General features: G+C 38.2%; 18 protein-coding genes, 2 long non-coding RNA genes and 1 pseudogene across 27 annotated transcripts in view; 10 read left to right on the top strand and 11 right to left on the bottom strand.

The window, feature by feature from the left end:
• Positions 1 to 8273, bottom strand: part of LOC135643066 (probable E3 ubiquitin-protein ligase HIP1) — a 12306-nt gene extending 4033 nt beyond the window's left edge. The window contains exons 1-3 of the mRNA XM_065159618.1: positions 7783 to 8273; positions 4621 to 5445; positions 3630 to 4531 (exon numbers count right to left, since the gene is read on the bottom strand). Coding sequence (XP_065015690.1) covers positions 3630 to 4531; positions 4621 to 5359 — 1641 coding nt within the window. The 5' untranslated portion in view covers positions 5360 to 5445; positions 7783 to 8273. The remainder of the gene's footprint in view (positions 1 to 3629; positions 4532 to 4620; positions 5446 to 7782) is intronic.
• A 5778-nt stretch (positions 8274 to 14051) lies between these two features.
• Positions 14052 to 15940, bottom strand: LOC103980735 (probable arabinosyltransferase ARAD1). Its single transcript, XM_009397218.3, has 3 exons — positions 15213 to 15940; positions 14775 to 15031; positions 14052 to 14707 (listed from the first exon to the last, which is right to left on the bottom strand). Exons 1-3 carry the CDS (start codon positions 15919 to 15921, stop codon positions 14123 to 14125), a joined length of 1551 nt encoding a protein of 516 aa, XP_009395493.3. The 5' UTR covers positions 15922 to 15940; the 3' UTR covers positions 14052 to 14122.
• A 2151-nt stretch (positions 15941 to 18091) lies between these two features.
• On the bottom strand, positions 18092 to 20744 carry LOC135672337 (uncharacterized). Its single transcript, XM_065180795.1, has 5 exons — positions 20432 to 20744; positions 19966 to 20122; positions 18760 to 18977; positions 18397 to 18570; positions 18092 to 18316 (listed from the first exon to the last, which is right to left on the bottom strand). Exons 1-5 carry the CDS (start codon positions 20687 to 20689, stop codon positions 18230 to 18232), a joined length of 894 nt encoding a protein of 297 aa, XP_065036867.1. The 5' UTR covers positions 20690 to 20744; the 3' UTR covers positions 18092 to 18229.
• Positions 20745 to 21788: 1044 nt separating this feature from the next.
• Positions 21789 to 30529, bottom strand: LOC103980733 (probable sucrose-phosphate synthase 1). The gene is made up of 13 exons (XM_009397215.3): positions 30254 to 30529; positions 30049 to 30138; positions 28349 to 28590; positions 27557 to 27620; positions 26487 to 27185; positions 26187 to 26303; positions 25888 to 26019; positions 25592 to 25768; positions 25305 to 25358; positions 25162 to 25224; positions 24071 to 25024; positions 23329 to 23456; positions 21789 to 22349 (listed from the first exon to the last, which is right to left on the bottom strand). Exons 1-13 carry the CDS (start codon positions 30434 to 30436, stop codon positions 22073 to 22075), a joined length of 3180 nt encoding a protein of 1059 aa, XP_009395490.2. The 5' UTR covers positions 30437 to 30529; the 3' UTR covers positions 21789 to 22072.
• A 2149-nt stretch (positions 30530 to 32678) lies between these two features.
• On the top strand, positions 32679 to 35524 carry LOC135643057 (uncharacterized). The gene is made up of 4 exons (XM_065159605.1): positions 32679 to 33033; positions 33122 to 33171; positions 33312 to 33364; positions 35003 to 35524. The coding sequence occupies exons 1-4, from the start codon at positions 32774 to 32776 to the stop codon at positions 35303 to 35305; spliced, it is 666 nt and encodes a 221-aa protein (XP_065015677.1). The 5' UTR covers positions 32679 to 32773; the 3' UTR covers positions 35306 to 35524.
• Positions 35525 to 36273: 749 nt separating this feature from the next.
• LOC103980731 (large ribosomal subunit protein uL14) lies at positions 36274 to 38297 on the bottom strand. The gene is made up of 4 exons (XM_009397212.3): positions 38169 to 38297; positions 37787 to 38071; positions 36876 to 36917; positions 36274 to 36628 (listed from the first exon to the last, which is right to left on the bottom strand). The coding sequence occupies exons 1-4, from the start codon at positions 38179 to 38181 to the stop codon at positions 36546 to 36548; spliced, it is 423 nt and encodes a 140-aa protein (XP_009395487.1). The 5' UTR covers positions 38182 to 38297; the 3' UTR covers positions 36274 to 36545.
• Positions 38298 to 38544: 247 nt separating this feature from the next.
• On the top strand, positions 38545 to 43658 carry LOC135643047 (eukaryotic translation initiation factor-like; annotated as a pseudogene).
• A 322-nt stretch (positions 43659 to 43980) lies between these two features.
• Positions 43981 to 47426, bottom strand: LOC135672336 (putative leucine-rich repeat receptor-like serine/threonine-protein kinase At2g24130). Its single transcript, XM_065180794.1, has 2 exons — positions 44851 to 47426; positions 43981 to 44551 (listed from the first exon to the last, which is right to left on the bottom strand). The coding sequence occupies exons 1-2, from the start codon at positions 47369 to 47371 to the stop codon at positions 44130 to 44132; spliced, it is 2943 nt and encodes a 980-aa protein (XP_065036866.1). The 5' UTR covers positions 47372 to 47426; the 3' UTR covers positions 43981 to 44129.
• A 4063-nt stretch (positions 47427 to 51489) lies between these two features.
• Positions 51490 to 55474, top strand: LOC103980728 (enhancer of rudimentary homolog). Its single transcript, XM_009397208.2, has 4 exons — positions 51490 to 51641; positions 53609 to 53702; positions 54957 to 55077; positions 55161 to 55474. The coding sequence occupies exons 1-4, from the start codon at positions 51639 to 51641 to the stop codon at positions 55252 to 55254; spliced, it is 312 nt and encodes a 103-aa protein (XP_009395483.2). The 5' UTR covers positions 51490 to 51638; the 3' UTR covers positions 55255 to 55474.
• Positions 55475 to 56341: 867 nt separating this feature from the next.
• Positions 56342 to 61943, bottom strand: LOC135643044 (uncharacterized). The gene is made up of 6 exons (XM_065159576.1): positions 61569 to 61943; positions 60614 to 60901; positions 59765 to 59938; positions 59578 to 59684; positions 58240 to 58574; positions 56342 to 57177 (listed from the first exon to the last, which is right to left on the bottom strand). The coding sequence occupies exons 1-6, from the start codon at positions 61731 to 61733 to the stop codon at positions 56615 to 56617; spliced, it is 1632 nt and encodes a 543-aa protein (XP_065015648.1). The 5' UTR covers positions 61734 to 61943; the 3' UTR covers positions 56342 to 56614.
• Positions 61944 to 63923: 1980 nt separating this feature from the next.
• Positions 63924 to 77714, bottom strand: LOC135582119 (putative clathrin assembly protein At5g35200). Of its 6 annotated transcripts, XM_065159558.1 has the most exons (18): positions 77570 to 77706; positions 77081 to 77155; positions 74548 to 74658; positions 74375 to 74444; positions 74093 to 74190; positions 68645 to 68786; positions 68278 to 68378; positions 67888 to 67971; positions 67729 to 67779; positions 67584 to 67649; positions 67449 to 67514; positions 67261 to 67341; positions 67099 to 67173; positions 64985 to 65143; positions 64820 to 64895; positions 64623 to 64732; positions 64376 to 64472; positions 63924 to 64294 (listed from the first exon to the last, which is right to left on the bottom strand). In XM_065159558.1, the coding sequence occupies exons 3-18, from the start codon at positions 74647 to 74649 to the stop codon at positions 64131 to 64133; spliced, it is 1542 nt and encodes a 513-aa protein (XP_065015630.1). In that variant the 5' UTR covers positions 74650 to 74658; positions 77081 to 77155; positions 77570 to 77706; the 3' UTR covers positions 63924 to 64130. The 6 variants fall into 6 exon arrangements, with proteins under 6 accessions (XP_065015630.1, XP_065015605.1, XP_065015611.1 ...); XM_065159533.1 differs by having other exon boundaries at positions 63924 to 64472; positions 77570 to 77714; XM_065159539.1 differs by lacking the exon at positions 77081 to 77155 and having other exon boundaries at positions 63924 to 64472; positions 77570 to 77708.
• An 880-nt stretch (positions 77715 to 78594) lies between these two features.
• LOC135672335 (uncharacterized) lies at positions 78595 to 81031 on the bottom strand. The gene is made up of 3 exons (XR_010512948.1): positions 80890 to 81031; positions 79049 to 79193; positions 78595 to 78967 (listed from the first exon to the last, which is right to left on the bottom strand). It is a non-coding gene; the product is annotated as an uncharacterized LOC135672335 (long non-coding RNA).
• A 409-nt stretch (positions 81032 to 81440) lies between these two features.
• On the top strand, positions 81441 to 85933 carry LOC135643017 (trihelix transcription factor ENAP1-like). The gene is made up of 3 exons (XM_065159522.1): positions 81441 to 81765; positions 81828 to 82749; positions 85548 to 85933. The coding sequence occupies exons 2-3, from the start codon at positions 81838 to 81840 to the stop codon at positions 85554 to 85556; spliced, it is 921 nt and encodes a 306-aa protein (XP_065015594.1). The 5' UTR covers positions 81441 to 81765; positions 81828 to 81837; the 3' UTR covers positions 85557 to 85933.
• Positions 85934 to 88036: 2103 nt separating this feature from the next.
• LOC135643014 (probable xyloglucan glycosyltransferase 5) lies at positions 88037 to 91181 on the bottom strand. Its single transcript, XM_065159512.1, has 5 exons — positions 90154 to 91181; positions 89579 to 89887; positions 89197 to 89487; positions 89001 to 89114; positions 88037 to 88924 (listed from the first exon to the last, which is right to left on the bottom strand). The coding sequence occupies exons 1-5, from the start codon at positions 90892 to 90894 to the stop codon at positions 88295 to 88297; spliced, it is 2085 nt and encodes a 694-aa protein (XP_065015584.1). The 5' UTR covers positions 90895 to 91181; the 3' UTR covers positions 88037 to 88294.
• Positions 91182 to 97278: 6097 nt separating this feature from the next.
• LOC135643009 (mitogen-activated protein kinase kinase 5-like) lies at positions 97279 to 98678 on the top strand. Its single transcript, XM_065159506.1, has one exon. The coding sequence runs from the start codon at positions 97424 to 97426 to the stop codon at positions 98420 to 98422; it is 999 nt and encodes a 332-aa protein (XP_065015578.1). The 5' UTR covers positions 97279 to 97423; the 3' UTR covers positions 98423 to 98678.
• A 2452-nt stretch (positions 98679 to 101130) lies between these two features.
• On the top strand, positions 101131 to 106676 carry LOC135582111 (26S proteasome regulatory subunit 4 homolog). Of its 2 annotated transcripts, XM_065159495.1 has the most exons (7): positions 101131 to 101677; positions 102653 to 102898; positions 103291 to 103460; positions 103550 to 103766; positions 103883 to 104023; positions 105114 to 105193; positions 106462 to 106676. In XM_065159495.1, the coding sequence occupies exons 1-7, from the start codon at positions 101198 to 101200 to the stop codon at positions 106463 to 106465; spliced, it is 1338 nt and encodes a 445-aa protein (XP_065015567.1). In that variant the 5' UTR covers positions 101131 to 101197; the 3' UTR covers positions 106466 to 106676. The 2 variants fall into 2 exon arrangements, with proteins under 2 accessions (XP_065015567.1, XP_065015574.1); XM_065159502.1 differs by lacking the exon at positions 106462 to 106676 and having other exon boundaries at positions 105114 to 105197.
• Positions 106677 to 108218: 1542 nt separating this feature from the next.
• Positions 108219 to 113698, top strand: LOC103980721 (26S proteasome regulatory subunit 4 homolog). 2 transcript variants are annotated; one of them, XM_009397195.3, is made up of 7 exons: positions 108219 to 108773; positions 109763 to 110008; positions 110400 to 110569; positions 110663 to 110879; positions 110996 to 111136; positions 112201 to 112280; positions 113559 to 113698. In XM_009397195.3, the coding sequence occupies exons 1-7, from the start codon at positions 108294 to 108296 to the stop codon at positions 113560 to 113562; spliced, it is 1338 nt and encodes a 445-aa protein (XP_009395470.1). In that variant the 5' UTR covers positions 108219 to 108293; the 3' UTR covers positions 113563 to 113698. The 2 variants fall into 2 exon arrangements, with proteins under 2 accessions (XP_009395470.1, XP_009395472.1); XM_009397197.2 differs by lacking the exon at positions 113559 to 113698 and having other exon boundaries at positions 112201 to 112284.
• A 623-nt stretch (positions 113699 to 114321) lies between these two features.
• Positions 114322 to 117538, bottom strand: LOC135642975 (4-coumarate--CoA ligase CCL1-like). Its single transcript, XM_065159459.1, has 5 exons — positions 116458 to 117538; positions 116164 to 116362; positions 114873 to 115086; positions 114694 to 114796; positions 114322 to 114612 (listed from the first exon to the last, which is right to left on the bottom strand). The coding sequence occupies exons 1-5, from the start codon at positions 117448 to 117450 to the stop codon at positions 114490 to 114492; spliced, it is 1632 nt and encodes a 543-aa protein (XP_065015531.1). The 5' UTR covers positions 117451 to 117538; the 3' UTR covers positions 114322 to 114489.
• Positions 117539 to 121065: 3527 nt separating this feature from the next.
• On the top strand, positions 121066 to 121638 carry LOC135672024 (uncharacterized). Its single transcript, XM_065180477.1, has one exon. The coding sequence runs from the start codon at positions 121066 to 121068 to the stop codon at positions 121636 to 121638; it is 573 nt and encodes a 190-aa protein (XP_065036549.1).
• A 2012-nt stretch (positions 121639 to 123650) lies between these two features.
• On the top strand, positions 123651 to 128516 carry LOC135642981 (ACT domain-containing protein DS12, chloroplastic-like). Its single transcript, XM_065159466.1, has 10 exons — positions 123651 to 124069; positions 124531 to 124588; positions 124662 to 124787; positions 124892 to 124986; positions 125214 to 125298; positions 125400 to 125459; positions 126400 to 126455; positions 127985 to 128090; positions 128160 to 128228; positions 128323 to 128516. Exons 1-10 carry the CDS (start codon positions 123936 to 123938, stop codon positions 128383 to 128385), a joined length of 852 nt encoding a protein of 283 aa, XP_065015538.1. The 5' UTR covers positions 123651 to 123935; the 3' UTR covers positions 128386 to 128516.
• Positions 128517 to 129957: 1441 nt separating this feature from the next.
• LOC135642989 (uncharacterized) lies at positions 129958 to 133144 on the top strand. The gene is made up of 4 exons (XR_010498112.1): positions 129958 to 130303; positions 131027 to 131219; positions 131400 to 131586; positions 132365 to 133144. It is a non-coding gene; the product is annotated as an uncharacterized LOC135642989 (long non-coding RNA).
• The last annotated feature ends 6281 nt before the right edge of the window (positions 133145 to 139425 follow it).

Below are 139425 nucleotides of genomic sequence, written 5' to 3'. Positions count from 1 at the left end.
AGGATAGCCATCTGGAATTTCTTAAAGATGACCACCTATCACTTCATGAGGTGTGGCAAGCACATGGAGTAGAGGGTATTTATGGCAGATTATGGTCTATGAGCACCACAAACAGTGTTTACCTAGGCACACTCATATCCATACAAGTAGCAATGGGTACCATACCACCAAATCTCACTGTATGCAGGCCTAAACTCGACTGTCAAAACACCAAACTCAATTTTGATATCTAATTTTCCACTCGAACCATCCCAAACCCGATTAAAGTGTACCCATATACAGTTTAAGCAGGTGAGGTAAAACCTGGTACCCGAAAAAATCCGACTTGATGCCAACCTTGAAATTCTAAAGCCCCCTTTCTGTCTAGATTGATTATGTACAGCAGAACCTAAAGTCCCTGATCTTTCAGCAATGAATCCTCCATTTGGAAAATATGTAAGCAAATGTAAACTAGAACACGTGACTTTGTTCAATCCTACACTAAAGATGGCAAAGCCGGTCTCGTGGAGGGAAGATGCTGGGCTTCAGCCACAGTGGTAGCATTGGATATGAGACCTTTTATTTGGCATTGGACTGAAACCCTGCCTAAAGTTGTTGGGGGTTTGGACCACCAGTTATGAGGGCCTCTGAGAGAGAGAGCGAGTGACTGAGTGTGTGTGTGTGTGTGAGAGAGAGAGAGAGAGTCTCTGTGCCACACTACCGACTGTGGCCACCCAAACTCCCGCCAGACACTGCATCTTGTCCATCAGTGCTGCATCCAGCTGCCACCAACCCTGATTTAGTGCTCCCATCATGACGAAGAGGGAAAGAGGGGGGCATTGGGTAGCTGCTCCTTCTCTGCCCAAAATTTGGTGAGGATTTGAGGAACTGGGGCATTGGGGTTAAGCTGTCCACTTTGTGATTAATGGATCAGGGTTGGGGTTTCAGATCCAAAACTGATCATTTTTTTTACAAATGAACCAAAGTTATGTGAAGCCAGATTGCAACATTGTTCTCGTCTCTTCCATTTAGTTGCACTGACATTGACCAAATTTAAAACGCATAATCTCTATTATATTATTATACTAAAACAAAAAAGCTCCAAACTATATTAAGTCATATACAGATTCACATAGCAGGTACCAAGTGTTAAAAACCCACATGCATCCCAAATCCGACTCAAATAATCACTTTCCTACCTGAATCTGTCTCAAAACTGAAAGTTTAAATCCAAAAAAAATTAAGAGGATCTGGTAGGGATGGGTACCCTAAAAATCAAACACACTATCATGCCTACATATATGTGACAAACTCAAAACCAAAAAGAAAATGATACCTAAAAAATATATAGAAAATAAATATATAATAAATATATAAAACTTACTCTATGAACCAAAATAACAATAAACTTGTTTGATATTATTTCTGAAGCTTAAACCATGAGAAGTAAATAGTTTTACACTATTAACAGTTTAACACTAATATTTTGTGTCCCATAGTTCTCAAGTTTGTGGCATATATTGATAAGAAGAAAATTTCGTATGAACCAAAGTAAATGTTGAAAAGAATTCTGAAAACTGAGATGAGTTACCACAACTGGACTAGTGTCAACCACATTTAGAAGTGATTAATCTAAGTTTTCTAGATGTACTTAATAAAAAAGGTATAAATCGAGGATCTTAAAATTTGGAGGGACATGCATGCTACATGAAAATTGGACCAGCTTATCTTGGCTAACCAGCTAATTACACCTGAGTTGGGCTAGTCTTAGTGTCGGTATGATAAAAGAAGAGATTAGGTTCAAGCCACCACCTTAGATGACTTCATAGCACCTACAATATCAGTCAATGTGATGCTTATGCTCCGACATCAATCCCATGACACCATGCACCATCCACATGCACATTCAAAAGTGCGTGTAATTTATAGCCACCATGGAGGCTGTAATGGTGGGCACCAAATATACTTCTAGAATAATGGCATGAGTATTATAAGTATCAATATCATTCTCTAACTTATCACAACACTATGTCAAATGTGAACCTATGACTGGGATCAACTGTGTAAAAGATACTTGACAACTAAACTAGTTTTAACAACATGATTCCTACGATAATATAAAAATACCAAAATGATAAACATTGTCACAACATTAAGATGAAACAGAATGATAACTTGAGCCTAGCTTTCATATATTCATTGTGACATGATGACTTAAGACATAAATGAGACACCTACTCAACAATATCTGCTACGTATAGTGCATATCATGCTAGTCAAATATGGCAGGGTATGTTGCATGGAGAATAGAATTTCATGTATGTGTAACAATTATGAAAGATTCTAATTTCTGAAATCAGAATGACATGACCATTACACTAGAAGAGTTTCAAATCTTAAAGCCAAGGCTCATAATACCAAGTACAACATTTTGAGCTCATGGTTGCAAAGTGTTATAAGAACAAGTAAGAAAGTGAAGACATATCTAATATTCTTAATATCCATTTGTATCCAAGCTCTTCTTACTCAGGACAATAAAAAAAATGTGGAAATCACATTCACTATAAGAATGCTGGTATATGAAATTCAACAATGTAAATTCTTCTAACTTTTGATAAATGAACTAGTTTGGAAGTCGACAATGGTGGCATTTGTTTGCAAATATTGAAATTTTGTACCATACTAGAGCTTCAAGCTTTGCTCGATACGATATGGGTGTACCGAACAGTATGCTTAAAAAAATATTAAAATTAATTTTTAATATTAAATAAATATAAAATAGCTAACGATGGTGTGCTTAAAACGATATTAAATATATAAAATATATATAAATTAGCAGCGCCCGAACCCTAGGCGAATAGCTGTGGCGTCGAGGGATGGCAGCGGGCACCGCAGCGAAGGAGCGGAAGAAGAATCTTCTTCAGTGTCGAGGGAACGATGGCAATGGGCACCACAGCGCCGAAGAGTTGCGGCATCGAGATAGTGATGGCAATGGGCACCACAGCGAAGAAGAAGACGACGAAGAAAAAGGAGGAGGAGGAGGAGCAAGCGATGTCGGGTGCTATTTCTCGAAGCTTCTCCCTCTTTCTCCCTCTTCTTTGAACGCCTCTTCTTCCTCGCAGCAACCAGGCTAATACCGCCCAGTAGCAAACGGTCTACGTGCCAAGAAGTTAGCGGACCAGTATGTATCGCCCGATAGGAGTAGTACCATTCAGTATTGCAAACCTTGTTTGTTTGTACAATTGACCACCAGTCATAGAAACTGGATGGTACACAATGATATACAAGTTTAAGAATTTTGTCTGTATAGAGTTGCAATCATACTTTGTCAAATTGGTCGAAACTTTGACTAACATAATTCTACTTTTGACAATTATAGTCCAAAGTGAATTGCATATATTCTCATGAAAATTTATCTGAAGATACAGCTATAAGTACAATCACTATGATTTAACCATACTTAAGATTTAGAAGTTATACTTGCCTATACTGTTTAAATGTAACCATGTAAAGTAGCATACAGGAGGCTGACATGATGTCAAGCATCGAATAATACATAATTAGTGAACACAATTAATCCCAGAACAACCATAAATTATTAATCAAAAAACTCAAAGAAATATCTAAAGATGAGAGGCTTCATAACATACCTCGGATATCCTGCTTCTCCCTTCTCTTGCAGCTGCAAGAGTCCGCATGGACAAGGGAATGCCCAAAGCACCATCATTTTGCCTGCTCAACATATTTGATCTTATGAATGGTTGATGATGGCCGCTGGAAACTGGTCCGGATGGATGACGTCCAACCTCTTGAGACGCGGAAGAATGGCTATGTCGTGGGGGAACGCTCATGCTCCGACCTCTAGATTCAGAATATGATGAAAAGGACCTACGTACAGCATCTGATAAGCGGCGGCGATGTTGATGCGACAACCAGTTTGCTGCTGGTGATTGATGAATGCCTAAGTTTGTTCCTACCTGTAACGTAGGCAGCGCACTTCCAGATAATACTGTGTTACCACTATTCAAACCCCAGTTTGTTTGGTCTTGAACCAAATGCCTAGTGTTACTTGGGGGAACAAACACTTGCTCTGATATATTATTCGAAACACTTGGTGAGTTCGGTTCACCAGCTGGTCCATCAACTGCAAGTGCTGGAGAGCCTGAAGAACTGCCTACTTCTGTAGTGAAAGTTCCACTCTGTGGCAAAGGGTACAGATTTGAAGACAAGCCAGGAACCACACGCACATAACGCTGCCTACGTAGACCCCCCATGTTGCTACTCACCAACCTAGAATCCGATGACTGATTTGATGGAACTGCTGGAGATGACGGTTGATGTGCAGGCCAAAGATTATAATGAGCAATAGTCTCTTGGGGCCACAGATTAGGTGCAAAAGTATTAGTTGGATCTGTGTGGTTGATTCTCATACGAGTGCTCCTCTGAAAGCTTTCATCACTTCCTGTTGCACTACCAAAAGGATGGTCTGAAACTGAAACTCTTGTGATTGTGTCGATTCTTGCATTTATTTCTTCATCCGCACGATTTATACCTGATAAGCACATAGATAAACCAGATATACATTTTGCAGTAGTAAGAGCAAATTGAAGAGCAGAAACAATAGGCAACAATTTCTCTCACCTTCACTGAAGTTACTAGAACTACCACTTGCTGAACACTCCCCATGAGTTCCTTCAATGTTCTTTCTCTTGTGTGAAGAGCATTGTGCAATTTCTTGTCTGCCTCTTTCATTGTTGGATAAAAAATCAATAGCCCTGGAAGAGCCTGAAGAGCTACCAATGAAGGGAACATGCTCACGATGCATCAGTCCTGGATTATACAGTCCCGGATGAAGCCCCGATTCAAGAACCTGACTGCTAAGACCAACATGCTCTGAAGTGTAGCCTGAGTTATCAGGGAGGCCATGAAAGTTAAGAAATTGTGATAATTCTTCTCCATTGTTGACATGGCTGCTGTTGAGACCAGTATTCTGGTTTTCAAAAGAAACCGTATTCACTGATTCAGATCTACCATCTGTTATCCTTGGTCCACCTACTCTATTAACTAAGGGAGATGGCATCCAACTGCTTTCCAATTTTACTTCATCATGATTGCCTTGATTTAGTGGCGGCATGCTAGAGCTAGGACCAACTGGATCCCAGACATTCAAGCTAGCACTTTCTTGACCAGGCACATTTCCACAGGAAATATTAGCATCTCCAGGAGATAGTGAATTGTTAGGTAAGTCCTGGTTCTCTACAGAATTGTGCAGAAAGTTATTCCAGAACATTTGTTGATCCATGATTGAGTTACTCGAACTAGATGCTCGATCAAATTCAAAAGTCTCAGGCATAGGAGAAGTGTTCCTTTGCCCCTGCATCAGGGCTTGTATATTTTCCCCTTACAAGGTTTGCTTGGTACAGCCAATTACAGACAACAATTCAGCTACGGCTTGAATAGAGTGATCTGCATAAGTGGACGTACAAAGAAAAGCAAAATTTTCTGATAGAGCAACCTTTCAATTGATAAGTTAACTGAATAATCACAAGTTTTACATAACAACTACAAGAAAGACTGAACCCATAAGATTTATACTTTAGAGATTAAGAGAGGAAATCTATGAATGAAGAAAAAATTTGCAAACACTTAATGTGAGATCATGATCAAATTTATTGAAAAAAATGATAAATGGGTTGCCTCCTCCCTCCCTCCCTCCCTCCCTCAAATTTATTGAAAAAAGTGATAAATGGGCCGCCTGCTCCCTCACTCCCTCCCTCCCTCCCTCCAAATTTTGTTCTCATCTAATGAGAATGGCTTGTACTCCTTTCCTAAATTCAATGAAGATATTAAGCATAATCAATGTAGCCTGTGCTATTAAGATTGAATCCATGCTTTAAATATTTTTACTGTATACTGGGTGATAGACTGTACAGACAGAACATTCAACTTCAAAGTAGTGGCAGAAAATTAACAATGACATTTTGGACCCTCTTGTTGTAAAATTATGACAAACTCGTGAATTATGCAACCCGTAGACTGGAATGATATAAATACGTATATTAATCTATGCAATAAATCACAGAAACATGAAGCTCTGAATATTTGATGATACTGAATTTTTGTAAATTATGTCGTCAAACCTTATTAAAATTAGTTCTTAGCTGAAAAGATACCGAATACCTGGAGCTTGGATGATGATGAATGTCAACTCTATCACTAAAAAACTTGAATCGGGCATTATAACATTGTTGTCAAGGTACAAAGGTTTATTTAGTCAGATTTGACATCATGAATTCTGTTCACCATACATGATGATTATACAGAAATCTGCATACCTATATTTGTTGTCACCGAAAGTGACAAGAAAAGGTCGACAATAATTTATGTAGTTTCTTTTTCTCTGTATTGCATGGACTAATTCTTGTAGCAGCTTACCAATCTTTGAGAATTCAAGTTTACACTGCTCAGGTTCCCCTAGATTGTCACATGCTTGATTACATTTCCAACTTAATAATGTGCTTCACATGAATAGATCGAAGCACTCAGAAAGCAGATATACAAAGGCTTTATAAAGTAAATATTAACATCCATTTCCACTTACGGTCCCAAGGCATGGCCGGCAACCAAACCGCATAATATTAAATATAATACACAGGTTACCTCGATCACTTACATCAGCTGTCAATTTGAAAATCAGGGAACAAATGAAATTCGACTATAAACACAACTGCACTTAGATATGCTTCTCAGAAACGGACCTATGACTAATAATGACATGGAATGGTATATTAGAAAATTAAATTCCCATACGAACTTCCAGTACGACAGCCTATGATCTGTCTAACCCACTCCATACCACTCTATCTATTAGCATTTCATGACTCCAGATGCCATTGACAGCTTACTAAAGAATTAGCAATCTTGTCACATGCAATTCACCTGCTGCTTTATCAATCACCTCCTTCGGATATGTTCTCCACAGATATTATTCGATTGTCATATGACTATCTTATCGATTCATAGTTAAATCAGACACTTACAAAGTTGACCATGCATTCTTCCTAAGAGGGAGCCGGATACTATTATAGTTGGAGAGACATCCTTCCTAACAATCTTTCGATTAGCACTTGAACTGCTCTCAAGCTAGTGTCTTGTTTCAAATAACATGAGCTGTCACACCATTTGACGCCTGAACTACCGTGCATTATATTGGCTGAGATTGATAAGAAAAGGTCAGAAACTCCAGAAACTAGTGTCCCACGATCCAACTAGAAATATTCATCACAGAAATCCTTCGCTGAATGAAAGGAGACGATTACAAAACCAATTGCAAGAAAGAAAAAGTGTATGAGATATAAAATTTTGCAGTCTCGTCACAAAATATAAAGAGAAGGAACACGGAAGAAGCACAAGATGGAAGCTTTTTGGCATAACAATGGCTAGAAACACGTGATGGTCTCCTACGATCATCGTTTCATCTTCCGAAAATGAAGCGGTTCAAGGACAAAGGGATCCAAAGTAAATCTCAGGTTAATTCAAGGCTCCATGACTAAAAAGACATGATCTAATCACCTCAGAAAAAGGAGAAATAACACAAACAACAAACGAACAATACCAACTACGACCCTAGATTCTTAAACCTCCAAAGAGAAAGGAACCACAACAAATCCAAGAACGATGACCGACCCATCAAACCTCAGAATCAGTCAAAGAACAATAGTAACAACAATAATCGACACTAAAAAAACTAGAAAACAGAATCATCGGAAAGGATTCCGGACGATCGGAACCTAAAGACCTCACCTCTGGAGCGCCACGGATCAAGAAATCCCAAAGATCGGCCAGCAAGAACCTTCCTTTGCGCCTCTCCTCCTACCTCCGACGCTCCCCGTCGTCAACAACACGCAAACGACCGCACCGTCTCCGGCTCTCGCCCCATCTTAAAAGGACAGGAAGGAGGAGGCAAAAGGAAGGAAAGACGGGGGTCCTTGGACGATTGGGAACAGCAGAGAGGAAGGCGGATTGGATTAGGAAAGCGGGGGATTGCAAAGGAAAAGGGGCGGACGAGAAGGAAAAAAGAGCAAGAGGGATTTGGGGGAGAATTAGATGGCCTCTCTCTCTCGCTCTCTCTCTCTCTCTCTCCTTTTTGCTGCCCCCTTCTTCAAATGCTTTCAACCCACTACTTATTTTCCGGAGTTAAAATATAGAGAGGACAAAGTGATGATAACTGTGACGTTTATGACGAGAGAAGGGGGGGAGGGGGTTATCATCTTTGCTTGCATGCACAGACTTTTGCTCCTTTTTACCCCTCCCACGCCGCGTCCCCCCACCCCCGCCCGCCCCCCCACCACTCCCCATCCCACCCTCCCCCCTCCCCCCTCCCCCCTCCCCACACCACCCCAACCTTCTCCCTCCCCCCTCCCTCCACCCTCCCCACCCCACCCCCATCTCTCTGCTCTTTCCTTTTAATTTCAATTATTGGATTGATTAAAATCGAACAAAATTATATTACATTAATTAATTTTGTAAAACAAATAAATTTTGAAAAATTAATATATTGAACTTTACGAAAATGGTATAATATGGTATTGTTTATTTGGAAAAATCAAGTTAATCACTGTTAACTATTCTTATTTGAGTTTAAAATATACATAAACATCTAAAATATTTATTGTATTTTAATTATAATATTTTTGGTTAAAAACCATTAATCTTGTCAACATTAATCATAATATTTAACGATTTTACGAATACATTTATAATTGAATAATGATCGATAATTTCATGTTATTACTATGCAAATCCACTTAACCTAATGACTATACAAGCCAATGACCCTAAAATGCACTGTTTAAACTAATTAAAGCATTTTGATTATAAGAGATATATGCTTATCTTTTGAATAATCTATTTTATATATTTAAATATCAATTTAGTTTTTATAGGATCTCTGTCAAACCATTATAGTCTCTCAAGATAATTCTGAAACCCTTATATATCAATTAGAATTTGCAATAGGAGTTTTGAATGATAATAAATTATTAGAGATAAACCAAAATGGCATATATTTTTTGTTGTAGGAATTCTTTTTTTTCCTATATATTTTTTCTATGAAAGTAATTCTTTTTTTGTAAATTATTATCTTAATCTCTAGATAAATCCTTGTAAGGATTTATGATAATACAATGAATATGATATCATATGACTATATTTACTAGTTTCTTAACTTATAATGCACTCCATAAATTTTGTACCCCTAATCATAATTAAAACCTCATGTCAATCCTAGATTTTATATCATTTTGTTTATATTTTTTGAATTCCATGATCAAATTTCTCAAAAAGGAACTATCTTTTTTTTTTACTTAATTGTGTAAAATATTGTATCATTTAATATATATATTTTTATCAATAATAGCCTTAGTTTCCAATTGCACCCCAAAAAAAAATTCCAAGGAGCCCTTCAATTTTCATCAAATATAAGGAAGAAAGAATACATGATTTTTACCAATATGACCAATATTTATACTTCAACATTAATACTATCATCATTAATTGTATTGTCCTCATTGGCTACTTCCTTCCATATTTGATATTATCTTGTTTCTTGAGAAATCCTTTTCATTTATTTTACCTTCAAATTTGTACTCAGATGTGCCTTCTAATTATTCCAACTCTCTTTAGTCTTGTCACTTTCATTTTCCATTAAAATTCATATAAAATGACATAACAAAGATGTGATTATACATTTGCTAAGTAGAAGTGAATTATTTGATTTTTAGTATGAACCTTACTATTATGAAAGTGTGCATTTATTATTTGTGGCATCTACTTTTTCAGCCATCTTTGGTGTTCAAGTGGTACAATTTAAGATAAGAAAGAGAAGAAGAATCTCATTAATGTGTGACTTGTTATACAAACACCACATGGATTATTCAAAACCAATCAACTTTGTATAGGTAAATTTATATGTAAATATGTAAAATATATTAATACATACAAATCTGCAAATCATGACTAATGGTCTATTTATGTCTTACAAGAGCAACCTTACTCTTATCTCAAGAACAAACAAATAAACAAACAATATATATATAAACATATTTCATAATTTTGTATCAAAAAAGTTGGAGCAAAAATTAGTTTCAAATTTGATTTGGTCGATTTCAATTTAAAATACAAAGATGAAAATTGAATGTGAATATGATCAAGAAGCATATTCTAATAATTTGAGAAATATATCTCATCATGTAGAGAGAGAGAGAGGAGGCTAGTTTTGGCTCTTCATTTTACCATTGTTGACCATGACAATTTGGCTTTTGTTGAGGCCAACACATAATACTTGTACACAGCATGAAGATAAATCAAGGAAAAATCCCCATGGTAGCTATTTTTCATTTTTCATGCAAGTCTAATCATTGTTGGAATACAAAACAATCAAGAAATTCTAATTGATTTAATTCAATATTTTTAGCACACAACTCACCAAATTTCATGAGACATCTGCTCTAAAATGGAGCAAAAAACATGGGAGGAGAGAAGACCATGTGAAGGCCACTTAATGTTATCTCAAGCAGTACAAACAAAGAGAAGAGTGTTCTCATTCAGTACTCATCTTTTCATGACCTCCTCATGCTCTTCTGCATATGGTTGGCCAACTCTGTTTCCCAGTGTAGTTTCCACTTCCTTTGACTTTATCCTCTGTTTTAGAGTGTTCAAATCGAATTTAAATTAAATCTGTTCGGTTCAAATCATTTCATCAACAGTTCAGTTTTGAAAACTATATTTTATTATAGTCACCAATTCTTAGTCTTTAGAATTTTCTCTTATACATTAAGATATACTTATCATTTTTTATTATAAAAGTTCTATTCAAAGAAAGGAATATACATAAGCTTTGACTCTAAACATAGAGAATTTACTTTTATGACTTGAATTTTAGTCTTTCAAGGAATAAAAGAAACAATCTTTGCATGCAATAGTAATACAATTTTCACTAACAAAATCATCTTCCTATTTGAGATATTTCATAACAAGTGCAAAAATCTCACAGACTCTAAAAGAGCTTGCAGTCTCTTAATTGCTGATCCTGAATTCATGGCAGCAACTTGAGATGACATTGAGCTGCTGAGTTGATCAAACATTTATGAGATGTTTTTAGCTGTAATCCTTACTCTGTTTTCATTTTGTATGTGCAGTAATGATCAACTCTTGGAGTGCACTAATATTTACATGTTGACATCATGGAAAGCTGAAGCCCTTCCCATATCCTAATCCTAGTCCATATCTTTCTATATGTTGCAGATCACCATTCCATGCATAGTACTAGAGAGACACTCTACACCACATTCATGCAATCAAGAAGAACAAACTGCAGATCCTGCAAAGGATGTAGTTATCATTCTGTGCACTGGAAATAGCTTGATACAATGTGCAGCAATAATATTGCAGTGAGGCATATTTTGGAGAGAACAATGCATCAATGGATCCCTTCCTCAGCAAGATTTGTATCTGCTGATTCATGCAATCATAATATGTTAGGTTAATTTGTTCCTGCTATATGGAAGGCATGTATACTTCAATTATGACTCTCTTATGGAAGGTCTAGTTGTCCTAGAGTCCAAATAAAGTTGGATGCCTGCTGAATGTATGGCTTTTGTCTACTAACAATAATAAATTTTATTGTCATGATATTAGTAGATATGGATGAATTATGTAGTAATTCATAAGAGAAAATATGTGAGCTAATCTGTAAGTGATTGGCAAATATATTACTGTTGACTTATGTTTGAATGAGATAAGTTATCCTATTAGATCGGATTAAAATAATAATATCGGTTCATATGCTATTGGACATGGTGAGCCTCATGTTATTTGATGAGGACACTACTAAGTTGAGCATCATAGGGCTTGGTTTTTTACTTTGTTATTTGATGAAGACAAAAAATATATATATAATACCATGGTTTAACCTCATGTAGAAAATGAGAGAAGATTTTAGTTAATCTATAAGCCCTTGATAGATAGATATACTACTATTAATATTATTTTTTTGTTCAATAGTCTAAGGTCAAACAAAAAATAATAGATTAATTATTTCATGGGATTATGTCATTCCATGAGTAAGCTCAATTCTTGGTTTGGTCAGGTCATCAAAAGTTGTGGAGGAAATGCTAAAGGAGCTGCATGTTGGGGCCTCAAGAACTGTTCTTGACTGTGATGTGGTTTTAGCAGGAAAAGCATGAGGGATCCAAATCCTCATGCAGTGGTGTCAGATCTGTGTGAGCCAATTCATATTGGATACCTCTCCCAATCTGCTGACCACAAATAAAAGAAGACTCAGATGAGTGCTGGTCTTGCTGCATAGAGAGACAGCAGAAAAGTCTCTTCCCATGTCACTGTGGAGCATCCACATTCAGGTGGACCATATGGCAGATAAAGGTCAAGAAGGATAGCTCACATGAAAGCCACAGTGTGATAGCTGACAAAAATGTTTTCATATGGTTATCACAACAATAATCTTTTTAAGAAATATAGACCTATTTGAGTTGATGCAATTTTTGATTTAAATTGATCACAAGTTCAATGGAATACCAATCAAACATGTTTAACAAACAAGCTTTTCTCTCTTTACTAGGTTCTAATTATATCAGATAAGCTTCTTCAAATTTGTGAGATATATGATTCATTTTGTTCAGAAATAAAAAGCTCTTTATGATTTGGAATTACACCTCTTTGCTGAAGGGATTGTGTTGTGAAGACAAAGAACTCTAGACCAATAGAATTGATCCACAAGTGGATAACTATGTTTTTGGATTGTGTGTTGGCATTCAATCTTCACAAGCAGATGGGAAGAAGAAAAAGTTAGGTCTTAGATAAAGTCTAATGAGGAGGAAACAATTTGCTGCATTGATTGACAATCTCCAGAACATGGATAAAGCTCTGATGCAAGAACAGTGACAACAACAAAATGTAATGGAAATACTCCTTTTAATTTTCTTGTTTTCTTCAGACACATACATAAACTTTCCTATATGAGCTTGTCAGCTCCACATGGAGGAATAGGCAATTAATGGCCATGCAGCACAGGCACTTCCATATACCTGCTGAAAAGTAGGTTGAAAACAAAGCCACAGATCTGCCCACAACTTGTCCTTCTGCAACCCTCCTTGATGAAAAGAGCTGCTGACTGCAACAGATGCTGAGAAAGCTGTGTGATCCACATTCTTGTGCCCCAGAACATCTCTCTCTCTCTCTCACTCTCTCAGCAGTTCACAAGCCTCCTTTGATGAAAAGAACTGCTGGCTGTAACAAATACTGAGAAAAGTTGAGCACCTCTACATTTCCTTCAAATGGAAGCTCTCTAAGATTGGCATGCAAAAAAAATGCCCTTTTTTTATTTGATGCCTCTATTATTTTATAATATCCTTAATATCTATAAAATAGTTATCACCCATATCTTATGGATCGATCTATAGGGTGTATTGATTTAACTCGATGAATCGGTCTATACATACATCGTGATGAGTTTAACTTGGGAAATAGATCGGGCTATACTACTGTGCCATCAAATTCTATACCCAATAGAAATGATTATAAAAGAGAAAAAAAATATTTAAAATATTAGAAAAAAATGTTATAAAAGATGGTTATATTGATAAAAATATTATGTGGATAAATATAAAATATTAGAAAAAAATAAAACACCAAATAGAAAATCTGTAAAATCATCCTTGATTGAATGCAAAAAAAAAAAAGTAAATCTTAAGCTTTTTACTAATAAATATGAAAAAAAAAACTGGTTAATGGAGAAAGAACATCATTATTATGCAATTAATGAAAAACTAGCCTTGCAAACTCTTTTTCCTACTACTTTTATGGGATTAATAATTTTACTAAAATAATAATTTTATTAATTTCTCTCTCACATATAATGTTATATGTATAAAAACTTTTATAGAGATAAGATCTGATCAGACTTCATTTTATGTAAAACTCATCCTTGATTTTGTTGGAGATAATAATGACATAAAATGGATATTAGTCAACTCTGACATGTAGAGAGACATGGATTCATCAGCAGCTGAATCAACTTAGCCCACAGGTAAGAAGAATTAGTTCATGGGTGACAAAGAAGAGCTGATCATATACTACACTGACACTGTCGCCAGAGAGCTGCTGCACCTTCGGGAGTCGTCGTCGTCGTCGCCGTCGTCCTCTTCTCCCTGATCAATGCTTCCCGAATCATGGGGAGCTTCTCGTGGACCTTCTTCCAAATGTGGTTTACTGCACCATCAGAAGGAACTGGGCCGATGCCTCCCCCGTTGCCATCGCCATTGTCGTACTCGAACGTAGGTTGCACCCGTGCCATGTTCCTGCGCAACCTGTCCTTCTCCTCCTCGGATACACCTCTCAAGTGGTTCACCAGCCACCCTGCTCTCAGTGCATCTCTGGCTGACACAAACACCGAGAAGTCCGAGTAGTCCAGCGTGCCTTCGAACGGAAGCTCGATGCTGTCGCTGACGATGACCGGTATGCAGAGGCTCACGATGGCGTCGAAGAGCCGGCATGAAGCAGGTGTGTCACCGGCAGGGTGCAAACAGAAGTCCGACCTCCTCATCCCCCCGGTCGATTGCTCCAGGCCTGTTGCGTCGGGGGAGCCCTCCTCCATGATCACGTCCGGCTCATCGGCCAGCAACTCCCACAGCTTCTCACGTATCAGTCCTCCCTGGATGAAACAAAGGTCAGAGCTTAATCCGAAAGCATCATTCTCTGAGCAGTCGATCGACACAGACCCGATGCCGGTGTTTTGCTCCTCTGAAGTAGAGGAGAGTACGGCGACGCTCGTCCTGCGACAAGTGCAGTCTGGGGAGCAAATGGGTGTAAGGGACGATGACGTCCTTCAACGACGAGACCTCCGCGTGTTGCATGATCACATGCGAAGAGCTACCGTTTGATGCTTTGGAGTCGAACCTGCACCGTCCATCAAAATCCAGCACGAGAAATATGGCTGCTGCAATCTCGCTTCTTACGTGCCACATCGCGACAGGATCTATCGGATGATGTTTCAGGTGTTAGCTTCTCCGAGATGCTTGGAGGACTCAAACCATATCAAAAACAGAGCAACTTTATCTAACAGAGGAGTGAAAGCAAAACAGGGGCTGCTTCCTCTCATGCTTATATGCTTACGGTGAGTACATCAGTAAGCTTTTGCTTAGGAGATTGCTCCTCACCGGCCATAACAAAGACATGATCTCGCCCACCCGACCTCCTCCACGCCTCCGAACTCTTGATCCGATCCACCACCTCTCGCTGCCTCCCGTAGTCCTCGTTCCGTTCCCTCTTCCTGAACCTTCCCTTCCTGCCCCAGCCAAGCTCCATCTGTGCACTCAGCGACGAGAAGAAAGGCACGAACACAACATCGGCATCGTCCGACTCGTACACCCTCTCCGCGAACGACGCGGCCCTCGACGCCTCCGGCGTCTCGAGGTCTCCCAGGAGCCAGTACTCGGCGCTGTGTTGCTTGAGGAGAGGACTCTCCGGGTAGGGTGGAAACGCATCCTTTTCGGTGCTGTTGGCGAGCGTGGAACGCAGGCGAGCATCGAGGTCGACGCCGATGCGGGAGTCGGGGCCGGAGAGGGACCAGAACCGGTCGAGCAGGCCGTAGTTGAAGGATCTGGGGAGGTCTGCGACGAAGACCCTGAGGCGATGGGGAGAAGGAGATCGTGGAGGGGAGTGGGGTGTGGACTTGGAGGACAACAGGACGAGAGGGAGGAGAGGGAGGAGGGAGAGAACGGAGAAGGCAAGGAGGAAGAGGAGGAGGGGGACGGACGGCTTCATGGCTTTGGTTCCTGCACCGAGCCCGTCAAGCACAAGATCACCATTGAAGTATTCTAACATCGACTGTTGACTTGGATGCGATCTACGAGAGAGAGATTCCATGGTTCGAATAGAGAAAGAGCAGCTGTCTCAAGTGGACTTCCTGAGGTGACAAAGAACGAGGAACATGTGATTGCTGCTCTTTGGCACAGAGAACGATTGCATCGATGTTAGCCATTCTCAGTAGGATATTGGCTCAAGTAGATATTTTATGTTGCTATTTCGCATAGAAAATGTTCCTCCTCTAATGTTGTTGTCGATTGTGATGTGCCTACTAAGAAAACTAATAATAATGATTTTAAATTTTATCTTAAATTTAAGTTTGATATTTTTTAAATAAATATAAAAAAAAATATATCGGATCGAGATTTGAATCCGAGAGCCCAATAAAAAAAGACACAATTGGTATTAAAATAAATATAATATTTAAATATAATGAATGAGTACAAGACAGACAAAGCACATTTGAATGCATACCATATTAGGTGTATGTATGAAGTCAAAACTATTCAAAATGCTCATTGATTAGGAAAATAAATAAATAATTAAATTTATTAAGCTACTGTCAGTCTACAAAATGACCTGTGAAAGTCATTCATTATACAGGAGATTTGAGAGTTGAAGAGGGAAAAGAATCTTCCCATGAACTACAAATTTTCTCTACTCCAGATTTCTTGGTAGTCCAATTGACTGTTTGATTGCATTGCAGTAACTTGTAGGAGACCAATTGCTAGAAAGAGCCTCATTTCTTATTTTTCAGATGAATTGCTGCTGCTGATACTAGTTTTTTCCTTTCTCTAAAGATTTCTTTCTCTTAGGGTTTGTATTCAAAAGTGAAGTTTAGATTTAGTTGCCATAGTTTCCATAATTGGGATGACAAAGAACATGTGAAGAGTCAGTAATCAATAGGTTCAATAGGAATATGGAATCTAATAAGTTGATCAATAGTGGGTAATCTTTTTTTTTTTGGGGAGAAGTTTCCAATAGAATACTTATATTCTAAGGATTATTGGAATATGCTAAAGATGTGCAATCTCTATAAACACCTTTTGTTGTCTTTCCTCTTCTTACATATCCACTTATCATCACAAGGACATTATAAAATCTCTATAGTTTTAATGGTAGAAACCTATTAAGGCATGAACAGATCTAATAGCAACTGGGCATTCCAGTTATTAGATTGGCTTAGCTGGTCAATCTTCAGTTATGTAGTCAAATTATTCATATTTATGTGAGTAAAAATTCTATTTAAAGATAAATCTAGAAACCATGCCCATTATCAATTTGTAAGAAAAAGACCCTCTTTAAAATGAGATAGCTTTGAGTAAAATATTTTGATGAAAAAATATAATTGTGTTAACATAAACCATGGAATTTTACAAACTATCATCATTATTAAGATACTAAGAGATTTTAGGAGCTTAGAGAGTAGATTTAAAAGAGAAAATAAATGTCTAGGATGTTAAGACTTGTATAATCTTTTAAGACAGTGACAATGTCTTAGTTTACTAAATACAATATTTTATTATTGGGAGAATTTTGTCAATAAAATTTTTTATTAGTGTTTTAATCTTTTGAAGGATATTTATTGCATTCAAACCAAAGTAACACATGATGAAATAGAATTTAAAATATAGTTTATAAGAACAATTTAGCCAGCTTGAGATAGGTGATTACAGTTTAGATAACTAGTTTATTTTTAATTTGTATTAAATATATCCATTAGCTAAAGGGGGAATCCTTATGGGAGCAATTATTGCTCCTAAGTGCTTAAAAGATGAATTATCTTCCTTTGAACTCTAACATGGAGTGAGTATTATTTACTAACATAGCTTGGAGTGGATTTAGAGAAATATATTTCAGATTTTGAATGGCTAATACATTGATTTATAAATTATTTATAAGTTTTAAGGATTTTTTATTAGCTGGAAAGCAGAGAAGGATATCATCTATAACCATCAAAAGATTAATCCTACAGTTAACTCCAAAACAGAGCAAGGTAAGTTTACCATTATTAGTAGTTTTATTTAAGGGATAATAGTTGGGCTACTAAGATGTAAAGATAGGAGGATAAAGAGTCTCATAGTTTAACTCTATGAAATGGAAGTAGATATCTTATCATTTATTAAGTAAGCAAAATTTGATGAGTAGATACAAATTCTTAACCATTCAATGAATTTATAAGAAAATTTCATAGCCGAGAGAATTTGGAAGATAATACCACAAAACAACCTATCAAAATCTTTTTTAAGATAAATTTAATTATAACAAAAGACTTCCCAGATGAACAAGATGGTGCATTGATCAAAATTGTTGATCATAAGTACATCAAAAGTATGATGGAGCACGCACCATGATGCACTGATTAATCTTAAAAGATGTCCGGATGAAAGCGTCCTGGAATCGATCTGCTATGCTGAGCCTCTTTCAGATGCATTTTGAGTGCAAAGTTGTTCACCTGCCAAACAAGACAGCATATGATGATTTTTCAGTAAGGAGAGGAACATCAAGGGATCTCAATAGCTAGTCTGATGATACCTCAAGAGTCCTTAGTTGCTCTTGATATTGGGAGACCAGCTGGTTCAGATGCTGCGACTCTTGGCATATTTCATCATAATTTTTCTGCCGATCATGCTGCATTGCCACTGCACGCTTCAGAAGATTGTTCTCTCCGAGCAACACTCTAGTTTTTTCCTTCATCGTTGTATTTTCCTATTTCATATATCCAAGAAAGATGTGATAAAGCAAAAAAGAATTGTCTCTTGGGAAATAAGTTCAGACAGCTAAAAGTTTCTCCCTTCAAATAATGGACATTGGTACTTTTAACAAGTGACCATTTGAACTTGTCGTTCCCCCCAATTATGGGCTAAAAATCATTAGAGATAGATAACCTTAGGATACCTTGTGGAGACTCTTCATGGCTTCAGCACCGGCACGAGCTGTAATTGACTTCTCCAGGACCCCTAGCATTTGGGAAGCGCGAGACCTTGCATCATTCATGTCAGAGGCATTCATCATCCCTCTCACAAACAGCTCAACCCATTCAGAATTATCTCTTGGAGGATGCTCTTCAGCTGGTTGAATTGGAACAGTTGCATCCTTGCAATCATTCGTAATACCTGCAAAATGCCCAGACATGACAAAGAATGTGAAAGTGTTTCATGATTAAGGAGATTCAGCCGATGTAGCTCAGTTGGTTCATAAGAAATTACTGCAATTTTATTTTTTAAGCTCAAACCATGCAAGAAGAAAATGATTGAACAAAAAAAAAAAAAAACCAAAATTTGCAACATTATGTCATGAGAGCAACCAAATCTCTTTTGTACTCATAGTAACCATCAGCTTTTCATAAATATCAGACTCTATTCATCGTTTGCAAATACTACTATTGTAGACAGAATGCTAAGTGACTGTAACACGCAAGATACAGATTCTATGGTAAAGAGCTCACACGAAGGATGTACAACTACAGTTCCCTACTTCTCAAGAAAGTTAATGTTAGTTAAGTGCTACGAAACTAGAGAAAAACAGATGTTGTCTCGAGATGTCCCAGATTAAAAAAAAAACAAGTTAATTAAAACAAGCAAACCGGTTAAAAGTGAGCAAAGTTATGTGATAATATATATTATAGCAGTAAAATTGCAACAAATCTATTACTTGTCTACCAAATATCAGCCATAATACAGCATATCAGATTTTGATAGATAATACCAATGGACTAACACATGAGGTGGAGCTTTATTCTCAAATGCTGCCCACTTTAAGAAATTATGTTAAAGTGCTCTTTATCCAACATATTAATATTTCTCGAACCAAGAAAAGGTAAAATGTTGCACAAAAACCTTCCTGAATTACTTGCAGCTTTGACAGTTTAATTTCAAATCGTACACCATATTCGAGAAAAAAATGGTCAAATTGCAAATGAGAATTGCTGTGTTAATGAACCAAACATGATTTAGAATAATTTAAATCTTCGATAAGACATGCATAGGTACATTAAGGAAATGATAAGACAATGAATAACCTATAAATATACGCAACTAAATTGTCCTCAAAGAACAAGTAACTTCAAGTAAATGAGAAAAATGATAGTGGAATGCTGTATACCTTCAGCTGAAACCTGAGGTTTTGTTTCAAGTACAGCTTCAGTTTTGCTTTGTGTAGACATCAGATTTATCTCTGCCGACTCTAACCGAAGAGCATCCAAGCACTTCACAGCAGAAGCCAAATCATGTCCAGACTCTTCAAGTGCCCGTTGAAGAAGCTGGAAAGTTTATTATTGTTTATTAGCTTACATGTGCAAGATATGTACCTAACCATGAGTCTCATGAATTGCACAGAGAATTCTATGGAAAGGTGGCGATGAGACACACTACTGTTTGTTTAACCAAAAAATACCAGAATTATCTACCAGTTACGGAACTGAATCTAAACACAACAAGCTAATAGCACCATATCATCCCGGTTTTCCAAACAATAATATCATAAAAATCCAATCTTTTACATCGATTGTTGAAATCCTCTCTTACTTAAGTATAAAAAGCATTGAAAAGTGAGGAAAGACAAACCGAACCTGCGGATCCATTTCAGGGAACAGAAACCTCAGGTGCGCAATATGAGAAGAAACCTGGTGGATGTCTACGCCACTCCCGCTGTCGTTCCCATCAAAACATTGGGTCGACAGAGCGGGCGAAGGACGGAGGGCGGGAGTGGTGGGGGAGGCGGCTCCAGCGAAACAGCAGCGGGCTCTCTTAGAGACCGACGGCGGAGGGGTGTGAGCGAGCTCCTCGAAGATGGAAGAAGACCTCTTGCCGCAGACTAGGGCAGACATGATGGTGCCGACGACGCCTGGGCACTGAGGTCCTCGGGGCCGATCGCGACTGCAGCCGTCGATGGGGAAGTGAAGGGTTTCGAATTCGAGGATGTGAGTATATATAGGAGAGCGGCTCAAGCAAGAAAGAGCCGTTACCTCAATCAACGGTGGATCAGGTCACATTCGATTCTCGGATGATTGCCACGTGACATTCCGAATCGCCTTATGCAAATCGCAACATATCGACTCCGGTCTTGCCACGTAGTGAAAAGGCATGCATAAGACTGATAACGATATCTCATATTTACAAGGATAAAACAATTATTTTCTTGGAATTAAAAATAGAGTCGCAAATAATAGTGAATGGGTGATAAATATCAATAATTTACTTCATAGATAATTGATATAAGAAATATTCACCACATTTAGGGCTCAAATAAACAAGAATATAAAAGACAAATATCAAGAGAATATTTCAATCTATTTCACTATTTTTTTGATTAATTTATTAGAATAAAGATCGATAAAATTATTTTATATTTGTTGACTAATAACTTAAACATCAAAAAGACCTGATAATAAATCTCAATTATTTGCTTTATAATTTTGTTTTAGTATAGTACTTGTGAAAAAGGAAAGGACAAAACTAGATCAAGTCCCACACTCTCAAGGCAGTCCTCACTGTTTATGTGCAAACAAACATTTGTGGACAGAATATATTTTAATTTCTCACTCTCATAAACAGTGATAAGCAAATTTTGAGAACATTATTTGTCATAGCTCAAAGAAAATTTAGAGAAACTAACTTATATTGATTCACATGATTCTTCTGATTCCTGTGACATTCACAAATATGCATCCTATTGCTTGTTAAGCTTAGCCACACATGCCCAAATACAACATTATATCAGATGACATTATATTCTTGACAGAAGATAAGAATTCCTTTCAAATCAGTGAAGTGATAACATCCCTGGCTGGTATCATAATCTTGAGCTTGATCCAAGGGAAGAACTCAATTGGACCTTCCCAATGGCCAAGCAGATGTCACTCCAAAAACAGTTCTCTCAAGATCTTTTATATATATATTTGTGCTTGCAGATTAAAGTTAAGATGATGGACAAATACAAGTCATTAGCCATGTATTGTATTCAAGATGAAACCTGGAAAAAGCTGCAGTACAAAGTGTTGGCAGCCCCAGAAAACACCAGTTTGGATGTTCCATAAGGAAGTTCTGCATTTTATATTTACACTGGATAAAGCTTCGTGTTCTGGAACTTTTATTTCATATAAAAACACCTCTAGGGAGGGAACATCTTCGCAAGAAAAGAAACTCACTAAAAATAATGTGTGACTTGAATATAACTCTCTCGCTCTGTGGTCAGTGATAACTGATAAGTGCTACTTCTTCAATATACCCAGCTGTTCTAGAGCAAATTGGATTTCATTAGCACCACAACTGTCGATCTGAAGAATATTAGGGCTGTCAAAGGCTACAACATCTTTAAGTAGATAGCTTCTAGTTGAATGGAGCTCGCTTTGGGCTGTATTAAATCCACCATTCAGTATTACAGTTTTGTGCACTCCACCAAGTAATTCTTCATAATCTGTATCACCACTTTGACCAACAAATACTACCATATTTGAGACCTCTATGCCCCAGCGGACAAATAAATACCTGCAGATGATAATTCGGTAGATGATCATTGGAGTAGCATGTATGAAAATTTCTACACTGTGGAATGTAATTGAGATACCATGAAGGGAAGCATAGTGAAACAATTTTTGGACATAGAGCATAATAAGACAGGATGTCTGTTTATCTTTGAAAAACAATCATATATCTGGCAGTAGTCACGTGAAAACACTTTTTTATATGTTAAATAGTTGCGAATTCAAACCCACATCACTGGCAAGTGTTTATTCGCTGTGTTACTGCTAGCCCTGTTGACAATTGAACGGAAGATTCATTTATTCTGTCAGCAATTTTAGCTTTAAGATACATTTGATAGTGGTATCCAAAACATGCGTCTCTAGACTCTAATAAAGCATAAACTAACCCAATTTATCTATGTTGGCTCCTGTCAATACGAGATTAGGGAGGGTCAATGTGTGTGTTCTTATTTCTCTGTTTAGAAAGCTATTTCCAAGACTCGAACTATGGTCTCTCAGCTTTCAATGGAGCAACCCTAGTTCCAAGACCTACCATTATGTAGAAAGAAAACCTACTACACTAAAATAAATTAAAGGTTAAATGACAATAACTGTAGATATCTTGGTTCCATATACTTTTCATGCTTATGCCACAGAATTGAATGTGGGCTCTCCATTTTTTATCTACTCATGACACACAACTGAATTTGCAACTAGCCCTTTCTTGCACAATCTAGGAAAGAACATTACATTGTTAAAAAATATATATAAACCTTGCAGACTAAACGTTTTAAAAGATTTCTTAATGAAAAAGATGTGATATTGCTTCTCACTGAAACAACTGTCAACAGTTAACAAACAATTCTGCAAATAATAACCAAGTAATTGCTAACACTAACTTTGATGATTAGTAAAATGACTAACAGGAATAAAATATCAAAGATATAGTTGATAATTAGTAATAAGGAGTCCAACTAGTGGCATCATCAGCATTTCATTTATACCTTAGTGCCTGTGACCGAGAAGCTAGTACAGGAATGACATGTAGCTTGCTACCATCATGGCTGTAAAGGACATGACAGCGGAGTGCCTGGATTCTCATCTGTTTCCGAAGCTCTTTTACAGGAGGAACCTATCAAAATTTACAATCCTTCATAATAAAATTATGGATAACTTTACAAAATAATTATTGTTTAATGTATGTGCCTTTTAAAAAAAAATTGAATGAAATTTCTATTACAATGTACAAGATACTGACACGTGGATTCAAACCCAAGACCTATTATTTGTGTAACAATGAACTAACGATTAGATGTCTCAACAGAGAGTAATTCATGTATGTGCCAACAACATATGATATAGAACTACTATCACAAGATGTGCTCTTTGTAAAACTAGGCATATGAACAGTGCACCAAAGCACTGTTCTTTCTTTTTTGAATTCACATTCTTCCCTTAGAGTCGACTTCTTCTTTCCATACTCTTACCATCTGCTTTTTTCCATCTAAACTTATTCATCTTGAGTTTCGAATTTTCTTTTGGGTTAAAATAATAGAAAGGCTACGGCAAGTATATTTCCAACTGATGGTTAAATAGCAAGAAGTTACTATGATTTTAATTCAATTGTCAAATTGTTGGTTTCCAACAGTAGATGTGAAAGTCTAACTTGAAAAGTTACACCGTGCTTGAAAAGTAAACATGGGACACACTCTTTTTAAATGGAGAAAAGGAAAAATAGATAATTACCAGAGATGAATTCTTCACTTGAAATGCATGGCAATATGTCGAAGAGTGTTCCAAGTCTTCAACAACAACTTGCTCTTCAATTTCTCCTTTCTTGTCAGTAACTGAAGAAGCCCAACGAACTAAAGTCTTTCTCAACCCTTCTCCCCCCCAACGATACTCAATTTGTGAATGATAATCTATGTCAAGTGCAAAAGGAAGCTCGGAAGGGTAAAGCAGCTCATCAGAATTTGAAGACGGATAATAGAGATCACTTCCACTATTGCATATAAAAGCATCAAAATCAGTAGGAACAATGCCACCGTTTGTCAGAAGAGAATGTATCTCTGATATTGTTAATCGGGTTGACAATATAAATCCTATGAGACCAGACATCCTATACCCACTTGAAGCCTCGAAAGTACTTTTGATGATTGCAATAAGATCTGCATCACTAACTGAGTCCACAGCAATCACCAAAATATACTTCCTCCTCCTCAACATTGGCATCTTACTTGAATTATGATCAATTCTCTCACTGGACCTGATCTTATGTTGTTCAACATCCTTTGATAATTTCACAACTGCATTAGCATAATGATTGCTGTTTCCATTAGCAGCAACATCTCCAGAACCTAAGGCATTGTCCACAGTTTCATCTTTGCCCTTTTCACCATCTAATGAAAGCTTTAAGTTTAAAGATATGTCTTGGATATCTCTCAGGGAATCATTTGGTGAATCTGGTTCAGAATCTTCAGGCCTATCTCCGCTCCTTCGCCACTGAGGATGCCTTGGTCTGCAAGAAACGATTTTTGACAGATAAGTCTTGCAATGTTCTGGCCAGGAAAATTGATGAATATTCTTCAGTCCATTTTGCCGACACCGTGCCCAGAGCTGCTTGTCAGAAACAAGCTTGTAAAGTGCATCAGCAATTGCTTGCTGATCATGGGGATCAACAAGAATACCGTTGTCAAGAACCTGAAGCACAATTTTTCATGGATGATGGGCGATTCACTCCACTTATACCAATACATACTCATGAAACAGAAATTAGAGCTAAATGTATAAAGATTTCTTCCCCTATAAACATTAGAATATGCATCCAATGAACAAACCTTATGTATATCAACAGGTCCTCCATTTTTTGTAGCCACAATAGGTAGACCATTCGCTGAAGCCTAATCCACCAAAATATGGTGATATATGAATGGATATAAGAAAAAATAATATTAAAGAAACAAAAGCACTAAAAACTAACCTCAATCAAGGTAAGGCCAAATGGTTCAATGAAAGCTGGATTGATGAAAACACCCTACAAAAGGCACAAACCAGTAGGTCTACACTTTTAAAAAACATGCCATGCAACAGAATCTCAGGATTCTAGTAGTTTGGGGTTAACTAGAACTAGAACACTGAAAAAGCAAGAAACCTTTATGGGAAAAGACTATGTCACATATGATTCAATACCAGGCCTTTGTCATGTTATGTAGGCAAAGAGTGTTAACAAACACGATAATTTTGATAATGCTTAAGATGGAAAAATACCTTTGTCTTTGCTGCCAAATGGTAAATGTCAGGAACATCAGACTGCCTGTGATGCTTCGGATATGCCACTTGGCCATACAGATCATACTTGTCAATCAACTTTAATATGGAAGTTAAAACTGATGAATTTGTACTTGACATCTCATCAATGTCGTCACGGTTACCCATTATAAGTGTCTGTAACAGAAATGTCACATTAAAAAGGTCACAAGAATACAAACATGAAATTCTTAGCGACTCTTAGGAAACAAGTGGCAACATGAATGGAGATGAGAAGAGTTCAAAATTCTACATACGAGATTTGCAAGCTCTCTTAGCGGGCGGCATTCACCAAATGCTTTGACAAGAGTAGTAATATTCTTTTTAGGATCCGGTCTTGAAAGCGCAAGAATCATAGGCTTGCGAGGGTTTGTAAAGAACCGCATTATCTGCCAAAGTAAAAGAACAACACATTTTGAAAGTTAGTAACACCAAACTGTAATGATAAATTTCAAATTTCAAAGATACAAGGATATTACTGTCAGCATTCTGAAAAATTATCAAACAGTACACTATAATAAAAAATCAATAACAGAGTTCAAAATAAATATGAGACCTCAGACCAAATAGGTGGATCAGGGAATGCTAAATTATCATCATTTCCTTCTGGATCGCCGTCAGCATCAACATCATGTGCAGCAATATGTTTGAACTCCATACCTGGAGGAATAACCTGGCAAATAACTTATACATGTCACTATTCAGAATCATATAATAAATTGTAACTAGATTCAATAAACAGAAAATCTGATTCTAGCTCTAGGTTCATGACAGTGAAAAATTAGAACAAATTCTTCATAAGAAAATCTACACTATATTTCTCAAAGAAAGAAATGAAGTGATGCAATATACTTACAACCATGCGAGGCATATAACGGCCATAACAGCTTACACCACGCTTGATTCTAGCTCGCAACTTTCGTTCAAGTATCACATCGAAACCATCATATAAGCGCCATTGCTCTTCTATCTCTTGTCTGGTGCTTGTGATAACAATTTCAGAGGCATCAAGTGCTAGCTCCTCAGCTTCAATCCTACGCGTTATTTTGTATGTTGCATTTATTTCTTCCCTTGTTTGTCGCCCTTGTTTCAAAAGTTGTTCTAATTTATCTCTGCCAAGAGAATGGCCTGTGAATAGCATAGGAACATTTAACACCCCAGACAGTAAAGCAGCAGAATCACCAGCATCAGCATAATGCCCATGAATAGCAACAGGCCATACTGGCTGCCCACCACCAATTTGCTCCCCTAGAACTCGTGACATCTGCATAACATGGCTGAGTGCACCATCAACAAACTCTTGGATGTGTGGCCAGAGATGTTCTTTAGGAATATATTTATCCTTTGGTCCAAATGGAATGCGGATGATATAAGCCCCACTGCTCTCTCCTGTCTCATGTATAAAATTTTCTGAGCTTCTTGGAGTTAACATTTCTGTAGGTTCCCCATAACTCCAGTCAACCTCTGTTGCTAATATTTGCCTGGTGAGCAAATCAACTCTATAAACACCAGGCATTGAACCCAATGCCCTTGCAAGTTCTACAACATATTTAACCTAACATACCGCATCAAAGATTGTGTTAATGCACTTATTATAGTTAGGAAAATTTAACGTAAGATTTGTGTAAATCAGTGCACATAGCCACATAGTCAAGCAATCATGGTACAGCTGGCATGTCACAACACTGCACAGATGCCATGGCATGGCACGGCAAGCTCATAAAGATAAAGTACAGTATGTGGGTGCCAGCAGCCCACAAATACAAGCACTGTTCCAATACTTGTTCATACTTCTGAATTACAAAGATACAGGAACAAGAAACATCAACACATCTTCCTATCTAAAAACTGAAAGTAGTTCATATTAATGCATTGAAAGGATCCTTATATATCACTATAAGAACTAAGATGAAACTCTTTGTGTACCTGACCACCAGTATCGGAATCACGACCAAGTTCCATATTTTCCCCACGTATCAGACCATGAATGCTGCATACCAGAAGTTCTTCCTCAGAAATGATTACTATTATTATTTATATAATCTTTTTTGTTTAAATTTGGTACACTAGTAAACAACCATAAAAAAATAGACCTTTTTACTTTCAGACACTTCATGTGCACAATCATGCATGGGTGTGTGCATATATATATATATATACTCATATCGGTAACCGTTAGAAGAAGCAAGATTAATATCTATGCATTAGACTAAGAAATCTGTGAAAAACATAAGGTTTATGTATGTGCTAGCATATATTCCAAAAATTAAAAAAAATGCAAAATCGATGCAATTCCACTTGAAAAGAGAAAAACTTGAAAAACTGATGTTCATTCCACACACATTATTTTCCTACATGCGTAATGCGATGCTTCATGCAACCATCAGTGGAAACAAATAAGAAAAAAGAAAAATTGGGTTCTTTATCTTCCAAATTTTGGATGAGTACTTGACAAACCTATATGATTTTCAAGCTCCTCTTACCACCAGCAATCATATCAAGGCTCACAGCATTGTGTTATGCACTACAAGTGCTATCTATATGCTAATGGTCACAGATACATAGAAAGCTGAGCATTAAGTTATGTCTGTCATGATAATTTTCTATGTGAATAAGTGTTCACAAATAGCAGATTAAGAAATAAAAATAGCATAAAAATGACCTAGAATACAGTAAACAAATCTTTTGGATTATGTATATGGTACTATATATCCATACCTTATCAATACTATATATAACTTCTTATCCTTGTACTGACTAGCCCAGGCCTCAATAGCATCAAGAGAACTAATCCTGAGCATCCTACCCTTGGTACTGTCACCATGAGCAGATAGATCATTTATAATGTCTCCTTTTTCTCCTTCAGAGAGGTCTTCGGACATATCAGCAGTTGCATCACGGCGAGCTCTTTCACGCTCAAGTCGACATTTAGATATACCTTGTGCTTCCTCACCCTCAATCTGCACTTGTAGCCCAAAATGAAACAGTAAGGATGCCAGAACATAATAATAAACATGACCACTCAAATATACATGAGAAACTCTGGCCATGATATTCACACTATATAACATTACAAATATTTTCCCAGCCTTTACTCCAAAGGAAATTACAGGATATTCCAGCAGGATGTTGTCATGAGAAGACCGCTTGTTCCATGTTACATTTTTTTAAACTCCAGTAACCAGAAAAAAGCAGAAATGATATATCAGCTTCTTTCAAATACCAATTATCTGACTTAGAATCGGTATGTCCATCTGACAAATCTATATAATCACTTAGAATTGTCATGGTTATTAAGAAAAAACTAAAAGAAAACAGTGAGAAAAACCGGACTAAGTTCTATATTATAATTCCACGATACTATCTTTGCAAAGTTTGGGGCATCCATGTTGAAAATTACATCCATGAAATGCTCTAGTAGTCACTACTTGAAGTAGCCCAAAGCTATAAGAAACATCAATGGCTCAATCTAATTAATCTTAAAGCACGTCTAGAGACCATCATAAACTTACAATCTTAATGAAGCCCTCGGAATTTGAGATAGCTTTCTTCCACAATATTCAATAGTAAAATTTGTTCTCTTGAATTGTCAGTCTATCACCTTACATTTATTCATGATTGTCCATTTCCATGAATAAGACACGAATCTCGTTGCAGTTAGATACTATTTTTAAATACTAAACTGAAAGTAGTGAATCATATAGATGCAATATTTTCCATATTTTTTTATATTATTAGTAATTCATTTGGCAAAAACAAGCATATTTCTAGAAGGGCCAATGGAGAAGGCTCAAAACAGGGCACATATTTCTCCCGCTTTTAATTTCTCAGAAGGTAGGTAGTGCAGACTCCACTCTTGGTTCCACCATTCATTAACCGAAGATGATTATGAGTGTTCCACTAATATGAATTTTCCATCTAGATTTAAGCATTTCTAGAAGGGATCGGTACTTTTATAAACAGGCATCAACTCCAATCAAAACAATGTTGTCTTATCGGAGCTACGGAGACCAACCACTCCAGCAACCGAAGACACACTAAACAACAGATAAGAAGGCATAAGTCAAAGTCTCCGAGACACCGGATCACTAGGAAAAGACAAAACAGGCGCCTACACGAAGTCCGCAGTCTCGGTAGGAAAAGGAAATCCTACGACACGCATATCGAACTCCTCTTCGACACAGTAGCGCCCGAAAATTCCCAAGTTCACAGGAAAGATCAACGAATTAACCACGGATGACCAATTAGGTCAACTAAAAACCCGACTTGAGATGAAAAATAATTCAGACCTCGATCTTCTCCCTCAAATCCAACCACTTCATAACGATACTACCCTCTACTCACTCAAGATAAATGAAAGCCGGCATAAACTTCAACGAAAGAGAAAGCGGATAATATAAATGACAAGGAAAAGATACCAGCTTCTTCTTGCGGGCCAAATTCCAGATCCTCCAGCACATGTTCTCCAGCCTCGTGTTCCTCTCCTGCGGGCTCCTCATGGCCGCAGCCTGTCCACAGCAAAATCACCCCCCAAACACAAAAAGAACAGATCAAAAGAGAAGTTCAAGTACAGGGTCACCTCAACCTGGGAACAAGCAACAATAAACTCGACCAGAACATTACCCGAACCCAAGTCTTGTAGAGATCAGTCTCGTCGAAGCCGGTGATGACCTCCTCGACGAAGTAGCGGGTGGGGCTGAAGCGGCCCCTCTCCCGCAGCAGCAGGGAGGCCTTGGCGGCGTCGATGGAGGGCCCGGCGTCCAGAATCGCCTCCAAGTAGCTATTGATCCAGTCGTTCCCCGCCATGATCGAAGCAAGGAGGAAGCAGAGGGACAGAAGAGATTCCTCGCCCGCTCTCTCGCGCTCCCCAGGCTTCTCTCCCCCGCGGGTATTTATACCCGCGCTCGAGCAGAGAGCGAGCGGTGCGGTGTCGTAAGAAGTTAACCGAGAGACGGGGAGAAGACGGTTCCCGTAAACGATTCCATGTGGGGACCGCAGGAACATCGTATGCGTAGAACATCTCGTTAGATAGTTAAACATTTGCTATAAGATTCGTAAACTTTTAGAATCTAACGGCGATGCTCTTATGCTTATATTTTAATGGTCATAAGTAGCATGACACTTAGATTTTAATAGAAAATAATAAATGTAGCATAATAAATAATAAAGAATTGGGGGTGGGAAAGGGAGAAGACATATTCCTAGAATAATGCTTGTCTATGCTCATGATTTGATTTGCAAGACAACTTTAACTTTAACTTGATTATAAATTATCTAAAAAGAGATAATATTAAATGTTTGTTTTTGTATAATTATTTCATATCAAAGTTAGTACTTTGTGGACTTGGATTATTGTGATGATTAGTGTTGTTCAAGTGTTCATGTGAATTGTGATTGTGGCCTCTACTCTACCATGGATGATCAATTCAACAACCAAGGAATTATCCCTTGCACAAATAATAAAGGAGAGAAAGGAATCCAAAAACCACTGTGGCAATATTCTTTAAATCTTAATTTATTCACTTTTTTGATGAAAAATATTTTCTTTCTCTTTTGAAAGGCAAAAGTGTGTTGAGGCCTAGAAAACATTGTCCCTCTTGTTTGAATGGGGACAAGAGAGGTGAGAGGAATCTAATGCTGTGTTGTGCATGGGAGAACAGATTAATGGCATATTAAACTGAGCTCTTTTATTAGGGCCCCACCAATTGATCAAATATGCTTACTGGAATCTATTACAGCTGGTCTCTGTCATCACCCCCTTCACTATGAGTTCTTGGATAAATTTCTAGACAATTTTTTTTTTACTTTTCCCAAAATTATTCTCATTTTTTATATTTCTAATAAAATATCCTCTTGACAAGAAAAATGAAATAGTAATTTATAGAAAATATTTTCTCTACTAGCTAATAGTGCATATTTGATTAGGGTTAATTATCGAGACTTCGGACTATCGGAACATACTCGAAAAAATATTATTAGTTATACTTTATCGAGTGATCCTCTCTATTTATAATGTTTTCGAATAGATTTACACTGTTTTGATGGAGACATCAAAAATATTATAATTAAAATAAAATTTTCCTTACTTAGGTTATTATTATTTCTAAATTAATAAAAATACATATTTAAAATTCTAATTTTGGATATGAGTTAGATTTCATGTAGTTTGAGTTCATTTGCCTCAATTACATTATTTTTAAATAAATATATTATATTTTGATGAAGGTATAAATATATATATATATATTTAAATATTATAACTAGTATTGTAAATCATATGCATACAAAATTAGACTTGTCCATAGGGTGTATCCAAGTATTACTTTAATTTTTTTGTCATAAAATATTTCTAGGATTGCGATAAATAGAAGACATCCTTTATTATTTTTATCTGAAAGTATTCTTTTATCTTATCTTTTCTTTAAATAGAACGAGTTAAATGCAATGGGATGTTATCATACTAATATTTACTGTATGCAGTACATATATATCCAGCTTAATTTAGTGATTTTTTATATTTTTACTATTTAGGTTTAACAATATTGATAGCAAAACTATAATTCAATGAATCCCACAATCATCAATGATTGTCACAATTTAAAATGCACATCATTTTACCATTTGCTTGATCCATGAATAATCCAAAATTAAGCTTAAAATAGTACAAGATTAAGTAAGAGAAAAAAAATAATGTTCTTTTTTTTCAATGAATAAAAAATAATCATGGGCAGAAGAACACTTATTTGGATATCTTCATATTGATTATATATATATATATATATATATATATATATATATATATATATATATATATATATATATATATATATATATATATATATATATATAATGATTCGATAACAAGGCCAGATTTATAAGGAGTTAGATTCAATTATATTGATCTATATGATCATCCACCCTCCATCTTCAATCCAACGTCTGCAACTCGATCACAGCCTCCCAACGACAACATCATTTTCATTTATAAATCAATTTAAATTTAATAGGAAAAAAAGAAAATAAAATAAAAGAATAATCCCCGTCGCCCTTTGCGTCCGAAACGTCTCCTAAAACCCTCGATTCGTGGTCCGGTCACGGCCCGCCCGGGATCCCGACCTCGGGAAGAAGCGGCGACGCGATGAGATGAAGGCACGGCCTCTCACTCCCATAATCCGGCTACAGCTCCTCCACTCACGTCGCCTCCGCCCCGTCCTCGGAGCTCGGCCTCTCTCCTCCGCAACCGACCACCCTGACAAGGCGCCGCCGGCCTCCTCCTCCTCCTCCGTCGCCCCGCAGTCGGAGGTGGAGGCGAGGAGCGAGGCCTACCGGCGGCTTGAAAACCTCGACTTCATGACCGCCGCCAAGATCCTATTCACCACCCCTCCCAAAAGGAAGAAGTTCGGGTGCGCCTCGTCCTTTCCCTCATTTCTGTTCTTGCAACCTCTTGTTTCAGGATTGGTTTGGATCTGAAGCTCTTTGTTTGCTTCTCAGGCTCGATTTCCATCTGGTACAGCTCTTCTTTGCTTGCTTGCCCTCTTTAGGTATTCCTTTCCGATCTAAATTTGAGTTTCTGTTTCCGTTCTGTCATTTCAATGGATTTTTGGGGCGAAATGTGATATCTGGGGAAAAATCTATGGCCTTTTGATCTAGAAAGCTAAAGGGGTTTCCTTTTCTGTGACAGCTGTGTACTTGGTGGCACAATACGCGCGATATGAGATCAGAAGAATGGAGGCGGTAATGTTCGCAACTCCTGGCATCCTTTGCTTGTCTTGTCCATGATCACTATTATGCTTCGTATTGTTTCCGTGTGAATGTTTGTTGCATTTTCATTAGCTCCAGTTAATGATGTCTTTTTTCTTTCAGTATTTTAAGTGAATTGTAATTGTTAGAACACTGATATCTTGGCAGCAAATCCAGAAACTATAAGACAATAACACAAACAACAATCTGTTAGCTTTAATCTATTTCATCTTTTCTTCTTTCTATTTTCATTATGATCTGTTAGCCCAGTAATGTCTTTTGACTATTTGACAAATTAGGTTATATAGCTTTATCCAGATCTCACAATGGCCGGGGGGGGGGGGGGGGCGGGGGGGCTTCTGCACTGGTCCTTTCCCTTTTTAGCTTTAATGTATTTTGTTGTTCTTGTTTGTTAAGGGAACAAAATTGTAGATTTTCAGGTCAAGGGATAAACTCAGAAAGTCTGGCAAAGTGTAAAAAAAGTTCATGATTTGCACACTTTGAATGTTGAATCAGATTCACAGTGAGGTATTGGAGATTTATCTACTGCCCATTATGTAATCACATGGATATTTTTTTCTTCAACTTGGACCAAGGAAAAGACCAATTAAATGAAGCAACAAAGAAGAGTTATTTAATCACTATTTTGGAGAATTATACTCATTCAAATTTAGAAGTAAAGGGCTTGTAATTTATGAAGTTATTGTTGCAAGAATGCATCGGAATTGCTTAGGTGGTTACATGCTTGATTCTTTTGTAGCTAAATTGCAAACATCGGTGGTTTTTGCCTTCTTAGAATTGTTTTTAATTCGTTTTTGTATTAGTAGTTGAGTTCATTTCTAGAATTGAATAGAATAGCTTTCACTAGAGTTATTTCCTTGGATCAAAATTGTTTCATTTTCTTTTTCAATATTTGTTGCTGTTCAATATATAAACGTGCATTTTGATGATGATCTGATCTCAAGGCACAAATTTTTGTTCCACATTATTAAGAGAGAAAAAGTACGTGTTCTAGTTCCAAGAACAAGAAGTCTTAAGAGGGAACTTTGAGCTATGCAATCTTTGCCAGATCACTGTGTGCTTCAGAGGTAATGTCACATTGTATGCAAAAATCATGTTTGTGCTATGTCACACTTATGTAATCTTGCAGTTACTATTAAGTGTCCTTGAGATAGAATATTCCTAGAGCGAAAAAGCTACATATGGGATGTAATAAACATCATCGATTAAATTCCCATGGTCCATAAGACGATAAGGATTTTTGTTGTCTCCCAGGATTTGGCGATATCATCTTTGCATGTTGGAGTAAAGCTGTGTATGTGCCTTGCAAAGTTCTTGGGAGACCTTATGAGCAAGGCTGCCCTTTTAGTTGCACTAGAATTATCTTAGTTTCTTGTGTATCACATAGCAGAAGACGAATACTTCACTTAGAACATGCTCTTTATCAAATTCTTTTTGCAGTTAAAGATGACATAATAGGCAAGTTCTGGACTAGTTCTTATTAATTTGATTGGAAAAAAATGTTAGGATTCCATCTTGTTTGTCTGTTGCTATGGATTTGATCTATTTTACATCCCATTGTCGTTTCAACTCTAAACATCCTCTTTCTGACAGTATTAGGTTTCATTTCAGGAATTAGAGGAGAAAAAGAAACAAGACGAGGAAAAGCAGAAAGCAAAAGAGGCAGAGATGAGCAACGACGAAGAAAAGTCTGAAGCAGAGTTGTCAAAGGTTAAAGCCAGGTTGGATGCACTAGAGGAGGCTGTAAAGGAAATTGCTGATGAGAAAAAGAAAATTCCCACTTCCAAATTATCCAAGGATCAAGATCAAGACAAGAGAGAGAAGGTTACATCTGTTGATGAGAAGTCCAGTACTCAGAGCCAATTGAACACAAGAAGCAGCGATACGGAAAGGGTCGGTGGTTCTAGCCCTTAAAGCTTACATTGCAACAACTGATGGAGTGGATCCTGGCATTACAGAGAAATCAATACAAGTGAAACACCTCTTCTGGTGGATGATCTGGATAGGATAAATTTTGGGCATTTATGTATGATTTACTTGAGCAGTAACTATATCATCTTTCAAGGCACAACTTAATCTTGGAGATTGTTTAATTATTTCATTATTATCTTTCTCGGTGGCTCTCTTTTTCTACTTGGAGGCAATTACAGTGACTTGCTGCTTTAACCATAAGGTCTGTTAGACCAACCTTGTCTAGTTTCATGTCATTATATGTGAATGTGAAAAGCACTATGATTATTCATAGACTGCTATGATTATTCATAGACTGCTAAGTGGGAATATATTTGATGATGCATGTGAAGCTTCTTCTGCTTAAAACTATGATCTTTTGAAGAATGGCATGTTTGTGAGCTGGCAAATTTTTTTGATGTATTAGTTAAAATAGTATAGAAACTTTTGAGTCAGATGCTTATTTAAATGAGCCTATATATATATATATATATGTCAAATCAATAGATTGGTGCAATTTCACACCTTTTAGTAGATGAGGTGTCATACTTCAATAATATTTTATAAGAATTAATTATAAATTATCTCACATAATTAAATATTTAATATTTATATTTTTTAATATTATATTGAGATCCATGTATATGTTCGAAATCAGACAAAATCAATACATGTTCAATGGTAAATCTTATAATATTTTTATTAGTAAAATTGATAACATAAGAAAAAATAAAATTAAATATTTCACTTTTTGTAAGTATATTAATCTTAATATAATTTTTGAAAAGATAAAGATCAAAATACTAATTACAAAAGATAATATGTAATTAGTCCTATCTATTACATGAATTCCTCTTCGCAAGCAAAGTATCAGCATACTTATAAACTAAAACAAGCAAGAACAAGAATTCAAGAAAAACAAAACATCAACATATGCAAGCAGGCACGTCATAAATTCCTGTTATCACACCACAAATCAGACTTTCGTTCACTCACAACTCAGAACAGTGGAAAAAGACTGACCAAAATTGAAATGGATCACAGTAGATGTCAGATCATCAAATGCACAAGGTGAAGAAACTCTAGTAAACATTGGCTAATAAACCAATAACCAAAATACTAAGATGAGACTGCCGTCTAACTCTTTCTTAAAACAGCTAATCACAATTCAAAATCTATTTTATTGATCTCAAGCACCATGAGATTACACAATAGCATTGGCTGCACTAGCAATCCTTGGCCACAGGTCTGCACATTCCTTGCCGATGGGTCCCGTAATAGCAGATCCTGCAATAATCAATTCAATAAAGTACTATTGGCTATGAATCCTTGAAAGGAGCTAAACTTAAAGACAAAACTATAAATTGAGGTATTTAGCCACATATCAATAGTTAAATTGGATTACAGTTGTGGCCACAATAAGCTAAATATTTCACAAAATGATTTAAAATTACAATTGGATTCCTTTCTAATTATGTGCTATAGATTTCTAATGTTTAGAGGTGAACATATTGCCCATGCTGTTGTAACATACCTTTCATTTCTCCTTTTGGATTTACAATCACTCCAGCATTATCTGTATAAATTGAGAGGTCAAAGCATTAAACAGCCAAAAGCATACAGTCCGCATGTGCAGAAAAACAACTACAAACCTCTAAGCTTCTGCATTACCACTAAAATATTAAGAAAACTCGCGAATGATACTTAAATGATGATTCCATCAGGTAAACAAATGATCAGTGCAAACAGATAGATTTATGATAAACCAACAAAATGTCATATGACCTTAGCATAAAATTCATTCAAACTTCATGCTTCATTTCAGATTCAAGAACTAGAAGAGTTTGGTTCCTTTTGCTTAAGAACACTAGTGCAAAGTATCTGAACTTTCAATGCTCGATTATCTTGATTGTCATAAAAACTACATGAATTTGCCAAGCAATTTTCTCGCAAAATGTAACCACCTTTTTTTAATAATATAAACAACATGATTAGTAAACATTAATTTCCTAACATAAGATGAATATTTGTCCAGTAAATGTATTGAAAATTCGCAAATATGCCATAGTCACAGGTTGAGATCGAACTTATAATCAAATCATTCAGTTTACAACTTTGGAACTCAATTGTTCAGGTAAACCAACCATGAAGAATGATTAGCATCTCCGGTTGAATTATGATTGTACGATCTCAAACTTCTACATCGACTAACATTACAAGACACAACAACTTGTGTACATCAAAGGGAAACTATTTGGTGGGAACAGTTCAATACCCCCTACCCTACTATAGATAACTATACAAGGCACACTCATTTTATACACTACAATGTCAACAACGTTAAGCACAATATACGGCAAGGGAATTAATCAGCAGGTCATAACCAAGAACGCGTACGGAATGGGTAAAAATTAGGAATTTGCAAACGGAGATCATCAAGCACACCTTCAAAGTACATGTACACGCCGTCCTTTCGGCGCCAGGGCTTGCGCTGGCGGACGATGACAGCGGGCATGACCTTCTTCCGGAGATCGGGCTTCCCCTTCTTGACGGTAGCCATGACCATGTCCCCAACGCAGGCGGAGGGCAGGCGGTTGAGGCGGCCCTTGATCCCCTTGACGGAGATGATGTATAGGTTCTTCGCCCCCGTGTTGTCGGCGCAGTTCACCGTCGCGGCCACAGGAAGACCAAGCGACATCCGGAACTTGTTCCCAGCCGATCCTCCGCGCCCTGCAAAACCCGACACAGCAAACCCCGCTTAAACGACACTGAACAGAGCCCCGAACGTTCGATCTCGAAGAAATCAACTGGAGATGGAGGAGGTTGCCTCGCTTCGACATTTCGGCGAGCTCGAGCTGCCACGCGACGCGATTTCGGGAACGAGAATGCCACAGCTATTGCGTCGCCCTTTTATAGTACCACGCGGCCGAAGGGAGTTGATCTAGGGTTTATGGTGACCGTATATTACGAGAATGCCCTCTGTGGTGGGTCCGATATAGAAGTTCATACGATCCGTTCGACAAGACCAACCCACCAATCACGAGCTCAGCACCCACGGAAACAGGTGAATAGCGTCCAATGAAATAAAAGGTTGTTTGTGGGTAGTGATATTAGGGTAGCTAAAAGTTATTGTTGAGGACGACAGCATTACGGACCTTTCAGAATCGAAGCCTCCACTCCTCCAAATCCGATATAATTACAGAATTACTCGTCTGCAGCTTTGCCCGGACATTATGAGGGAGTCCGGCTCGACGTCTTCCCTCGTTTTCTCTCGCCCTTCGCTTTGCTGCCCCCGAGAGCGAAGAGGGCTTCGTCAAGGGCTCCTCTATCTCTCTACCGCTCCTCTTCCTTCTCCTCCGGTCGCGCCACGTATCAGGTCGCTAGCGTGGTCATACGATCGTACGGAGGGACACGAAGACAGAGTTACGAGGGGATTCGGTGAGGCATGCAGTCGGATAGGATGGTAATTAGCTTGAGGCCTGGAGGCGGCGCCGGAAACGGCCCCCCATGGTTCGACTCCGCATCCTCTGGCTGCGACTCCACAATTGGTTCCTTCTCCGTTCTCCCCATCCTTCGCCCCGCCGGCGCCGCCCTCCCTCTTAAGGTCGATCGAAAACGCTTTAGATCGATGTATTGCTTCGCTTAGTTGATCAAAGTTTGCGTCTTTAAATGGCCTGATCTGATTGATATGCAGGATGGGACCTTTCGATTGGTTGGTGGTTTCATTGATTGGGTCTTTCGATCCTCCTTTGTTTGATTTGCTCTCTTTTACCTATATAGATGGAGCCTGATCGATAATTTTACTCTGAAAACTAGCTTTGGAACTCTGAATGGGCTCTAAATTGCATGTTTTCAACTGTAGTACAGAATTTGTTGTTGTTTGATTGGTGTTGATGGTTGTGATTAGATTGAAGTACTCCTTCTTGGTCATTTCGCATGTTGACCTCTGCTAAATTCGTAATTTATAGTTGCAAGCTAATGATTGATCATCTTAAAATTTGTTTTTATGAGATATTCTTTGTTTAAATAAATGCTGTCTTAGTGCTCATGTTAATGGGTTGATCTCTTCGTTGAATTTCTATGCTATGGATGCTAGCTTATATCCTTTTAGTTCCTGGTAACTAAACCTTTTAACGTGCTTTTGGACAGATGATAGCACCGATCTAAGTTTCCTGAGACTCGTCATATTCTAGCCAACTTATAGAGTTTCTTTGATGTACAATATGTTATAGACACTTGACTACACTTAGTGCCATCATGCCATTTGGTCAAATTATTGTCAATGTTGTTTTTTGGAGTTGTCTACTTATTTTATATAGTCTTTTGGATAACTCTGAGAATAACAATTAGGAGTATTATTTGACATCACAGTTCACTTTGGCAGATTGGAGAATCAAGGTCTGGGAGTCATGAACATGTCTATTACACAAGGGATCAACTTTTGCATGTTCGTGAGTACATCAAAATTTTCATTTGTTTGAACTTTCTTCTGTCACTTTAGCATCTCTTGTTGTTTATCTTTAATGCAATGGGATTTTATTTTGTTTTCATGTCAGTCTATGGCAGTCTTAAATTAAATCTTGATTTTATTCTGTTACATTTTAGCTTGCTGGGAAAACACTTCTTTGCTTACTAATCACAATCTAGTGGGACTAGTACACTAAAGTTTGTCGTTCAATGAGAATTAATACAACTCATTGTTTCTAGTGGTAATGATAAAATATAGCTTAGCAGTGTTTGATGAAAATTGATCCAAATCAGTGTTTCATGTCAGTCTCAGTGAAAAAGAGCGGGTGCTGAAAACTGTAAAAGGGTAATTATCCTTAACTCTTTAGTCCAGCAGAATATGTTGATGACATGTATTCTTTGAATTCTCTTGGAAACTTTTCATTTTTGGTGATGATTCATTGCAGTATATTGAACAAGCTGACACCAGAAAATTTTGATGTTCTCAAAGGCCAACTGATCAATGCTGGAATTACCACACCTAATATTCTAAAGGTCTTAATCTTAATACTATATTGCTTTCGAGAACTTTAGCTCTAATTTGTCAAAAGTTAATTTGGAAAAACACAGGACGCTGCAGGATGTCATTACTCTCATTTTTGAGAAAGCAGTCTTCAAGCCAACATTCTGTCCCATGTATGCGCAACTTTGTTCTGATCTTAATGAAAACCTACCTCTATTCCCCTCTGAAGATGAAGATGGGAAGGAAATTACTTTCAAGTGCATACTCTTAAATAATTGCTATGAGGCATTTGAACATGCTGGAGAGTTGAGTGCTGAAGTGCAAAAGCTCATTGGGCCTGACTAAGAAATGGATTGTAAAGATAAAGAGAGAATGGTGAAACTCCATACTCTTGGTAACATTCGTCTCATCAGCAAGCTTTTAAAGCAGAAGATGGTGCCAGAGAAGATAGTTCATCATATCGCTCAGGTAACCATCATTTATGCTAATACTAGATCTTCTATACTTTTATGGAATGTACACTTTTAAGAGATTTTCTGATATAGTTGCTGTGAGCAGGAGCTATTGGGGCATGATAACAGAACCTGTCCCGCTGAGGAAAATGATGAAGCAATCTGCCAATTATTCAAAACCATAGGGAAGCATTTGGATGAGAGTCCCAACTCTCATTGTTTCAATGATGCCTATTTTAACTGGCTCAAGGAGTCAACTATCAATCCTCAACTTGCACCACACCTAAGATTTATGGTTTGTGTTGTGCTTGGCCTACGGAAAAATAACTGGATTCCTCACTGTGAAGAGGTAAGCTTTACCCTGTTTCTGTTTGTAGATTTTCTGGTTCTGTTTTTTTGGAATATAAATTACATTTATAGATAAGTAGCAAGACCGAATTATTCTTCAAGAGAATCATAAATCTTGATGTGATTTTTCCAAGAATTGAGGATTTTTCTGCCTTTGCAGGTGAAGGTCAAAACCATTAGTAAAATCCATATTGAGGTAGAAAAGAATCTTGGGTTGCACCCTTGCAATCATGAGAAATAGTCATGATATTGGTGGTCAGGGGGTCTCAGTGCTATCAACAGACCTGGAACTTGTGGTACGATGCCTGGGATGCCTGTAACAAGAAAAATGCCTGGAACGCCTGGATTAGATGGAGATTTTCTGGGGAGTTCCACGGAGCAAATCTATGCCCAGGAGTGAAGCTAAATGTGTCCATAGTTCTTCAGTGGCTAAGTCAATTTCCATCAACTCAAAGTTCTTACCTCAAGGTAGTGGTGTCCTGATTGCTGGTAAGACTAGTGTGTTGTTGCAGGACAGTGGGCCACCAGCTCGTTCTCTGCTCTTGTTTCAGGCACAGGAAACTCTCCATCTCAAAACTCAAGGACCGTGATGCCTGTTGGTCAAATGCCCCAACCTAAATCCATGGAGAAGTCAGTGGCAACACCCAAATTTAATACTAGTGAGCTACATAAGAAGATGATTGCTCTTCTGGAAGAGTATTTTCACATCCGCCTTCTAGATGAATTACTTCAATGTGTAGGGGAACTGAAGAGTCCAGAATACCATCCAGAGGTGGCTAAGGAGGCTATCAATCTAGCTGTGGTCAAGGGCCTCTCATGGCTCAAATCCATCATAAAGCTTTTGGAGTATTCATTGACCAAAAAGGTTTTTCCCCCAAGGGACTTGGGGACAGGTTGTTTGCTTCATGGGGCATTGCTGGATGACATATGCATTGACTTGCCAAAGGCACTTTCTTGTATGGCGAAGTGGCCGGTGAACTAATTCTTGCCGGTGTAGTTGATCTGAAGGTGGTGGAGAAAATTTTCAGGAAGGTAGAAGATGCCAGTTTCCAGTCGGCAGTATCTGATGCTGTGATGGGAATTCTTGCGGCCGAAATCAAGGCTTGCGAGGAACTTTTGCATTGAATTCATTTTAATGTCTTCTGCTAAGGTTAATCTCTTCTATATTCTGTATGGGAATAAGATTTTTGGTGCCATTTCTTTTCCCTGCTCCTTCCACTGTGTTCAGGTTTTTTATATGAGATTAGGAATTTTACAGCAGCAATTAACTCTATGACTTGTAGATTGTTGCAAAATTGTGTGTATCTTTATTAGTGACTGTAGAGGAAAGAACAAATGCCATGGTGTTGAGCCATGGGTAATTTTGCCCGAGCTTTGAAGATAATAAAGGTATAATGTTTCTTTTTACCTTCATTTATCAAAGAATTTTTCTGCAGTTCATTGGAAGAATGTTCTTTTTTGGTATCTCTAATATTCTTTTTACACAGAATCCTGTTTCTATATGCTCTATCATCAACACAAATTGAGCATGGAGTATGGCATCCCATGTGAAGAACTCCATCCGCAAGAGCTGAAGACTGACCACCAACGTGCAGAAAAGATAAGTGATCCATCTATTTTTCCTGTGTTCTTTCCGTTTTGTTAACGCAGTTGTTGCTATGACATTTCCAGACTTTGGACTTTCAGAGAACACACTTGTTCAAACGATGCAAAGTAAATAGTCTGCTTATATGACCAGCTTGCCAAAGTTTGGCTATTCAATCATCTTTATTCTGCCTTGAAAAACCAGATCAATGTTCTTCCAGATAGACAAAGATGCTTTAGAATCAATGTCGCCTTTTTCCTTATCCTTTTCCCATTCTACCTATACCCGATCTGATGCCATGGACCCGTTTCTCCTCCTTTTTCAGTGTTCTCATGTTCTTATACTATTCTATCACAGCAAGTCCTATAAAGTCCCCTCAATCTTCCCTACGATCACTGTTACCAAATAAACTCCCAGGATGAAGCTTAATCTTCTCCTGTGCTTTCTCCTCTTATTCCTCAGAGCCAAGTGGGGTGTACCGACTACTACCAGCCATGGTGCAAAAGACCAACCACTTCAAGGTAAAGAGAAGCCTTTGTATAAGCATTCACAAAGCAAGAACTGTATGATGTATGACTTGGTTGCAGGCCTGAATGTGACCGTCGAGCCGAGGAGTGGTGGCAATTCCGGAGGGGAGAAGATGGAGTTTGATGGTGTGAAACAGGTGGAGTACTCGAGGAAGAGCAGCTCCGGAGGCAAAGGAGGAGGGAGGACGGGTGGCGGCGGCTCGCAGTCGCTTCGTCAACCTCGTCCACAGAAGAGCAGTTCGCCGACGATGCAACAGCCATTTGGCTTCTTCTCTCTCCTGCTTTACCTGTACCTTGCTTGAACTCAAGCACTTGCCTTGGATCTTCAAGCAATCTACCAAGTGGTGTCTTTTAAAGGTTGACATGCATTTATATCACATGTAACTCTTGGAACGAATATGCTGAGAATAAATCAAATCTTCCCTTCTCATAATAACAGAGGGTGAGATGAAGAGAAAGATTAGAATCGGATACCATATATATTATGAACTTAACTAGTTTTGCTTAGTTGGTATAAATTCTTTTGCTTAATAGAACCCCACTGCTCTTACTGCACCAAACACTTTTTTGGCAAAGGTACTCAACTTGTCTACTAACAGTCTGTTTGCTTGGATAAGAAGTTCTTTAAGCTCCAAAAGTCTAGAATCCATTGGCTATTTAATGAGAAAAGAATCCATAGTAAAATCCATTAGAATTGTAATGACTTTTTAATTCTGTGGGGGATGTATTACCATCCAAGAAGTCAAACTGAGAAAGAACAAGAGCAACTTAATCTTTCTTATCTTGTGGTACATTACTGCAACATCAGTCACAGTGTGTTTATGGTATTAAAATAATAAGATAGCATTGAAAAATATATAAAAGACATAACCTCTTATTTGATGACTCAAACATCCAAAAGAACAAGCTACCAATCATCTCCGATATCAGCAATAGAAGATGTCATCCCTTGTGATGATGCCAAAGTTGCAGTTGTATCACCACCAAGGTAATCTTTTAGCTTGTTCAGGTCATCAGCAACACTGATCATGGTTGGTCTGCTTGCAGGAGCCTCCTGTGTGCAATGAAGACCCAACTCGATCATTTCCATGATTGCAACTTCGCATACTCTCTTAACTTCATGGCTTTGTTCCCTTATATTCTTCACCAAAGAGGAGTCCACAATGTTCACCAAGCGACTGCCATAGTGCCTTTTCACCCAGTTGATCAAGCTCAGATCCTCATTGAACATGTCCTCTGTTGGTCTCTTTCCGGCAACCATCTCCAGCACAACGATGCCAAAGCTGTAGACGTCCCCTTTTGTTGATGCAGGTCTACCATGTCCATACTCTGAGAAAAAGGGAATCTTTCAATCTTCAATCATTCAATGAAGCAACAAACTAAAATGCTTAGGCTTGTAAGTGCAAGCTTGACTATGTTTTATGTGTATACGTATGTTCAAATGTCATGCACTATATATCGAGTGAAGGATTAACTTGGGCAGTATCTGATCCAAGTTTTTACCTATAAAATGCCAATCATGAAGCCAAATCATAGGCCAAGAAAGCGAGTATCATTCTGATGTCAACTCCGGATAACAAATCATCGACGGACATAGATTTCATTGTGTTTAGGACACAGGAATTTACCTGGAGCAACATATCCAACTGATCCACGCAGCAGATTCGTTGTGGAGTTTGTCATGCGGCCAGATGATGCATTCCCTTCTCCACCTGGGCTAACCAGCATCGCGATACCGAAATCTGAAACCATGGCGGTCATGTCGTCGGCGAGGAGAATGTTGCTCGGCTTCAGGTCACAATGGATCACCTGCACCGGCGCATGGTGGTGCAAGTAGGCCATCCCTTCGGCTACGTCGCTGCAGATGCTCACTCTTTCAGTTAAGCTCAGCCGCGGGCTCATTCGATCTCCCTTGGGGTGTAGATGATCTTCTAGGCTGCCTTCGCTCATGAAAGGGAACACCAGAGCTTTGAATTCCGGAAGGCTGCAAGCTGTTGTGATCCCCATCAGGTTCCTGTGGCGAATTGTCTTGAGGACCTCACATTCTCTGTTGAATGTTCTTGCAGAGTTGTGATCCTGCAGCTGCAGAACCTTAACGGCGAGGGAGCTGCCGTCCCTCAGCATTGCTCTGTAAACATGCCCGAAGCCACCTGACCCTATCAACCTGCTTTGGTCGAATCCTCCTGTGGCTTCCCAAAGCTCTCTGTAGGTTACTCTTCGATGACGACTCGACAAGTTTGCAGAATGCCAGCTCCCATCCACTCCATTTCTCAGAAACGCTGTGCCTCTGCGTGCCTTGGCTGCTGCGACGCAGGTAATCGTAAGAAAGAAGAGCACCATGAAGATGGTACTTACGAGCGACACTAGGAACTTGAGTGTGTGTGTTGAGTGGGAGCTGCGGAGTCGTTCTACCCCGCAAGGTTCGTTCCCTTCCAGTGATTCTTGAGTTAAGTTATCGAATACACCGCCACAAGGTAGAGCACCACTCAACCGGTTGTATGACAGGTTGAGCCGCTTGAGGTTGATGCAGTTCCGAAGTGACTCAGGAACTCCACCAGAAAGGGAATTGGAAGAAAGATCGAGGGACTCGAGGTTGCGAAGATTGCCGAAGGTCTCAGGGATTGGCCCTTGAAGAGAGTTGTGAGACAGATTCAACAGATGAACATTCCTACAAAGCACTCCTACTTCAGGAGGAATCGAACCACTGAGATTATTCGAGGAAAGATCAATCTCCTGAACCATTTCCATTTTGCTCAGCTCCTTAGGAAGCATTCCTTGCAGTGAATTATGTGATAGGTCGAAGAAGAACGCCATGGTGCTCAAGCTTGCTACTTCAGCTGGTATTGCTCCGGTTAGCTGGTTGTGTGACAGGTTCAACTTCTCCAGCTTCATGCTTCCAAGGCTTGAAGGTATTGATCCCGCAAGTAAGTTTCCACCCAGCAGCAAATACCTCATGCTACGCAGCTTCGACACAGATGATGGAATTCTACCCGAAAGCTTATTCCGTGAGAGATCCAGACTTCCAAGTTTGGTTGAGATATCAGGAAGAGAAGGAAGTTCTCCATGTAGAAGATTGTCACTGATCCATATCCTCTCTATCTTGGGAAGAAGAAATAGCTGCAATGGGATGGTTCCTTCCAGGAGATTCCGGGACAAGTCGAGTGATGTTAGGTTCCGAAGGTCGGATACATCCGAAGGTATCGCTCCACGGATTCTGTTATCCTGCAGAAAGATGATCGAGAGATTAACATGAAGAAGGCCAGCCATGGAGGGAAGTGTGCCTCTCAGATCATTTCCCGCAATCTCAAGCTCTTCCAGTTGAGTCAAGTTCGAAATGGCCCTAAAGAAGTGGTTGAGTTCTTCACCTTCCTCATCACTCGAAAGCTTGTTGTAAGAAAGAGACAGTGACTTCAAGGCCGGCAAGTGCACTACAATCTCAGATGGCAGTCCACCACTAAGAGAGTTCATATGCAAAGCAATTCCGGTAAGATTTGTGGCATTGGAGAGAGAAGCTGGAATGCTTCCTCTCAAGCTATTCCGAGCAAGGAATAGGCTTCTCAGGTGATTGAGAGAGGTTCCTATTTGCAGAGGAATCGAACCCTCGAAAGAATTGTTGGAGAGGTCTACATACTTCAAATTGGTGCAGTTGTGGAAGATGGAGGGAGGAAGCTTCCCTTCGAGTTCATTGGAAGGAAGGTCCAAATACCAAAGATTTGCAAGCATGCCGAGGTTATCAGGTAATGTATGCTGTAACTCATTGTTCCTGAGGCTAATTACACCCAGATCAGATAATGCTCCTATCTCACCAGGAATGGACCCTCGAAGGAAGTTATATGATAGATCGAGGACTTGAAGCTGAGAAAGGTTGGATAGAAATGGTGAGATTGTTCCATGCAGAGATCGTTGAGGTAGAACGAGTTCCTTTACTCTTCCGCTTGTGTCGTTGCAAGTGATGCCAATCCAATGACAGACATCAGTCGATTCATTCCAGTTGCTCAGCACATTGTCTGGGTCTCGTATGCCTTCTCTGAAAGCCAAGAGAGCCATTGCATCAGTGATGTTTGAAGTGCGGAGATGCAATGTTGGGTGGGGAAGAAGAGAGAAAAGCATGAAGAGGACATGGACTATGAAAGAGGTAGGATAACCCATAGGAGGGATGAATACTGTTGATGCTGAGAGTTGTAGTTTCTAAGCCAAGCATGGATGCATGGCTACATGTGGCTATTGCAACCTATGCTCAACATAGCCTTAAATAAGGAAGACAATGTGGTGCAGAAAGTGACTGACTGCTGGGATAACTATGTGATGAGAGTTTCTTCAGGTGATGCAGCAACCACTTCTCTTCCTAGTGGGAAGGGACCTACTCCATTTAGTGTCCTTCCTTCAGTCTCCTTTTAATATTTTTGTCTCAATTTGAAAGAGAACATGGCACTAAACAATTATTTGATAGTTTAAGTAGTGATGTTTATCATTGCTCCACCCTAAACTTTCTTCTAGGATATGGTAATCTTCTCATTTTCCTGTCTAGGTTGGATCCTAGTCATGCAAGTAATTGACACTTGCTCTTCATCTCATTACTTGCTTCATGTTCCTCCTCATCTGTGGTTGAAGGTCAATGAATAGTCTCTTGTTTCTCTCTCTGTGTGAATATCCAAGGAGACTGGAGAGAGTCAAAAGGGGTTGTAATCTAGTGAATGGCCATTGGAAATCTGAACAAGATCTTCAGTGGGACTAAAAGGTCTTGGATTTTAGTTAGATGGATTGGTGCCACTTGTGATGTCTATATAATCTCACTTGCCAAAGTCTTTTGTCTTAGTAAAACGACATCATCATCATCATCATCAAAAATGAATTAAAACACTTAACCAGCAAGCTACATTGTAGTTTTTGATCTGAAACAAGGTTGTCATGAACCATATTGTCATCTCCATGTCTTAGAAACTCTGATAAAGATGATGGATTCAGAAGATAGTTCACTTTAGAGGCATGGCTACTTTGAGACATGATTGTACTTTGGACATACATCTAAGCTGGCATGAAAAATTCTGATTCAATAGCTCACCAGAAAATTAGCATGCATGACTCCAAGTCAACAACCCTTCATAGTCTGTGCCCAAATTTGCTGCTCAATGTTTCTCCATCTGTTTCAGTCATTAAAAGGTCAATCTATCTAGGATGAGCCTCGTGTGACATGCTTCACCTCATCAACATTTCTGGTGGTCAAGCTTCCACTTCAATCTGCCAAATAATCTAAGACCATGTAGCAAATTCTATAATGAACATGACCATAATGGAGATTAGTGCTCCTTTATCAGATTCAGATGAAAAGATCTGCCTTTGCTATGAGTAATTAACTCATCTACTTACCCACTCACTTAAAGAAGAACAGATGGATGCAATGAAACTTCACAGTTGATCATCATGTTTGACTTGGTCTTTCACATTCCTGTTTTCTTGTGAGAACTGAGATGTCAAACAGTGTGTCTCATCGATTCTTTTTGCAACAAACAGAAAAGAGCAATGGATCCACAGGTCAACTCTTTCAGTCTTCGTGTGCCATGATGGCTCTCAAGAAACCACAGCAAGTTGGTAGGTGTAAAAGGAAGCTTTAGATGTTGTGGAAGATTATGCTTAGATATATCTGCAAGGATAAGACTGTGTACTTTGCAGACAAGGTAAATAGCTGCAACCTAGTTGTAATAACTTAGGGTTTAAAAACCTCTAAAAGGATTTGTGAACACATCATGAATAATTCAATGAACATTAAGAATTTATTTTGATCATTTTACCCCTGGATTTTAGGTCAATCGATAAGGTCTGTTTGAAGAAGTAGAAAGGGAAGATACTCAATGATAGTGTGTGGACTACATGATTTAAATCTTTGTAGATAACCAAACCATATCAACTTTGGTATGTTGAGCAGTCCAAAAGATTGATTTGATTTGAATTAATATGGTAAATGTGTACGTTAGTCAACAACTCAATCCGCCAAAGCATGAAAGAGAATCTTTCTACTCCCCTTGGGATTGTTTAACCCTAGTCAAAGTCAGCAGCCTAGCATGAAACACCACTCTCTTCTTTCCTCGTACCTTCGTTGATCCTTAGGTACGAAGGGAATGTACACTATTAACTCTAGAGAACAATCTCTTGTGATGATCGCATCTTGTCGTGGGCCATTCTCTATCGTCGCCTATGGTTTCCCGTTCTACAGTCACCATTGCCTGTGGATGTTGAAGCTTGCTTCGAGCTCCTTTAAGGCTCATCGGAGTCTCCTCGGCACCGCTAAGGTTGCACAAGCTACCATCACTACTTCCATGTTTCATTGCCCAACGGAGGATTGATAGAGGCCCAATCTGTCCGGAGTGGTTGCAAGCTATTTGCAATCACCGGTTGGCCATAAGATGTCGTTTAACCGAGTGATGACGTGGAGTCACTTAGGCTACCTAGCTGACTAGATAATGAGGTGGCACCACATAGGTATATCCCATTAATATGATATCTAAAAGGGATTGAATCCCAGCACGTAATTCTAAATCATCCTAACTAATGTCTTTCTCATATCATTGATTGAGTTAAATATTGAAAGAGCTTGTAATCACGTTTGCAATATAGTCTTACAAAATCATTTGACTTAAAGAGAGATTTTAAGAGATAAAACAATAAGAGATGTTTACCTTCGATTTGTCTAATTTGATATGACATATTTTAGAGAATGAATTAAGTTTGATCAATTTTACTTTATTGAGTTGGCCATCATTTTATGATATTAATAAATAATAATCATGATTAATAATAATTAATTAAGATTTGTAAAAAGGATGCGAAGGAGTAAGACATATATTATAAATATAAATATTGGAGGATATATATATATATATATATATATATATATATTAGTATCTAGAGTGACAATATGTAATTTTAAGATGGTGAAAGGATACATATGTAAATCTCAGTGCGGCACGAATGAAATATAATTTGTAACACATGTAGTTTTATATTTATTATTCATATCCGACCATAATCACATAGTTCTATTATCTCTTGTAGTTAATTATGTTTAGTATCTTAATTTATATATTTTAAAAATTATATTAATATTTCTATACTTATGAAAGTAAAATATTTAATCTTGTTTCTCCTTGTTAACTCTACTGATGGAAAATATCATATGTATTGTTATATATAGAAATGATGCTTAAAAAAAAAAGATAATTTTAATCTTCACCATCCAAAGATATTAATTTCACAAGGAGAACTTTTGTGAACATTCACTATCCTAATATTTATATACTAATATTGTCACTCTAGATACTAATATTTATATTATAAATATAAATATTGGAGGATATATATATATATATATATATATATATATATATATATATATATATATATATATATATATATATATATATATATATTAGTATCTAGAGTGACAATATGTAATTTTAAGATGGTGAAAGGATACATATGTAAATCTCAGTGGGGCACGAATGAAATATAATTTGTAACACATGTAGTTTTATATTTATTATTCATATCTGACCATAATCACATAGTCCTATTATCTCTTGTAGTTAATTATGTTTAGTATCTTAATTTATATATTTTAAAAATTATATTAATATTTCTATACTTATGAAAGTAAAATATTTAATCTTGTTTCTCCTTGTTAACTCTACTGATGGAAAATATCATATGTATTGTTATATATAGAAATGATGCTTAAAAAAAAAAGATAATTTTAATCTTCACCATCCAAAGATATTAATTTCACAAGGAGAACTTTTGTGAACATTCACTATCCTTCCGGATGACCTATCCAATAGCAGTGTTAATGACAATTTTCATATCTTACATCGTCTTAGTTCTTCTATTTTGTTATTCTCTTCTCCAACTTAGTTATTTTCCTAAACTTTTGGATAGTCAATCCACCTGTGCGCGATACTCATATCCTATACTATCTCATTTCTACTACTTTGTCGATGATAAAATTTAAATTATTTTTTAATCTTATTTTAGTGCCATTTGTGTATCTGACAATACGTGTAATATCTTTCATCAATTAAATTAAAATAAAATAAAATAAAATATTTTATTTTATAAGTATAAAAATATTAATATAATTTTTTATAGTAAACTAAAGGGGGTAATATTTAGTTATGTTTCCTATTATAGTGTCCGTTGGAGATGATTCCTTTTAATTAACGATATATATGCTCTTTAGCAATCACACGGTTCATATCCAAAGCTGATGACTGAACCCGTGAAGTAGGTGCCAGTTAACCTTACGAGCGTCCCGCGATGTCACCACACCACACTCTCGTGTAACCCTAACCCAAGGAATAACCTTTACGACCACCCTTCTCACTGTCTCTCTGACTCTGCGCTTCTCCTTGCGATTCGATCGGAAATGGTGAGGAAACATCGCTTTGCACTCTGTCGAGCTTCGTTTTTTCAATGATCAGTGTCGGTTTGGAGTCAAAATTAAGTTTATCCGGGCCTGTCAATCTTTCGTTTCTTTGCCACTCTCGTTCACTTTAATTCATGTCCTTGAGATGGAAGAAGCATCTGATTCTGATTCTATATAGACTTTTGAGTGAAAAAAAGGGGATGTTTTTTTACCCTAGCTTCTTCCACTTGTTGATCCGGAAGAATTACATCGAAGTAAGATCGATTGGCGCTGAATTGGGAAATTATGGGAAGAGGAAACGGGATTGTCTAGGAAAAAGATGAGATTCAGGTTCCATCGGTTTCAGTAATTTGATGGTTAGAGTGGGTTCTTCTAATGTATAAACCTTTTCCCATATTGATCGGACAAAAAGGAGAACTTTTGGTATTTGCCTCCGGTGGGGATGAATTTGGTATACTGCTATCCAGTTGTAAATCGAGATACTTGATGCTTTTACTTGAACCTGGTTGATATACCTAACCCTGCTTATAAAAAATAGGATGTTAAATATCAAGTGGTAGAGTAATCCAAGCACAATCCCAATCTTCAAATGATATGAGTTGGCTTTTGATTGGTGTCTTGGAATCTGACATAATCCGACCTGATTCATAAATAGTACATACATAAATTTATACTATTTTTAGTAAAAATAAATACTAAATATTGCATGACCCAGCTGTACCTAAACCATTAACTTTAGTTGTAGCTGCAATCTGAGTTCTGATATGAGAGTTCCATTCTAAGTCAACTATTCTCATGATCTCTTAATACCTATAAATTATCAAATCATGACATAAAGCACTGCTTTGAACTTTATAGAATGTCTAAACTATGAAACCTCGTGATTCGTTTTAGGAATAATTGTCCCTAGATTTAAAGATAGGCTGATATTATAGTTGCTTACAGAAGCCTGTTATTAATATATGCTAATGCTTATTGACCGGTAGAATACTGCATATAAAAACCACCGTGTTATGTTGCTTGGAAATTCTTTTTGTTTGTGCTGAGACAAACTTCGTTCTGGAGTCATGTTATCGTATTTTTTTGAGACCTTTTTCAGCATTGATGTAAACTGAAGCCTAGACTGGTAGCATACTGCATAGACAATTTTTACTTGTTTTGTCATATGTTTTCTTCGGAATAATGTTGCCATGACCCTATGCATGTTTTGCTTCAAAAAGTTGGTACTGATTCAAGTGGTTTTATTTTTATAGACACCAAAAAAATCTGTCAAATATTTTTGAAAGATATTGCCTTTTGACATTGATGGTGCTGATCCTTGCCTTGAACTAGCATATGTAAGTATACAAACATTATATGGATGGTGCTATTTAGATGAGTTAAACTGCCCATGAAAATCATAGGGGTAATATCACCTCTGGCACACCTGATGGGTAGTGTTTTTATATTTAAGTGGAGAGAATAATCCTGAATTCAGTGGTAATGTTGCCTCGTACACCTTATGATTGTAATTCGTGTATGTGGATCCCACACATAAGATACGCGAGAGATGTCTTTACCCCTGAAAATTTTAGGAGTGATTCTGTCCAAGCTTTTTCCAACATGATGTTGATGTTCTCATTGAGTTGGGCAGCTCAGTGCTGTATGCTTCAAGCTGCATGTAAATCTTTTGAACTAAGAAGCTGATTTCTCTTTTGATCCCTGAATCATCAAAATACTTGTTTCACTGAATTAACTTTCACTTTGGGACTTTACTCATAAATGTATCAATTTTGAACTATGATGGTAGGATTGGAGTATAAGATCAGCTATGAACATTTTTTACTTGATTCTGGACTAGCAAAAAGCACAAAACAGGAGTACTATATGTCACGTTTCTGATATCTTAGGCACTACATAGTTTACTAAGTTTAACCTTTAATGAAGATGTTTCAGATGTTTACTAATTTGTGTTGTTACAAAATATACAGGCAAACAGGCACACCATTATTTTGATGCAATCATCTCCGAACAGGGCAACCAGAACATTCATGGACTATGACTCTATTAGCCAGGCTATGGACGGTACAAACTCTTTTATGCTTTAACATGCTGATATTTTCATGACTGTTCATAAAAGTTCATCACTGGATATTTCTTATCTGGTAAATGTGTTTTTTACGGAGTCCTTATATATCCAATTTATGAGAAATTAATGAAAGTTGTGGTTATTCCTCCTGGATTCAGATAGTAGAATTGTGAACTTTGATTGTTCACTTGAACTGAAGTCTCCATCATTTTCATTAGATAATGTATATTAAGAATGTATAACATTTACATCATTTATGCAAGGTACATCAAAATTTAGGTAGATAAATAGATATATGGATGATGTCTGCTATTTGCTTGTGTTGAGCAATGCCAATTTGTGAAGTTAATTTGTATTATTATAAGCTAACCAACATATATACTTGATATAATGGAACTTTATTACTATTTTTACAATTCCCTTGCTACCCATACTGCCAGATGACTCTTGACACCCTCCAAAAATTATCAGAAATTGTTCCGAAATCAATGTAGATATTTTCCTTTCCTCAGGCCTTCTATTTAAACTTGGAAGTTTTAATGGTTATGCATTATTTTATGAATGCTTGGCCAACTACACTCTGACATTTATCTACCTGTAAGCCTGATGTAATTGTTGAATCTTGGTTTCTCACATGAAGCCTTACTGTCTTTAAGTTATTATTATTATTTTTGTTTCTAACTTCTAATCCTATCACCATGTAATTTGAAGGAGTGGATGCTGACCTTGTGCATTTGTTAAAAAATTTTAATTTCAGATATGTAGATTCAAGTGGCAACCATCTGTAGAAGTTCACTTTTTCTCCTTTTTTTTTGCAAGAACTTTTCTATTTGAACTGCAAGGTTTCAGCCTCAAATTAGTGCCCTAAAGTTCTGTCACAAGGCTGTGGTTAAATTCTATGTCAACATAGTCATTTCATGTCAATACAAATTGTAAGGTAGGTCGTTTGAAAAGGTTCCTCGATTCTTTTTAGTTTCTGGTGTTTTTGAATATGGATGAAACTCCCTGCATGCAGGGCCACAATTTAGTAGCGATAATACTGTCAATATCTTGGGGTAAGTTTTTAGCACGCCCTGTTCTATGCCATGGTTATATGCTTTCTTCTTGGTGACCTAGTTGGTTGTTGTCCCAACAATGCTCATTTACTGGTGTATTTGTTTTTCCCTTTTTTTTTTCCTTAATGAGGTTGATCTCAACTGTTTCATCCACCTGATGTTTCTCAAATAATTGGGTATTGCTCGCATTTACAGGAATTTGTGGGTTGTACGAAAGAAAACTCAAGGAGATAAATCCAACCATCCAAAACATCACCTACGACATTTCAGATCTTTATAATTTTATCGATGGCCTAGCAGACCTCAGCGCACTGATGTAAGTATCATCATCTACACTTCCTGCTGCAGTAATTTCTTTTACCTACTAAATGAAATGTGTTATTTTCTTTCTGCTTGCAGCTTTGAGCACTCAATTCAGGCGTTTCTACCATATGACCGGCTGTGGATCAAACAACGGATGTTTCAGCACCTCAAGAGATTGGCTTCAAGTTAAATTCCGCTGGAAAAATATAGGATGAACAATGTGCCTCACTGCACTATGCTATTACTCACTGTTCAAATAGAAGGGAGCATATATTGGTACAGAATTCTGTTATTAGAATCTGAGTTTTTTGTTCATCTGCTTAATGTGGTTTACTGTTGATATATTTAGAACTGATGTCTGCCTTTGTACTCTTTTCCAGTTTCTTCATTAAGATGATTAGTATTATAAATTCTTTGGAGTTCTCATCTGGCATCATATTTCTCTTAAAAGTAAGTATTACACTGCATGGAATAGCCTTCAAATGCCTATGAGCCTTGGCATATAAATAATATTGCACATGAATTAGCCACTAAATTTCTCTTAGTTCTTTCTAAGTCGAGATTTACCTAATTTTTGAGCTTTCTAATTTATCCTCGAAGAATAATTCTTTCTGAATGAAATAAATATGGTTAATTATATATTATCTCCCCTCCCTCACTTGATTCCTATTAGAATCGTGATCTCTATACTTAAAAAATTTAGGATCATGATTCTGAAAATAAAATAAATAATTTTATTTGTCCTAATGTTGTCAATTGTATTGACGGAAAATATAACATGTAATATCATGTGTTGGATCGACATAAAAATAATAAGTAAAAAAAAATAATTTTAATATTTCTTCTGTTTTTAATAAATTTATTAATAAAAAACAATTTTATATAAATAAAAAAATATTAAAATTATTTTTATACTTATTATAATATTATGATAAATAAAATTATTTATTTTACTTTTAAAACTATAAGGATGTTAATATAATTTTTTTTAATACAAAGATATGATTCTAGATCATAGGATTCAAATATAAGGGATAATATATAATTAATTCAAATAAAATCTGAAGTGTTCCTACAGGGATAATATATAATTAACTCAAATAAAATCTAAAACATGACCAATCTAGATAACAGAGGAATAGAAATCCCATAGATCTCCCATATATCTGGTAGAGAGCTTCTATCTTGGATTAACAGAAAGCACAAACATAACAAGGCATCTGGCAGCAGTGCAACAGTAGGAACTTTATGCAATGACCATTTCTTTCATATACACGTTGAAAAATGGGGATTCCCTCAATGGTTACAATTGGAGTCTCACAATTGTGAATCCACAGGTCAGCTCAACTTGTTTGGCCAATATGGATTTCCAAACAGCTTATACAGCAACATGGACTGATACACTTCATGAAAACACACAAGTTCACACTACAATGCAAACCTACATTTACAGGGCCAATGTCTAAAACCCTGACATACATCTACACTACTATTTCTATACATCAAAAGCAGGAAGGACGATGAATTTTTGAAGAACATATGCATGAAAGTTAGTTTGATGGGGAGCTATCTTCTTCGTCTTCTGCGATATTGAACAAGAACTGAGGCAACGAGGCAATGCGAGGGAGATGCATCAGCAGCTCCCCAAACGAATCTTTCCTTGAGATGCTCGCTGCCGTCTTGGCACCTGAGATATCGTTGAACTCGCCTTCGGTAGGTGGAGTGTGCTTCTCTGATGTACCATCATGGAAGTCATTGTCACCAGCGTTTGTCTGCTGGCTGTGGACTGTGCCAATATCTTTCTGGAGCAAACTGCAAAAGGAATTCACCTTTGACATGACAGATTTTTCATCAGAGGCAGGCATCTGAGAATCACTGAAGAGGCTCTGAACCAACTCTTCCAACATCTCTTTGTCAGGTATAACCATACCCGACAACTCAGGATTCCCCCAACTGATCTGCTCAGAAATGCAATGCCCTATTTTGTTTACAAAGTCGTTAATGGACATCGAAGGCTTGAGTCCAGGGAATTTCCATTGATTCCAGCAGTTTTGATTCTTTGTCTCTTCAGTTTCCACCATACTAATTTCTTTCACCACCCGACGTTCTCTCACTAAAACAAAGTAGAAGATAAGAAAAAAAAAGGATAATTGCAAACAGTAAATTGCATTGCAGGTTAACTGATCAATAAATTAACATCAAATGAACTCTGTGGTAAAGGAACAATAGAAAAGAAGGAAACGGAAGTTGTGGGTCATATCTATCGCCAGAAAAGATACAAATCAATGAACTGATGGAATTAAAAAATCTATCACCTTTGCTCCAAACCATAGTTATCAGAACTGGATCAGACTGGACTTTGACTGAAAGAAAAGAAAACCAAGGCCCTCTTCCATTCGGGTCCACTTATAAGCTTAGATGAACAGAAACAAAAGGCAAAATCTGGATGATGTCAAGCTGTATGTACTATACTAACCAATCTGCTCGGAGCCACCAGAGGAGGACAAGAAGAAGTGGAGATGGAAAGGAAAGGAAGGGGAAGAAGGATAAGAGATGAGGAGGAAAAGGTAAGGCGAGTAGGAAGGAGGAGAAGTGGAGTATGATGAGGAAAAAGGAAGTAGGAGGAAAACAGAGGAAGAAGAAAAGGAGAAGTAGGAGAAGAGGAGAGGAAGCATGAGAAAGGAAGTACTCGGCCATCGTTTCTCACCTTCCCAGGATGGTTTCTGACAATGCTCCTTTAACAGTGCATCAAAGGATGGCAAAGATACAAATTTAAATGTTTTCACCACATGCAAAACATTGTGCTTTACAAAAAAATAAGTTCCAAATTAATCCCTTGCCAAACGAATGGTACTAAGCATGATATTGAAATACATGGATCACAATGACTTCAATTTCATCTATTCAAGTAATATTTCAGTATTCTTTTTCTTTCTTTGTGGTTCAAACTACAAATTATAGCAATTATCCAAAAGAACCAAACAAAATAAGCAGAAAAATAGTGCTCGACAACAAAAGAAAAGCCTACTGGTTATTAGAGAAATTATGTACTTCAGTTCATAGTCTATTAATCATCAAGAAGACATGTCTTCCGTAAAACAGAAAGTGCAAAATATTTAATTTTTGAACCATTATGGCTTGAACACACTATCATACAACAGGGTTCCAAAACTACCTGAGCTTGGTGAGTGGATTTCGCCTTTAGAAACATCAGAAAATGTACCGACAGAATCCCTTACATCACTCTTAAAAGAAGTTGATGTGCCAACAGATGTAGATGCAGAATCTTGAAATTCTTGAATTGCAGATCCACATTCATCCTTCAGCTTATCAAAAGAATGGCACTTGTATTCCTCTTGATGATCAAACACAGAACTCCTTGGTTCAAAGAAAGGGCTTTTTAAAATGTTATCTGGTTCTTGACTTAGTGCATATAACCGAGGATCACATTGGATAAGCTTCTCAAAATTCTTATTTAACAGACCTTGTGGACATTGCAGAAAATGCCTCCTGTAAGAAAGCATATCAGAATTTACTACAAGTGTTGACCTATTAAAAAAAATCAAGGATTCCAAAGGATCTGAAGTTGCAAGTTATCACTCACCAGTTGCAACTTATCACTTACCAGTTACTAATTAATTGGCACGTATATAAAAAAGCATACAATTGACACACAATCTAAATCAGTCACTAGCTTTGAGACAACCACTATTTCAAATACAAATCTGAACATTATTCAATCAATTTGAAAAAGCTCATTTGAAGGCACAAAACCAAGTAGATGACTTGCAAAATGAGATGTCACCTGGTGAATTTACACAGTTAGCCAACTGTGAAAACATACAGATGCAAGTTGTCTCGTATGTAAAGTTTTCCTAGTTTTAAGTATTCTTTCAATTCTCCTTAAAGTAGATCAGCTAAGACCATCCCCATGCCTAAACACGGTCATGTAACTCACATCATTCCTTTTAGTACTTTGCATAAGTAACACATTGTCCATCACATGGAACCATATATTGTGAGTCACTTAGCATATCCAAGAAGGAATACTCTCAGTCTACCTCAATGCATGTAACAGATCAAGAAAAGATCTTGCTTACTGGAACTGGTAAAGGAAACCATGGTATGTTAACAATAAGACTAAATGGTCCAGGAAAATGCCCAGAGAAAACAGTACGTACATAGAACTGAATGTCTCATTGATCTATAAAAGTGTGAAAGGACCATAGCATCATAACACTTACTGGATATTATTTCAACATAAAAAATGAAATATGAGAAAAGCAACAAACACATTGTGCTGAGGAAGGTAAAATCCATTTGTCGCCATTTTGCTCAAATACGTAAGCATGTAAGATAATAGGCACCATTTAAAGTCTGAAGTCCCGATTCCTATATGCAGTTGTAGTCAACGAAGAGAATAAGTCAAGTGAGACTAAATCGAACTGCTCGATGAGTATAACAGTAAACTCCTTTGTTACAATCAATTAAACATAATAAATGTATTGTTTACCTGTGCATGCTTGCTTGCCCATTAGTGAAATCTGAAGTCGCCTGCCATAATGTATGCTTCCTAGGCTGTGGATTAGTCTCCCTAAAGAAAAGAGGCTGCCTTGCCAGCTGCACAGAAGATACGAATGTCTTATAAAATCGAGGAATCTTGACAAAATATTGTGATGTACTAAAGCCACAAAAAATACCACTATATTCAAAGTCTCTGGACCATTTTCTGGACAAGTTGCCCTGAGAGCTGTGATATCTGACCACTGGATCTCAATCTTGCTCTTAAGACCACCTTCAAGAATTTCCCAGACAAGCTTCCGCTTTGCAAAATAGCACTTGGCTACTAAATCTCCTTCATACCTTGATGCATACTGTTAAAAAGGCAATAAATTAATCATTCTTAATTCCACCTACTTGTCTTGAAATCAGAGTTAGGAGTTGCTCATAGGCCAAGATCCAACCAAACTAGAATACAACATAAGTGTGTGGTGCAAACTAAGCCAATCTTATAGTATAGCGCCAAAGCTGATAATCACATAAATGATCAACATCTCAATTTAATATGATGATAAGCCATGCCCATGGCTCCTCAACACGGGCAAGGCACAACTCAATCTTTAATATTAACTGCTCAAGGTAAAAATGTTATCAATTTAATGAATCATCATTTTTAATAATTTAAGCTCATGCATCAGTAATCCCCTGCCATGTTAGATGTCAAAAAAGAAGAAAGAGAAGGATGACCATCCAGATGCTACAATTTCTATCTAATGCATGGAACTTGAAGAAACCATGAGCAATAATTTGCAAAACAAAGATATACCTTAGGTCTGCAAAGATAGCTTTCAGATTTGATAATTACAGTCTACGGAAAATGATAAAGATCTACATGATCAGATCTGCTAAAAGAATAAGAAAAACTTGGCACCAAAAACCAAAGTAATCATATGATGCAAAGTGCTCCATTTCTTTTTTCTTTTTTCTTTTTTAATCCACTAAGTTAAGAATAAAGAAAATGGAAGATCCAAAGGACATAGTTGACTTACCTCCCAAGCTCCGATCCTCAAAAGGGAAGCTGGAAAGTTAGATGCTTTTATCTTTTCAGTGTTGGCTAAAGCACAAGTGGACCTAGTATCTTTCTTGTTCTCATCCTCTAAGCTCTCATTTTTCATGATGCCAGAACCGACAGCTGCATTTGCTTGAGACAACCTCATCTGAATCAAGTTAAGCAGCGAAGGACTCTTTCGCAGACGAAGACCCAATGGGCTAGGCTCATTAAGCAGATTATGCTGGATGGCCTCTGTTGGAGGCATAGTTTCACCTGTTTCCCACTTCTGTTACAAAGGAATTTAGTAAGATTAACTTCAAAAATGTACCACACTTATTATCTTGACAAATAGATTCTGTAAGATAGCATAACAAATTGCCTATTACAAAAACATGCCAACTCAATTGTCACTAGTATGGCTCAAATCACCCCATATTAAGTAAAGGAGTATGAAAACAAACGAAGAAACCTGTCCAACATTTTCCGCAAGAAAGTTCTTTCTAAAAGCTCGTTCTTTTTACTCGGAAAAAAAGGAGCATTAGCCTTACAAGTTAAACCTCACCCATCTATTCCGGTGATGATAAAAGGCAAACTTTAATTATGTGCGCAAGATGAAAACCTCTCCTCATAATTAAAAAAAATCAATAATTATCTCACATTTAAATTCCAAAAATGAAAATAAAGAACTTTTCTTTTTTACAGTCAGTGGTCCGAATACATATTTCTTAATGCAAATCCACCGGAATCTATATGTTATTCCGCAAAGAAGAAACATCATGATAAAACATTTGCGTTATCGGAACCCTAGAACACAATCGGATCAAATTATTCTACAAATTTGCTCGCTAATCATCTGCAAGTAAAGGCAGATACAAGACAGACTAAAAAAGATTCAGGTTTTCGCTTGAGGAACAAGAAGAAGAAGAAGAAGAGAAGGAACAAGAGAGATCCACCTGTTGGGGAGGAGGGGGAGGACGAGCCAACTTGAATCGCTTATCAGGCGGCCCATGTTCGTCCTCCAACTGGTCCTCAGTTTCCACCTTCACCGGCGCCGGCAACTTTTTGATCGGCAGCTCGGAGTCCGGCCGCAGCTTGCCGTAACTCATCAGCTGAACCATCAGAGACTCCAGCAAACAAGGAAGAAAACGAAATGAACCCTTGACCGGAGATCCACGCAATCTTTCCACTCTGTCAACCTCCTCTAATCTAGATCCCAACAAACCAGAGATCTACTCGAGGGATTGGAGTTGCGATTGGGATTAGGAGAGGAGTCGAAGGAAAACGTGCGGCGGCTTCTTCCACGCTTACCTTCTCCGAAATCAATTCAATGATTCAAGGAATATAAATACACCGGACATTTGGGGGAAGGCGTCCATCTCAGCAAGCGGCCATACACGTGCCGCGGGGTAGCGGCGCGCGTGGGTTTGGAGTTTCTCCCATAGTACATTTATGCCCCAGTGGCGTTCGTTCTTCCCCTTTCATACAAGGGCAGTTTCTGCAGATAGAAAGGGTAACATGGTCTTTTGAGTCTGAAAAGAAAGAAAGGATAGGATCGTGGTGGTGATGTCGGCATGTGAGCGGGCGTGTCAGCACGTGCCGTCAGGGGGGCGGTCCGGAGACGCAGGGGACAAAGGTGGGGTCCGGTTCTGGAACCTTCACTGCTCGGGACGGGGTCCACCTGGTGGCTGGGGGCGGCGCAGGCGCATGTGGTGTCCACGTGGATTTGGAGCTACCCCGTTGTGGATAAAGATCGGATATAGTAAGCGAAATCCGTCCACGGCGGGACAAAAACAGTTCAAGCAACGACAAAAGAGAACGGACAGCTGTCGAACGCTCATCTCCCTAAAATTGCTATATAGGACGAATTCCAATCCCTAACTTTCATAAATGGTGCATACGTCCCAATTTTTTAATATTATTTCAGAAATCACTATAAATGTAAGGATAGCATATATTTATGCACACGTGACATTCATATTATCAAAGTTAATATTGAATAAGAAGAAATCTTAATGCGACAATTACTTCAAAAAAATAAACATTAAAAATTAAGATTTAATTATTTTATAAAAGACTTAATGAATCATTATATTTTAATAAGATAGAATAAAAAATACTTTAAATACTCTTAAATTTCTTTCTAGTTGATCTGGTAAAATTCTTCAAAATTTCTGTAAAAAATATATATAACAAGATTTAATTTAATTTTTTCCATAAATATAGACAATGATTATTGACCCATACTAATCTTGTGTTATTTTTTAAATTTATTATTTAATTAATATGTGAGATTTTTTTTTCCATAGAGAGAGAGAGAGAAGGGAATAGTGTGTATACCCACACACACACACCCTTCTTCCCCAACTCTTCTTCGCAACCTCTCGCCCCCCATGGTTTGTGTAAACCAAAAGGAAGAGAAGAAAATGAACACAATAAACACACCTCTTCATATTTTTGGCAATGGGTTTGCTTAGGCAGAGAGCCATGGAGTGACTATGGTGTTTGTGAAGAGCTACAACAAGTTTCTACCAACTACAAAAAAACAACGCTGTAAAGCCATTGAAGCAGATATATCACAGTTGCAACATCAATATTATAAACAAGCATAGCTATGTTTAAAATGAGAGAAATATCATATAATGTAACAGGATTAGCTTGCATAGTTAATCCCATGATCTACTTTACATGGGGACTTCTTTTGTTATTTTCTGTGACTATAATGAAATCAGCCAAAGAGTTACTATGATGCCCATACAAAATATAGCTTTCAAAAGAGATAAATCATTGAATAAATAAGAAACAAATGCTAATTTGAATTCAAGATGAACATTTGGAAATTTAATCCCCAGGGAATCCTATTTTATCAACTTAAGTTTTTGATTTAAAATGCAAAATTCAATTTAAAGGACAATGGTACAGCTTGTAAGCAAATGCCAATTTTACGAGACTTCAGATCATTCTAAACTAAATTAACATTGGCACAATAGTAAAGCTGTTCTTTACTAACCTAAAACATTAAAATATTTAAAGATCAAACTAAATACATTAACCCTGCCATGGACGAGAGCCTCATGAACTAGATGCACCTTTTTTTATCTAAATTAAATTAGATACAAGTCTCAACTAGTCCTCCCAACTTAATGAAAAAAGATACTGCTTCACTTAAATAAGATAATTCAGTTATGGTGATGACAAATTATATAGACTACTGAAGGACAAATATAGTGGTTAATTACGTGCAAAATTTCTCATGTCAGTCATCTGTGCAACAGGAAATGCTTCAAGAAAAGGAATGACAGACAGTGAGGTAAGGTCATAAAAGCTAATAACCAGTGAATTATGAGAATGTACTTACAGGCCTACATCTCACCAGGGAACTTTTGAGAGGGTACTCAGTAAATATGCAGCACCTCAGCAATCAAAAACAGTGTGTGCCAAAGAGAACTGACTGCATTGACACTTCGATTTCAGACGAACCCCCCCCCCCCCCACTTTGCACTTCCAGACAATTCAATCTACATGTACCCTGTGTATGGATTATGTGATGGATCTTGTGCATACAGAACTCCAGTCGGACCAAATGGGTTGCCAAATGGATTGGTGCCGTCCTGTCCAAGAGCTTGTTGCTGCTGTTGCATCAATGCTTGTTGCTGAGCCATTGTGGCCATTTCCACACTGGCTGATGGTGCTATACCGTTTGAGGCATAGAAAAGGTCCTGAAAGTAATGTGAAGTATCAAAGGGATTTGGTGCCACCTGACCTGTGTGATATCCACCACCACCACCACCGGGATTCATGGTTCTTGCAAAAGCATCATCATACAAACTGTCCAGTGTCAGTCTATCGAGTCCACCAGCCTGTAAGATTGGGAATAGATGTTGTAAAGAATGCAAGGGTAGGCTACCGGGGTTCCTGCTGATGAATTCTTTAATAGAAGTAATATGTACATATCGACTTAAATTCATTAAATGAATTAAAACAACACCAAGTATAATAGATAGTTCTACCAGTTTGCTCTGTGCAACAAAATTTTCATTAGAATTTGGTGTGCCAACAAGTACAAGCTCCCACCCAGAAGTCCCGCTTGTTTCGTCAGAAGTACTCTTTAAAGGATTATCTGCATAAAAGCAAAAGCATTTGTAAAAAAGATTAGGAATACATAATCATAGATAATCAAATAACAAAGAATTAACTTATAGTTCACCATCAGCAGTAATAGCAAGGACTAGGGAATTTTTCTCTTCCATTTCTTCTGCACAATGGTTGAAGTCATCCAATTCCTGAAAGCACACTAATGAATCAACACCAGTAAAGTGATTACTTCAATAGCAACTCACTGAAGAGAATGCTTTATGTATTCAGATTCTACCAGGAGATCAGTTGTCTGTGCTTTTAGTGGAGCATCAACAGCTTCAGTTCCAGGTGGTTCAGGTGATGCTGGGGTTGCCTCTGGGTCATTCTGTTTATCCTTTGAGTAATGAACCACGGCTAGAACAGGTTTTGGAGTGGTAGAAATTTCACTGTTCACCTGATAACAGCCATCCTACTGTTGATATTATGAATTCATCAGCATGGTCAAGGAAAACCATGCCATCATGAAGAGACAACCAGAATTTAGAAGACTCATGATAATCAAAAGCAAGGTTTTAAATTTTGAATTGTACCGCCCGTACTGGGCGGTATCAGCTGGCAGATAGAATGAGGAGCACGACGGCGAGGAAGACGAGGCTGCAGCGCTCGTTGGACGGAGAAAGCATGACAGAGAAGAGAGTTGGATGTGGCGGGACACGAAGAAGCGCTCCGTCGAGCAGAACGCAGTAGGGGGCGGGTCCTCGCTTTGTCGGGCAAAACACTGTCGGGGGCGAGTCCTCGCTCCATCGGGTGAAACGCGATAGGGGGCGAAGAGATCATGGTCGCTGTGGTCGAGGAGGTCATGATTGACGACGAAGGAAGGGATCCTGACCTAGGTAGGATTGTTGCTTCCTCTTCTCGCTCTCGCCATCATCTTCGTCTTCTTCCTCATAATCGCTGAGGGCGGCAACGAGGGGAGAGAAGGAGATGAGCTCGTCCTAGGCTGGATCCCCGTCAGATCCGACTATCGCGGGAGCATTGCGAAGTGCCTCACGGGGGATGAGTTCGAGCTGGGGATGGAGGCAACGTGTCGCATCCTCGCTCGCTCTGTCATCACCCTCTTTCCGTCTCTCGAGATGGAAAGAGGATATTTTTATAAACAATTTTTATAGTAATTATTACTCATAAACATATGTATATAAAAATACATATGTTTATGAGTAAACGTATGTATATAAAAATATTTTTATATACATATGTATATAAAAATATATATACTGAGCGATATGCCAGGGCATATTGCCCGCTCGGTATATCGTACCGTACCATACCGAGCAAAGCTCGATACACCGGTACAATACGAAATTAAAAACCTTGATCAGAAGCATGTTAAAAGTCCTACCAAAGAAGGAATCAGCATGATACAATGATGTTATAAATTCATTATGCAATATCCTCTATGACTTGCAATGATATTCTGACCTCAGAAGAAAACTGCAAATCTGCTCAGTTCTCTCCATACATGAGTCTCACCATGCCAGGCTTTTATTTAACTTTAAACCAAGAGAACTGTCAGGATTTCTTGTAACCTCTTTTATGCCCTTAAATTGTTGTGTCAGTATCCATTTTAACTGGTTGGAAAGATCCAAAAGAAGCAAAAGAACACAAAAGCATACAACTACTATGACCCTGGTAAACAGACATCGAGCAAACCAAAGAAAAAGGATAGAATCTAGTAACTTGTTGTCAAGCAGAAAAACAGGAAGAGCCAATAAAAACAGACAAAAAAGACAGAACAAAGAATAAAGAGAGAAGATAGGCTCAATGAGCCAGAACATATTTTGTACTAATAACTTCAAAGTGTGTATGTTTTTCTTTCTTCTTTGTTGCGAAGGTGTCAGCTAGCTTAGTTGGTAAAGATTTTGACAGTTTATCACAATGTATTGAGCTCGAATCCCGCCTTGGCCACTTATCCTTTGCACAAAATTTCAAAGTCATAACTGTGTTTCAGAAACTGGTGCCATCTTCTCTATATACATTCTGCTAGACTTGCCAGCTGAACCGATTGAATAAGATATGAAACTAGTTGCCTGGTAAGTCCAGTTAAGAGTTCTTATATAACTTTCAAGACCACTAAAAAATAGCAATACTCCAACTAGAACTTCTAGAAAAGGGCCTAGAGAAACTCTTGAACTTTGTATTTAATCAGTTTATGAGATTGTGATACCAGCCCAGTCAACTCACATATTGTACAATAAACGTATATTTCTAACGGAGTAACAAGCATCAGGAGGCCTCAAACCAAAAAACACATCAAAACTAAACTAAAAATATCAATTTCCAAATGAATCTAGTTTCTATTACTTTCTACAGTGAGAATAAAAACAGTTCACTTCAAGCATTCAAATATACCACACTCTTATTTTGAGAAGCACATGTATCATCTTTCACATAATCTTCCATGGCCTCGATAAATGATGCTGGAGGCTGCAAATTTGTAAACCACAAAGATAAAAGTGAATAATCAGAGAACAATAAAATGATAATTTCCAGATTAAAAATAGTTCTCAAAACCTGTTCAATTTTTGCAAAATTTTCACCCCTACCAACTTCAAGACCCTTGCAGATCTCATAGAACTCCGATAGCCTCTCTGCCTACAGTCAGATGTTATATGAAATAAAAGGCAACTTGCAGGTAAAGATTAACTAGCAACTACAGGTACAATAAATTAAAACGAACAAAATAACCAATCACTGTGTACCTGACTTCCTGTCTTCTTATAAATTTCAATTGCCCTAACAGCATCATGACGCAGCATCTCAAAGAACTGCATAAAGAAAATATATTACAACTCCTGGTCACAAGGAACAAAAAAGTTTCTGGCAAAGTGCAGTACCTTATCAACCAGGTTAAGAGTTCCAGTATTTATGGAGCTGTATATCTTGATGCTTTCACTTGCCACCTGAGAAAAAGACACATGAGAGATGCCATCAAAGCGGAAGTGTAAGTTAGTGGCATACTATGCTTTTAAAGCTACATACAATTGATAGTGCATATCTAATCACATTGTTATACATAGCTGCACCTTCTGGCTGCAAAAGCAGGGTTCCATAAAATATTAGCAAAACATAAGCAGACACAATGAACTATTGAACAAATTGCTTAATATAAAGAACTTGAGGAAATTTTGTCTACACTACCTGGCAACCTAGCAGTCGAAAAAGAAGCTGCTGCAGTGCAGGTAAATGCTCAAGCAATTCAATAGTTTCTGCTTCTGAAGTCCGCTGTCAATTCAAGATCAAGTTGAGTTTGATCAAAATAAATGCATGCAAGTTTTTAAATTCCAACTTTGACCACTATGTATTGCGTAAAAAAATACCAGATTTCATGGCATCCCATCTAAAATGAAAAAAAAAAAAGCTCATTAACAAGCCTTATTATTTGAAACATCATGGAAAAACATATTAGGAGAAATCACATGGCAGATAAAATCATTTTAATGACAAAAACTAAATACTGAAGGAAAACAGAAATGGAAATAAACCAAAATATGTTATTTAAGAAAACAATGTAAGGCTCAAATGACTTACAGAGCGTTCTGTCTCAATATCATATTTGAGTACGCGAAAACATTCTAGCCGCTCCTCCAAATACAGAGCATATGTTCGAACCCAAGAAGAATAGTCCCATGCTTAGAATATAACAGAAAAGAGAAATCAGGATCAGTTGATTTATTTCTCTTCCATAAATAATGTCCTTTACGTTAGCAAACATCAGATTCTGCAAATTGAAATGCAAACTAACTAAAAAGCATCTCCAGAGAAAAGGGGATGAAGATTTCTCTTTTTTAATTGGGTGAAAAAAGATATTGAGGGAATACTAAAAATGGAAAAGTTGTCATATCACCAAGTGAGATGACAAGTTCAATTTCGAGCAGCATAGTAAAGATTCCAGTACCGCTTGGACTTGAATCATCCTTGAAATGGGACAAATTCAGCATAAATCCTCTTGTCTTGGTATAAGTGATGAGCTCCTCTCGAAATGTTGGATCAACTTCTCTCAAAGCACGGTGTAAAACAATCAAGGTTTTTAATGCAACCTAATTGAATTTAGAAAATTAATTAAGTTTGAATAAATATAGTTGAGAAACAGGGTTTAAAAAAACAAGAAAGCCACTATGTAATTGTTATAAAGTAAAATTCATACATGATTCTGATGATGGAAAAATCATTATATTAGTCTCATAAAGATAGATTTGAATTTTTGGTAGTTTTGACCTAGTCCCAATCAAGTTTCAGAGGTTCCAATAAATTGTCCAGTTTCAAGATGAAAACCAATTATTTATATTGAGCAAACTTCTGTAATATGGTATTTAAAGAAGATTCATCCTTTCCAATATCTTCACCAAATAAAAGCTTGCAAGAAAGTTCTAACAGTTCTAAGTTTTTACTCATGATGTTCTGCAGCCAATTTATCTATAGATGAGAGACTCAAATAACAAAAAAAAAGTAACAATTTAAGTGTCTAAGTCAACACATTAGTGATGGGATATCATTTAAAAGTTAGTAGAGAAAAATTCTTACTTATGCTATCCATGCCTTGGCATCATACCATTTTTTCAAACGTCAAGTATTCAATAACCGAGTGATATGCAAAGGTTATTTAGAGAAGTTTCATTTGACTAGGGTTCTTAAAAGATCCACCTAAAATCACATGTTCTAATTAGATTTCTACTAAATGGATGTGTTATATTGCATTAGTATGTAGTTACAGCAAATTTTGTTTTGACAACCATAATCCAAACTTGATTTTATTGTAAGAACTAAGAAGTGTTTAGCTCTCTCTTCAAGCCATGAACCACATCCACTTAATTTTTGGCACCAGCAAGAAGAGGTAAAAAAGCCACAAGCATCGTAGATTTAGTTCAGTGAAGTCAAACCTTAAAAAAATATCAAAAGATTACCAAGTATGTTCAAGAATTCTGAATTTAATCTCGATACATATGAAAAAAGTGGAATCGGATGTTGAGACTTAAGGCATGGCTTTGTTAAAAGGCTGAATTATTGTTAAATTGATGCCTGATTAGTATAGCTTATGATTGGTCTATGACAAGATGGTTGAAGACATGAAAAAAAAGAAAAAGTCTATAACTGAGTGCGAACAGAAATGATTCAGTAAATCAGCCAAAAGATAAGGGAGGAACACAACACTAAAGAAGTAGAAACTAGAAACTAGAAACATCAGGTGAAGTTTAAATGCATACAAAAGACATAAATAATGAACAGCAGGGAAACCAAGACTTGGCGTCACTCATAGCTATTCATTAATCAATCTAATTCTTCATGTTGACATAAATGGTCTTACAGCAAACAATCAAGACGGACTACAGTGCCACATTTCTCAAAATAAATTAAAATCATGCAAGCATTTAACTGTATAACAAGTAATACAATGCCCGTTAAAAAAGTGTGCTTATACACAAATTGAGAATAAACACAACAATAGGAATTTGGATTGCAGAACATAATTCATGCCTTTCTCTGTTCTACTCAGAATGTTATAGAATATATGTTATACCCAGATTTTACCTAAGGCTATTTTGGGAATTTCCTAATTAAATATAGGTTAAAATTAATTGAGGACATTTTGGTAATTTAACATAGACATGGTATCTCTCTTAATTAAGTTATAAATATATATATTTTGATTAAAAGTGGAGATGAAGATTTAATGAAAATCATAATTGAATTAGGATTATAAATCAAGCTAAGTTAATTAGATAAGGACTCCTAAATAGATTAGAGGTAGTGCTCCTTGGAGAGAGAGGATACTCATCCTATAAATATGCCATGACACCCTCCCTCTTCTCTCAAGCCATCAAGGGAGTGAGACCAGTGGCAGAGAAGGTGCCGACGGCGGGATAGAGGAGTGGATAGCGGATGTCGCCTTGCCGGTAGGGATCCTTGCCGCTTCCTTCTTCTCTTGATGATTCTGGATTCTTATTCTTTTACATAGTTCTTGAGACGGTTTTGAGATGATCCAATCTTCCTTGCCTTACTCTATGGCATACTACAATCTTCTTCGATTTCCAAGTCAAAGTCTCCCTAGGATAAGTATGAGAAGATTAACCCTCGATTTCCAACTCAACTTTTAAAGCACAGTAACAACACATGGCAGAACCTAGAACCCACGGCCTCTTGCAAGAATGACCCTCCTATGTAGGCTATTAGAACACATGACTGCTGCTATGCCACCCTCTTTCTTTACAGCTTATGATACCCATATGAATAGTAGTTGCATGGTTTGGAATTTGGATAAGGGGATCCTATAAAGATTGGCTTCCACTTTTCCATATAATCAAATTATTAATATCATGTATTAGTAAAACCTCTTCCATGATCCGATGATGGAACCTTGCTAGAGAGAAATTACCATATATAAGATCATATGGCATGATTAAGTATGCAACATGTTCAAGAGTATGAATAGCTAGGAAATCTCCTGGCCTTATAACTACAACCACCATGTTGCCATAAGCCATAGTAGCAGCATTAACAACCTATGTAGCTTAAAACTAGTTGAGTTCATGCCACCACAAGTTGCTTTGTGCATTGGAGCAACTGTGGCCTATACTCGTATGATGATAATACAACTACAGTCAAGTCTCACATGAGCCAACATCGTTGCACAAGCTTAAGTCTAAATGCAAGCTAACACTAGCATAGGTCTACTTGCAGGTCTAGGCACATGAGCAAGACATAATACTGTCATTGCACCCAAGCATACGTTCCGCTTGCATAGGCCTTAACTAACTAAACATAAGAGTGCATGAGTAACACTACCCAGCTTCACACAACAACGTGTGAGCCAGACATTACATAACCTAGTATAAGTTGCACTTCACACTGCATGTAGAATAGGCAACCGACTTGGCCCATTGACCCAAGTACTTACCCACTTGACATTACTGTCCATATGTGGACAAGTAACTTACTGTTAATGTCATGTCATTATAGGTGCACCATCCTAAATAGGTTTGTCACATGACATGTGGGCCCAACCAATACATAGAGAGTTTAGACTTGTGATCCACACCTACCACGAGACTTACCTACCTAAGGTCCAGTGGTACACAACTAGATTACATGTATTATTATGTGCTAATACATGAGCTTATAGCCCATAATGATTGATTATCACATTTTTTACTATAGGGTGTTGTTTAATGATAAGATGTGACTTGTTGGAGGTACCAACCCATACATGATTCATGATGCATATCTAATACATGACCCACATTGTGTGGCCTATGCTGTACAAGTGAATGGTCTTGCTAGCTATGATCATGATTCGCACTACACATATATCTGACTCATGAAAAAAAAAGGCAAAAAGAAGTCTTAAAAGGATTATGTCATCCTTTTGAAGCATGCCATGCTTGAGTGATACTTCCACTATTGACCTACATTCTTATGCATCAATGTTATCTCGCATATGCACTTTAAAGGATTATGTCATCCTTTTGAAGCATGCCATGCTTGAGTGATACTTCCACTATTGACCTACGTTGTTATGCATCAATGTTATCTCGCATATGCACGTACATGTTTGATGCATGATGAATGATTTGATCGATGTTCCTACATCCTTGATGATGCATTTATGGAATCTTGTATATGCACATGCATTCTTGATGCATGATTGATAGACAGATTAGTGATCCACTTAGGTTGGATGTATGATCTTCACATGGTTGTGCTCCACATGATAGGAGCTTCAGGCCCATCATGCAGTGAGTAGCTCCCACCAGATCGGATCCCCTTTATCATCCTCTTAGTATGATCTACTATATTGTGATTGTATGCCTGATCGATTGACTTGAGAATATGATCATATGATTGTATGATGATATGTGATTTTGATATGATAAAAAAACTAGATGATCCCTATCAATTATAGGAGGGCCAGTATATCGAATGACGATTCTCTTCAGGGATTAGCGGGCTGTCAGATGTGACGGTTAAACGGTTCCTTTATCTGTTAGGAGGAACATACCCCCACTGCTATTGAGAGTGCAATATAAATTCTCTCTATTTGCTATTGAGAGATGATTCATCCAGTTGGAGTAATGTCTCTCCATCTACTGTTGGGAGAGTGCATCATTAAGTATCTGACTGTGCTAAGATGATGATGATGTGCATGGATAATTAGATTTTGTATCTATTATATTGCATTAATGCATGTGATATTTATAAGACTTATTATATGGTCCTCCATCCACTCTTGGGAGAAGTGTCAATCAAATATTCGACTTGAATGTCCAATCTTGGCTAAGTGCATATATATGACTGACTGTATTTATGGATAATATTGCATGAAAGCATATTACATGCATTCTTATGACCTACGTAGGATCCTTGATTATTCCAATGATTCTGTACTCTTATTTATTTTTATCTGACTCACATATCATTTGCACAGTTAATTCATTATGATATTTGATTAGCATATTGTTATTACCTTTTCTTTGATCTCTATTCCCTATTGGGCGTTTGTGCTCACCCAAAATTACTTCAGCAAATTACAGTATAAATTGTTTCAAGATAATATGGTGATAGTTTCGAGTTAATGAAACACCTAGAGTTGCCATTGGGAGAGCATCCGAGATGAGGTGATAGGTACTTGATAAATGTGATAATTATTTTTTTGATTATATTTAAAAAAAAGATTATATACAACTTTGTGTAATGAATTTTTGAAAAGGGGTTTGTGCACAGTGCAATTTTCTCGACATTACGAGTTAATTCGTACTAGCATGTGACAATATATGACCATGCAAGCATGCAAGTGCATATTCTTTACACCGTTTGTGCTTGGCTTTGTTACTAAGCATGGTGGCTTATCAACATACTAAATAATAACTTTAAGAGAACTATGGAAACTAACTAGCATGGTTCGTCTTACCGGTCTGTACCAGTACCAACTAGTTATCGGTACAATACGTACCGAGCTGTACTGAGCCATACCGAGCATACCAACACATAGTACATGGGGGCATACTGATGTACCGTCCATACCGATCCCATGTCGGATTGATATGTACCGCCCATATCAAGTGGTACATCGTGTTTCGACGAACCTTACTAACTAGGTCAATTCTATGTAAAGAAGATTAGTAAGTTTACAAGCGAAAATTTGAGGAAGTTGCTATATATGTGGGCTACACAAAACAATTCATAAGCCATCCTTCATGATTGATGCAAGTTCCAGGCCCTTAGAAGCTGAATTGGTTACTGTTTAAGTGAAACTCCAAACTAGTTTTTTCCCTAACAATGGATAACCTCAATTTAAATAAAGCAGTCTTGCAGAAAGAATTAATTGACAAGATTTATTAGCAGAACATACAGCCCAATTGTGAGTTTTTGCTAGCCGCCTGGCCAGAGCATTTATGCAGTATGTAACATCAGAACGGGGTCTTGAAGCTGATATAGCATCAAAAATAGCTGCAACCAATATTGCAATAGCCTGTAAGTAAATGAATGCTAACTTCTCTAGTACCAACTACCAACCAGGCCAAGTTATGTGAATGCCTATGGTAGCTTCAACAAAATTGAAAACCAATATAATGAGCTCAAGACTTCAACCCAGCATATTGTAAATGATGGGCAGAAAAATTATAGGACTCACTTCTTATGTGTTTCTCCTTAACCAACCGTTCAACATGGTTAGTTGCTTTGACGATGGCAACATCCAGTTCCTGATACAGACATGTTCTGAGATTTCAACTTTAAGTGAAGACAGGATTCTTAAACCATTGCAAATTGATATAACATAAGCCAAAAAAAGTCAGATAACAAGACCTTGTAATCACTGTTCACTTTTGCTAATCCAACTGTTGTAGAGTCTTTCAGTGCTCCAAGAGCTTTTCTTATGCTTTGTTGAGTATTACCAACCCCCGCCATAGTGTCACACTGTAAAATTATATATGAGAATACAAATGCTATGAATACTAAGGACTGTTTGGAAAGCTAGTCAATGACGACTCTCCGTGGACAACCTAAGAATTTAGAAATCTAAGTGCCAAGCATAAACCCTAGAGCTCCTTGCCCTTGCTATTTGAAGAGGCAACAAATGAAATGCTTCAGAAAAGAGAAATCAACGGTACAGAGCCAAGATTCCAGTGTGAGGGAAAAAATGTTATAGCCATACTTCAAGCTTCCTTGAACAATACAAATTCAAATATTTTGAGGAAAGAAATCTTGAAATATATATATATATATATATATATATATATATATATATATATATATATATATATATATATATCTATATATATATATATATATATATATATATATATATATATATATATATATATATATAACCTACTTGTATCAAGAAAGTAACCCTAACTATTAGCAACTTAAATCTAGGAAGAAACTTATAAACAGAATAAACTACAAGTAGTGTAGCTTATAAGATAGTAGAATCACTTAAAGGAGAATAAATTATGTAAAAACTTACAGTTCAAAGTAAATAATGTAAGGAGAAGAAAAAATGCCATGTCGACAGGGCTATACTAATTATTAGTCTGCATGGGGGAATGCTATGAGATTTGAAAACTTGTTGAACCAAAAATCCTACTGTTCTTCTCACTGCAGCATCACTTGCAATTTATCCATACGTGTTTGATACAAATTCTAATATATGCAACTCAAAGTTCAAATTAAATAAACTTCCCTGGCAGCCTTAACATTATAAAAACTTGCATAATGTCTATGAAGCAGCACAATTAATGCTTGTGATCAAGGTTTCAGATCTTCATCAAACCAGTCAATACAGACCAATATTTACTATTCAAATTTTATTCAACAATACAAGACATTGCAAGCAATGACGTCAAGAGGCCCTCAGAGACTCGTCTAGATGATTGGACAAGGTAAGGTAAGACCCAAACACTTTAGTGAGCAGCAGCAAAGCTCTTCAACTGGGCACCACCTAGAGAAGCACCTTAGGCGCCCAATCAATATGCTAAGTGCCCTATGCGCTCGTGTAGTTTTGCTAGGGTGAATGAAACCTCCAACATAGTTCAAATTTGATTAACCCCACCCATGGTCTGAGAGAAACAAAATCTCCCCCTTCTCTCCCTTAAAGTGTATTCCGGACCCGATTTAGAAACAACCCCACTCCCACCTAACCCGATCTGAATCTATTCCACATGGACCCAATTAACCACCTCATGTCCTATTATAATGATCATAGATGCCTTTTGCTAGTAAATCTGTATTTTATTTTTAATACATCTATATCTGGTAGGGATTAGAACAGAATCATAGTCCCTTTTTCTGCATAATGTTAAGAGCTGCACAAACGAACTGTGAAAGAAGTACTAAGAGAATGATATTTTTGAAAAAAAAAAAAAAAGTGTTTTCTAAAGGCTGCCAGCCGCTTTCCCCCTATTCTCACACTATTTCTCTCTCATATCTTCCTCTAACTGATTTCTATTCTTTCTTATTTATTGTTCATCTCAGAACAACATCAAATCTTGCTATTTATTTCATAACATAAGTCAAACTCCAGTAGTTTCTCATTTTAACATATTATCGGCAAATTAAATTTGTTCAGTTTCCACTTCCAACCACAAAGGCTGCTAATTTCCTGTGACCATCAAGTGTTTTATAAAGCTCCTTATTCAAGCATCTTTTCTCTCACAAATTCATCTTAGAATGCCAAGTCAATATAGCTTGTGTAGCTGTAGCTACAAGATGTGGATTCAAACAGTGTGAAAAGTGAGTAACATAAAAAGCTACAGCTGCATTTACACTGATATTCCAACCAACAGGTTAAACACATACTTCAAAATGTATTTTCTTTGTCCCATTTGGATCATCAATGGGCCAGTAACAACCCCCAACAATTGGCCAAGAGGGTGCAAGAAGCACCACCCAGAAATTTAGAAGCAATGTCTCTCAGCCACAAAACCATGAGTCTAGCTGACATGAAATACAATTATCCTTGTTGTTCTGGTCCTTTTATTTCCTTGGTCCCCTATGCTGTGTCATGGGCAGAAAGCAAGATATAACAGACGATGCAGTAGGGCCCCAACCTTGATTAACATAGACAATGATGGCGTTATTTTTCCCTAAAATATGTCATCTTCTAAAGAACAGCAACCAACCAAGGCTGGCAGCAGCATAGTGCAATTTTCCTCATAAGATATTTCAAATTCTGCTAACAACCTAGTGCAAGACCAAACATGCCTCTGTTGTGTCACAGAGGGAGGGTCAAAAAGCGTTCCACATATCTTTACTTAAGGAGAAAGAGACCAAGAACAAGCAAAAAAATCAGACGTATTGTCCCAAAAAATATCATATTGCTTTCCCGTAATACAACCTGACGCTGGGCTCCCCAAGTTCACTCTGTTGTGCTGCTGACAAGAACCTATGTTCTTTCCTCTGTTGTCATTCCCTGAACACGCATAAAATAGCAGAGAACGGGAGGTGAAAACAAGGACTAAATTCCCCCCAATCAATTCCTCCGTACTATCTTGGCATAAATCCCCAACTATGTTCACAAAAAATCATCACCACAACGAAAAGCCATCTCTCTAATCCAAAAAAGATAACTTTCTCACCCATAAGAAGCAAACCATAACATTAGAAAAGGAAAACATCGACAAAAAACAACGAGGAATTCTTACAACCAATACTAATCTTCCGCACCCGCCATGTGACTCCTGAAAAACCCTCCATCACAGACCAGTCAAAAAGAAATCACCATTACCAAAGCAATCGATGCCAAATCCGTAATCAAAGCTCGGAATCAAAATCGATGCCGTCCGGACACGTGATCGAGGAGCGGGAGGGTTAGGGTTTCACAAACCTCCGAGAGGGAGAGACACAGAAAGGGAAGAGCTGGCGACGCGAGAGAATCGCTTGGGATGGGGAGGCGAAGGTTCAAGAAAAGGAATCGTTCCGAATCGAATCGAAATGCGGGGGAAGGCAACACAAAAATCCCACACAACACAGCGCAGCACAACAGAACGAGGAAACGGCGGTCAAGGAGTCGCCCCGTTATATATAGAGAGCACCGATGTTACATTTATACCCCTCGCTCAACACAAAAATTCCCGTTTGCCCCTCTAAGATACATGTATGCTTAGCCACAGTCTTACCATTGATTGAATCCATGAATAATTTATAGGATCACAGATTTAATATATTTTTGAATATATGTTATATTAAAATACAAATCGTATACGAGAAAGAGACTTTAATACATACCATCAAAATAACTGGTTGAGTGTGCTTGGTGTATACTGATGCAGAAACAATGGTGTTGAAAGGTATTGTCTTCCTGAACATGTACATGAAGATCCCACTAGAACTCTATAGAATGTTAGTTTATGAGCCTTACAGATACATGAATACCAGAGTAGAAACATTTTTCTGACTGAGACAATGCAACAGAGGCAGATATTAATCAGGTCAGATCTTGATGCTGTTGATGAGATAACTTCCAAAAAGGTTGATATGGATTGGACATTTGCAATGTTTCTTAATGTCAACTACAAGCTGTGGGCCATCCATCATCATCTATAAGATAAGGTATGTTCTCTCAGGAGCATTGTACTGCAGCTCTTTTGTTATATGGTCATTGCTGCTGTGACTACAAGCAGAATGGTCAGCATCATCTGAAGCAGCCAAACTTTGTTCTGACTGAAGTGGACATATTAGGCCCCCAAACTTAAAAGATTGAAATGATCTCAATGGAAATAACAGAGTGCAGCCCACTGAAAGTGATGTGGTGGGCTCTCCACATGAAGCAGGTGACAGAAAGTGATGGGGTGGGTGTCCCTCAGAACCATCCCCCAGCCACAAGCCACAAGGACCAGAGTCATCTTTCAAAAGACACATATATATATATACACACACCTAATGTGAAATGATCAATGTCAGAATTTCCTTCAGAAAGAAAAAAAAAATACTTTACATGAAATGAAGATGGAACATTTGTGATGATGAATCTTCAGTAGTACTGAACAACATCTTGCTGGAGATCTGGAGACAATACCACCAATGAGGATCATCAGAAGTTTCACCTCATCCCAGATAGAAACTCACCACAAGACAGAGAAGAAGAGAAGATGCTTGCTGATGGCAGCAGTACAAAGATGGGTCTTCATGGATTTCAAAGCCATCAGTGAACCACATGCATTGCTCCACATTGTGCACGGCGCACTTCATTTTTTCTTCCCTGGTTGTTCCCCACATGATGAAGCTACAGAAACAAGAATTGGTTTCCATTACAAAGACAGGACTTGGTTCGGCAATGCAGGTGGGGCAGAGACATAATCCTTACATCGAAGAGTGAAGGAAAAGGAAATCTCATGCCAGAAGATAAAATAGCTATCACCAAGAAGTGCTCAGAGACTGAGGGCAGTATTCTTCTAGTGTAGGTGGAATACTGTCACATCCTTCTCCAGCTCCTTGTTTGCCAATCATCTCTGCTGTTAACATCGATCAGATATATAGCTTTTGGATACATAGAACAATTTGAACAGTCAGATAAGATTGTATTGTTAAATAGATCATGAAACTAATGGTGGGAAAAAACCTGAAAGCTCTGAATATAATATGCTTTATATTGTTTATTGTTTTTGTTTTGAGCTTTACAAAGTGAATTCAGATTAGTATGTTGCATTTAGAATCTGCTCACATCTAGTTGATTCATATAATTATATCCACAAAACTGAGTAACAATTCTAAATGGTTTCAATTTTAGGTAACCAAATAGTGTACCAAAGTTTAGAGGAATGCAAAAGTACTGAAAACTGACATCAAGATTCCAGGTGGAGTATGGTGATCCATGTAGCCATTGATCATCAATGAAAATATTTCTTCGAGTTTCCAAGATTCTGTGTGTATTCATATATGTCTATACATGATGAAAGGTGATGAAAGCTAAGAAAGTAAATGACAACTCAACATCTCTTTAGTACAAGCTACATTAATATGAATCAAACAATGAAATATGATTAGTGTAAAGCTCAAAAAATTGATGAAAGTCAAGTGGATTTCTACTTTAAAAGAACAAAACTTCAATTTTAGTGGTACTTTTAGTGACTAAAACTTCTGTTATAGTGTAAGAAATTTGGGCATGAAGAAAAAAGTATACCTTCTCAAGCATCTGCCACACTTGAGTAAGAAGCATTAAAGACCATATATGGAAGATATTTCAAGTGGAAATGAAGGGATTGAATATGAAAGCTCAAACAACCAAATGCAGGCAATTCTATGCTGATAGTTCAATAGTAACACAAATATGGATACACATTTAATTTAATATACGGATCTTAGTAGTCCTGACCATAGTTCCGATTTCCTAAAACCACGAATAGAAACCGAATCGATAAAGGTTGGTTTTGGAACCATAACAAGAACCGTCGGTTCTGATTATGGTTCAAATCGCTTATTGTTTTTATTATTTTTAATTAAAATTTAAAATATAAAATTTTAATTTTATTTCTAAATTATAAAAAATAAATTATGATTACAGAACCAAAGTTCAAACTGGAACCGGAATTGTTTGTTTTGGAACCCACAGTTTCAGCTTTCCAAACTTAGGAACAAGAACCGAAAAGCTGAGAATCGATTCTAGTTCGATTTAGAATCAGTGAACCATCGAGTCCATTCGATTCTGATTTTAGCCCGATCCGAACCTGATCTTAGTAGCTTTAATGAATCATATATTAACCAATGCATCATCGTTTAGAAAGCACATTGAATTACTCAGCAATCTGTGCACTACTTCATGCCAAATAGAACTATTATAAAGCAAAGTAACACAAGTGTTTCCTACTGAGAGAAGAATGAAGAAGGGAAGCACTTTCCATGATCCTTCTCCTTACCCGTTTCACATCACGAAGGTTCTCCAGCTACGGATTCCATTGCCAATTAATTCCACCATATATAGAAAACCCACCAAAAATCGTCAACCTAATCAAAGTTGTTCAGTTGAACTCTCTCTCTCTCTCTCTCTCTCTCTCTTAATGATTTCCAACCAAAGCAATCGACGTGGGGTACAATCGATGCTGATCTCACAAGATTGTTAGCAAGCTTCATCAAGCGGAGCGACAGAAAAAGATGGGAACTTTGAGCAACACATTCTAATTACCACGACAGTAAGAAGAACCGGGTTACCTGTAGACGTTTCGGGCCAGGTTCCCAGCTCCGCAGGCAGACAAAAAGGGGCAACTTCCCGTTCCAACTTCATCCGCCTCCTTCTCTCCTCACCGTCGGACCACGCCAAGACCCAATGGATTTCCGCGGAACACCGGATCCAAAAAATTGGGGCGGATAGAAAAATCTAAACTTACTTCCTCACCGATTGCACCTAATCAACGTCAACGGAAGTGACAAGGGGACCCACCCGGTGTACGAATATACGCCCAATCATCACTCAGGTGTGAAACCGGTAACTTAACAGTGGTGTAAAGTTGTGAACCATTATCTCGTCGCCGGTTACTGAATCGAGGATGCACATCAAGATTCGTGTTTTCGATCTCGTGATGGAGTAGGAATCTTGAGGTCCGCCGGTATGTGACAGTGTCGTCTTACGCGATGCGTGACGCCAACCTCCACTCCCGCGCTATTGCGCTCTGAAACGGGCGGCTCCAACTCCACCGACGGCTGCCATTAACCCACGTTTCACCATCCATACGTCAGTGTCGCGTAGCAGTGATTCGCCTGTGCTCCCCGTCCCTCGTTCTCTCTCCTTCCGGTTCGCCTTGCCCTCGCCCTTCTGTTCTGCTCCATTCCTCCGAGCAGTAGCAGAGATCAAACCCACGGCGATCTCTCCTCCAGATAAGTGAGAATTTTTATCCTCTAATAGTGTGACAATCTTGTTTCCGGCAGCTATTTCTGTGATGTTTGTACCTTTTCTTGCGTCAACTTTCCATCTTGGCGGAGAAAATTCGAGTTTCTAGGTGTTACCTACCCAAATTCCCTGCTCTAGAGTTGGTATTTTTCTGCACACGACGCCAGGTTTCATGTCAATCTGCTGCCGGAGCGTCAAAGGTGAGACCTTTCGCGGTGTGATCCTTGTTTCCTCACCTTCTGGGGCCTAATTTTCTCCTTAGGCCGCTCCCCATGGATGATTCCCGCCTTCTAACGTGCCCGGACCCAGCGCCGAGGGTCACGGACAAGGGGAAGAGGGACGAGTGGAGCGAGGGCGGCGTCCTGTGCCTGTTGGAAGTGTACGAGTCCAAGTGGACACTCCGGAACCGGGCCAAGCTGAAGGGGAGTGATTGGGAGGACATCGCCCGCCTGGTGTCGATGCGGTGCTCGGGAACTAAAGCGCTTAAGACCCCGACCCAGTGCAAGAACAAGATTGAGGCGATGAAGAAACGGTACCGCGCTGAGTCCGCCGCCGCCCATGACCCCAGCTCTAGCTCCTCGTGGCAGTTCTATGCCCGCATGGATGACTTGCTAAAGGGCACCGGGAATTGCTCGGTTTTTCCGAAAGCCAATCACGACATCGATCTCCAAGCTTTGCCGAAGGCGGAGGCGGAGGTCGAAGCTGACGGGCACTTACATGATAGCAATCATGACGACGGGTCGAATTCGATGCCCATCAACATGAATGCTAATGCTGACAATAACGACGACGAGAAGATGGAGAAGAGAGGCACGGACAGCAATCTGAGTGCGCCAAGAGGCAAAAAGGATGCTACTGCTGAGGATGGTGCGAGAGATCCTGGCAGTTCATCCAAGAGGAGGAGAGTCACAGGGAGTGAGGTGGCAGACAGCATCAGGTTTCTGGCTCAGTCCATGTTGCAGATTGAGCAGGTGAGGATGGAGATGTACAAGGATTCTGAGAGGATGAGAGCCGAGGCGGAGATCAAGAGGGGGGAGATGGAGCTTAAGAGGACAGAGATTATGGCAAGTACTCAGTTGCAGATTGCTAAGCTTTTCATGAAAAGAATACACCAGAGGAGCAGTAAGAACCAAAATCCATCTTTGAGAAGTGAAATTGGTATTCTACCAAGGAGGGATGGGCAGGTCAGTCCTGTCTTGCGCTCTTTCTATGTGAAGTGTTTACTCATCATCAGTTCTGCTTGCATCTGTTAAAATTTATTTTTATGTAACCTCCTTGGTGGATTGCTGCCTCTGATACTTGAATTCATAGAGCATATCATATATGCTAGTGACTTTGAAAGAAGGATCATAACTGTAGTATGCAATCATCCTGATCTGAGTTACAATAATATAGAACTAAGTAGCAACAGTTATTATGATGATGTTATGTTGGATGGACAACAGTGGATGCTGGTGTGCAGTTTCCATACTGGCACGCGGCATGGGTCGGCATGTGCAGTTCTTAAAATCAAATCTACACTAAGGAGCATGTTTTCTGATGAAGTATCTTAAGTTTACAATAACATGACAGACAAAAAACATATTACTGAATTATTTTAAAAAGACATGTTTCATTTGTGCTCACATGTTCATGATAACTAGTAAGATGACATCCTCTTAATTAGTTTTTTTCTTTTCTTTTACCCTCTTTTATTTTTTGTTCTGCTACCTCTCTTTTTGCATTAAGTTAGAATATAATTATTTTCTGTGGTGGGCTTGTCAAGTAAATACATTCTCTATGGCTGTGAATGTAACTACGCCTTATATCAAATTGTAGTTTTTTGTGCATGTGTTATGATGGAAAGCAAGTCATAAACATATAAGAACATAATGAACACAACTTATGATATAAAATGTTGGATGGCATAATCTTTTGCATATGAGATTGTTGAAGTAGAACAGTTTAATAAGCCATAGGTATGACAATAGGCAAATTAACTAAAATACAAGCAATATGGTCAAGTGGCAATGAAGTACCTTGAACCTACAATATGACATGCTTGGCGAGAATGATTATATCACCTCAGTTAAGGTTGTACATAATAAATAGTTCAGTTAAATTTCATTATATATATTCTGAATTTATTTGAAAAATGGAAACCAAAGCTTTGCATTACCTTTTTTAGTACAGAGGGAATAAAGATGTGTACCTCTTCTATGGTTGTCCTCTTTGAGAGAGAATTCCACTATTGAGAACAATTTTTAGGAGATAAACAAGTAGTACACAAGGTATGGATGTCGCTAGGCTAGGTTCTACTTGGTAGGTGAACTAAATTATAAAAGAAGCAAAATGTGGATACAAGTGGATGAGATGCTATCTACAAGTAATCCCTGTAAATTTAAGGTGGAAGATCAGTATTATTGATGCTTTTTTCTTTTAGCAGTCTAATTGATGTTGAAAGCTGCTTTGATACCTGACATAAGGTGGCAATTGGTCGGGCAATGTCAGTTTGGGGTGCTGGTTCTAGAATGGAAATATCTGTGCAATGCTGCACTTGTCACATTTCTACTCGATTAGCATTTTTAATATTCTTGTAGTCATTACTGTTTAAGCGTTTAAAAGAAAATTTCTGTTTGAGCATACAGCATCCTAAAAGATTGCACTCATATATTCAACTTCTTTGAGTTAAAATGAAACATTCTGAGAGATGAAAAAGAGCTTGTAGAAAAAGAGTCAAAAGTTTATGGCCAGGAGCACAATGAATTTGCAAAAGAGTTGAAAACAATTGTGGCATCAGGGTAGTTGAATCCAACCATCTTGTATTTATCAAGGAAGTATTGAAATATTGTGGACTAAGTTACACACAACCAGATTCTAAGAGAGCCAAGTGAGGGAAATATAGTTCTTCATGTTAAGTGTAGGCTCTTTCTCTTGTAAAGTCAAATGAGTTATGCGCTTAGGGAGGCTGACCCAGATGTAGACTGGGTGACCAATTTTGGTAGACTGAATATTGTGGAACATATATTATACTTAGGCGGATTAGTTTTCTCCGGAACTCTTGTAAATTTTGAGGGAAACAAACACTGAAGGAATGGTGTTTCAAAGAGTCAATTTAGCAATTTCCTATGGTTTAGATATCAGACAATGTTTTCTACTTTTTCAAATCTGTATAGAAGTTTGGCTATCAGCATGAAGAAACTGTGGCAATAATCACATCCTTCCATAGCAATGGGCCATGTGCTGGACATGGTGTTAAGGAAGGACTCTCGTGGATCAGTTGTCTCATACATGAAGCAATTATTGTATAAAATGCTTGCCAGATTTGTCTCATTTGGATTGCATATTTAAGATTATCAAGGATGACTTTTACCTTTTTTGCACGAAACCAGAAGGTAAAACATTTGTCATTCATTAATTAGTGCTGCATTAGTCAACTTGGACTCATTTTTCAGTTTTAACAAATATGAATTTGAGGGGCAGGATACGGTGCTTCGTCTTAGAAACATGGTATGGCTAAGATTTGCATAATGTATCCATGGAATGCAGCTTGTTTCTTTCCTGACATTTTTCTGGGAACTAATGCTTTTGCCAATTACTTAATCTACATATATTTCTAGGACTTGCCACTAAATTTCTCCCTTTTTCTTTCAAGTTTCCATTCAGAATGGGAAAGTAATCTTGAACTCTTTAAAATCATAATACTTATGTGTGAGCTATGGCTATTGTTATACACTTGTAGTAATTGCTTGCTACATGGTGGGAGGATCAGAGGATATTACGTAATTAAAGAATAAGATAAGCAAACCAATGGTGACAATAAGTGGATGCATCTTATACTTCATCTGTCATTAGTAGGACTTTATTTATTGTGCTATTTTGTTTGACTTTTTTGTGAAAATTTTTAATAGAATTGGAGCCACATTTTCCTAAATGTATCGATGTTAGTTACTCAATCTTTTGGATTTTATACGGAGATAATCTTATTGGCTTTTGTTTTCAGGGTGATTAACTTCATAAAGGGAATCTACTTTCAAGCCAAGTTTTGGGTCCCTTTTCATCCACATGCATTGACATGCAAAGATTGGATCTCTGCAATTTCGGTACCAATAATAAAAGTCTCCACGATCTATAGATGTATGTATGATTCGGTGTGCACTTTTAGAGAGATGTTAATAAACCCAAGAACCTAAAATTGGAGAGCAGTTGCCTGCCCATGAAAGGGATTACAGGTGCAGTGGCTATCAGCTGGTTGATAACATACCCCCGGTTGCCGAGAAATTAAGCTCTCAAAGATGTGGATGCTTGGACTTCATTGATTGCATCGGTTATTGTCATAAATCCTCTGTGCTCACATTCTACCATCATGGAATTTGTACATTAAGTTCATGTTGTTTGGTTTGTGATAGATTAACAGTCATTCCTTCTGAGTTTTTGGAGTCACCATGCTGCATCATATCTTCAACCAGTCTGATGTCCCCATGAAATCTTCATCATGTGGGTGTGAAGAATGTTCTGCTGCAGCTGCCTGATGTCCCTATGAAATCTACATCATTGTCATTGTCATCAATCAACGTTTATGATCATCAGAAATGCATTTTACAAGCAAATACATTTTATGCTTTTCAAACCAACTCTTGCAACTTTCTCTGTGTTTGCCTTCTCTGCAGACAGACTTTGAACTAGCAATTAGTAAATGACAATTACCATACCCTAATAACACAGAATGTTATGATGAGGTGAAGGTCTCCTGTGCCAATTCAGATTGGAAATGTGAAATATAACAGAATAATATGGATCATTTGTACCAGATTCACATGATTGTATCTATTATGAAAGGGACAAAGATTCACAAGTTTTGAGTGACACTCACAGGAGCCAGTTCCAGGAACATGATAGCTGAGGGCTGGCACTGACAAAGGGTGGATTCATAACCAAACCAAGAGCATGCATGTGATTGTAGGACCATCTTCCTCGACCATGGCACCACAGAGTCTCTCTCATCCTGCAATTCCTTGCTCACCTACATACACTGAAGAGGGGCAGGAAAAGATTGATGCATCAGCTTCTCTCACTTTGATTTCCTGCTTCACATGCTGTTTGAAACATGTCATGTTTCTTTGATTCCCATAAACTTAATAATGCCTAGCAACTTCAACATACATAACAGCATGGTATTTATTACTTTGATTCCCATATCTTTAAGTGAATTAGTTGATGGGAATCAAAGTAATAAATATCATCCTATCCTTAAACATGTTATATAAGGATAGGATGATATTTATTACTTCGACTCGATCTCGTTGGTTGATACTTAGTATCATAACAACAGTCGTCCGTCTTTTACCAAGTGAATTAGTTTAGCGTGAGAGTATCACAAATTTGGCCTCCATGATCACTAGGATGAACCTAATTATGTCTAAATACTTGTAATTTCTTGCAGGTGAATTAATAATGAAGGAGGAAAAAATATTGCTTATTGAATAATTTGGACATTGTAGTTGTTCCAAAAAATAGAGCCAATATTTGGTTTCCTCAGCAATGTCTTCCAAAAATTTATAAGACACCAATTTATAAGCCATTCATGAGGGCACAACTCCTTTGGCTTTGATTATACAGATTCCTTAGCATCCAAGTATCATTCATCATTGTATTGCAATTTGCATGACCTCAGACTCCCAAAACAAGGAACCTCTGATTTCCAAAAGAAATGCTGGATGTCATGACACAGCTTTCAGTTTAGTTTCATTAAGAACAGCAAATTTTGTAGTTGATACTTGTTTCTGAAGTAAAATGTTGATTCCTTCTTTCAGGATGCTTTTGTAGTGATACTCTACACAGCTCCAAACCTACACAACACTGCTAGTATCCATATACATGTCCACATCTCTAGTTAGACAGCATCATGTGCAAGGCACAGCCACAACAGAGTAATATACATTTCCTCAACAAAGGAAAAAGGAGTATGTCAGTCTATTATTCCATTGCAAGTGGATAGTAACAGTTCACAGAAATAATACAGCAATCACATTCAAGTGTTCAATGTCATGACAGCATACAGTTCTTCTGCCAAGTGAAAATAGTCTGAGGAAGAAACATGAATGTTTCAGAGATGGCAGAACCTTCACAAGTTTAATGATTTCACTACCAATCCCCAATTTTCCTGCATGCTTATGTCTCTCCATAGAAGATTACAATCAAAACCAGATTAACAGTCATTATCAACCACAAGGAGTGAAATACTACAGGATTAGAGGAATTGAAAGCAAACGGATTGAGCAGAAACCACAAAGTCGATAATGGAGAACAAAATATTTAGTCATTTGATCGGCATAATTAATTCAAATATACAGATAATTGTTTCACAATCTCAGAATAATCGAACAACATAGACCTGCTCTCAATTCACTCACTATAACTATGCTGGACAAACTGTTTGTCGATTTGTTTCTGTCCTTCAATCTCACACAAGTATATATCGGGCGAATCAAATAGAAAGACTTCGTCTTAGCTCTGCAGTTTCATTGCTTTGATGAGAAGAATGTTTGTATGACAAAAGACTTTGATGAGAGGAGAACTTCAAGATGCATAACTTGCTTGAATAGGAATTGCCACTCTTCACTCATTGCTTGCAAACAGTGAAGAACATCTCTTCTATAGTGATCCATACTTTCATGGTTTTATAGATGAGAAGGTAGCTTGGATGACTAAAGCATATGAATTTAACATCTTCTGATCTTTCTTTACACTTCAGCTCATCTGCTCCCCTATTAGATCAAGACCCACAAGAAGAAAAGACACCCCTTGAAAGAGCAGGAAGTAGAAGTGAATTCCCTGGGCCGAGAGGAGACTTCGAAATGCAGCAGTGAGGAGGAGAAGAGCAAGAGCCAATTCCTTCTTGTAAATTTGGTTTTCCTTTTTTGCGGGAGGAGGAGCTGCTACTTGTTGGTCCTTCAACTTGTTCAGTTCGACGAGCTCGCCCTCCAAGACCCCTCTGTGTATAGGCTTTGAGTCTCTTTCTGCTGCCATCAACAAATCAGATTCTGATGACCTCCCTGCCTTTTTGGTGACAATCCATTCATATGAACTTCCCAGTTGGAACAAACCAACCACCATAGCATTGAACTTGGTCACTGACATGGTGTTCTCAAAGAGAAGGTAGGGCACAATGAAAGGGAGGGATCTTGGGGCCGGCAGGATATTGAGTAAGGACATAAGTACAGGGATATAGCAGATTACCCAGATAGGCAGCTCAGCCTCAGGTACAAACATAGATAGTGGAAGTATTACACAGAACAGTGTGAAAGAATAAAATGGGAGTATTAGCTTCCTCAAGAGGAAAAAGAGCAGTACTAGATTAGCCTTCTTCCATATAGATATCTGCAAAACCACAAGAACCTTTCCATTGAAGATATGTTTGTAATGAGAATGATAGAACCAAACTGGGATGACGAACCTTGGATGCTATGATTGCTGGAAGGCATACACGGAATAAGTGCATCGGACCAGAGTGCCATCTGTGCTGCTGTTTTCGGTAAGCTTCAAAAGACTCGGGAACTTCACACAGAACCTGGGGAAAAGGAACTGATTTTAAGATATAAGGCCTTTCATTACGGTGAAACAGTGGATGAATTTTAGCACCACAAGACCACCTTGACATCATTGAGGAAGATGAATTTCCAACCATTGAGATGAGCACGGACGGCAATGTCCATATCTTCTACAGTGGTTCGCTCGAGCCAACCCCCAGAATCCTCCAATGCTTTAATTCTCCACACACCAGCGGTCCCATTAAAACCGAAGAAGTTTAAGAAAATACCGTTCACCTGCTGCTCGACTTCAAAATGGAAGCAGAGATTGATGTTCTGGAGTCGGGTAAGCAGGTTCTCATCCTTATTCACGAAGCTCCACCGAGCTTGAACTAGTCCAAGTTCAGGATTTCTCTGAATCATAATACTTCATTAATAGCTAACCGAAGATGGCTCATCATACGTTGTCTATCGACTAATTAAAAAAATAACATGTTATCACTACCTTAAAATGTGGAATTGTCTTCTTAAGGAAATCAGGGTTTGGTGTGAAGTCGGCATCAAAAATAGCAACAAACTCAAAATCTTTAACATAGTCACAGCTCATGGCAGACTTCAGATTTCCGGCTTTATAACCAGTTCGGATTAAGCGATGCCGGTACACAATGTTGACACCTCGTTGACTCCACTTGGACACCTCTGCTCTGATTAAGAGCTTGATTGTCTCGTCATCTGAGTCATCTAGAACTTGAACTAACAAACGGTCTCTTGGCCAATCGATCTGGCAGGCAGCTGAAATAGATTGCTCGTATACCTGCAAGAGATTTTTCAATTTAAAATAGAAGAAGCAAATTTCTTCAACATAACAGCAACCAGTAAACATATTCTGCATCTTATGCTATGTAAATCATGATAAAAGAAGCTGAAATTGACAAAATATTCATGCTGGAATTAGTAGAGCTACTAGATTTTGTTTTAGTGCAGACAAAACCATGTATAGAATTATTCAGATAAAAAAATAATGATGTATAAGTGTTACCCAAATGCAAATTTCATGCATGAGGTGCAGAGATCTTTTACCTCTCTCTCGTTACACATTGGAATCTGCACTAGTACCATCGGATACTCAGAACCTGAACCTTCTATATGATCTGATTTGAATGGATCACCATTTATGCTAGGTTTAATCTTTTTCAGCTTGATCCAGAAACACCCGAGACACAAGATCATCCGGTCCAACGACTGTATGATGAACAGAACAATGCAGAAGTTTGTCACCACCTGAATCGGATACGCAATATAGTCGGCTCTGAATGCAAGCCAAGAGAGATAGGCAGTGTGCATCCACCCTCGGATCTCCGTGGCTTCAGGTATGTGCAGGTTGTCCGGCAGGTGCAGATTAGGCTTCTTGAAGTGCCAGCCCTTCCAGTAGGCGATCATCTCGAATGCGAGCATGACAACCGAGAGGACCAAGAAAGCCCTGAGGAACCTGAGCAGCGACCTGCCCTTGCCAGGCTTGTCACTCTCCGTGGAGAATCCCCGCCGCAAGAGCAACCTCTTCTTGACGGCATGGAGCAGCGCCCACAGTGCGGTCGCCAACCAAGCAACGCAGCCGACAGCTCGATGGGCCTTGAGCAGCAAGACCCAGGTGAACTGCTTCGCGTTCTTCCCTCGGTCCTTGTCCATCGACCGGAAAGCAGCGGCGCCGGGGCCGTCGATCTCGACGACCGAGTAGTTCGGGTTCTGCATCGTCACCACCACCGGCGTGCCATTTCGGATTTTCTTCGCCCACCAGGCGGAAAGATCCAAGCTTGAGGCCATTTCCCTCCTCTCCAGCAAAGAGTAGAAGATCCCAAGCAGCAACAGCAGCCCCCGGTAGATCCTCACAATGCACTTAAGCCCTCAGTGCTCAGATCCAAAAACAAGAACTTTCTCCAACTTTTGACATCAAAATCGGATTTTGCTGCTACGAAAGCGATGAGCCAGTCGCTCTCATAGCTTCCGAAGGGCAATGCAGCTACTTGAGAGCAGGGAGAGAGCTAGATGGCTTGGCTAAGGGTTTGTTCCTCCTCTACCATTCAAAGCTGTACAAGACAGCACCATAGGGAAAGGTATCTGCTATATAATAGTTCTAAACAATCAATTCCACCGTAGTTCTCCCTTCTTTTTCTTATCTGAATCTTACCCTGAGTAAATGTAATTCCAAAAGACAATAAGTAAGACAACCAAAAGAAAACTCAAGCAGAATACTCTGTGGATGGTGAACAGAAATCCAAGGGGACTACTCAGTGAAGATGGTGAAAGGAGGGAAGTTTACTGGAATATGTAGAGACATGAGGGGGGTGAGGGTGTCGTGGGGAACTTTGTCTGCATTTATAGATGCAAAGTGCAAAAAGGTTGGATCTTTAGGGGAGATGACATGGACTTGTAATGACCACTTCCCAGTCAAAGCTGAGAAACTTTAGCATAAAATGACTTCATATGTTAGCAAAAAAGGAATCAGAAATCATCAGGGGAGACGACATGGACTTGTAATTACCACTTCCCAGTCCAAGCTGAAAAGCTTAAGAAAACTTCATACTACATCGGCAAGCAAGGAATTAGAAATCATCAGGGGAGATGACATGGACATGTAATTACCACATCCCAGTCGAGGCATAGAAAAGACTTCATATTTTAGCAAACAAGGAATCAGAAACCATTCCTTTTCGTCTGCTTTGCTACTTAGATTTGCTTCGAGATTGCATTCTTGCAATGGCTTCCACCCATTACGAACTAAAGGAAGACAGGGAAGAAGACTGCAGCTATTCTTCGTCGTCACCGAGTCAACCGTTTTGACTGTCATTTACTAGCACGCTTGATCTTAGGTTGGATTGTGATGGGATCTACCGTTGTTCTGTGTCTGCGCTGGTGGTCGAGTTGCAAGCTTCTCATGGTTGGCTATGTGGTGTTCGTGCAGTCTTTTGTATGGTTATGGCTGTAAGGAATTGTTAATTAGGGCATCATTGGAAGGGAACAAAGAAGGTATGATTATGTTATGATATCGGCCACAATGACCCAAATATTCTACTACGAACACCACCGGAGGGGATGCTAATTGTTATTGTGGGTAGCCAGCCGACTGTGGATCCCAACCCCTTTCTTTTACGTGATCTTTCGGGGGCACACTTAAATTGGGTGCCGTCCATGTTGGTGTGGGGTCCACTTCTGTTTACGACTGATGTTTGATTTGGGCCCCCTGAACGAAGGATTGGACGGCGAGGATGACTCGATGCGGTGTGATGGCGATGTCACCCGCGGATCGCCGAGTTTCTGGCGAGGGGAACGCCACCGACAGGCGGCACGGCATGGCTCACCTCACCTCATCGGCCACGTCCGCGTCCGTGACGACGTGGCGGATGCCGTACAGGAAGGACGGATTCGGGTGCTTCCGGCATCTCATGCTGACACGCGTCACGTTTGCCTCCCAACCTACGTGCAGGAAATTTTAATTATCTGAAATAAAAATTCATTTAAATCGATTTATTATTAATTATGATTAAATGGTTAACACTAACCCAACCTATGTTAAATAATGAAAAATATATACTTGTTTGGGTATTTATATATTGTTAATTAAATTTAAAAAAATTCTTATGCCATTATCGTTACATATCTTTTCCTCCAATAATATGATAATATTTCAAAACATTCATTTCTTTATCCTTAGAATTTTTAACCACAATAAGTCATGCCCAATTAATTTCATTTCTATTCAAGATATTTCATGGTTAAAATTGAGGTGAAATATATATATATATATATATATATATATATATATATATGCTTTTAATTTCGATAAATATAAAACATAATGTTTCAACTATTTTGAGGTAATTGTGTGAGATTTTTTTTAAGGATAATAGAAGTAGTTAAGTTGTATACAAATAAGATTGAGAAAATGTTTGTGATTAGTGAGATGTTAGTTGGCAAATGGTGATTAATTAGTGATATGTTTGTATTTATTGATGTGAATACAACATTCAATTATGAGCATATTAGGTTATTGATTCAAATCTAGTCTTCATCACATATTGTTTTAAAATAAAACTTTAATCATATAATTTCTTAATCATTATATAAAAATAATCAATTATGGGTTAATTAATCATGATTTTTCTCTAATTTTTTTAAAAAAATACTGGTTGGAATTTCATTTTTTTAAGCAAATTGATAATAATTTTCAAGGAATTAATCTTTGATTTACATTAATTGCATCATTAGAAATTACTCATCTTCCTTAAATCTAGAAGGTAAAGCCACAGCAAATGGTGAAAGAACATACTTACAAAGACAAGTTTATTATTATTAACTTAAGGTTAAATATTTAAGATTAATAATTTTTACTCAACAAATCTAGTGAGCTACTAATGGATGGATTGGAGGATACATCACTGTAATATTATTGGATTGGACGTGCCACCCATATATAATCATAAGATTTGATTCTTCCCTATGATTGTGAACCTTAATGATCCTCTCTCTATTACTATTACTATTACTATGTGATTTAACCTTGTAATTTATGGTATATTTTCTCCACTAGCTCGAGGTGTTTATTACCATCACATGAGAGAGAAGAGTGCAACACTCTCTGAGTAACAAAAGCCTTCTTAATCTGCATTTTGTCATCAATCTCAACACATCTTTCAACACCACCAACCACAAATTACTTTTAAGTCTTCCTGCCATGAAGATTATGATACATTGGTTTGACTTTGGACCAACCCCCAAAGCTTCTTTGCCCACCATGGATCTTCTCAACTACAAGTCAACTTAAGACTATAGTTTTATGGCTCACCAATGATAGTAATATAATTATTGGTGGGAGATCCAAGACATGTTTCGTTTAACTTGGAGATTATTGTGGAGGACTCTTACCTTTGACCTTCATTGGATCCTTGTCCAACAGTTAATAGATTGATTAAGAAATGGCATATGATCTGTTTGTCAGATTAAGAATATTAGGAGTCATGTGAGTGATAGAAGCAGCTCACTCTCTGAGAAGATTTGGAATAGTTAATTGTTTATTATGATCACATTGTATTTTTCTTAGTTTTCTTGTTCTGAAAGACTGACATGGATTTCAGTGGCAATTGTGTTGCAGTCAGGAATCAGAATCATCAGTGATCCAAGAATATTAATCTTGTCCTAGAATAATTACAAGGCTGACAACTAATCCAAGAGGACCAAATAGCATTAATTCACAGTGAAAGTTGATTGAGCCATATTAGATTGTTGTAAAAGATTAAAAGTAGGGGAGTTCTTCATTGAGAGAGAGAGAGAGAGAATGTTATTTTCTATGTTTTAGAATCACATAAGAAAACATAAATTCTTTTATTTTACTAGTGGTCTTAAGTATATGTCTGACACATAAAATGATAGTAGTAACTTAAGACTTCTTACATTTTGATTATATCATGTATACTACGGCTGAAATTAGAATGAATTGATCGATTATAATTGGATGGCGACATACAATATTAAGTTATACTATCTTAATTATTTAAGATCGATTGTATGAATATTTTTCTTTAATTCGACTATAAATTTTAACATAGTATGTATATCCCTCCAAATGTTAAGGTACATTAAATAGTTCGAGATTAAAAAAGATATATAACTACTTAAAATACTCGTGATGTTATTATAATCATAATGGTTACTTAAAAATAGTAATATTATTTAGAGTTTCAACTTTGGAAGGATATGTATACTAAACTTATAGTTAGAGTAATAAATACAAAATTCATTTTATGTACAATTTTACCTTTATAAATAGAAGAAATATCTTATGATATATATATATATATATATATATATATATATATATATATATATATATATATATATATATATATATATAATAAGCCAAAACATCATCAAGAAGTGGTAATGATGGAATATTTGTACATGGATCAAAATAGCCTCAACCAAATACAAACTAGCCATCTTTGAAGTGCCTTGTTTGAACAAATCAGGAAGTGATGGGTTTGAGGAAGCAATGTTCCAAGTTGTGGTCAAAAGTCAGGAATGCATCAATTTGACTTGGTCAATGTCTTTGGTATGTGTCAAAAAAAAGATTTGGAGCTTTACACAATAAAATTTCAAATCAGTATCACTTCCATTTGGACCCATTCAAGTCCTCCTTGTGCATCTACAACTACTTTTATTTGAATATGAACTCAACTAATTACCTGAGTTTGTGAATTCAAACTCAAATATTTTGCAATTAGCCTCAATTTCAATCAAAAAGATCGCTAAGCTTAATGCATAACAATATAAATGAGTCTCAATAATAATATAATATAGATGAGTATAATACTTTAAATCGTAGTTGATCGTGTTGGTTTATACCAGGTGATATATACTGATTCGATAATAGATCAATATATTGATCGCTTTGTATACGGAGAGGTCCATAATAGGAGATCGATATCATCTGTACGAGATTTATACCGATTGAAATGATTAAAGTTCGATTGTTACTATCTTATATTAATCTAAACGATTAAAATTTAATCATTGACTTATACTGATTACATTTTAACTAATATTGATTAATGCTTGGATTTTTTGAATTCAAATTGTCTATTTGATTTTTTTAACTGATTTTTAAATCCTTTCTATTCCCTCACTATCTCCCTTTTCATTCTCTCTAACTAGTTTACTCTCTATATCACATATCTCTGGATTGAATCAAACCTAAGAGACTAATTAGAGAGAATTAAGACCTAAGGTAAAGGAAGAACTCTCTGATCAAATGTACATAGATAAATTCTCAATCGCATTCAATAATTAAGCTTTGTTCGGAGACATAACAATGACATACATAATAGTACCTCGACTAATGATGATGACAACGTTGGGAAGTCATTGGTCTCGTTTACACAGTTTGAAGGTGGTGTATGAACCGAGGAGAAATATTTTATACATGTCACCCAAGATTTAAATTATAGAGCTCAACTTGATAGTCAGACATTCTTCTCTGAATAGCGATACAGTGATTAATATTATAATACATAGTAACAGATCAATAGCAAAATTAAAAGTTTTGACATTTTTCATGCTCCACACTAATACATGCCATAATTATACTTGTCTTACGAGTCAACCTCAAACACGTGTAGTTCATGACGATTAGATTACAACTATCACTATATTGATATACAATAGCATACAATCTATTGGTATACTATATCATGGGATCAATTTCGAAATTGGATTTGACAAAAATATTAAATTGATATACCGATACATAGGATTGAGAACTTGATCTTCCGCTCATTGAGTCCTATATTTTTTAATAGTAAAACTAGGTATATCCTTCAATTAATTGCTTAATTCATTTGAATCTTAAAGTTTAAATTATTTAATAAATAATTTAATAATTTAAATTAATTTTTTAAGAAATTATGTATAATCCACTTCGACTACTATCCTATCAAAATTGCATTAGTATTCTTAAAATTAATTACTAAAGCAATTACAAATTTAGTGAATACTTCAATCCGTTGCTACTACTTAAAAGATATATAAACACAAAACATACATACATCAATTTTAATCAGTCAATGCGAAAAGGAACATAAATACAATTGCACTTCGTCAGACGTTACAAAATGAATCTATTGGAACTTTCATAGAAAGAATGATTTCACCAGTTATTCATACGTCAAAACATGTGCAACGACACTCCCTGTTGCAGTTGACCAGACTTGTGTCTAGAATTTGACAGGGTAATGCAATGTGGTCAATCTATCTCATCCTTTGACGTGGTCTTCATAACCCTTTCAACGTGCCAACTGACAAAGTCAACCTGAAACTTTCATGCCCATAGAAGCCTGCACAGAAACTTGTCAATCCGTGGATAGGGATGTCTAAATGTGAGATATATATATATATATATAGCTGATTTCAACCCTTCGCCGCCATCATTATCATTTCATTTCCCCTCTCTTGTCACTCTTTCACTCTCACCTGTTGTAGTTGATGAAGGAAGCAGAGCTGTAAACCAGTTCCGAAGTCAAGTCAACTTGATTGCCACACCAATCCAAAGCTCTAAAAAGAGCTCCACCATTTGTCCTTCCTCCTCCCTTCCGAGAATCCTCCTCCTCCACCTCCACCACCACCACACCATCGCCATCAGCCCCCTAATCAAATCACCAGATACCCAATGAATCGAATGCCCACCCACACCACCACTTCGATCTCCCTCCTCCAATCCCAATGTCCATATTATATATATGTACTATATATATGAGCTCCCTCGACACCCTCTCACCCTCTTACCTCAACCACAGAGCGCACCATGAGACCCGGCCAGGACCCCTCGACTCGGCCCGGCCCACCGAGCCGCACCCGGCGCCGCCCCGACCTCACCCTTCCCCTCCCCCTCCGCGACGCCTCCCTCGCCGTCCCCCTCCCCCTCCCCCCGCCCTCCGCCCCCGCCGCACCCCCGCAGGTCCCCGCTCTCGCCGACCTCGAGCGCGTCCGCCGCGTCGGCAGCGGCGCGGGCGGCACGGTGTGGATGGTCCGCCACCGCCTCACCGGCCGCGTCTACGCGCTCAAGGTGATCCATGGCCACCACGACGACGGCGTCCGGCGCCAGATGCGCCGCGAGATCGAGATCCTCCGCGCCACCGACAGCCCCTCCGTGGTGCGGTGCCACGGGTTCTACGACCGGGGCGGGGAGATCCAGGTGCTCCTTGAGTACATGGACGGCGGGTCCCTGGAAGGCCGCCGCATCGCCTCGGAGGCCCAGCTCGCCGACGTGGCGCGGCAGGTCCTGGCGGGGCTCGCGTACCTCCACCGCCGCCGGATCGTGCACCGCGACATCAAGCCGTCCAACCTCCTCATCAACGGCGCGGGGGAGGTCAAGATCGCCGACTTCGGAGTCGGCCGGATCCTGGCGCAGACGATGGACCCCTGCAACTCCGCGGTTGGGACGATCGCCTACATGAGCCCCGAGCGGATCAACACCGACCTCAACGAGGGCGCCTACGACGGCCGCGCCGGCGACATCTGGAGCTTCGGGGTCAGCGTCCTCGAGTTCTACCTGGGCCGCTTCCCCTTCGGCGAGCGGCTCGGGAGGCAGGGCGACTGGGCGAGTCTCATGGTGGCCATCTGCTACGCGGCGCCGCCGGAGGCGCCGCCCACCGCATCCCCGGAGTTCCGTAGCTTCGTCGCTTCCTGCCTGCAGAAGGAGCCCGCGCGGAGGCTCACGGCGTCGCAGCTCCTGCGCCACCCCTTCGTGGCCCAGTCGCCGGTGGCCGCTCCGCCGGATCTCTCATCTCTGAGACTCGGATAGACGGCCAAGACGACCTCCGAGGATAAGAATGATTGTGTCCTTTTTTCGGAAAACCCCCTGGAAAGTTGACATTTTGGAAGGCGGCCAGTGAGATGTTATGTTATATGATGTATTTTGTTCGTAAAAGCCCCTCGAAGAAAAAGAATTGGAAGGTGGGCACCGAACAGAGGAGTGACTTATTGTAGAATTAGTTCCCTTTCTCCTCCTATTTCTATTTCGCATTTAATTTATTTGAATTTTACATCTTGTCAAAATATTACTCCGACTAAATCCCCAATGTTGTTGTCGTAATTTAATTCTTACAAATGGGGCAGAGGTTTTTATATCCATCCTTTACAAGCTTGGATATAACATATTCACCCCTATAAGTTATACCACAAAGAAGTTTTTGACATTAGTATCGACAATCTTTTTAAAAATAATAAAATATTATTTTTATTATTTACGATCTTATATTATTGATCTATTGGTTCTATTAACGTTGCTAGTCAGTTTGCATATTTATTATCTTTTTTAAAATATGAACAATAGAGAATGCTTTAAAAATATATATATAACAGTCAAAAAATATTATTCTAAGATGACAATCACATCATCTAGTAAATATATCTTAATATCTAAATACCTCGGACAGATTATTCTGTTGGGCACATGACCCATTTATTCAGTAATATATCTTAATAACTCACAACTCATACTAGTTATTTAATCCTATTTTTTAAACCTAGATAAGGGAAAAAGGAGCAGCGGAACGAGAAAAAAAAAAGACAAGAGTAACATAGAGGTCACTCTCAATTATCCGGATCATATTATTACCTCAATTAAATTTGTGATGAATTTTTGGTGTGATCATAAAAAAAAAAAAAAAAAAAAGTTTGGATATTATGGACAGTGATATAATCCTTATACTCATGTTATTCTAATTATTACTCAGGTTTTACACAAGAGATTCTAAGATTTGTACGTTTATTATTTTTATAGTGGATTTACTTCTTCTACTTACCTTGTGGTTTTTTCCTTTTGACTTAGAGGGGCCTTTCAAATAAATCTTAATATTCTATATGATTGTGATTTTCGTTTAATTTTTCTATTGTATTGTATGTTACACAGCTTGCTCATATTTGTTCCTATATAAGTTTTTTTATCCAAACAACTAGTATGGTTTTTGTGATATTTATTTTTTTTATTCGAACATGGAAGCCGATAGTGTTTCCCACATGGTTAACTTGAATGAAAGTAATTGAATAATATAAAAACTAAGAATGAAAAACCTCTTCTATTGCAAAGATTTGTATGTACATTTGTAAAAGGATAGTGGAAAGTGTTGAATCTTTGATTTTGATGATGAAATCAATTGATGAGTTTGTGATCTAATCTGCATTTTGAGTGACGTAGGACTAGCTTTAATCAAGGTGAGACAAATTGATTAAAGTAGGAGGAATCGGACATTAGGCTAGAGTGAACATGTCAGAAGATTAGATGTCGAGCTAGAAGATCGGTCAACGTGTTGATAGAAGGCTTCGTGTCATGAATTCAAGCATCGGGCCAAAGGATCGAACATTATACTAAGGAGATCGAAAGTTATAGGAATCAACATGCCGATTGGGCAATACATCGAAGGAGAGGAAGATGCGCTGAAGGATCGGATGAAGCGCTAGATAAACTAATGATATATCAGATAAAGGATTCATGTTTTATAATCAGTTGTCTAAGATCGAAATAGTTTAGGAGACTAATTGAGTTAGCTTTTGGTATAATTATATTAACTTAATTCAATTAGAGGCCAATTGAGCCTTTAATTGGGATTGATTTGGGCTCATTGGGAAATTCATTCAGTGACCCAAAAGTTGGGTCAAGCAGTAGCACTATCAGGCGATGGAACCACCAATGAGTTTTGTACTACGCGAGGTTATTTTGCACAATTACAGGAACGACTATGCATCGTTCTATAGTCCGCTATGTCACTTCGAGGTCGTATCGCATGTATATGTCACGTCGACTCTGAGATGTCACATTGATTCCGAGGTGGTTGCTGTAATTGTGGGGTGATATCAAAATATCCAAAATTTTCACTCATATTTTACCAATTTTAAGTTGTTATAGTATTTTCATTTGATTTATTTATAGTATTTTTTTAATAAGATTTATAATATTTTATTGAGGTATTGAAAATATTACAAATATTATTGAAAAACACAATGACATCATATCATATTTTTTATTCTCATAGCTCATAAATAATTACGATATTATATTTTTAAACTTATAATTAGTTTGGTTGAGGTTAAAAGTCCATTTGTATCATCAAAATATTGGAACAACCTAATTTTTTTTATTTCTATTTAGTTTATGATATTCCTAGACTATTATAAATACAAATACCTGTTTGAATCCTAGTATTATACAACAAATAATTTTTAATATATTTTTAATATATTTTACATATTTATAGTATTTTTAAAAATAATATTTCAGAAAAATTTTAAGGAACGATTTAAACTAATTTTCAAATTAGAGGCAGGAAAAAGAAAAAGAAAATATTGATGAAAAAAATCCAAAAGGTAATTATTTTACAGGGAAATCACCTTTTATTTTTTTACATTAATTCTATTTAAAATGTCAGATGAACGGCTCTGATCCTTACACGTCATCTGTGGGTGCCTTGTGATTGGAAATATAAAGCCTCAGATCGGCCCCCAAATCGGCGCCGTCTCCTTTCTCTCCTTCTCATCCTCGATCTCGAACCCTCTCGGAATCCTCGAAACCCTAGGATCGATGGGCCAGGGAACCCCCGGCGGCATGGGGAAGCAGGGCCCCCCCGGTGATCGAAAGCGGGACGGCGACAAGAAGGACAAGAAGTTCGAGCCGGCGGCGCCACCGTCCCGCGTGGGACGGAAGCAGCGCAGGCAGAAGGGGCCCGAGGCCGCCGCCCGTCTCCCCGCCGTCACCCCGCTCTCTAAGTGCCGCCTGCGGGTACTCAAGCTCGAGCGCATCAAGGACTACCTTCTCATGGAAGAGGAGTTCGTCGCCAACCAAGAGCGCCTCCGCCCCCAGGAGGAGAAGAACGAGGAGGACCGATCCAAGGTCGACGACCTCCGGGGGTCGCCCATGAGTGTCGGGAACCTCGAGGAGCTTATTGACGAGAACCACGCGATCGTTTCGTCGTCGGTCGGGCCGGAATACTACGTCAGCATCCTGTCTTTTGTCGATAAGGATCAACTGGAGCCGGGATGTGCCATCCTTATGCACAACAAGGTCAGTTTTTGTGTTGTTTTCTTTTGACCTGATTGCTGTTTTGGGGTAGCGACAGATTGTCTAGGGTTTGCGGTAATTTTCGGTGTTTGGGATGGGATTTGGGGTGTCGATCTCTTCGTATAACTTATTTTCTGTCGTATTGTTTGAATTAAGTTGCAGCCGTACAACGTCTTTGCACAGTTCTCGGGTATTTAGGTATGATGTACTTGTTTAGCTGAAGATTTGGTGATCATGTTTGGACTATTGTATCACAAGCCAATGAAGATAATATGACATAGATCACCACAAATATTCTTGATTATAACCTGTATCAGAAGCGTATGAGGTTAACATGACATATATCATCATGAGTTTTATGCTTTTAAGGTTTTACACCCTTAGGAACCATGATCACTAGCAGTGCTCCAGATATAGCAGCAAAAGACACCTCTGTGACTAGAATGAAGGGAAGAGACACAGAAAAGAGGAGAAAGGAAATAAAGAGAGTAGGATTTACTTGGAGAGCTGAATAGGTTGTAATACAGTTTGTTGAAAATTTTACTTTTAGCTGGTTGGGAGCCTTTTCTTTTCTCATGATTTGTTGCTCGTAACTTGAAGTCTAACTTAAACTATTACACTGTTTTCAGGTTTTAGGCTGAGTCAAAATTTCATTTTTGACTTGTTAATGGCTGTGGCTGTTAAAGCCAGAGAAACTACGTCTAGCTCAATGTTATATTCTTTTCAGTGCGGAAGGTTTTGTTGTATTACTATGTACGTGCAACTAATAGACACTGATTATTTTTCTTTAGTCCTTTTCAGTTTACTATGTTGTTTCTAATCCTTACCTTTACGCATCTTCAATTTGCATGATATTTGATGATATGCTTTGCTTGGAGGCTTTTGTTCACATAATTCTTAATTTCTGGAAAATTTGATATCAGGATATGTTGTTTTTGGATGGATATAAAGGTGATTGGACTAAAATGTCTTTTGCAGGTTCTGTCAGTTGTTGGGCTTCTTCAGGATGAAGTTGATCCTATGGTTTCTGTCATGAAAGTTGAAAAAGCTCCTTTGGAATCTTATGCTGATATTGGCGGTTTAGATTCACAAATCCAAGAAATTAAAGAAGCTGTGGAACTTCCTCTGACACATCCTGAACTGTATGAAGATATTGGCATCAGACCTCCCAAGGGAGTCATACTTTATGGGGAGCCAGGAACTGGTAAAACTTTACTTGCCAAGGTGAGATCATTCTTTTATTTTTGGTTTGTTGAATTTTATGTATTTCAGTTTAGCATGTGATCCTCTACGAGTTTTATGAATTTCAGTTTGGCGGGGAACTGGTGATATCTCTGCCTATCTATATACAATATACACCTCTATTGTTTTCAATGATACATATAGATTAAATAATTTTCATCATCTCTTTGTTTATTTACAAAATTTCATTTAGTCCCACTTTGGTATTGAGATTATCATTATTGATGTCTATTGCAACTATAAAGTTCTTACAGTTTAGTTGTTATGTGATGGTAACTTGAATGCTGCTGTTGTTATCTAGATCTGTTAGTGCAGAAATTCTTAAAGTTCTTTTTCCCAGACTGTTTATGATGGTTCTAAATTTCTAATATCAGGCTGTGGCTAACTCAACATCAGCAACTTTCCTGCGTGTTGTTGGAAGTGAGTTGATTCAGAAATATTTGGGTGATGGCCCAAAACTTGTCCGAGAACTATTCAGAGTGGCGGATGAACTTTCTCCTTCTATAGTCTTCATTGATGAGATAGATGCAGTTGGAACCAAAAGGTATATAAATGAGAATGATTATTCCTGCCTTTCTTTTCCGTTGTATGCAAATGATGATTAAACTTATCAATTATGTCTGGTCATTGTAGATATGATGCTCATTCTGGCGGTGAGCGTGAAATACAGAGAACCATGTTGGAGTTGCTGAACCAGTTAGATGGTTTTGACTCAAGGGGGGATGTTAAAGTCATTCTTGCAACCAACAGAATTGAAAGCCTCGATCCAGCCTTGCTTCGACCTGGTCGTATTGATAGGAAGATTGAATTCCCTCTTCCAGATATTAAAACAAGGCGCCGAATTTTTCAGGTTTGTCACTTTCAAGAATATGATTATGCTTAGTAGTTAGTACAATGTATCAGTTCATTCTTTTTCTCCTTTTGTTGAGTTTTGCTGAGTTTTTCTTTTCTTATTAAATTCTTTAGATACACACCTCTAGAATGACACTGGCAGATGATGTCAACCTGGAAGAATTTGTCATGACAAAGGATGAGTTTTCTGGAGCTGATATTAAGGCAATCTGTACTGAAGCTGGCTTGCTTGCTTTAAGAGAGCGTAGGATGAAGGTAAGTCATATTTGCCATAATATTGTAGATTAGTATTCTTATCTGATGGTCAAAGCAGAGAACATTTGGTTTCTTTAATAATGTCGTCAGTTGTAATCATTTTGGTCATAAGTTCTTTTCCTTGAGATGCCTACATGCTTTTGGAATGTATTTCAACCTCCAATAGTCGTCACATGATAGTGTAGGGAATGGTTCATGTCATGCTGCTGGAACAGGAATCTTCTCCTTCCAGGATAAAAAAGGAAGATAGTTTTCAATTTTGTGGGGAAAGAAATGTTACATAGCTTTATGGTGGTACAGTCTCCCCTCCATCTGTAGGGACTTTTTTTCTCTAGTCTTTTTTCTAGTGTTGAGAAGAAACAAATGTGGTGATTCCTTGGCTGGAAGTGGCAGGGTGTTCTGGTTTCTGGTTTCCTTCTTTTGTCTCCACTTTCTTCCCTAGCGTTGATAATTGAGATTGTGATAGAAACGAATCATTCAAAGCCCCAAACCATCAAACAGGCAAGAGTTTGAACTCTAAACAGTTCAAATCTGGTCTGGAAGAGGTCTGCTCATTGTAGGCAAACTTAGATTGGTTTACTGGTAAAACCGTTTGTTGACAGAATCAGAAACCTCCCCTGTTTAGGTCTCAGTTGCATGTTAGCTCACTTTGTTCATGTTGAACTGTATGAAAAACTTGAAACTTTTTGTGTTGATATGGACTCAGATTATTTTCAAATTTTTTAGTTTCATTCAAGGAAGCTCGAAAAAACATCCGCCAAATTCGTTAATTTCTTGGTTTGTATATAACTATATATTAAATTTGACAGATCAGATTAAGTAGGGAAATATTAACAATGAAACTATCCGGTGGTTGTCTCAGAGGGTAAGACGCCAATGTGTTATAAAAGCATAAAAACATCAACTAGGCTTCTTAGAGAGACTCACGGGATTAGATTCTACTGGACTGCAACTCTTTAGTCGTTGGACTACCTGACTTTTATCCTGCATTTGATTGAGGGCTAAAGCTAATGCCTGTTTGCTTTATTTTGTACTTAGTGATTTCAGCTATACATGGCTGTAACTTGTTGCTGCATCGCTTTTTGCTTAGGTAACTCATGCAGACTTTAAGAAGGCCAAGGAGAAGGTAATGTTTAAGAAGAAGGAAGGGGTACCAGAGGGCCTCTACATGTGAGTTACTGTTCCTCTTTCCTTTTGATGTGAAGGCTGATCTTTTTTGTTGCTTTTGATTATTGTGATTTTTTTAAGGCTTTTGTTTTTTGGTCTTGATAATCACAGATGAAGAGTAAGAAATGTTTTAGTTTAAATGACCTTTTTAAGAAAATTGTGTTCATTTCATGATGAAATTTATTAACATGTTTTATTTAAAACTAGCTTCAAGCCTTTTAAGTTGGTGCTTGACTTCTCTAGTAAGAAATCAAAAATAGAAATGACATGTTTTGCTGTCTGACTTTCATCATCGGTCACAACTCCTCTCTCTGTCAATATATTTATCCTCATCTCTCTTCCCTTGGTCTTCTTCTCTCCACTCTCTATGGGTGCTTTGTTGCTGCTGCAGTTGCTGCTTGTCTTCTCTCTTGCCTCTTCATGCATGATAAACCCCCCACAGCTGCTGTCCTTTCTTCCCTCTTTACTCTCTCCCCCTTCATCTTCTCTCCTTTCCTCTCTCTAGCCACATCCACTGTCACTGCCTTCGCTGCCCTCTCTCTTGTCTCACCTTGTAGTCATAAACCATTTGCTGCTTCTCTCCTATCCTTCCTCTCTCTTTTCTCTTGCCTTTGCTTGCTTCCACCGTCGCACTCTGTCTTTATAGTTATCTGTGCTCCCTCTTCTTCTTTCCCTTGACGTCCACTCTCATCTGCAGCTTAATTAATCAATTTAATGTTGCAGTTCACATCATTTCAGGCAGAGTGAAAAATGTAGAAATCTTAGAAGATTAAAACGATCCTGAATGAAAGTAAAATTATAAGGGACCTTGCTGCTGTATAGCACCTAGTGCTTTCGATAGCATTGCTGCTATTTGCATTCAAACTACCTCTGTTGGTGTTTCAGCAGAAATGTAAAGAAGGATCATCAACTCACTGGCAGTTTTCCTAGTATGTTTAACACTACATGTGGTCAAGGTTGTCTGAGATATGTCTTGGGAATTTGTTAGTCCATGGCCCACTTATCCTCCGAATACCATTGTTAAGAAAGTTATTAAATGTCTCTAAATGTAAAGAAGGCTCTAAATTTTATCAAATGTCTTTGCTAAGAAAGTTATTTTATCCAAGGAGATAAATCAGTTTATTCAAGAGTTTGCTAATTGCTTTCACTGTTCTTATCCTTGTGGTTATTTGGAAATCTTTTTCACTACAGTTGTGGTCTCAACTTTTTGACTTTAATTTGTTCGGGTAGTTTTGGTGTCACTCTATTTAACTGATTTGTTTTGGCCACAGGTAAAATTGCACACACTTAATGTTCAGCAGGGACGTTCTTCTTCTGGGACACTATGCATCCTCAACATGGAGTTCAGAATTCTCTATATATATATTGGAAAAAGATCGATTGATTCTTATGATTGTCCCAATTTTATTTCTTATAGCAAATTTTATGTTCTAATTTGGTATCTCTTCCTTGAATATGAAAAGGTGATGTGGACATGGCTCTCTCATCTGCTTACTTCATGCATGCATTTTTTGACTAAAGATTGTGCACACACATGTATTAAAGACCTCAAATTTAATTACAACATGGGAGAAAAAAATATTGTTAAGTGATCTAGAAAATTTTTAACAACATTGAAAATTTTTGATTTTTTATGGGGATTCTTAGATTGAGTAAAAGAAAATAAATCAAAAATTTTCATTTTTATGGGGATGTTTTATGTATCTTTCTTTGCTTTATGCTAATTATTTCGAGTTCAGAACATGCAAATTAGTGTTTTACTTACCTGCAGTGAGATGCGTCTTTTGGGTTTCTCATCAGATGATACATATCGTTAATTCTTCTCTTCAAAAATATTCTTACTCTCTATAACGGAAATCCAAATGATTTATAAAATCAAAATTTTTTATACCAATCCTTCTATCACATGGATAAAGAGAAAGGGTTCACATTATATTACACTGTTAATGTATGTTATGAGGGTTGTTAGTCTATTGCAAGAACAATGTTATTGTAATGTGTTCTCCCTTTAGCATTAGACAAGCTCATGTTTCTCTTATTTGAACCCATCTCAATGTAGATATCATGACTAGGGAGTTGTAATGCTTGCTAACTATTTAAATATCTAATTTTTAATCAAAATTGATCTCAAATTTAGTTGGTAGTGTGTAAATACTAGAAAAAAAAATCAAGTCATATATATGAATTTTATTTTTATTAAAAATATCGGTCATATTTTTTTTTGGGTTTTTTTAGAAAAAACTCATATTTTAGGTATTTTTCTTAAGATACCCCCATTTTATTTTGTTCCAAACAGTATCCTTAATTTGAAAAAATATCCAAATTATCTTAAAAAAATTTTCTATCAATTTTCTTTGCTCATATTTTACCAATTTTAAGCTTTTATTTGTTTTATCATTTGATTCGTTTACGGTTATTTTTAACAGTATTTATAATATTCTATTGAGGAACTAAAAATACTACAAATGCCATTGAAAAATACAGTACCATCATAATTTTGTTTCTTTCATTGTCATTATTGATATAGAAGTCCACTTGTGTTTTTGAGTGGATCATATAGTGTTTTTATTGTGATGGTCAAAATATTATAACAAACTAATTTTTTTTATTTCTATTTGGATTATGTTTTTATTAAACTATTATAAATACCTATTTGAATCATAATATGAGATATAATTATTTATAATATTTTTAAGAATAAGATTTTACCATGTTTTTATTATGATGGACAAAATACTATAACATACAAAAAAAAAATTAGGAACGATTTTAAGTAATTTTTATTTGGATGCAGGAAAATTAAAATGAAGATGTAGATGAAAAAAAAAATCCAAAAGGTAAATGTTTTATAGGAAAATTACCTTATATTCTTTTACATCAATTCGATTTAAACGGTGAGATTCACTCGGGTTCAATAAAAAAGAAAAGAAAAGAAACGAAAAATAATCGAACGGCTCCGATCCTTACACGTCATCTATGCGTGTCATTTGAAGGGAAGTATAAAATGCCTCAGATCGGCCCCCAAATTGGCACCGCCTTCTTTCTCTACTCATCCTCGATCTCGATCTCGAACCCTCTCGGTATCCTCGAAACCCTAGGATCGATGGGCCAGGGAACCCCCGGCGGCATGGGCAAGCAGGGCCTCCCCGGTGATCGGAAGCGGGACGGCGACAAGAAGGACAAGAAGTTCGAGCCGGCGGCGCCGCCGTCCCGCGTGGGAAGGAAGCAGCGCAGGCAGAAGGGGCCCGAGGCCGCCGCCCGTCTCCCCGCCGTCACCCCGCTTTCTAAGTGCCGCCTACGGCTACTCAAGCTCGAGCGCGTCAAGGACTACCTCCTCATGGAGGAGGAGTTCGTCGCCAACCAGGAGCGCCTCCGCCCCCAGGAGGAGAAGAACGAGGAGGACCGATCCAAGGTCGACGACCTCCGGGGGTCGCCCATGAGTGTCGGGAACCTCGAGGAGCTCATTGACGAGAACCACGCCATCGTTTCGTCGTCGGTTGGGCCGGAATACTACGTCAGCATCCTGTCCTTTGTCGATAAGGATCAACTGGAGCCGGGATGTGCCATCCTTATGCACAACAAGGTCAGTTTTTGTGTTTTCTTTTCACCTGATTGCTGTTTTGGGGTTGCGACGGATGGTTTAGGATTTGCGGTAATTTCCGGTGTTTGGGATGGGATTTGGGGTGTCGAACTCTTTGTATACCTTATTTTCTGTCGTATTGTTTGAATTAAGTTGCAACTGTGCAACGTCTTTGCACAGTTCTCGGGTATTTAGGTATGATGAACTTGTTTAGCTGAAGATTGGAAGATCATGTTTGGACTATTGTATCACAAGCCAATGAAGATAATTTGACATAGATCACCACAAATACTCTTGACTGTAACCTGCATCAGAAACTTATGAGGTTAACATGACATATATCATCATGAGTTTTATGCTTTTAAGGTTTTACACCCTTAGGTAACATGATCGCTAGCAGTGCTCCAGATATATTAGCAAAAGAAATCTATTTGGCTAGAAAGAAGGGAAAAGACAATGAAAAGAGGATAGAGGAAATGAAAAGAGTAGGATTTACTTGGAGAGCTTCAGAGGTTGTAATACAGTTTGTTGAAAAATTTACTTGTAGCTGTTTGGGAGACTTTTCTTTTCTCATGATTTGTTGCTCATAACTTGTAGTCTAACTTAAACTATTACACTGTTTTCAGGTTTTAGGCCGAGTCAAACTTTCATTTTTGACTTGTTTATGACTGGTTGGAGAAACCAGACAAACTACGTCTTGGTCAATGTTATATTATTTTCAGTCTGGAAGGTTTTGTTGTATTATTATGTATTGGCCATCCTGAATCGTCTAATTTAACTAATAGACACTGATTATTTTTCCTTTGTGCTTTTTAGTTTACTATGTTGTTTCTAATCCTTACCCTTTTGCATTTTCACTTTGCATCAGATTTGATGATATGCTTTACTTGGAGGCTTATGTTCGCATACTTCTTAATTTCTGGATATTTTGATATCAGGATATGTTGTTTTTGGTTGGATATAAAGGTGATGGAACTAAAATGTCTTTTCAGGTTCTGTCAGTTGTTGGGCTTCTTCAGGATGAAGTTGATCCTATGGTTTCTGTCATGAAAGTTGAAAAAGCTCCTTTGGAATCCTATGCTGATATTGGCGGTTTAGATTCACAAATCCAAGAAATTAAAGAAGCTGTGGAACTACCTCTGACACATCCTGAACTGTATGAAGATATTGGCATTAGACCTCCCAAGGGAGTCATACTTTATGGGGAGCCAGGAACTGGTAAAACTTTACTTGCCAAGGTGAGAGCATTCTTTTATTTTAGGTTTGTTGATTTTTATGTATTTCAGTTTAGCATGTGACCCTGTACCAGTTTTATGTATTTCAGTTTGGCCGGGAAGTGGTGATATCTCTGTCTATCTATATAATCTATATACAGTATACACCTCTATCGTTTTTGATGATACATATAGATTAAATATTTTTCATCGTCTCTTTGTTCATTTACAAAATTTCATTAGTCCCATTTTGGTATTGAGATTATGTTTCTTGATTTCTATTGCAACTATAAAGTTCTTACGGTTTAGTTGTTATGTGATAGTAACTTGAATGCTGCTGTTGTAATCTACATCTGTTAGTCCAGAAATTCTTTTTTCCAGACTGTTTATGATGGTTCTAAATTTCTAATATCAGGCTGTGGCTAACTCAACATCAGCAACTTTCCTGCGTGTTGTTGGAAGTGAGTTGATTCAGAAATATTTGGGTGATGGCCCAAAACTTGTCAGAGAACTGTTCAGAGTGGCGGATGAACTTTCTCCTTCTATAGTCTTCATTGATGAGATAGATGCAGTTGGCACCAAAAGGTATATAAATGAGAATGATTATTCCCGCCTTTCTTTTCCATTGTATGCAAATGATGATTAAACTTATCAAACTATTATGTTTGGTCATTGTAGATATGATGCTCATTCTGGCGGTGAGCGTGAAATACAGAGAACCATGTTGGAGTTGCTGAACCAGTTAGATGGTTTTGACTCAAGGGGGGATGTTAAAGTCATTCTTGCAACCAACAGAATTGAAAGCCTCGATCCAGCCTTGCTTCGACCTGGTCGTATTGATAGGAAGATTGAATTCCCTCTTCCAGATATTAAAACAAGACGTCGAATTTTTCAGGTTTGTCATTTTCAAGAATATGATTATGCTTAGTAGTTAGTACAGTGTATCAGTTCATGCTTTTTCTCCTTTTGTTGATTTTTGCTGAGTTTTTCGTTTCTTATTAAATTCTTTAGATACACACCTCTAGAATGACACTGGCAGATGATGTCAACCTGGAAGAATTTGTCATGACAAAGGATGAGTTTTCTGGAGCTGATATTAAGGCAATCTGTACTGAAGCTGGCTTGCTTGCTTTAAGGGAGCGTAGGATGAAGGTAAGTCATATTTACCATAATATTGTAGATTAGATTTCTTATTTGATGTTCAAGCAGAGAACATTTGGTTACTCTAATATTGTTGTCCGTTATAATCATTTTGGTCATAAGGCCTTTTCCTTGAGATGCCTACATGCTTTTGGAAATGTATTTCAACCGCCAATTGTCAGTTGTCACATGATAGCATAGGGAATGGTTCATGTCATGCTGCTGGAACATGAATCTACTCCCTTCAGGATAAAGAAGGAAGATAGTTTTCAATTTTGTGGGGAAATAAATGTTACATAGCCTTTATGGTGGTACAGTCTTCCCTCCATCTTTAGGGACAAATTTTTCTCTAGTCTGGAAGAAACAAATGTGGTGATTCCTTGGCTGGAAGTTGCAGGGTTTTCTGGTTTCTGTTTTCCTTCTTTTTTCTCCACTTTCTTCCCCATGTGACAGTGATAGAAGTCAATCATTCAAAGCCCTGAACCATCAAACAAACAAGAGTTTGAACTTTAAACAGTTAAAATCTGGTCTGGAAGAGGTCAGCTCAATGAAGGCAAACTTAGATTGGTTTACTTGTAAAACCTTTGGTCGCGGAGTCAGAAACCTCCCCTGTTTAGGTTTCGGTTGCATGTTGGCTTACTTTGTTCATATAGAACTCTGTTTAAAACTTGAAACTTCTAATGAAGATATGGACTCAGATTGTTTTCAAATTTTTTAGTTTCATTCAAGGAAGCTCCAAAAAACATCCACCAAATTTGTTAATTTCTTGGTTTGTGTATATTAAATTTGATAGATCATATTTTGTAGGGAGACATTAATAATGAAAGTATCTAGTGGGTTATGTCTAAGTGGGTAATTTGCCAGTGTGTTATAAAAGCATAGAAACATCAACTTGGCTTCGTAGAGAGACTCACTGGATTAGATTCTACTGGACTGAAACTATTTAGTCGTTGGACCAGGTGACTTTTATCCTGGATTGATTGAGGGCTAAAGTTAATGCCTGTTTGCTTTATTTTGTACTTAGTGATTTCAGCTATGCATGGCTGTAACTTGTTGCTGCATCACTTTCTGCTTAGGTAACTCATACCGACTTTAAGAAAGCCAAGGAGAAGGTAATGTTTAAGAAGAAGGAAGGGGTACCAGAGGGACTCTACATGTGAGTTACTGTTCCTCTTTCCTTTTGATGTGAAGGCTGATCTTTTTTGTTGCTTTTGATTATTGTGATTTTTTAAGGCTTTTGCGTTTTGGTCTTGATAATCACAGATGAGGAATAAGAAAGGTTTTAGTTTAAATGACCTTTTTAAGAAAATTGTGTTCATTTCATGATGAAATTTATTAATATGTTTTATTTAAAACTAGCTTGCAAACCTTTTAAGTTGGTGCTTGACTTCTTTAGTAAGTAAGAAACCGAAAATAGAACTGACGTCTTTTGCTGTTCGACTTACATCATCGGTCACCTCTCTCTGTCCAATATATTTATGCTCATCTCTCTTTCCTCAGTCTTCTTTCCCGGCTCTCTCTTTGGGTGCTTTGTTGCTGCTGCTGCTTGTCTTCTCTCTTGCCTCTTCATGCGTGATCAACCCCCTGCAGCTGCTGTCCTTTCTTCCCTCTTTACTCTCTCGCTTCATCTTCTCTACTTTCCTCTCTCTAGCCACATCCACCGTCTTCGCTGCACTCTCTCTCGTCTCCTTTCTCTATTGTCCTCTCCTCTCACCTTGTAGTCAAAAACCATTTGCTTCTTCTCTCCTATCCTTCCTCTCTCTACTCTCCTGTCTTTGCTGCCCTCCACTGTTGCCCTCCCTCTTTAATGTTCTCTCTCCTCCCTCTTCTTCTTTCCCTTGTAGCCCACTCTCCTCCGCAGCTTAATTAATCAATTTAACATTGTAGTTCACATCATTTCAGGTAGAGTGAAAAATGTAGCTATCTTAGAAGAATCATCAAGTACATTAAAAGGATCCTGTCTGAAAGTAAAATTATAAGGTTCCTTGCAGCTGTGTAGCACCTATCGCATTTGATAGCATTGCTGCTATTTGCATTCAAACTACCTCTGTTGGTGTTTCAGCAAATATGTAAAGAAGGATCATCGACTCACTGGCAGTTTTCCTAGTGTGTTTAACTCTACATGTGGTCAAGGTTGTCTAAGATATTTGTCTTGGAAATTTGTTGTTGTCCATGGCCCACTTATCCTCCGATACACCATTGTTTAAAGGCTCGAAATTTTATCAAATGTCTTTGTTAAGAAAGCTATTATATACAAGGTGATAAATCAGTTTATTCATTGGAGAACCTGCGAGTGTGCTAATTGCTTTCACTGTTTTTATCCTTGTGGTTATTTGGAAAACTTTTTCCTGACGGTTGTGGTCTCAATTTATTAACTTAATTTGTTCGGGTAGTTTTGGTGTCTCTCTATTTAATTGATTTGTTTTGGCCACAGGTAAAATTGCTCACACTTAATGTTGTTCAGCGGGGGCCTTGTTCTTCAGGGACACACTATGCATCCTCAACAAGGAGTTCAGAATTCAGTATCTTTTGTATGTTCCTTAATTTGGTCAGATGGATTATAATATATGCACTTGAATTCCAGATATTTGCCCACTTAACACTTGGGAATAACTACTTGGTGGAGATATGTGGTTATTATTTCTGAACCATTTAATGTTTTACCGAACAAGCTGTGTTGCAATTCCTCTTCTTCAGTTTATTACATACACGCATTTGTATTGTTAGTTGCTAGATTCCATATCACATTATTAGATATTGGAGATACCATTGTCACAGAATGAGATTGGGAAAATTGTGAATTGGACACTCTTCTGGTTTACTCCACAGGTGGGCAAACTAACCAGGGTTCTTAATTTAACTGCATCAATCATTTGATTTTGATATAATCTTTCCTTTTCTCAACCAGTGAGGAATCTCTGATTCTACTCCCACCCACTCTTTCTTTCGTGGTATGTTGTACTAACAGCCTAATGGCCGAAGGCGTAATAGTAAGTTTCAATCCATATATATAGTGTTTTGTAAGACTGTTAATCAATAATGGAAACACTGTCTTTGTGCATCTTCTTCCCTTCCCTTATCTAAGAGAAAGAAACAAAGGAGAAAGATAAAAGAGACTTGGACAACCCAAGTCCGAGTAGTTTTGTGGTGGGATCAGTCATAGGGAAGCAATTTAGGTTGGTCATCCATGAAGTACATGAGTCGAGAGATTCCAATCCATATATCATCCAATAAAAGTGTGTTTTAGACAAGTCATGGATATATAAGCTAGCTTAAAACCATCTCGATTTTTAAGCTGTAATCAAACAAGTCAATTACATGGTTTGATGAGAAAAGAGGAGACAATTAGGATGGTAGGATGGAGATCAAGCGGATGGAAACTGGCTTCCCAGCTTTGCTCTCAGATCCTTCCTCAGTATTTTCCCGGACGGAGCCTTGGGAATGGCCTCGGTGAAGAAAACCTTGTTGATCCTCTTGTAGAACACCACCTGAGAGAAACACGATCCATTAGAACCTCAACCACCCTAACTACAAGTAGACGAAGACGATAAAAGCATCCCTTGATTCACCTGTTTCGACACGTATCGCTTGATCTCGTCCTCCGTGATCTGAGACCCACTCGACCGGACGACGAACGCAACGGGGACTTCCCCAGCCACTTCATCTTTCATCCTGCGCAGAGTTCGCATGGCCACGGTGAGGACTCAGCAATGGCTTTTGCTAAGGCTGTATAGGGGGGGGTGCTTACGGGACGACGGCAGCATCGGCAATGTCGTGGTGGGCGATCAGCAATGCTTCGAGCTCGGCTGGGGCCACCTGGAATCCCTTGTACTTGATGATCTCCTTCAGCCTGTCGACGATGAAGATCTCGTCGTCATCGTCCACGAAACCGACGTCTCCGGTGTGCAGCCAACCTTCCTCGTCTATCGTGTTCCTCGTCGCTTTTGCATCATTGAGATATCCTGCACAACCGTGGCAGAAGCTCCATCAGTTCATCGTGCCAGATTCCATCTCTGCATGGTATATGTGGTCAGTAGATTTCCTACATGCATCGATCACGATAGTCACGTTGAGATGCATTCTGTGGCCTATAATAAGTTACCACACAGAAAACACAGAGCTTCTCTTCAAACCATGCCATAGAAAGATCTGCAAACTATGGAGTCCTCCTCTTGTTTTGACTTTGATATGGTTGTTTGGTTCTGGTAGCTCAAATAGATCTGTCAATCTCATTGTCATATCTATTAATTCTGCCTGCCAGAAAAGTGATTCTCCACATGTACACACATCATCAACCGAGGAAGAATTAAGCTCTAACCAATGGTAGTAAGAGTCCAATGCCATGGACAATTGGCATCTCCCTCATTGTCTATTTTATTTCCATGTTACAGTAAAACACTTCAGTCACCATCTTGTTTGCTATTTATTACTGCATCCACCAACTTGTTGGCTGACTGCAAGTGCCTATATTTCCTTCATCAACTTGATTTGTACTTCCAACGTTAGAAATGTGTTGACTGCTGCCCTTTGGTTGGCAGGGTTGGTGCAGTCTCCTATGACTTGTGAACATACAACTCAATTCTCTCTCTCTCTCTCTCTCTCTCTCTCTCTCTCTATCTATCTATCTATCTATATATATGGTGTATATAGTAAGAAGTTTCCTGTGACAGTTACGTGGAAGAGTCAACCAACATATGCCCAGCCTTATGTGAGGTTCCCTTGTTAATATACTTCCCAATGGATATCAAGAACAATAGTTTCACTGATCCAACATGAACTGTGATTTATATATGATTTCCTTTCATTATATCTCAGATTCTGTTGATAAGTCTAAGTCTAAATTTGCTCACCCATGGAAAACCTTGATCTAAATCCTGCAGCCTATCTCTCAGCTAACTTGAGGTTTCTTGTGCTGCTCGCATACAAATCTGGCCACACCATACCATTGTGTTCTACGCAAGATTTAGTCTCCTCTCTACGCAAACAACAGTGGGAACCGAAACAGTCGGTGGCAGAAGGGAAGAGCTCGATTCTTATACCTTTCATGATTTGAGCTCCTCGGATGCAGATCTCGCCGGGCTGGTTGCGGCCGAGCGATGCGCCCGTGTCGGGGTCGACGACCTTCAGCTCCGCGTTCCTCACCACTGTGCCGCACGCCCCCGACTTCACCGGGAACGGCTCCTTGGCGAAGGAGAGGCACATGGAGAGCACCGGCCCGGCTTCGGTCATCCCGTATCCCTGAGACATGGAAGCACATATCACATGTTTAGTTTTTCGGCTTCTCGTAACATCGTCGGAAGTCCTTAGAACAGTATGTTGTTGCTCTCGATCACCTGGCCGAGCGTAGCGTTTGGGAGCCTGGCCATGAACTTGTCTACCAGCTCCTTCCCCATCGGTGCCGCCCCCGACAACACCGTCCTCACCGATGACAAGTCGTAGCTGTCGACCAGTGGACTCTTGACGATCTCCAGCACGATCGGCGGCACCAGTGGGGCCACCGTCACGCGGTGCCGCTGCACCAGTTCAAGCATGGCCGAGATCTCGAACTTCCTCATGATCAGGATGGCGGCGCCCGCCCGCAGCCCGCACAGCAGCACTGAGTTCAGCGAGTAGATATGGAACAGCGGCAGCACGCACAGCAGCACGTCCTCCTCGTGGAAGTAGAGGTTGGGGTTGCCGCCGTCGACCTGTTGGGCCACGCTGGTGATTAGGCCCCGGTGCGTCAGCATGACGCCCTTGGGCAGCCCGGTCGTCCCCGACGAGTACGGCAGCGCCACCACGTCGTCGGGGTCGATGTCGACCTCGGGAAGGTCGCGCTCGTCGGCTGCCAGAAGCTCGGAGAAATGGAGGCAGCCCTCGGGAGGCCCGTCGACGCAGACGACGGTGACGCCCCGCTCTTGGGCGAATTCGCGCACTTTATCGACGTAGCAGGACTCCGTGACGATAACGCGGGCGCCGGAGGCCGCGGCCTGCTTGTGGATCTCGGCCGGGGTGTAGAAGGGGTTGGCGGTGGTGGCGACGGCGCCACGATGGGAGGCAGCGAGAAAGGCGACGACGAGCTCGGGGGAGTTGCGGAGGAGGATCATGATGACCTGCCCCCGCCCTACCCCGAGGCGGTGCAGGCCTGAGGCGGCACGTCGGGCGGCGAGGTGGACGTCAGCGTAGCTCATGACGGCGCCGCTGGCGCCGTCGATGATGCAGGGGCGGTCGGCGAAGTCGGCCAGCCGCTCGAAGCAGTAGGCGTGAAGCGGTCTGCGGTTGTCGATCGGGATGTCCGGCAGCTTCGACCGAAAAATGGTCTCCTCCGGCATCGAGTATGACTCCATGTGGCTGTTCCGGCCGCAGAGGTGGTGGCGTCGGCTGTGGTGGAGAAGACTGCTTTGGCTTCCGCTCTCCTCCCTAAGAAAGGACGTGTCGCGAACAGAGGAGGGTAATTTATACCGGTGAAGGCAGTTAAGCAATCATGGAGGACTCCTACGTAATTATTTAAACATATAAGGGTAAAATAGGGAAAAAATATTTGACCAGAGAGCCGTTGTTGACTACGGACGAAGTCAGCGAATGAGATAACGCCTCGTAGGCATCCAGTACCATATCGCTAGGCTTGAAATGAAATGACCCCGGACCCGTCGGGTCCGCGTGATACGGGCCGGAATTATCTGGGCCGTAGGTTTCTCTGGCGCGACACGAATCGACGGTGGATGGCGACAAGATAGACTTGAGCGGGCGAGGGTAGCTGTCTCACCTACCGTTTGATGTGTCGGCGACCACACGAGGGCCCCGCTTCTAATGGAGAATCGGAGCCGTTTAGATGAGATCAGACGGCAGGACAAGCACTGATTGGATAGGTACAAATGAAAGAGTTGTGAGACAGAGAAATCGCATGGATGAAACATGTTGAAAGTCCAAGCTACACATGCTATAAGACTTGGCTGTCTTATGATATTAGATATTAATACATTGAGTCATACTTGTTGTACTATGACCATGTATTCCAAGAGGGCATGCACCATAGAATTCACTTCTTTGCTTGGGTCATTGTTTTCTTCCAATTGTCCTTTGTGAAGGTTGGTGGAAGGGCACCCCACTCTTGGCTGGTCTTCTTGCAATTGAGGTTGGTGGAAGTTTATATTATCATTGTTATATCTTGTACAGATTGAATATGATATAGAGGTATAATTTTTGCAACACTGGAAAATAATTTTCTTGTCACTTGTAATATGTGATTATACAACCAAATTTAATTAAATAAAGAGTTGTGTGATTGAAAAGAAAAAAAAATAGTTGTATGGCTTAACTTAACCTATCCATATATGCATTCCAATATCTCTTCTACAATGACTTTTACAACAGCAGCAAAATATGTCCAACAAATACTGTTGCTAGTTTATTTCAGATGTCACTCTTTCACATCAGTTCTGAACTCTGTGTTCTACTGCTGGCCTAACACAGAAGCTGTTCTCTGCAATGGACTTTGAAACCACTGGAACTTCTGACTCAAAATTACTGTGGTTATACTGTAGGAAATACTTGATCATTTGCTTCATGACTTCTCAAGGTGAAAGTGATGATGACCTCCCTTCTGCTGTTGTTGGGGCAATTCTGTTGATGATCCTTCATTTTGATTCTCTTACTTATGGTAGAATTTTGAGCCTTATGAGATTGTAAATTGTTCTAACTTTTTTTAATTTACATAGGCTTAAGGTAATGGTGATGTCAAAAAGAATTTGCTATGAGATGTTCAAGATTGCAAATCTTCTACTAAGCAAGCAACTTCATGTTAATATTTTTCTACTGAATTTAAAGATTCATGATGGATTTAATCTATAATGAGTATGTGTTGGCAGAGGGTTTCCTTTACTGATGAGATACTCGAAGTAAACTAGTCATGGGAGTTTATATATGAAATATATATATATATATATATTGGATAAATCTACCCTCACAATTTGCTTATTTGTGGGTTTTGGTTTTGATCATGTAGTCCTATGTTGGAAGTTCATCTCTTAAATGAGCCAATGCTTAGGTATTCCACTGTGCCAAGAAATTTATGCCTTTTAGCTCTCAGAGATCTGTCGATATTATGAGTGGTTTTCACAACAGATGGTGCTGAAAGAGCTTGGTGGCTAATCTGTCCAATGTTGGTCCATTGTTGGTGCTATGACTGCTCTTGTAAATGTTACCATCTTCCACATCATAAAGAGGACATCTTACAACATCATCTTCTTGTTTGCCTCTCGCTGGATGAAGCATCAGTTGTTTTCAGAATCAATTCATGCAAACAAAATGACAAGATCTCAACTTACATTTACAGATTTCCAGTGCTCTGGATGTAGAAACAAGTATGGTCAATAAACCTTTGTATTTGTAGGTGTCTTAGAGTTGATCATTTGTGGTAGGAGTCATAGTTGTAGGTTTATTTATGCAGATAATGATCTTTTGGAGTTCTTAATTATGATAGACTGTCCATTTAGATTATTAGGAAGGTAGGTATTTGAAGCCATGGGAGAACACATTGAACTATCAAGTTCAATCTATTTCATATTTCTGATCTATGTTCAGGAGGAAAGAACTCAACACTATCCATTATGTGAAGGAGAAAATTTATTGTAGCTTTTATATATAACACCCATTTAACCAACCTCACACCTTTTCTTCTTCCCCTTCTTCCTTCATGGCATTCCGTAGCTAAAAATATGGAGGTTTCCTTGGACAGGGAGACAAAACAACACCTACAGCACATCACTCCATGTAAAAAGTACTCTCCTAAGCTCTCACATCCTGTTCCTACCCTACTCTTGCACATATGCATCATGGCAGGTGATGATGAAAAGAATTGCTCCCCCTCATGTCTTGATGTCATTGTGCCCATCTTCCGATTCCTGGCTCATCATCTTCTCGGGAGAATGATTCAGTGTTTGAAATTGCAGGAGGCTTGAGCCGCACTCGCCTCTGCCAAGCCAAAGAGTTGTGTGTGTGTGTGTGTGTCCTCATGATGTTCCATGATGACCATCATACATTCTCCGAGGTACATGGCAAGACCAATCATTCCATCAACCTGCAACTCCATGATGTCAATGGCACGCACCTGCTTGCTTTCCTTTGCTGCACATACATGGCCTGTTCATCAATCGACTCTGTTCCTCCTCCCCCTCAAAGTTCATCTTGAACAGAACAATTCCATCTTGACCATGTTGAGTGTCGAAGCTAATGAGCTGAAAGAACTCAGCTTTCTGAATGCTGACAGCCATGAAGGAAGAAGCCCAAAAATGAATGGCTACCAAGCGGTTGTCTACCCCCATCCTCTGCTGCTTGCACGAGACTCGGCAATGCCAAGTGTGCTTGCTCAACACTAGTCACGGCAAAACATTCCCGGAGAAAGAAGTGAGGATAGAAGAGGACAGCGGTGGCTGGCTCTCCAAGCTACGGTCCACAAGCAATTCCTAGACTCTCTCTCTCTCTCTCTCTCTCTCTCTCTCTCTACTGATTGCTAGTGGAGTGTCCCGATGGAAGAGTGAGAAGAGGGCATGAATTGATGGGCAATGCAGCAGTCGTGGACTTGGTTGTCTTCCAGAACCCGACTATGATGCCCAGCCAAGCATAAAGAAGGGAGTAGGAGAAAAGAGGAGAGGGATAGGTATCATGTGACAAGGACTTGGTTCCACTGTTTTGGCAGTACCTACATAGATCGATTGAGGAGAGACAGAGATACACTTGGGCTGCAGATCGGGCAATTTGGCTCGAACCCAACTCGAGTCGATTTGGGGAAGTCTTCGCCTGACTCGAACCCGACATGAAGTCAAAGTCAAACAAGTGTACACCTTCACTGCGTGTGTGTATAAAACCACCACCCCCGTCGCCTTCCATCACGAGAACGCTGCTGACCGCCTTCACCATTTACCCACGAATCCGACGGTCAAGATTCCCCCGTTACTCCCCGCATGGCCGTCTCCTCCAAATCCGACGGCCCAGATTCAGCCGCCGAGCCCGACGCCGACCACTTCGAGTTCTTCTCCTTCCCCTCACCTCCCGCCATGTGCGCCGCCGCGGACGTCTTCCTCGGCGGAAAGATCCTCCCTTTCGGCGCTCCTCCCCCCAAACGAGCTGAAAACCTCGGCGACCTTTGTTGGCAGGAGACCTACGCCGCTTCCGAGTGCTCCCGCCGGCGCCGCAGGTTCTGGGGCGGCCGTGTGAAGGCCGAGTACCGGAGGCTGAGGAGCGTGTCGGACTGCCACGGGATGGTCCCCCCGCCGGCGGCGAGGCAGCAGCGACCGAGGTGGTACCTCTGCGTGCTCGGGTCGGTGCGGGTGCCGGCGACGATGGACATGAGCGACATCCGGAGCCGGCAGCGCCGGCAGAGCGCGGCGGCGGAGGCAGAGCCGGGGCGAGGGCCGAGCGGCGACGTGGGCCGGGCGACGTGGAGGCTGCTGCGCTCGCTGAGCTGCACGGGGCTGGAGAGCGCCTCCGCCGTCACCGTGCCGTTGCGCTTCGCTGAGCACGCGCAGGACACGTGATCTTTTGTTTCCTGAAACGCGGAGGGGCATTATTGGAAGAGAGACCCACGGGGGGCACTACGGGAAGAGGCCCTGCCATACTTAAATTCCTAAAATACCCTTTTCTTGAAATATTGAATTAGAATGGCATTGAATTAGAAGGAAGAGGGAAGCACAAAGAAGTAATTTACTTGCATTTAAGGAGGCTTTTTGGTGATGTTGATGAATGAAAACACTCTCATATTTATCAAAAATTTGGGACCATTTTTAGTCTTACAATGCACCAAAGTTGGACCATATGATAGCTTCTAGGTGATCATTTAGAACAATAAGTGAGTCTAAGATTGGAAGACTTGACTTGCCACACATTGTAGGAAGGAAATGAGATCATAACCTTAAAAATGTAGTGCTAAATAAAAGCTCTAAATAACCAGATTTTAGCAAGTCACAATTCATAGGCTAAAACATGTGCATATTTCCATCAAAAAAATAATTATATGGAAGGAAAATGACATGTACATATTGAAAGAGTGGCCCTCACCAACACAAGAGAGTAGAGCACATTTTCTATAGTGCTTCTTCTCTTCATAGATCTCCACATGGAGATAGCAGCTTCATTTACTCTTGCAGTGAGCAAGCATCCTTTGGCTCATCAGGTGAAATATGCATCTCCCTATAAATCTAATCTCATCCAAAGAACTAAATAACATCAACAAATGATTGTCAAAATTGCAATGCTGACACTCATTGTCACTCCTTTCTCTAAGTTGTGTTTGTTTCCCTTCCATTAGATTTCAGAAGAAAATTTCAGGAGTCTGGAAATACATGATTTTGAGAATGATGATGATGATAATGATCCCAAACAAGTTTTGATGCATAAGATCATATCAACTATTAACAACTAGAATTAGTTCTCCATGTTCCCTGGATGTATTGGGGAGTGCCAGAGTTGGCAGTGTAGTAGTGCAGATAAACAAGAAAGAATATTCCATGTGGAAGGGATATCTCTGCTTGCTGACAATCTAATGGGTTGTCTTCTCTTCTACCTAAATTAATGCATCAGCATGGCCTACTTCTTGCTGGAATGTGGTATTCATGACTCAGCAATCCTATCTTCTCCCACTTCATCATGTGACAATCAAAGCAATCCATCAGTGATGAAGAATGCTGGGAAGTGGATCTGATTTCTATAAGCATTTCTTCCAAATTATTTCTCCTGATGATTTTTGACAGACTGCACCCCATGAAGCTAAACAATATCATACATATTTTGTTTTCTGACTAAAGAAAGAAATTTCAGAAGTGCAAAGTGAATTGGAGATTAAAATCTTGGTTGCTAATTATGCTTTAATGTCTAATGTTTTGTTAAGAAAAATATTAAGAGGTATGTATATCTTTTATGATTTTATTTCCTTTGTAAATTCTGATATTTTGAAAGCATTTAGTAGAAGATTAAACAAATAAAACTACACAAATAAACATTATGTGATACCTATTTCAAGATTTTCAAATCATCACCCTCAATTTTTAATGTTCTAAAAATACCCCTTAAAAAGTTATCATATTTTTTGTCCAAATCTATATTTTTTCCACTAACTATTTATAGTGTTTTATGAGTTGATTTTTATTCATAAAATATTATAGATTTGATATCACAGTGTTTTTGAAATAAAAAAATATCATGCAATATTTTTTTAAAAGAACACTATATAGTATTTTTATGGATAAAAAATAATTCACAAAATATTGCAAATAATTGGCAAAATAATTTTTTTGGATTTGCATTGGAAAACACTATGAACAGCTTTTGAGAGATATTTTTAAGATTTTTAAAATAGAAGATGATGGTTTAAAAATTTTGAAAAGAGATATCATCTGAAAAAAAAAGAGATATTTTTTTGAACAATCATATATATATATATATATATATATATATATATATATATATATATATATATATATATATATATGTCACAAAGACATGGTTAGTTGTAGTAGTTTAGTTATTTCTTTATGACACCATCAACTCACCATTATCCACACTCACTAGAAGAAGAATCTGTAGATGGTGGTGGGTGGCTTCTCTGCATCCTCTCCCTTTTCCTTTTTAATGTGAAAAATGGAAATGGAGATGATTTTAGGGAGGAGAGGTAGACAGGGACAGGTGGGGGTGAGATTTGGATGGGTGGATAATGGTGCTTCGGAGATAGCCACCGCCCTTACCTCTTCCTCCTTTGCTTCCCTTTAACATAGACAGGAATCCTAAACAAAGAGGAGTAGAGAAACAAAGTTTGTGTCTTGGTGAAGAAAGAGGAGGAATGGCCGTCGCCATGGCTTCCGGGAGCCTCTGTCTGAGGCCCACCGCGAGGGCAGGGGAGAACTGCTTGCCGGGGCTTCGATGCTGTTCCCTCCGCTGCCCCCCTTTCGCGGTTCCAATCGCCTCGAAGATCAGGTTTTGCCTTGGTTACTGCCTCGGTTTCTGCAAATTGATTGGTTCGGTAGCAAGTATCTTTCTTCCTGTGATTCTTTAGGCTTGAAAGTTAGGTTTTTGTACCACGATTCATGCCAATGTTGTGGTGACTGTGGCAGTTCTTGGTTTCATTGTTCAACAAAACTGCATCTTTTGCAGGTCATTGAGGTCTATTGTTCTGGATGAATGTTTGATCTTCACTCTTTGATTGTTGCGTTTATTGTATGCCTTTTTGAGTTATATGATCTTTGGAATTGGACTCCGTTTCAAAAAGTTGAATCTGTAAGTGCCTACTATTGGCTCTAACGGTCAAATGTGATAAACTTTGACACTTACTGCTAAGATTGTTCCAGATTTGTTCACTTGAACGATGCATTTCATTGATTCATTCATGTTTCTCAAGTTATGATTGCATGGAGCTGATCTATTCCTTGGGTTTCTAGATTATATTCCGATGCTGCTATAACTGTTCCTAGAGCAGCATCTCCGACAACTGTTGAGGTAAGAAATCTTAATTTACTATTGTTCAGTACTTGGATCGTTTATGTATCATTCAGAATTTTTGGGTTTACAGGATGGGAGTTCTAATGAGACTGACACAATTCCTACTCCCAAAGTTATCATAGATCAGGACTCAGACCCAGATGCAACTATCGTGGAGATAACCTTTGGCGACCGCCTCGGGACTCTTCTTGACACTGTATGTTGTTGACCTTAAATAGATTGCAGGCATTGGAAGGGCAGCATTGTTCTTCTTCATGTTTATTTCACTAAAAGCTGACAGTTTGTTTTTCCATTGGGAAGATGAAGTCCCTTAAGAATCTAGGCCTAAATGTTGTCAAAGCTAATGTTTACTTGGATTCTTCCGGGAAGCACAACAAATTTGCAATAACTAGCATGTAAGCTCTCTTATAAACTGTTGTCATTTTGTTTTCTGAGATAGTTATCTGAGTGTTAGTGGATGATTCTTTCCTGCTACTGTTTGCAAATTGTGATAGGTTTGTTTTCTACAGCAACCTGATGTATCACTACTGATATGTTCTTCACACATCAGCCGTAGCTTTGGTTCTTGCAGTTGCTTATATGTATCAAGGATTGCTAAGTTTAGTGAAATGGGGCTGTGCAGGTCAACCGGCCGCAAAATTGAAGATCCAGAGTTGCTAGAAGCAATACGCTTAACAATTATAAACAATTTGATCGAGTATCATCCGGTACAATGATTGGTGTTTTTTTCTGTACTTTTCTTGTGTTCATGTAAATATATTAAAACAAATTTCCTCATATAATCTGATGTTTATATTGGTTTTTCCAGGAGTCTAGCAGCCAATTGGCAATGGGAGCAACGTTTGGAGTTGAGCCTCCTACACAAGAGGTTCTCTCATTATACATATGCAAAGAACTCATAGATTCCATGTTGAAGGACCAAAATGCTTAAATACATCTTTAACCTATAGCTTTTCTGAAAATAGAGGAGACATCTAAAAAAATTCACATAGATTCAGTGCCCCTATTTCTTCCTTGTTTTCTTGGATATTGCTTTTGTAGAGTAATTTAAGGGAGAAAAAGACAATTTTCTCTTCCGTCATTGACTGTTCGTGTCTAGACATATATATCTTGTGAGGTTGGCCTATCCTTTCAAGGTAATTTCTACAACTTAGCTCGGCTTGCGGGGGCTGCATGCATCATGTTTGTCTTATATAGAAATAAGTAAGATTTGATTTCCAAAAACTGAGCTACATGGCTAATTATATCACATACTTAGAAACCAAACTTATCTTCAGATGACTCCAAATTCCCTCCAAACTAAAGTTAAGACTCATTCCAAGGAAAAATCCTGATTACCTACAAAACATACAAACCAATAATCTGTCACTCCGCACATGCAAACAGCCTGACAACAAGAAGATATATAATTATTTGGAAGTGTGATGTTCCAATGCTTCTATGTCTGCAGATGTCCTTGTCAAATCTGTAATGTTCCTGAAAATTTGCTCCCGACTTTGTTCCTTTTAATGAAACAATTCAATTACTCCTCTCTGACCAGAGAAGATGTACGATAGCTTTTAACAAGTCTTTCAATGTTGATATCAGGATTCTTCCCTTATAATGACTCATAAGCCACCTAATTTCACCTTTCAGAGACAGAATGGCTCTTTTGTATTCTAGCTGCATATATGCTTTGCAGTACACATATAACATCATCTTAATCATAAGTTGTAACTTATTAGTGAGATTCTTGGTTCGTCATCATTTAGATTTCTAGTTCCAGTTGTTTCAAGAATTAACTTCTAATCGTTGCTTTCTGTGTTCAGGTTGATGTGGATATTGCTACCCATATAGAAGTTTATGATGATGGGCCTGACCGAAGGTATACATATTTGAGCCATTATTTCTCTGATTCTGTGATCAGTAGACATAAACTAGAGTCTGCCATCTTAGACGACGACATTCCTTCAACATTATGAAGTTTCATATCCGATGACCTAATCTTCACCTCCTTTGTCCTACCAATATAGACAACAAGAACAATGACAACAACATCGACAACACATTGTTATTTCCTAACGACTTGGGGTTGGCTACATAGATCATTTACCACCATTAAGCTCTATTTTGGATAATATCACTAGCCAAACTAAGAGAAGCAAGAATAAAAGATGTATAAACTTTTTATTATCTTATAAAAAACGGTCCTACTTGTTTGATTTTATCATAGGGTCTTACTGATACTATTCTATGGTTAAAAAAAAAATGACATTTAACTTACTTGAATTTAGGTCATTTGCTCACTGTGCTTTTGATTACCCAGATGGCATGAAATCCAACATGTGAGTGATATATGAGTTGGGGTTTAAGTTCTTAGATGAGAGCAATTGCCTGATTTTAGTTGTAAAACATCCGACAACTATTTTAATTGATGACATTGAGCTCCAGATCAACAAAGAAATTACTTAGGATTGTTCTTTTTGGGTTTGAAACCCCATGTAAGTGTCATTCACATGTTAGATTTTATGGCATGTTAGTAAGCGAAAATCCTAGAGTGAGTCAAGTGCCATTTTTTGGACCATGATTGCAGTAATGTCAAATTGGGGCTAAACCACATGTAGATATATTGTAATATCCTTTTTTAAACAGATCTGGATCACATTTTTATGGTTGTTGCATTATGGTTATCCTTTTAATTCTTACATTCAAAACAAAAATTCCTCTGGCCCTTGAAGCTGCACTTTTTGTTGAAAGATGATAGACATATATCTTTGTTCTCATTAATCCCTTTTTTACAATTCATTTGTAATGATATTTATATGGAACCCTCCTTGATCCATTTTTCCAATATTAGCCATTCTCTTTTGTTTAACTTTGAAGGATGTCTAAACATATACAAAATGACTTTACTTTTATCTACTGTATTTATTTTGGATTACATGCCTTAAAATGAAATGCATACTCCTATGAATTCAGATAGCATCTCATATGCCAGGATTTTTTCAATCACGTGGATGACCAATTTGTCTTAACTATATCATTTTGAATATAATTTGATGCGACTTCTGTGGAATCGAATCTTCAGGAACTACTACTCTGTTTAAGTAGCAGTTTTTTGGCTGTAAACAACTCCTGCTAAGAGAAGAGAAACAAGAATAAGAATAATATCTTTTTTCTACTTAGGACCTTAATTTGCTTTATCTGACACAAAGCGAATTTAAGGATCAACTATAACTTGTGGTCATCAGAACTAAACATATATATTTCTTCGGAAAGCAATGTATTTGATGGCTTAAAATGTTTGGAGTTCAGCACATGTGAAGTGCCTTCATAGGCAATCCGTTCGCAAACTCGAAAAACTCTGTAAACTCACATTTCACAATTGATGTGCATTCACTTTTTGCCATTCAGCTTACTCGTTGTGGAGACAGCAGACTATCCTGGGTTGCTGGTAGATCTGGTTAAGATCATCACTGATATAAATATCACAGTCCAGTCTGGAGAGTTCGATACCGAGGTATAATCTTTTACAAGATGATTGAATCATCATACTACATATTCTGATTCGAACTCTTATCTCTTTTAGGGACTGTTGGCTAAAGCAAAGTTCCATGTAAGTTACAGAGATAAACCAATCATTAAGCCTCTGCAGCAGGTGATCATCTTATTCTCTGCACTTGTCTAAATATTGACGAGCTTCTTTACATCTGAATTGATGTTAATATCATCCTCTGTTATATGTTCAATAGGTTCTCTCAAATAGCTTGCGTTATTTCTTGAGGAGGCCAACAACGGAGGAGGCAAGCTTTTAGGATTTTTCCAAACATGACAGATGTTTACCACAAAGAATTGGTATTATGGTCTGAATATTTTTCATTGGAAGCCAACAAATCTGTATTGAACCAAAATTTCTCAATCTATATATAGTCAGCATTTTTCCGAATGCAACATAGAACAATTATGTCATTCTCCTATTGGATCATCGAAAACCTTTTTCTTCTTTAGTTGTTGCAGTAATTCCATCAAGGAATGCTAACTCATCTGTTTGCCAATCATAGCAAAGCAGAACTAATCTCATCATCTTCTTCTTCTCTTTCTCTCTGGGGTTCCCAAAACAGGTTCACAACTCGACGTCGATACCATGATCGAAGCCGGTGGAAGCCATGGAAGGAAAGTGCTCCTTACCTTGGCGGAGACCACTGCCTGCCATTTGCACGCAGGTATTTGGTGAAGGTAAGTGTTCTGTGAGTGAGGACTGATTTGATGCGCTTCCAAATCTTTGTCCACGAATCACGTGACAAAACTCGCGCATCGCACCCTGGCTTGCGTCGATCAGGCAAATGCGACTTTTAAAGTTTTACGTGTTGGAGAGTCATTGATGGTTTGATGTACCAATTAATAGGAGAGTCATGCGACTTTTAAAGTTGCTTTAAGATTGGAGGAAGTGATCGAGTCGATGGATATGGAGCCGTCGATGAAGCACGGGAAGAAGATCTCATTTCTCTCCTTTGTAGGGCGGCGTCGTATACGCCGGAGCGGACGGCTTTGAATTCGGTTGTTCTCCGGCCCTTCTCCTTCCTTCCTTGACCATTCTTGCCCGCTCCTCGTCCAGGTGCGCGCACAAGACCCGATCATGTCGGTGGAATGCTCTCGCCTTTTATCTTCTCATGAGCAATCCACAGCTCGATTTGGAATGGGGCGTCGGGAAGCTCTAGTTATTGATTGTTTCCCCTCTTTTCCCTCCCTTTTTGGACTTGTCTGCATTTCGGCTCGATTCTTTATGTATGCGATTGGCTTCAAGGAAAAAAGAAGCAATTTTCCCTTTTTCTTCTCCTTCGGTAGAGATGTAAACATGATCAGTTGCTCCGAGATAAGGTCAAGATGATGCATCCAACCTAAGCTTCATGGATCGGTTTCTGCTGAGTTGAGTAGCTCCCGATGGCCCCATTACTGTCTTTATCACACGAGAAGGATCCTGCGGACTCACCTCAGTCTCTCTGCTTTACGTATTAAGGACTTAGGGAGGCATTTCGTCGAACAGATGTTGTTAGTTCATATCTTTTAATCTGGGCATGATTATAAAGAGTAGTTCTCGTTTAACACGATATGTTCCGCTTTGGTTTGGTCTAGTTGATTTCCATACTACAGCATCGTTCCTCAAAGAGAATTTACCTAAGTGAGAGGGAAGAAAGAGACGGTGTATTTTCGTTCAGATATTATTGAGATAGATAGTTGGCAAGCAGTGAATTGCTCTTTGAACTTGTTGACGATCATTAGAGCTCCATGATTGCAATAAAGGAAAACCAACTGTGCTACATTATTGTACCTTATCGATGTCCTTGAAGCAATGGATGGACCCATTTTCAAGTTTTTGTCAGGTATACACATGATTGGTTTCTTATGAGTTACTGCAGTGTCTTCCATCCTTGAACTTATTTGCAGATGATCACCTGCAGCTCTGCTCACCCTGGATTAATCATGGAGAAGATGATTTGGGCACCTACTCTTCATTCTCACCTGGAAGCACTGTCCATGCAAAGTTCAAAACAAGCTTAGCTATCTGGGAGACCACATCAATGACACCCCCATTGGCACTTCTTCAAGCTGAAAGCTGGACACTTCAATGGTGTGGAAAGAAGAAGCTCACCAAGTTCTTACTCTTACAAGGTATCTGAGGGTTTAGGTATTTTTACAAAGAGGATCAGTGTCTCAGCAAATGATGTGTGAAAGGTACCTGATCTACTGCTAATGGTTAATCATTTCTGCAAAATATTTACTCCCACTAACTCCATCTTTTTCACCTTTAAAGATACCCCTTAGGTCATATTGATTGCTGTTTTTGAAAAAAAAAAAAAAAATCAAGTGACACTGTTCCATCAATATGATCTACTTGAGACACTACACATGGATCTTCATAATATACGAGCAATTACATAGTCATATTTATTTGACTTAAAGGCTTCTTTATAAGGAACGACTATGATATTTAGATTATATATATGTAACTAGCCATTGGTATTCTTAAACTTGATGACCTTTTGCACTTCAAGTCAAACTATATAGAGCAGAGAATGCAGCATGATAGACTGTTACATGTTAAGAGCCATTCTTTTTAATGAAAAAGGGATAGATTTGCGCATCTTGTTACTCATGAAACACTGCGATGAACATCTTGACATGCTTGATGTGAGTGCTTGACAACAGAACAAGGTACACCTAGCTGCAAGCATGTATCAGTCAAATACATATTCAACTAAATAGTATGTGATGACATGTGTTGATCCTCAAGTGAGTAAAGTGGTCTTTTATTCTCAGAGGACATTGTTAATGCTTTTAATTTCCTAAAAAGTTGAGCATGATGATGCAACAAAGAGATCAAATTACAGTGGAAGTTTGCGAGAATTAGCTATATACATGATCTTGAAGAGATTACAAGATACTTTCTCACTGCAGGATTTGTGGAGAGATGTTAAATGCACACAATCGTTGCATCATTCTCCTGTGACAGGCTCCATTCTGTGAAGTTTTTGCCCGGACTGAGCCAGAAAAGGAGTGCTTGCTTCTAATTCTAATACAACTTCACCATCAGTTGACTCTCATTGACTTTTGCCATTGCCTAAGGCAAGCATGTACCTCATTGACACAGGTATTCTTTGTCTTGTTGTCCATGAAGAAATAAGGACATGCCAGTTTCCTTCAAGGTTTATTTTGCTGTTGATCTTGCAAGCATAACCAGAAAGTATTTTCGATTGATTTTGCTGTATTTTTCTTAAACATGAAAGTTTCACCTGTATTACAATTTGCTTTATAACCATATTGTTTTTAGGAGCTGCAGAACCAAGCCCTCTTGTTTTTGATGAAGTTACCATCAACTACAACTGAGAGCAGAAGGGGGGAAATGAATGAAAATTAAATCTGCTACATTATGACTTAATATTTGCAAGGCATACATGTCTCCTCACAAGTAGAGAGTGTTGAAGCTTGGCAAACAACTAGTGGCATGCACCTCCAAGGTTCTTGTTTACACCCCTTATGTCAGTTCTGCAAAACCAGAAAACCGGGCTTTTTACCTTGAGTATATCTCTCTATTCTAAAGATCCATCTATCTCTCTACACATTTTTGTAGATTGATGCTGTATGTCAATGTACACAACGAAAGAGAGAGAGAGAGAGAGAGAGAGAGAGAGAGGAGGTACGGCATTGAGAGAGACTTGGGGTAAATGGTACTGTTGGTTGGACTCATGTGATGGCATTTATAGAGGCCTTGGTGTCTTGGCTCCCTGGAGCACATGGTAGGGTTTCGGCACAGCAGAAGGGTGCATGTGCCACCATGTGCTGCTGCACCAGCACCAAGCTTCCCCTTCCTTCCTTCAATGTCTGAGCCCAGATCATACGAAGAGGGTTTTGCCACATCCCTTGGAAATGGTCCTGCTGGTTCTACTCTTTGGCCCCATCTATTTCGCCTTCTGTCCACTGCCTCTACTTATTTGTGTCTCTTCCAAATCTGTCCCTCCGCCATTCATTTATTTTTCGCTTATGGACTGATTCTCCATGTCTCAGAAGACTGCATTGTTATAGGCAATCCATCTTGGCTTTTCTGCTCTCACCAACTCCTTATATGTAAGCCATTCTTCGACCCTTGTCATCATTTCAAGCTACAACAGGGTAAACCAGATAGATCTCTCTCTCTCTCTCTCTCTCTCTCTCTCTCTCTCTCTATTGCATTACTTATTCGTCAACATCATCATAACTTAACCTGTTTGTGATAATTGCGTTCTTTGATATCTGCAGTGGCAGCCACCTTTCTTCAACTGGATGCAGCGCATGCCGAGAAGGAGGCTGATGCCGATTCATCTGAATCAAATGCTTCAGCTCATGCAAGCTTCTTACATGATTATGTTGGTTATCTGTTGCCAGCTCTCGCTACAGCCTTTCATAGTTTGAGTTCTTGCACTGCAACAGAAGATGAGAAGATCGAAAAGGCAGTTAGATTCGAAGTTGACATGGCGCTGGTGCTATCAGCCAGTGAATTCAAATGGAGCCGAGCCTTGAGAAACAAGCTCGAGCATCATAGTCACAAGACGAAGCTTTGCCGATCTCCTACAACATCCATTTTATGAGTAAGTGCCATGGCATTATCCGAAAGCTTCGTCCCTCCTGACCTTACTCGGTTGTTTCGAGGTCTGTAGCTCATGTCGATGCGCTCAGGTCTAGAAATCCAACCCTGAGGAGCTGCAGCAACAAGAGTAGAGGCAGCGATGGATTCGACCCACGCATGCGAACTCTGAGGAGGATTTTGCCCGGAGGGAGCACGATGGGTCTGCATGAGTTGCTATTTGAAGCCAAGAGTTACATGGTTTGCCTACAGCTATAGGTGAGCGTCCTCAGGGTTCTTGGTGAGATCCACTGAGCTCTTCTTCCTCAAAGGCTTCAGTTTGATACTGTACACAACAATGTAAACGTAGTTCAGAAAGCTACTCTGTAATTATAATTTGAGAATGTAAGTTTGATCAATGTAACACGTTCATCTAGTGAATAAAATTATGCCTCAAAAGAAGTGGTTTTTATGAAGGTCAACGTAGTACTGTAAGTAAATAATATGATTTATAATGTGTAAATAATATGTTATCCTCACTTTATATAATAAAGAATATGTTCATATTTTTTATTTTTAATATTGAAATATATGTTTTTCAAAAATATTGATTAAGTATGCATAAGCATTAATGTTGACATTAAGCATAGCACAAGAAGCCAAAAGTGTGTTAGCGGACTTGAATATAAGGTTAAATTATAATAATAAGTATACATATTGATAATTGAATTGTAATCGATCTGAATTTTAAATCTTGAATAAGTTAAACATAATTAAAATAAGAAAGTTTAGTTTTTAAACCTCATGTATATAGGGTAATAAGATACTTAGGTAATAAAAAATTAAATGAGGATACAAATGAGACACGAGTATTATACTAAATGTTAAGATATATAAGTGAGATTGAATGATGAGTTTAAATCAAAAATATCATTTTTGTTCTAACCAAACTAAACAAAATTAAAGTTGTTGCAACATTAAAATTATATTAGTAAAAAAAAAAACTTGAAATGAGGCCTAATGAGATTGAACCTTGTACCGAAGGCAACCTCTTAAGCACCTTTATTTTAATTTTGGTATCATCATTCTCTTTTTCTTTAGTCATTCTCTTAATTTCTCTCGTGAGGTCATGAACTAGCTCAAACGATCGAGGTAAGAAAAATATAATTCTTCCCTTACTATACCTAGGATTTTGATTTTACACATTATAGGCTGATTTTCCAACTAGTTTTGAGTAACCTATACTTCAAATTTATCTTTAATTTTTTGATATTTTTAAATAATTCTCTTATGGTTCTAAAGCCTCTAGTATGACTTTAATATGAGATTGGTGCATAGAGTTATTACTATCTTGATCTAAGATACTTAGAATCTCCTATTTTTGAGAAAAAAAATTATTCAAGCTAAATTAATCTCCTTCTGGGATATGATTAGATTTTGGGCATTTGATATATTTAAAAAAGTTCCTTTAGAGTTCTATGACATTTGGAATTGAGTGAATAGTGCAGTAAGATATAAAATTTATAAGTTTAGATAGTCCTAACACAGTCTTAACATAATAGAATAGGTATTAGTAGTTAAATTAGAAGGATAGTTTAACCTTCAAATAATTTGGTTTTAAGCTAAATTTTGATGTGTATGTATAGTTTTATATGTTTCCTAGTCTTCAACAAACTTTTATGGTGATTCAAAATTGTTTGATCAACTATAATAGTGAAGTAAAATTTCTTTATAGAATTGTACAATGATTTATTTGATACTAATAAATTCATTTGTTTATACAGTGAATTATTCAAAAATTAGTAGTGAAATATAGATAAATTTTTAGGTTAAGTATAATATATTTTATAAGAGATTTTATTAATTTTTTTATGAATTATTTGAAATCAATAATTTGAGAGGTAGAATTCTTAATTAAGGTTTCTCATTATCCTATACTTCCATTTTGATATGTGTATCATTCCCTAAGACACTCGATTATTAAGAAACATGGTCTTTCATTGATATCATTATTTTTGGGTTCAATTATTGTGGTTGTACAAATTATGATTATATAATTTACTATAAAATAGTGGTTGTATAAATTATCGTATACATAAGGTATTTTGAAAGGTAGGTTCGACGAATATGATCGCTATAAGCTAGTTATAAGCTAAATATGAATACATATATTTTGTAAGTATAAAAATATATGAATTACGATAAAAATGTCATATATTGATGCATATATATTGACATATAATATGAGAGTGCATATATTTTTTATGATGTACCATGTGAGAGTGCATGAATACATTATGATATGCAGTGCATATATATATTATGATGTGCGGTATAAAAGTACATGTATATATTATGATGTGCTATATGGAGTGCACGTATGTGCTATGACGTGTGATATAATAGTACACATATATATTATAACGTGTGATGTGAGAGTACACGTATATATTATGATTTATGGTGTGAGAGTATACATATATATTACGATGACATGCGGTATGGAAGTGCACATATATATTATGATATGAGATATAAAATTTTATGAATTTACTATATTTTCTACATATTCATATAAGCATTCTAAATTATTTCGACATATAATTTTACTTCTTTATTTCGCATATGTTATATTGTAGTGTTATAATAGGATGTTTATTGTTAATTGTCTTATGATTATGATTTAAAATATTATATCAATGACATGATATATGTTCACTCGAATGAAGCTATAAAGACTTATATTTACTTACTAATTACTAATTATAAATCTTATTTTTATAGGTAAAGATATTAGCACTCTACCCAAGTGATTGGGTAGGGAAAGGAGTACATGCAACCTCATGCAGATATAGACGATGACCAGTATATATTTTGTGTGTATAAATTTTGGACCTATTATATTTATAATTTTCTTTGATTCGATAGGATAAATATATACTAGGGTCAAATACAAGAGAAACCCTATCATTTTGTTTAGTAATTAGTATATTTTAATTTTAAGATTGTTTACTTTTTGTTATATTCATATCGATAGTAATAATATATATTAAAATACGACATCCTATTTTAATAGGATATGAGTGAAACTAGAAATAAAATGTTATATGTAACAAGTAACATGTAACCTAGAAAATGTGCTTCTTCCCAGCCTCCTAGTGCAAATAGTCCATAATTGAAAACACAGAATTCTAAAAAGAAAACTCTCTGATCTTTCAGTCTCATTGCTTCAGAATCAAGAGAATAAGATCCTCAATCTCTGTATTAATTGTTGGAGGTGGTCAAAACGGGTTTTGAACTTGGTGGAGAGATTGCAGCAGGCTACTCAGAGAAGAAGGGGTGAGTCTTGTCAATGGAGGGCAAAGACTACTGCAAATCCTCACCTCCAAAAGCTTCTGAAATGGCACTAAAATGGCTGACATCAGTGGGAGTCAAAGTGCTTTTGGATCAGTTGATCAACTTAAGACTCCATCTAAAGAGGGAGATCAGAGATTTCACAATAACTTCAGTTGTAAGAACTATTGAAAAGCTGATTGCCACTTCAACTGTGTGAGTAGGCCATCGGGTTGAACATGGGCTTAATGGTAGGTTGATGGTTGATGAGAATTGACAGTCAGATGCCAAAAGATCATCTTTGCCATTGGAGACATAATTGATGTTCCTATAAGCATACCCTTTATTGATCTTTCATGACAAATTGTGAGGATGATATATCACATTAGTGATGTATATGAGGTCTAGCTCAATAGAGACTCCACACCATGATGTACTTTAAGTTCAATTCATAGATAACTCTCGATTTCTCGTCGCATTTAGTTACTATATTTGCTCCAATAAAAAAAATTAACATATATAATTAATGAATAGACACAATTAAAACTTTATCCTATAAGCATCAGATTAGTTATTTCTACAACAGGTCCATCTAGTCATAGATACATATATCAAAATAGTTTCACTAAATCTCAATTCTTCAACCATATGATGATAACCAGTTTTCCAAGGTTTGGTTTGTGTATTTTTTTTTTGATATTTACTGCAAAGAAGGTGATGGGCACTATTTGTCCACAATCCAATGCAGCAAAGGTTAGTGGATCACAAATCACAGCATAGTCATATAGATATTAAGCCAAAGCAAGTGGAGTGGTTTGTAGTTCTTCCTACAGGAGTGGTTGAAGCAGCCAATTCTTTTGCTGCTTTGATTATGTTCATATTATGTAGATTAATGTTTTCCACTGACCAGAAAAGAAAATTACTAACAGGCAGGTGATGATGCCATGTATCCACAAATCGATGCAATCAAAGCTTGCAGGTGGGGGAGACTTAAATATAGGAGGAAGGCAACAGTAGTACAACACTGGACCCTTCTGAAAGCTTCATCTTTTACTCTACTGCTCCTTTTAAATGCCTACACTTTGGCTTTGGCTTACATTTCAACCCATTTGTGCTCTTCAACTTGGCAGTGCCAATTACAAGCCCCTGTCAGTTTGTCTTTACTCAGAGGTGGAGAGTGGCACAATTTAATGGAGAGACTGACACTGTCAAGAATGGAGCATTCTAAGATTGTATTTTTGTCCATTGAAGCTGAAAGTAGGAGATGAGTTCATTACCAGAATGCATGTACCAGTTATTTCCTTGGGTGTGAGGAAGGTGACCAACTTCCACATGGAAGGGGTGTTTATGAAGCTTACTCAGGGCAGCATGCAGCCATGGCTGTCTTCCTAGGATTCCTGACTCATGAAGTGACTTGATGAATTAGCTGATGTGCTAAGTGTTAGGCTTCTTCATTGGCAGAAAAATAATTTGAATGGTTTTCACTCGAGCTTCAAACAAAAAGAGGAGTCTCGGATAATAGTCCGATTTGATTCTGATTATAGTCGTCACGAACATAGTTGAAATTACCTAAACAGTATCACATACAAGCGATAATTATTAGCAAAACGAGATTTGTAAAGAAGAAAGAAGCGAATAATGGACAAAGGATCAATCATCACTCCACAAAGCAAGCACGGATTGACCGAATAACATTTCTGATCTAGATCTATCAAATTTCTCGTCTTATGAAATAACATTATTTAAGTGTGTATATATATATATACATATACATATATATATATATATATATATATATATATATATATATATATATATATATATATATATATATATATATATATATATATATATATATATATATACATACATATATATATATACATATATATAATTCTTTCCACCTTATCACTATTTTTTTTGTGTCCAATTTGATCAAATGACATGTGAAAAGAATTCAAAACTTTGAACTGAAGTGACTGCTGCTTATTGATGTATGTGTATTGAGAGTAGAGGGATCAGATCCTGAGAAAACTACTATCTTCATGCTTGTCCTGAAGCTTGTTTTAGTTCTAAATACTGTGATGTTTTCCCCACAAAAAATTTACAGTGTTGGGATCAAATTTGGCTCATCCATTATCGAAGTCCATCTCCAAGCCACCCAAAGACAAGGCAAATTATGAGCACACTGTAATGGGCCATATCAAGTTGTAGACATGCAGCTTTTTCTATCCGCAGGCCACCGGCAAAGAACTCATTGTCCAATTGTACGTACAAATCATGTTGCCACCTTGTCTCCGTCTCCTCACACTGCAAGAAGTATCAACCAGAACTCAAACCATATCTTCTCATCTCAATGTCGGATCAAGTTGGCTCTCATGGTGGTGTTCTATCGAGAGTTATCCTGAAAAGCTCTCAAGTGGTGATTGAGTTTTGTGTTCTTCCTGTCTTTCTTTCGTTTTGTTCATGTTAGCAGATCAGCTCGTGAAACAGAGCAAAACTGGTTGAATGCTTCGCATCAGTCGGTCGTATCTCTGAATTGATGGTAGATTAAACCATAATACATCAAGAATTGATTGTTAGTGGACTGCCTAAATTTCAACCAGATTGACAGTGCCAAAGAGTCATTGAATGCAATTTGGATGTGGGCATTGCATCCAACTCTTAGACAATCGGAAAGTGCCAAACCTGAGACTGCAGTTGCATCTCAAATGTTTTGTTCCCATCTTCCTCGTGGGCTTCGAAAGCGAGTGCTGCGGAGAAGGTGAAACAATAGAATCCTATGAAGCGATGTTTCACTGGGAAGATGGCCAAAAGGAATGGTACATTTCCTCCTTGCTACCTGGGATGGTTGAAAAGTAGGACAACCAATTCCCTTCTCTTAATTATCTACGTACGCATGGGAACTAATCCTCTGTCATTTCCTCTTGGCCTGACACGAGGAAGTCCTTCTCTTCATTGCTTGCTCATCAATGATGGCAAGCTGCTGGTAAAAAAGGACCTGGATGCAGTGAGAGTGATCATTGGTTCGTTTATCCTCTGTACCATCAAATCCAACTGGAATGCTTCTGATCCTGAATCCAGATCTGTTTAGGTGAAACTAACAATCTCAAGATTTGCTTGTGCATGCAGAGATTGCAAAATGATAGATGGATAAAGATTTGGGTGTGAAAGACCAAAAAAGCACAAAAAAGATATCTTTGCTTGCAACCTAAGGTAGAGAGTAATGAGTGGGAACCAAACAAAAGGTAAGAGTAATGGCTGGAGCTGCAGAGATTGGTGGGACATATGGAAATTATGCACAGAATTGTGGGGTGGGAGGGTCCTCTCTTGTACAATGCATGGATGAATCATACATTTCGACACTTGTTACGACATTTACGGTTCATGTAGATCTCTCGTTGGTATATGTATGCAATTTAAC

Source organism: Musa acuminata, chromosome BXJ1-4, assembly GCF_036884655.1.
Source record: "Musa acuminata AAA Group cultivar baxijiao chromosome BXJ1-4, Cavendish_Baxijiao_AAA, whole genome shotgun sequence".
Classification (NCBI taxonomy): Eukaryota; Viridiplantae; Streptophyta; class Magnoliopsida; order Zingiberales; family Musaceae; genus Musa; species Musa acuminata.
This window is presented reverse-complemented; position numbering and strand designations above follow the sequence as displayed.

Bases quoted from the DNA above. Each gene is read 5' to 3' on its own strand.
- LOC103980733 (XM_009397215.3), bottom strand. From the start codon at position 30,436: ATGGCGGGGAACGACTGGATCAATAGCTACTTGGAGGCGATTCTGGAC. The intron at 25,225-25,304 runs GTTAGTTTTTAG...TTGGTGGATTAG, and splicing joins TTGGCCTTACCTTGATTGAG to GCTTCAGCGAATGGTCTACC. The intron at 23,457-24,070 runs GTAATTATCTAT...AAATTTTGATAG, and splicing joins AAGTGAAGAATTCATCTCTG to GTTCCTCCTGTAAAAGAGCT.
- LOC135672024 (XM_065180477.1), top strand. From the start codon at position 121,066: ATGGCCGTCTCCTCCAAATCCGACGGCCCAGATTCAGCCGCCGAGCCC.
- LOC135643017 (XM_065159522.1), top strand. From the start codon at position 81,838: ATGGATGATTCCCGCCTTCTAACGTGCCCGGACCCAGCGCCGAGGGTC.
- LOC135642975 (XM_065159459.1), bottom strand. From the start codon at position 117,450: ATGGAGTCATACTCGATGCCGGAGGAGACCATTTTTCGGTCGAAGCTG. The intron at 116,363-116,457 runs GTGATCGAGAGC...TCCATGTCTCAG, and splicing joins CAAACGCTACGCTCGGCCAG to GGATACGGGATGACCGAAGC. The intron at 114,797-114,872 runs GTAAGCACCCCC...AACTCTGCGCAG, and splicing joins GCCGATGCTGCCGTCGTCCC to GATGAAAGATGAAGTGGCTG.
- LOC103980721 (XM_009397195.3), top strand. From the start codon at position 108,294: ATGGGCCAGGGAACCCCCGGCGGCATGGGCAAGCAGGGCCTCCCCGGT. The intron at 108,774-109,762 runs GTCAGTTTTTGT...ATGTCTTTTCAG, and splicing joins CCATCCTTATGCACAACAAG to GTTCTGTCAGTTGTTGGGCT. The intron at 111,137-112,200 runs GTAAGTCATATT...CTTTCTGCTTAG, and splicing joins TAAGGGAGCGTAGGATGAAG to GTAACTCATACCGACTTTAA.
- LOC103980728 (XM_009397208.2), top strand. The intron at 53,703-54,956 runs GTACAAACTCTT...TCGCATTTACAG, and splicing joins TATTAGCCAGGCTATGGACG to GAATTTGTGGGTTGTACGAA. The intron at 55,078-55,160 runs GTAAGTATCATC...TTCTGCTTGCAG, and splicing joins GCAGACCTCAGCGCACTGAT to CTTTGAGCACTCAATTCAGG.
- LOC135643057 (XM_065159605.1), top strand. From the start codon at position 32,774: ATGAAGGCACGGCCTCTCACTCCCATAATCCGGCTACAGCTCCTCCAC. The intron at 33,172-33,311 runs GTATTCCTTTCC...TTTCTGTGACAG, and splicing joins TGCTTGCTTGCCCTCTTTAG to CTGTGTACTTGGTGGCACAA. The intron at 33,365-35,002 runs GTAATGTTCGCA...GTTTCATTTCAG, and splicing joins AGATCAGAAGAATGGAGGCG to GAATTAGAGGAGAAAAAGAA.
- LOC135642981 (XM_065159466.1), top strand. From the start codon at position 123,936: ATGGCCGTCGCCATGGCTTCCGGGAGCCTCTGTCTGAGGCCCACCGCG. The intron at 126,456-127,984 runs GTATACATATTT...TTTGCCATTCAG, and splicing joins GATGATGGGCCTGACCGAAG to CTTACTCGTTGTGGAGACAG. The intron at 128,229-128,322 runs GTGATCATCTTA...TATGTTCAATAG, and splicing joins TCATTAAGCCTCTGCAGCAG to GTTCTCTCAAATAGCTTGCG.
- LOC135582111 (XM_065159495.1), top strand. From the start codon at position 101,198: ATGGGCCAGGGAACCCCCGGCGGCATGGGGAAGCAGGGCCCCCCCGGT. The intron at 102,899-103,290 runs GTGAGATCATTC...TTCTAATATCAG, and splicing joins GTAAAACTTTACTTGCCAAG to GCTGTGGCTAACTCAACATC. The intron at 104,024-105,113 runs GTAAGTCATATT...CTTTTTGCTTAG, and splicing joins TAAGAGAGCGTAGGATGAAG to GTAACTCATGCAGACTTTAA.
- LOC135643044 (XM_065159576.1), bottom strand. From the start codon at position 61,733: ATGGTTCAGCTGATGAGTTACGGCAAGCTGCGGCCGGACTCCGAGCTG. The intron at 58,575-59,577 runs GTAAACAATACA...GCTTTCTTACAG, and splicing joins GGGCAAGCAAGCATGCACAG to GAGGCATTTTCTGCAATGTC. The intron at 57,178-58,239 runs GTAGTTTTGGAA...ACTTTGTTTTAG, and splicing joins AATCCACTCACCAAGCTCAG to TGAGAGAACGTCGGGTGGTG.
- LOC135672336 (XM_065180794.1), bottom strand. From the start codon at position 47,371: ATGGGTTATCCTACCTCTTTCATAGTCCATGTCCTCTTCATGCTTTTC. The intron at 44,552-44,850 runs GTAAATTCCTGT...CCTTTTTCTCAG, and splicing joins AGTTGGATATGTTGCTCCAG to AGTATGGACATGGTAGACCT.
- LOC135672337 (XM_065180795.1), bottom strand. From the start codon at position 20,689: ATGTCTGCCCTAGTCTGCGGCAAGAGGTCTTCTTCCATCTTCGAGGAG. The intron at 20,123-20,431 runs GTTCGGTTTGTC...TAAACTTTCCAG, and splicing joins TCCCTGAAATGGATCCGCAG to CTTCTTCAACGGGCACTTGA. The intron at 18,571-18,759 runs GTATCCTAAGGT...TATATGAAATAG, and splicing joins CCATGAAGAGTCTCCACAAG to GAAAATACAACGATGAAGGA.
- LOC103980731 (XM_009397212.3), bottom strand. The intron at 36,918-37,786 runs GTGTGCTTGATG...CAATTTATACAG, and splicing joins CGTGTACATGTACTTTGAAG to ATAATGCTGGAGTGATTGTA. The intron at 36,629-36,875 runs GTATGTTACAAC...TGATTATTGCAG, and splicing joins TCCAAAAGGAGAAATGAAAG to GATCTGCTATTACGGGACCC.
- LOC135643014 (XM_065159512.1), bottom strand. From the start codon at position 90,894: ATGGCCTCAAGCTTGGATCTTTCCGCCTGGTGGGCGAAGAAAATCCGA. The intron at 89,115-89,196 runs GTGGTCTTGTGG...CCTTTTCCCCAG, and splicing joins TCTTCCTCAATGATGTCAAG to GTTCTGTGTGAAGTTCCCGA. The intron at 88,925-89,000 runs GTTCGTCATCCC...GTGGTTTTGCAG, and splicing joins CAGCAATCATAGCATCCAAG to ATATCTATATGGAAGAAGGC.
- LOC135643009 (XM_065159506.1), top strand. From the start codon at position 97,424: ATGAGACCCGGCCAGGACCCCTCGACTCGGCCCGGCCCACCGAGCCGC.
- LOC135582119 (XM_065159533.1), bottom strand. From the start codon at position 74,649: ATGGCGGGGGTTGGTAATACTCAACAAAGCATAAGAAAAGCTCTTGGA. The intron at 65,144-67,098 runs GTATATTTGAAT...GGCTGTTATCAG, and splicing joins CTTCTCAAAATAAGAGTGTG to GTGAACAGTGAAATTTCTAC. The intron at 64,733-64,819 runs GTGAACTATAAG...GCTTTTATGCAG, and splicing joins CCTTGCTATTACTGCTGATG to ATAATCCTTTAAAGAGTACT.
- LOC103980735 (XM_009397218.3), bottom strand. From the start codon at position 15,921: ATGGAATCTCTCTCTCGTAGATCGCATCCAAGTCAACAGTCGATGTTA. The intron at 15,032-15,212 runs GTGAGGAGCAAT...ATCATCCGATAG, and splicing joins TCATGTCTTTGTTATGGCCG to ATCCTGTCGCGATGTGGCAC. The intron at 14,708-14,774 runs GTCTGTGTCGAT...TGTTTCATCCAG, and splicing joins GAGCAAAACACCGGCATCGG to GGAGGACTGATACGTGAGAA.